Here is a 144,179-nt window from a genome sequence, read left to right as displayed (position 1 = left end):
TGCCCCGCGTCCGTGCCCACACGGCGCCTGCACGCACACACAGGCTCCCCGTCGTGTGCCACCACCGAGGCAGACAGGGGACCCTCGCCACAAAGGAGACCGCTCATCCAGGCCACACACAGCCTCTTCCACAAGCCCGTGTATTCCCAAGAGGAGAAGCTCCAGGGGCTGCTTCGTGACAAAAGATGGAAAAAATCCACGTATTTCGAAACTACCTGAAAATAGGATTTATCAGAAGAGAAGTTTTATAGGGTTTCCCTTTTTGTTATTATGATTTTTGCCATGCTGTTTTTTGTGTAATAAATATTTTTAGTGATTCTAAGTCAAAGGTTTGAAAATGGCAATTCTTCCTATAATGACGAGAATAAATGCCAACTACCCATGAGCCAGGGGCCTCTCAGGGCTTTGCATTATTAACTCACTCACTTTTTGCTACCACTGGTTATCCTCATGAGGAAACCAACTGAGGCAAACAGAGAGGTTGAGTAACTTGCCCAAGGTCACACAGCTGGCAAGAGGTAGGGAAGGGGTTTGAACCCAGACCTGCAGCTCCATTGTCTCTGTGTGTGATCCCTTTGGCATGAGGTCTCCAGCTGGAGATGGGGTGAAGACAATATGAGAGCCCCCGGTACTTGCAGCCTGCTCCCTGTCAGGCTCTGTTGGGTCATGTGCTTTCTCATCTCTAATTCACCCGAACCTTGTGGGGCTACGTCCTGGCCTCATCCCCCACTTACTAGTGACTCAACCAAGTACACAGGCCCTGTGAGCAGAGCGGCTGGGGTCACACCAGGTCTGTGAGACACAGTGTCTGTGTCTTTCCGAGCCGGCTCATCACCTCCATTCAGTGAAATAGAGAAAAACAAATATAGCATCTCTGTTAAATCATTGTTTGATGTTGATTCTGTGTGTGAGTCCTTAGAGAGAATAAACTTTTTAGAAAATCTACCTTAAAAAAAAAACAACAAAATCACCAACCAACTTAGCTTTTGCCCCAAGAAGAGTGCGTCTCAGAGCCCATGCATGAGAACGATGTGGTGCTAGAAGTGCCTGACCCCCGTGGCCCCACAGAAAGGCTGGTTCTGGGGAGCTCCTCCCCTCCATGTGCACGATTCCTAGAAGGGAACTAACCAAGGAGTGTTCACTGGTGCCAGGGACCCAGCAGACCTGGGTGGATGTGTGCCGGCCTGCTGGAGCTTCACCGGCCCCCCAGTGCCGCCCCCCCAGGCTCCTGGCCACGGAGAGCCCGCTCCCCGCCCTCCCATGGATGTCCTGCTCACAATGCAGCCAGTGAAACTGGTTTCTGTGGGGCCAGACCCCTCTCCCATGCTCTCTCCCGCTCCCTCCCATGTGCCAATAGCCTCTGGATTGCATTAGCTTCATAAATAACAAGTCTGTTGTCAGATTTTCCCCTGGTGAGGAAAGGGCAGATGGGGAAGCTGGTGGGTCACGACCTTCGTGTTTCTCAGCAGGAGTCAAAACGCCTCCCATGCCGGGGCTGGAGAGGAGGGTCTGTGTTATGCTTGCACTGGGCCCTGACAGGCAAATGGAATTCCCGCGCGCGCTGGAGGGAACGCTGGGGTTTGTCTCCTAGCCCGGTGTGCTTCGGGCTGTTCAGCGGCAAACATCTGGTGGGATGTGGAAAAGCCTCCTGCCCGATCGTCCGGGCCTGGAGCGCTGTTGTTGGGCAGAGCAGAGCGCCGCTGGGACGGGGCGTTCTCTGCTCTCCAAACGCCCGGTAATGGGACGACTCCGTGAACTGAGGCCTCAAGGCACCGGGTCCCCAGCCAGCACTCAGGGAGTGGCAAGTGTCACTGCCCCCTTGATCCCAGCAACACAGGGCCCCTCCTTTCTGGAAGCATGCGGCCCAGGTTCGAGGAAGCCTGCCCATGGGAACGCGTGTCCAGAGCCTGTGCCTCTGGCTTTCCCGGACCGGGGGGAGGGACGAGCCCCGACCCTCATTTTAAAGTGGTTGCTTTCACTGTCCTCACAGATTATTTCCCCGGCATTTATGTGACTCTGCTGTACATTTTAGTGGCCTTTTTAAAAAAAGGAAAAAGTGGGAGATGGGGAGACCAATGGAAGGAAAGGACAGAGAGATAGAAGGCAGATTGACTGCTCACCTGTTATGTATGGGGACACCTACTTCTTTTCTTTCTTTTTTTCTTTTTTAGTATTTTATTTATTTATTCATGAGAAATACACAGAGAAAGAGGCAGAGACACAGGCAGAGGGAGAAGCAGGCTCCATGCAGGGAGCCTGATGCGGGACTTGATCCCAGGATCCCAGGATCACGATCTGAGCCAAAGGCAGACAATCAACCACTGAGCCACCCACGTGCCCCAGGGACACCTGCTTCCGACTTTTAAATTTCAATCTTTACAGTCCTCCTGTTGATACAGTTGTTAGACCCATTACATGGATAAGTGTGGGGAGATTAGGTAACTGGCATTGATCACCTGCTCACGTGTGACTGAGCCTGGATCCCACCCCAAAGGGAAGGCCAACTGAGTGAGTGAGCAAGCAGCAACCTTCCTCCATTCCCTAAACGGACCCCAGTGAATCCCCTCTGGCCTGGCCCAGTGGTTCCTCTGTTACACTAATATTTCAGGGTCCCTCCTCAGTGGAAAGCCTTCCTGATGCTTAGGACTATTCACTAATACTTCAACACCATCCCAAGGAGCAGAGACAAGTGGCCGAAGGGACTGGACCGGGTAGTTCCTCTCTGCCCAGCTCGGGGTAAATGTGGAGGTCCCCCCACAGGGACAGCCACTGTAGCCAGCTCTCTGGGTCTCGTGGGGGCTTGGCTGTGACCTCATGCAGTCCTCAGGGCAGCCCTGGGAGTTGGGTCCATTTATCGGCCCATTTTCAGATGAGGACTGGAGGGTTGGTGTGCCAGGGAGCTGAGGCTGGAAGGATGACCCCCAGTAACGGAGCTCAGATTCTCACTGGATGGTTTCTGAGACCTAAATCCATATGGAGCCCGGCTAAGGGCTGCTGCCCACTGGCCAGGAAGCCGCCGGCCCAGCCTCCCGGCATCTCAATCCCGTTATCCTGCCTAGTTGTCCTTGGTGTTCTCTCCACTCTCTAAGAATCTCATTTCCTTCTCTGCCTCTTGTCTGCTTCTGTCCAGACTACGAGGCTTCTGTCCTTGATGTGCAGCATTACGTCCTCAAGGCTGGGCCGATGACCCCTCCTGGTAATGGACTGGATCATTAAAAATACCCCGGACCTCAAAAAACAGTGGACTGAGTGGTGGGCGGAGGCCATGAGAGCAGCAGTGCAAAGTTCAAAGGCTCGGCTCACACCCAGTTCTCCCCAGGACGGCCACTGTCGGAGCCCCCGGACTGAAACCCCCTGTTACACGGGGACGCGCCTGGGGCTGCCATCCACTCTGATCTGCAGAACCGCAGCCTTGAAGAGGGCTTCAAAGCATGTCTGCCAATAGATCAAGCCTTCTCTCAGCCATGACAGCCCCCCATCGCTCGCCTCCCCAAATAAACCCGCGTAATGAAGACAGATGGCCCCGGTCAGCCGCCGGCCGTGCGGGGCGCGGAGCGAAGCCTGCAGATGGTGCCGTGGGCGGCCTGAGGCCACACACCCCACCCTGGAGCGGTGGTCTGAGGTGTCACCGGGATGGATCCTTGCCCGCTCGCCTGCACCCCCTCCAGCGCCCTGGGGGCAGCATCTCTGCTTGATAAGCCTGGTGAGTCTGAGTAGACGGGCCCCCTTCCAGGGTGGGTTTGAGCCAAAACCACTGCCAGCCCCGCCTTGGCCAGGGTGCAGGGGCTTTATTCGGCTGACTCCTCATTAGAGAGGTGTCCAGGGACTTGGGAGGCCTCTTGAGATGGCATAATGGACTGCGGGGGTCAGGGCTTCACCCTGGGCGTGTCAGACACAGGGCCCCAACCCTGAGGAGCAGCAGAGGCCTAGAGAACATCCCTCTGCTTCCTGCCCACCTCATGCCAGCCCACAGGAATGGTGGGGGGAGGCTTTATGGGAGAGGGAGGTTCTCTGAACATGTGGCAGGGGTCGGCGGGGGGGGGGGGACAGTTTAACCACTCGGCGAGGCTTCGGGACGCAGCTTCCAGTGTCCTAGGTGGCCTCTGGGTCTGAGGGTCCCAGGAAGGGAGAGGATGTGAAGGGTGGGAGCTGTCTTCAGGAGGCACAGCAGCTACCTGGTAGAGGAGTGCAGGCCGCGGGGGGACGCGGACCACTTGCTGGAGGAGAATAAGAGTAATAATGGTCGCGGGGTGGGTGGGCCACGGCCCTGGGAGGCAAGGGTCCATCCAGCCCGCACACCAGCTGCTGTGAGCGCCCCAGTTCACAGAGTGTGTGACCCCGAGACCCTGCCCCTCTGCCTCCTCCAGCCAGTGGTCTCTACCCCACGACCCGATCCGAGGGGGCTCTCGCAGGGGCCCCTGGAAGCAGCAGGGTCAGCCACGGGGCTGCAACATTCGGGTGTTTCTAGACTCTTCTCCAAATCTCCTGTGGCGCGGGGGAACCGCGCCGGTGAGGCGAGGCCAGGCTGCGCGTGCGTGTGGCGTAGGCAGGCCGGGCAGGCGGATGCCTGTGTGGTCCGAGGGGGCTTCGTGTGTGTGGTCCGCCACCAGCTCAACGCTGATCATCTGTCCAAAGGCTGCTAACTGCCTGCCGATGACCTGTCTGTTTACTTTATTCCTGTCTGCGCCCACTGAACTCCGAGCGCTGTCTCCTTCCAGCTGGACCTGCTCAGGGGAGGGGGAGGGGAGAAGAGGGACATGGTGTACGTGTGAAGCTCTACAATGGATAGGCTGTAAATGGGGTTCTGGATAAATCAAGACGTCCCCTCATGGGCCACATCCCCTCGATCCTTTCTCTGGCGGCTTCCAACCTCCCCATGAGCCTCCGGCCCTCACCGCAGGTTCGCCCAGACAGACCAGGGGCATGAATCACCCGACCCGAGGGGAGCCGAAGTGCTGTTCATGATCCTGACCGCGGACATAAACATACGCTTGTCCGGTCCGGGCTTGCGTGCATGTGTGCGTGTCTGCATGCGAGGGTCAAAGGACAGATGGATCGGTTTGGAGATTTGGGCAAGCGTTGGCAGGGGTCTGTAGGTCCAGTATCTGCCTGCCACGCAGCGGTCTTCAGCGCCGATCCACCTCTCCGGGACCTCTTGGGGGTGAGGTAAACACACTGTGCAAATACATTTCAGATTTATGACCCATGATGGTGGCTGCGCAGGATTTCATAGCTTTCATGGATGTTAGATTCTAATTATTTCTCCTCTTTTCCCCGATTCTGCATTTTTTCATGGACAATTTCCTCCTCTTCAATATTTATTTCTTATAAATCATCTCTGATATTGTATGCAGGGACAAGGAATGGAAAGGACAGAGAGTCAGGCACACAGAATGCCTTTTTATTTTCCCTTTAAACTGAAATGAAGTTTCTAGAAGGTCTGGTTTCGATGGATGTCAGGCTAGACCGTTGTGTTAAGAAGTTAAGTTTGGGTGGGATATAAGATGATCCCATAGGGAGAGAGGCTTCGGGCTTCAGAACACGATTCTATGGACCCTGGGGCACCTCAGTGGTCATCCAGCTGAGTCCCAAGCACTTACCCCGTGTTCCTCTGGGTTCCACAAACACAGGTCCGTGTGCCTTGAGACACATTAGTTGTCTGAGCCGCATCACTGCTGTCCAAACTCGATCATTAAATGTATAATTCAAAGATAGAAGGATAACTTCATTAGGTGGCTTATTTTACAAAAGAGAAGTAGTCACTTTTTTCATTGAGATGAAATTCACCCAACAGAAAACTAAGTGCTTGAAAGTGAACCGTTCAGTAGCATTCAGCACGTTGACTGTGCCGTGCAGCCACTGCCGTGCGGGGCCCTGTCTAGTTCCACGCATTTCCATCCCCACAAATAAAACCCCCAGATCCATCAAACAGTTTCTCTGTCCCCCAGCCCTGCCCCACCCCACCTTCCCCCTCAACTCCCAACCCCCGACATCTGGAATCTGCCTTCTTCTCTATGGATTATCCTAGAAAATCAGGTCCTTCTTGCTCACCAGCCATGCTAAATGCAAATAGCTCAGCTGGGTTTTTGTTGGTGGTGGGTGATACAAAGATAATGGATAACCACGTAGAAAATTTAACCATTGCCAAAAAATATAAAGAAGACATTTTAATAATGGTCTCCCAATTTCACATCCTAAGTAACCACAGGCATATTTGGTGGCCCCAAGCCCTCCCCACCCCAGGCATCTCTTTGTATAAATAAACGCTCTGAAAAGCTAGGGCCATCATATCAGACTGGTAGGTCGGCAGAGCCTGATTTTTCCAACCCAACCATATATGTCACAGGCATATTTCCATATCCACGCGGGCCATCCTTGATCGTTTTATGTCTGTACACAGGGCTCCTTCCTCCTGTGCAGTTGGCCTAACCAGCCCCTGGGGATGGGTGATTAAGTGTGAGCATCTAGTTTTCATTCAAGCGGACTGACTTTCTGGGCTGTGTTAATTGATTGGATTTGGGGGCTTGCTCCCAGGCAGGAGTGATTGAGGAAGGATCTAAGAATCCTATGGGAGAATTCAGGACTTACACGGACTCTGCAATGAGGCCCGAGTGACATGCATACACCTGGGCTCAGCAGGCCTTTGCAGATGTGGGTGAGGAGCAGATGCCAGCAGAGACCACAGGCTGCTGGAAAGTACGACCCAAAGACACAGGACAGGCCAGCAAACACACCTGAGAAGGGAGCGTGGGATGGGGAGGCCGCCATCACCTCTGGGTGCTGGGCAGAAGAGGCGACTGCTGGGGGCTTATGTGTGTGTGAGTCAGCCAAAAAAGAAAAAGAAATTTGCTGCAAAGGAAGGGACATGTCCATTTCCCAGAGCCTTGTGACAGCTCTACATCTGCCTCAGTGACAGAAGGTGTTGCTCTTCATGCCAATCATTTTGCCCGCGTTATCTCAGTCACATGCTATCTCTTCCCTTCTTCAAATGTCCTGAGGCCTAGTAGACTGTCGGCTCCTCCAGGAAGGCCTCCAGGGCCTGGTTGGTCCAGGGTGGATCCCCACATGTGCTCTTAGGCTCTGCTCTGACTGCCAAGCTGCACTACTAGCTCTGTGGGTGGGGGGGTGGGGGGGAAACAGTGGTGTCTTAGGACTTGGCCCCGGGCACTTTGCACGAGTGAGCACACAACTCCATATGTGAACGTGCACACCATCCTGGCCTGGAAGCCAAACACTGGCTGTGACTCTTGAGTCACACATACATACAATATGGGAGCACATACCCTGGGAGCCACCTCGCACTGGGGCTCCTGAGGATACCAGGTGCAGAGGGGTGAGGCTGTTCCCGGGGCAGGGAGCAAGAGGAGGAGAGTGCGGCACTAGCCTCAGGCACAGAGTATTGACAAGGGCACAGAAAAACTTAGGCATCAAGAAGAAAGATCTAAATTCATGCAAAAACAAATCCGTGCAGAGGAAAATATCACATTTTTACATAGAGACAGGATGCAAGGGTCTGGATCAGGGTGAGGCCAAGGAAACAAGCTCAGGCAGGGGCAGGGTCAGATCCTGTCTTTAAAATTCTGATAAGTTGATTATCATGGATATTTAACACTAATTTTGACTTCTTAAAAAAAGAAAGTCTGGAACTACTGTTTCTCTTGATGACTGAGTTTTCAGCGCCCCCTTGGTTGTGGTCTCCTAGATAGGTGCCCTGCTCCTGACCCGGCTGCCCTGTCTTATCCGAGGTCATCAGTGGCAGAGCTGGGATTCAAACCCAGGGCTCTGGCCACCAGAGCTTCTCTGTGACACCGTTGGCCCTGCACTGTAGCGGCCAGCAGGACCCCGGAGCCGCCCAGGCACCTCAGGTTCCTCAGGAGAGCAGATGGAGAGAGGAATGTATTGAGTTGAGGACCCGCAGAAGTCACTCAGCACTCAGTAATTCTCTGTTTAGTCTCCTCCCCGCCCCCCATGCCTGTCACAAGGCTCAGCGAGGTGTGCCCAGGTCAGCAATGCACTCACAAGTCACTGGGGCGCGTTTCCACCAGCCCAGCATGGTCACCCCGGGGATGACAGTGTTTCCATTTGGAACTCACACATTCACACTCCTGGAACAGTTTTATGGCAAGGCGTCACATATTTTATGGGAAACATACACTTTGCTATAATGTTGATGACAAAAACTTTTCCTCTTTTTACTTAACTATGATTTTTTTTTTTTTTAACAAAATGTTCCCCAAACCCAGATCCTCAGAATCTGGAGAAGGGAACATTTATAGGACACATAGGAAGGGTCATTTATAAATTGATTTCGCTGTTGACCACATAGTTTTGCCTGTTTTCTTTTTTTCTTAAATGAAATGATAACATTCTTAAACCAAGCCCTCCAAGGTAGAGCTCTGTTTTGCTAAGATACAGGCGTGCAGGATCGAAGGGGGCTGTCTGCAGCCCTGGCGTGGGGGACCGTCCGCCTGCCGGCTCTAATTAAGCTGGCTGACCAATTCAGTTAAAACAACAACAGTGTAATTATTTGGTGGTACAGAGTAGCTTTTTGAGCAGAATTTATCTATCATTAAGACAGACGGGGAAGGAAGCGGGAATAGTGACAAGGAAGGCTTTGGGGACTAGCTTGAGGTCACGGAGCCTTGGCCTCCTGGAATGTGGGGACCCCACATCCTCCTTCCAGATGGGACAGGACATGTCATGCATTTGGCTCAGGGCCTGGTCCCAGAGGATCTCCCTGTCTGTCTCCTTCCCTACACCCCACCGCCTCGTAGATCAGATAGTGTGCCCAGAGACAGTCATCTTGGGGTGCGGCTGTCTGGGGAGGCTTCTGTTGGGCTCTGGTGTGGCTGGGGAGGTGGTGAAACATCCTTTTGAAAAAGCATTACTTGATATCACGTATTGATCATCTAGGATGTGGGAAGGCCTCAGCTAAGGACTCCAGGAAATCCTAAGACCAATGGATAGAGTCCCAGGGAGGTAACAGACAGGATCCAGCTGGCCCTTCGGGAGGGGAGGGAGCGGGGCCCAACCGGCCAGCCTCTGCCTTCAGGGCTCCCATACCCAGAACTAGTGTCTCTGGGTGCTTAAACCTGACTTCTTGTGATTCTTAAGAAAAAATGCATAAAAACAGTTTGCAAGAGTATCCCGTGTTTATTGTAGAATATCTGGAAAACATACAGCAGCACAAAAGAGACAGGGAAAAAACACACTAAAATGCCACCACCGGGAGGTACCAGCTTTTCACATTTGGGTGTTTTTGTGTGCAAGTTACACACACGTACACACTTCCACGAGGAGGAGCGCCTGGCATCGCGTCTGCACCCATAAGCATGAGCTACTGCTATTACTATGATTTATTTTCTCTCGTCCTCATAAAAACAGGACAAACGGTGCGGGTGCTATTTTTGCAGATCGCTTTCTTTATCTGATTGCTTGAACATTTCCCCCGCCTTTATTATTTTTCTACAATATAATTCTTCGTGGCCTTGGAGCAGAAATCAGGCTTTTAAAATCTGACGCCGCCCCGGTTCCCCTCCACAACTGCGGGCGTGGGGAGCTGCCAGTGCCTCTGTGCCACTCGCTGGGGCTCCTCGGGGAAGGGGGGGGGAGGAGAGTGAGAGGCACCTAGGGGCACTCAGGGTCTGGGGTCTGGGGGCTTTGGGGGCTTTGGGGAGGCGGTGAGGAGGAGGGAGCTAAGTCAAGTGAATCTGCAATTTCGGAACGCGACTCTGGATTCCGAAGTCCTGTGTCCTGCCCGTAAGCGATTGAGAGAGAGAGAGAGAGAGAGGAAGGGCAAGAGCAAAGCTGCTAGGACAAGTTGGGGATCCTCAGAGACGTGGGGTGTTGGAGGCCGCTCACCTTCCCAAATGGGATTGTCAGATTGTCCCAGGCCGACTGGGGCCAGGAGAGCTGAGTTTCAGGGGAGCGAGCGGCGCGGCACTTCCTGCCAGGCTCCTCCGCAGCAGCAGAAACAGCACAAGCCTTTGGATCAGATGCAGCCTCCAGGCAAAGTCCAGCAATCGAATTTCAATTCCTGGGGTGCTATGGATCCAAATAGTGACCATTATAGGGAGCGTAGCAATCCTAACGCTTACGGCACAGCATGCGCCAGGCTGTGGTCTAAGAGCTCTACGTGAACTCATTTAATTTTGCGATCACCCTTTGAGGTGAGCACGTCCCTGGCTCTTTCTGGTGGTAGAGACTGCAAGTGGGCCCTGCCAGAAGGTTCTAAATCATCCCAGGTTGCCCTTAAATCCATCCCAACCCGAGTCCCATCCACCCCGTTGTTTATTTTACTTGAAAAAAAAAACAATAATATTTGCAATATTACTCTTTTGTCCCTCTTACTACAAAAACAATGGATATCGTCCAGGTTTCCGGCATCGCAGAGAGAACGGACTTAGATTGAAGGAGGTCCCGCATCGACCCAGAGAACACTGACCAAGACCGGAGGATTACTTTCCAGGGAGAGCTCAAGTCAAAATTAGGATTTTTCTCCAACAAAGTGGGGCATTTCTACACCATCTGCCCTGGACCCGGCCTTTCTCACACTCACCTCTCTTTCCCTCTCTCCCTCCAGTGAGGACTGATGGCATTTCAAGGAAAAGTCTGTGCACCCTTCTGGGTCTCTGTGGTGTGAACCCTGGCTCTGTCACTGCCGCCCCCCTCCAGGGATGGGAGCACTGGGATCCACACCTGTGACCCAGCAGATCCCCCTGTGGATGCTCCCTGTCAGTACTGCCGCCTGCAGCACCTCCCTCCCTTCCCTCCTAGGGCCCCCCAGAAGCAAGGGGGCAGAAAGGAATGTGGGGGATTACAACAAACCTACAGGGCAGCCCTCTGCTGAGAAGCTGCTGCCTTTTTTCCTTCTGACCAGAAACACAAACTCCTCCAACAATGGCATTTTCTCCATCTCCCTCCCTGTCCAGTGACAGCTCCCAACAAAAATGGGGTTCTCTGTAATTTTAGCACTCTTCTCCTTTAACATTTTCTAATATCACCTGGTCAGATCCCGACTGATCCTTATTCGTATCAATCCATCTGGCTACCCCCTGAAACGTTCTTTTTATTCCAAAGGGAAGTGGGCAATGATCTTGCTGGATCAGAGGTGGTCTAACCCACCCAGTCGCTGAGGCCCCTGGGGCTCCCCTGCCCCCATGGAGCCTGAAGGCCTCAGGGAAGGCCTCCAGGTGCCCAATAGGCCAAGCAGAGTGTTGGCAGGGAAAGCCACCTTCCCCTCCACCAGGGAGGCTAACTAAGGCTCAAGAGCCCTGTGTGTGTGTGTGGGGGGGGTGCTCTGGAGGTGGAGGTTCCTCGAGGCAGGCAGAGGGTGTGGAGGAGGGGGCGCAGGAGTGCCCCAGAATGGGAGGGAGTGACCAGGCTATGCGGTGAGGAGCCCGAGGGGAGAGGGACCTGGAGAGCAAGTAAGTGCCTGTGACCCCAAGGGACTGAGGAGTGCAGCGGTGGGTGAAGCCCAGGTATAAACGGTTCAAGTGGATGACATCACCATCCCGAAGCTTGTGGGACACAAGCTCTGCCTGAGTGGGTGTGACACCTTAGCCTCTGTAAGACCTGCATGCAGAGGCAGATGCCTGTCTCCGCAAAGGACAGGGACTCCAGCTATCAGAGGGCTCTCCGGGGACTTGCTAGCCTCAGGGGCTGAGGGTGGGACCTTCACACCTGGGGAGAGAGCTGTCAGAGGTTCCCCAGAGTTGTTAAACGCAGTCACAGGCCCTCCCTTTGAAATGCAGATGAAGTACACCACTCTTTGCTAGGGAGGGGAGGCAGAAGTCTGACTTCAGTGCTGCTATTTTCTTGAAAATGCGGGGTAAGTATCCTGAGCCAGAGCTATTGGAATATCCTAGGTGAGCACAGGATGTTACCATCAATCACACACCGAGCATATGATATTGGGGTTATCCCTTCTGTTCTGGTTATTCTTGCTATGTAACAAATTACTCAGAACTTAGTAGCTCAAACAACCGTACTATTTTGTTCACAATTCTGTGGGTCAGGAAGGCAAGAAAGCTGGGGGGGGGGGGGGCTCTCTGTAGGGGCGGCTCATTGCTTGTGGTCAGTTGTCAGGTTGGAGGTTCAAAGTCGCTCACTTTTATAGCCCCCAGTCAACACTGAGCTGTGGGTTGGATCACTCACGGTGCCCCCCCCCCCCCCGCCAGCACAGTGGTCTCGTGTTGGGTGTCTGATGTGGCACCCAGCATCCCCAGAGCCATGTCCCAGGAGGACCAGGCAAGTAAGAGTAACCTGCTGCATCAGGACCTGGCTCGGGAGCCACACAGCAGCATTTCCACTGCACTCAATGGAATGAAATGGTCACAAAGCCACCGATTCAAGAGGAGGGGACATAGGCCCCACCTCTCCCTGGGAAGAGAGCAAGTCTGCCGGGGAAGAACATAGGGGCAAGAGATAAGGTCGTGGCCATCTCAGGAGGATGCAGTGTGTTGCTCTTTCTGTTGGAAAAGTGTGCATGTATCGCAGAAAATATTTCTAAGCATCCGTAGAACTAGAAGCCGTAGGGATTTGGTGCTTGGAATGACTTCAGGAATTACCTGATCTGTTTACAGATGAGTCACTGAGGTTCAGATAGGGCTAGATGCTTGAACAAAGCCACAAACCTCGGTGATCAAGGTGGAGCTGGAAGCAGGTGAGGCCCCAGGTGCTTTAGTGGGGAAGCAGGGCTTTCGGTGTCCCTGGCTGGTTGAGGTGGGGGGGGGGGGTTCCTCAGGCCAGGGTTCATCTAGTTCCTGGCAGGGTGGTGTTGAGCACATCACTGAACATGCAGCAATGGTAATCGAAGCAAAGATTGACTGAGCATCTCCTACGTGCTGACATTCTAAGTGTTCCCATGGACTAGCTCATTAAGTCCTAACAACACTGGATGAGGTGCAAAAATTATCAGCCCCATCTCCCAGATGAGGAAAGTGAGGCAAAGAGACCAAAGTCATTGCCAGCAAGGAGTGCAACCAGGATTCAGACCCAAGCCCTGGGGCTGCAGAAGTTCTGGTCTCAGCCACCACACTGAAGGTAGCTGAGCGTCCAGACTGTGGTTTCCAAGTAACTTAACAAAATGTTGGACTCACTCACGGCGAAGGTCCCAGGTGGGCAACGTGACATGTCCCACCACACAGCAGGAGCTCCGCGGCTGCCCGTCCAGGTCGGCCTCTCCGTGCAGTCCTCAGCGAGGACAAGCCTGTCTTCTGTATATTTATCTGAAACAAATGAATGTTATGCATACAAGTTCCAACCAACTAAAAAGCACTTGTCTCCTGCAGCAAGACTGTGGGGGGAGGAGGCTCACAGAGACTGGGGCTGCTTCACCCCACTGTCAGGGCCTGTCTGTCTCATGGAGGGAGAGCCTTGTGGTTGCAAAAGGGCTGCTTTCCCTCCAGAGACCTCTAACAATGTCTAGCCTCCTCAAAGCCTTCCTTTTTGCCAGCTGCTGTTCCAAGGGTTTTGCATATATTAACTCATTTAATGCCCTCAACAACCTGTGAGGAAGGAACTCCTTTATGACAAGGGCACTGAAGCCCGTGCAGGGTTAGGTCACTCTGGAGCCAAAGTGATAGGACTGGTAAATGGCAGGAGTCTGACACCTGAACTTTCATAAAGGCAGGTGGAGAGCGAATCACTCCCCCACGCACAGCGACCTGGGGTGCTCATTCTCCAGTGGGTCCTTTCAAGCCTCCTACTATGTGATTAGGTGGGGCAGGGGCTGGGAGGTGGGGGCAACGTGCACCCCTAGGACCTGGAGCAGACCTTCCTGGGAACACAAACCCGTCCTGAAGAGGGCTGCGTGCTGCCCATGGGAGTCACTCATTTGTATATTCATGCATTCTTCCCCCAACACACTTATTGCATGTGTGCCAGTTCTGCAGAGACCCCCTCGCATGTCCTCCCCACTGGGGCTGCACAGTGGACAGAGGAGCCGGTCTGCCCCCAAACAAACACGGGAGGCTGGGAGGTCTGCATGGGGGGGGGGGTGGCTCTCCCATGCTCACACCTGCTTACACCCTGGGAAGAGGCATGGGCATGAACGGGGGAGCAGGGGCTGGGGGTGAGGACAGGTGCCTACCAGCTGGAGCTCTGGGCTCCTTGCTTTGGATTCACAAACCAGAACAAATCTCCTTTCAAACTAAAAAAGACATCATTTGGGGGGAGCCTATCCTGAGCAGTCAGAGTTTTGCCTTACTTTCTTGCCAACTGAGAACCTTCAGTGTCATGTGCACTGTTGCCATCATGTCACAGAGGGCAGGTTGGACTCCCAGATGAGCATGCACAGGTCTCACGGCCCCTCCCCAGTCTCCTGCCATCTGTCCCCAGAGCACATACCCAGCTTCCTGGACCCCTTGACCTTCACCACAGCAGGGCGTGCCCACCCAGCTTCTAACTGCCAGCCCTGCAGCCCTCCTTCGCCTGGGACTGCCTCTGGCTTTTGCTGCCTGCAAGCAATCCTGAAAAATTCTGGGGGTTCAGTCTCTCCCTCTGCTTCGCACACTCGCCCTGTACCAGAACCCTGATAAATACCCCAGCTGCCTCTGCAGGGATATCTGAGCACTGGCACCTAGAGTCACCATAGCAAGGCTGAGCTCGGTGGTCCTTGGGTGCTAGGTGGCCCAAGGACCTGCCCTCTGCCCCCATCTGCCTTCCCCACTCACCCACAATGGCTCCCGGGATCATCAACCAAACAAACTTCACTTGAATCCTGTCTCTGCATCTCTTGGGCAGGATCCAAAATTAAAACAGTCCCCAGGAAATCTGGCCGCCTTTCTCAGGCACTAAAGCTCTCCCAGACCAGCCCTCCATGGAAGATGCTCCTAAGAAGTAAACAAAAGTGAAGGACCCACAGACTCATGGCGACTTCCACAATTAGGACTGCCCCGTGAGAGGTTCAGGGAATGTCCTACAAGTGGCCCCCCTTGGACGTTGCCCAGCTCCAGATCCTTGAGTTGCTTGGAAGGGCTTGGTTCTCAGAAAGACAAGATCCAGCCCCTGCGGTCACCGACAGCCAAAGCAGGGATGTTGTGACAAGGGACCTCAGCTGGCCATCAGGGAGAGGGTCTCGGTGGAGAAGACCCTGCATGGGAGGCAGTGGTCTGCTGCAGGGGCGTTCACTCTGCCCTGGGCCGTGATGGCAGGCCTGCTCAGCCAGCCCCGGAGTCCTGACGAACTGACCTAAATCTTCTGCAAATTCACCAACAAGGCTCCGGACTGTGGGGTCGCCCACCCTGACGATGGCAGAGGCAGGATTCATCGTCTTGGTCTTGGCAACCCTAAATGTCTGCAGTTAGCTTGAGGACTGTATTAGGTAGACTTCTGTGTTCATGGTCAACATAGGGAAAGAGAATCCTCTGTATTTCATAGCTCAAAAACCAGCTGTTAAAGATGGAAAACCAAGCTCAGGAAGAAAAGAAGAAGGAAAAAAAAAAAAAAAACCAGGAAGGTGCTGGAGTCTAAGAAACAGAAGCTATTTGATGGTCTTTGTGGGTCACCACTGCTGGGGGTTATTGTATTTTTTTTAATGTGTATATGCAGCTTTTACTATGACTTATATATGGGTATGTGTTTGATCCTCATAACAATCCTGTGAAGTCGGTAATATTATTATCCTTGTATTTTAGACAAGGAAACTGAGGCAAAGGAGAATTTAAAATTACTTGCCTGTGGTTGATAGCAACAATCGTAAGAGGCAGCACAGTTGGAATTTAAGCTCAAGTAGTTTATTTTTGGAATATTATTGTTTTTCCTATGAGAATAAAAGTCTAAAAGATGAGGGCTCTGGCTATTAGCTCCATGAAGGTATTCAGAAGTCTTTCTTACCCACTAGGCAAGCTTTTTGTTTTTGAGGTCTCGTGGCCCAAGGAGGCTGCTACAGCCTCATTCATTGCATCCACAATCCAAGCAGAAAAAAAAGTGGTGGCGATGGGAGGAGAAGACAACAGGCAGCCCTCTCCCCCAGCTGATCAACCCTTCAAGATATTTTCTTGGAAGTCCTACAAAGTAGCGCTTGCTTACATCTGAACAACCATAGTAGGATACAACTAGATACATTAAGAGTAAACAGGAATCCTTCCTACAACTCTCATTATTGTGCAGGCACGACCGACGCACAACTCTTGGGGTGCTGGCGGGCTCGAAATCACGAGGGAGCTGCTGGCGACCCTCTTGTTTCTGTATGTGGGTGAAATCGGCCTTCCCAACCCTCCGTGGCCAGACTGGCTCTCAATTCCCACGGGTCTAATGAAATGAGGCACTTTGCAAAGACCCGCCACTGTTTGCTTTTGCACCCAGGAGATGACAGTTACCTCCTGCAGCCCTGGGAAGGCGTGAGAGCCAGAGGTGCCCCTGCTTTGGAGCCACTCCAGCAGATGGGCCCCGTTTCCTACACAGAACCCAGCAGGCCGTCCCATCCTGTATCTTAGGCACCAAATCATTTCAAGTAGATGTCTGGTGTGTGTTTGTTTGCTTGTTGGACTTCCCGTTGGGACAACTTCGGTCCACGGTATCCAGGGGCCTTCGGGGACGTGGGGATGGGTGGGCGCTGGGGCTGTTTGCCACCAATTTCACCAGTTCCAGGGCGGGCCTCCTTCTAGCCGTTGCCTTGGGCCCGTGCACCTGCGGGTGGGATAGCGCTTTGCTAAGTACCCGGCTGATGACTTTCAGGAGTGACTGGCTCGGGGTCTAGCTGGCTGCCGTCCTGGCTCACCCTCGCGGGGCCTCAGTCTCCTCACCTGCAGAGCAGGGACAGTCGGGTGGGTAAGCCAGGGATATTCCAGGCACGGCGTCTGATGAGCTGTGAGGCAAAACAAAGTGCAGGGCAGAGAGGCTGAAACCACTGCGGAGCAGGCTTTTCCTCTCCGCCGCCCGCAGAGATCTGTCCCCACCCCGGGGGCCGCAATGCCACCCCCCTCCTGGGCATCTCCATCTGTCCCTGGCCACAAAGGGGGCAGCGATGTCACTGACAGGCACGTAGAGGCTCGGTCACCTGCTGAGACGCGTGCAAAGCCAGCGTCCCGAAAGAGTCCCCACGCAGACCCAGCTCCCGGGAAGGCATTAGATAGACTTGTCAGTGTCTCTGCACTGCCTTCCCCTGGGGTTTGAAAATTTGATTTCCTTGGCTGGGAATTCAGATCTTGGCCTCACCACAACATCATGAAATATTAACAGTTTCCCCACTGGAAATTGTGTGTGTGTGGCGGGGGGTGGGGAGGGCAGGGAGGAGCGGTGGCAAAATTTTCTCCTAGGAATTGTCATACACACATGCTGTGCTGCGTGCCAGGACCCTGGCCGTGTGTGTCTCTCCGATTCTTCCCGGTACTCTGTCAGGTTGGGATGGCTTTTCCCCACGAGGAGACCGAGGTCACGCAGGAGCCCAGAGGCTCACCAGGGCCGTGCGGGGTCAGGAGAGGGGTAGCGCCCGGGCCCCAAGTCCCAGAGTAAGAGAATCCACCCAGAAGGATGATGCCTGGTTCTGATTCTGGGACTTTCCCCAGGAGGTCTGTCCCCATCCAGGAGGTGCCTGAACCCCCTTCCATATTCTGCAAGGACAGGCCCACGTACCTCACGCTTCCTTGGCTGGTCCCCAAAGCCCTCTGTGCCCCCATCCTCAGCCCTGCCAGGCCACCTGCCTTCCTTGGCAAGGCTCCACACTCCCCCACCTCACCCTTCTGCCTTATGGCACCAGGAAGCTCCGGGCTCTCTCTAGTGTTCTCTTCTGGTGGTGACTGTGGGGACCGGGCCGGCCCTGGTGTCCCCACGTCTCTACTCTCCCTGGGCGCAGGATTCATCCTATCAGAGGCGGGAAGATTCTCTCTCTATGCTTCTGAAAGAAGTCCAGCTCATTTCTGTGCCTGGATGGACTTCTTTTCCTTCTGAAATCAACTCCAGCCTGGCTTTGGATCCCAGTTCTACCACCTGATGTGTGACCTTGGACAAGTGACTCAGCCTCTCTGGGCCTCTTTTCCCTCATCTGTAAAACGAGGCCAATAGTAACACCCGCCTCATAAGATCATTGTGGTGACCCTGGGGGTTAATACGCCTAGACTCAGAGTGGCACCTGGCACACAGTGAGCACCCAGGGGGACTTGCTGACGCTTCCCGCTCTGTCCTCAGTACATGTGTGGTATTTAAGGGACCTGCGTGCCTCCTTGCATGCAGAAGTGAAGCAGTAGTGTCATAGCTTTTGCAGCCCTTCGGGTTCAAGTTGAAACTTATCTGGATTTAAACCCTAAGTCCCCCTGCACAAAAAAGCAACTTCTATAGAAACCTGTCTTCTCGCGCTTTGCTATGCGACGCTCTACCGTAGGGACAGTGCTGCTGAGAAAGAGCAAATCATATCTTTCATCAGCGTTAAAGGAAACATGGGAATTTTCTGGCATTCAAATACTATTGCTCAAAATAAACCAGACAGTATGAGTACCAGAGAGTTCTGGGTGGGTCAAGATTCCAGGAGAGTTCTGGAGAGGCTGCTCGCCAGGGTCACTGGACTCTGCAGAACCCGCGGGACTCATACAGCTGTGGGTTTCCACCAGGACTCTTTCCCATGATCCCACAGCAAGAGGGGAACCCCACTGGCTTTGGTCCTCCAGATACATCTCCAGGACCAAGCAGGTGTTCCCAACATTTAGGAAGGAGCTGGTGTCTCCAGGTACAGCAGGCAGGAGAAATAGGAACATTTGAGCAATAGGTGTTGAAAATGTTAGGACACGGACATGGGGAAGTGGCCCCCAGAGTAGCATCTGCAAACCCACAGGTGATAACAACAGAAGCAGAGGCGCCTCCTAATTATCGAAACAAGCCAATAATTTAATAATTTAATTTAATAATAATTAATACCTTAATGACAATTTCATAATTTAGTGCTTATCTGAAACTGATTAATCTTCACTGCAGAGGATGCCCACCTGACTCCTCTGATGAGGTTTGCCACGTGCAAATGATGCCCTGCAAAGCCGGGCGGGCCATCTGTGACAGCTCTGAGTGGGTCCTGTTGCCATGCTCCTAGGGCTATTGTCACACTCCTGACCCTCCTGGTTCTCAGGTTCTTCATTTGTTAAGTGAAGGTCCCTTCCAGGTGACAACTTTTTCAATGCTGGAATCTAAGGGTGCAGGAGGAGCAGGAGAGGAGGCTGCAACGGGGGGGCGGTGGCGCGCACCTAAATGGAGATGCGGGCTGTGGCCGCCAAGGGATGGCAGAGTGAGGGGAAGAGGAAGCTGCCACCGACCCCTGTCTCCTCAGTCCAAACCTACTTACTTGTACCAGAAATGTGTCTCTGATTCTCCATAATTCGAGCTACCCCCAGGCTTGAGCCTCTGTCCGCCTGGACCTCACCCAGCTCCAGGGCCTCCCTTTTCCCCCACTGGGACTTGTCTGAGAGGTGTGGGGCCCCCACAGTGCTGAGGACGTGTGAAGGAGACACACCTGTCCTTGGTGTTCATGTTCACATAGGTCACGATGAGATGGCCTTCCTTCCCGTCCCTTTGGCCCTTCGGGTGTGAGAGCCCCTTCCATGCCAAGCTCGGGGTCATTGGAATCTGTGAAGCCATCTGTCCTCTTGCCTGCCTAGGTCAGCTTATGGCCATTTCCTCTCTGGCAAGCATGGTACAGGCTCTCATTTGCATAATTTAAGAAGAAGGTTCAGTTTATATAACAGAGAGACCCAAGGATCCAAGTCTGTTTCTCTCTCATGTTAGACTTACCAACCCAACTTGGACTTAACCAGTGGGAGAAAGGTGTTGGAATTGGGGAGGTCAGGTCATCAGGCGGCCAGGAATCCTGGAGGTTTGTTGGTGTGTGCTGGGGATGGGTGAGAGGGACCAATAGGAGCTGGATAAAACAGAGGAAAAGACAGTGGAACCCATCAGGGTGGTGGTCGCCAACAGCAATGAGGTTTCCAAGAGCCCATCAAGGTGGGAGGTCAGGACCAAGAAATGACAAAGGTGGATTAGGGGCACAAACAGTCAAACATTTCTCTTTGCGCGGAGTTAGCAGAGGGGCAAGACCAGCATTCCCCACCAGAAGCGGCCCTGGGAGAAACCACACAGTCAGGAGATGCACAGTTTCATCCTAAAAAAATCCCCAGCCTGTTGAATTAAGTTCAGGCATGATCCTCCCTTCTGATCCCAGCCGCCTCCAGAGCCCACACCGCCTTTGGGGTGGGCTGAAAGATGCTCATAGACCCTCCCAGGCTGTACCCATCTCTGAAGCCCAAATGCAGACTAGGAGAAAAATAAATGTTGGTTTCCAGATTTCTACAGCTTTTCCTCCTTTGGCCTCTACTGTTGACGACCAGGAGGGCTCAGTTCCTGGAAGAGACGTCCTTTCTGTAAACAACCCTGATGTCATAGCTTGGGATTTTATAACTTCCAGTTTCTGGTCCCTTTGATGGGACTTTCCAAATGCTGCCCCTTTTCCCAAATTTAATGCAGAAAAGTGAATTTGAAGTAAAGGGATTTAGAATTGGGGTCGGTGCTGGGGGGAAAGCCTATAAGGATTCTCAGCGATCTGAAAAATTTCATTCCAAAATAGGTCTGGTGAGAGGCCAAAAGGAAAGTGGGTGCAAGGCTGGGCTGGAGAAAACATCAGTAATTCTAAAACTTAGAATTAGTGGGGCCCTGACATTGGGCTTGTCCCTCCTGTCCCCCAACCTCTGGAGACCTACACCTATTCTTTTTTTTTTTAATAAAGATTTATTTATTCATAGAGCACAGGGGCTGTGCTCAAGCTGACTCCTTGCTGAGCACAGAACCCAATGTGGGGCTTGATCTCACGACCCCAAGATCATGACCTGAATGGAAACCAAGAGTCTGATGCTTAGCTGACAGCCACCCAGGTGCTGCGACCTACACCTACCCATTCTGTCCCACGCTTGCACTGCTCATCTAGGGTGAAGAGGTTGGGAGGTTTTAGCATGCGCTGATGGATTTTTCCTTGGGCCACTCAAGAGCTCACTCAAGAGTTGAGGAGGGATTTGAATGGCCTCCTGCAGAGTGTCTGTTCAGGAGGCACTGAATGCAGGGGGCGGAGGCCTCCTGAGGAAGTGGTCAGAGCCCATGCTTGAGTCACTCTCACGGAGGCCGGGCTTGGTGGATATGCCACAGGAGAACAACGTCACACGGTGCCCTATGGACCTCGACTGGGTGGGGAGGCTCCGGGGAAATGGTAGTTCACCCTTGTCTGGAGAGGCCCAAGCAGGCTGTGACCTGGGCGCTGGGCGGTCAGCACGGAGGTGAGGGCAGCTTGATGGGAAAACAGGTAAAAAACAGGGGCTCTGAGTAGGCAGACGGTTTCAGGTGTACCCTTCTGGATCCCACCAGGATGGGGGAGCTCCATCCTGCAGGTCTTCTCTCTTAAGACTAAAAACCCTGAACGTAGCACAACCAACCAGTACACAAGGGCCAGGGAGAGTGGAATGAGGAGGGCTCACTGCTTTGGGACCCTGGCCCTGGAGGAAGGGTGGGCAGTGAGGTCCCCAAGTTCCCCAGGGCCTCCCTAATATCCCAGAGAGAGCGCAAGAGAAGGCTGCAAGCCAGAACCATCAACAGGTCAGACAAAACGATGCTCCAAGCAAAGCCTGCTTCCCCAAGATCCCAGGAAAAGGACGGATGAACAGAATAGAAAACCTTTGTGACCAAACTGTCCTCCAGCCAGCTAGGCACCAGTAGAGCAGTTCCCTTTCCCTCTATGGTTTCAGAGGTGCTGAGGGGGACCCCCACCTCCGATGCCACGGAGGACACACTCCAACCCCCCTCTAGCAGCGTTGGTACAGCCAGTCGGACACCTAACCCCACTGAGTACCAAAGAGCCCCAAACTGGTACCTTAAAATAGCAGGCGTGCATTCTCTCACCTGGAGGTCAGATGACCCAAATCAAGGTGCCTCTGTCTGAGGGATCCAGCGGAGGGACTTCCTGCCTCTTCCAGCTCCTGGGGGCTCCAGGCATCCCTCAGCTGGGAGCCGTGTCACTCCAGTCTCAGCTTCTGTCTGTACGTGACCATCTTCCCTGTGTGTGTGTCTGAATCCAAATCTATCTTCTTGTAAGGACACGAGTCCCTTTGGGTCAGATCCATCCTGATTTGCACACACACACACACACACACACACACACACCACAACCTCTACCCAGATCAGGTGGGCTTGGAGCTGAGAGACAGTAGCCTAATAACCAGGTGGGCATTGCTCTGCGAAGCAGGGACCCAGGCCTGTTCTGCCTACACAGGTCCACACCCCATTCTTCATCTATGATGAATAGGGGAAGACTTTGTGCGAGGCACGGTGTCTCATGTGTGGGGTACGAGGTAACGAGACCCGTGTTCTGCTCTTGAGATGCTTGGGGAAGATGATGGCAGCCCCAAGCCCCAAGCCAGCAGTGAGGTGGGGGAGGGGAACCCGTGAAGGCCCTCTGGGCAGCTGGGATTCCAGGCTAAAATCCTCTTTTGTTTGAGCTGGTGGGGGACAAAGCCACCCAGCTGGAGTGGGAATGGGTCCATGGATGTATAGGATCATGATGCCTTTCCTGACGCTTTCTGATGGGGCTGAGGGATCCCAGACAGGGAACAGAGCTTACGTACACTGTGCAAAGTGGTTTTCAAAGGGCCAGGGCTGTGGCTCCCATATTCATCCGACCCAGAGTAATGTAAACTGCCTTCTCCGCTAGACCTATGGTTTATTTGTACAATTTGGTCCATTTCTGTAAACGTTTGACCCGTTTGGAAATCCAATCCAAAGGGAAAGCACACGACGGCTTTTACTTCGTGCAGTGGGATTCCTGTCGGTGGCACGGACATTTTACCTACTGCGGCCTATTGAATGCTGCGTTCAGGGAGCAAGGGAAAGAAAGGACTCGTTCCGTTTTGTGTTTTGAAGAAACGTCTCAAAGTAAAGGGTGCAGTGAAGGGTGTGGAGATGTGAGATTGAGTAATCTCCCCACCACCATTGCTGCCAGCACATAGCGCAGGGTGTGGGGCGGGTGCCCACTAAGTCTTGGATGGGTGGAAGGCACTCCAGAGTCCCAGTGGGTGCCCCAGGTGGGTCAGTCGATGGGGCACACAGCCCTGCGTCCTTTCAAAGCAGAATCTTCCACAAGCTGCACATCACGCTTTTCTTGTCGATCGAACGTGCTGCAAAGAGAGAAGAAGATACACGGTTTCTGAATAAAATGACCGATGACCACCAACTTCTCTTTTTTAAAAAATTAACATCGGTTTTCATAAAGCAGGACTTGCTATATTGCTAATATTTTGGAGGCAGGGAGAAAGGAAGAGAGGGAGAGAAAAGAAGAGGGAGGGAGAGCGGGAACACTGTTGGTACCTGCACAAATTCCAAATTATTATCATTGTCCTTGTGCTGTGCGACTCCTGGGACCAGAGATAGAAACAGCAGGAAACTGTGAGTGGGACAAAGAGGACACATCAGCTAGCAACCTGCTTAGGAGTTTGGGGGTGATTTTCCAAATCCTGAACCACTGGTACGGGTCCCTGCGTCCTGGCCCCTCCCATGCTTGCTGACCAGTTAGGAAGGACGCCCAGTCCAAGATGCAGTTTCTGTGTGTGCCAGATGGGACACAGTCCTGCTCCAGGCAAAGGTGTGACATGATGCTGCAGCGCTGGCGGCTCTGAGCCCGGTGCGTGGGCCATGGGAGTGGCTGGACCTCCATGTGCCCAAGAGCCCCTGAGAGTCTCGCTGGGACTTCAGACTCGGGGGCCCCCTCCCCGGAGGGTCTGACTCCCCAAGCCCAGGGCCCCCGAGACTTCTTCACCGAGGCCTCTGGGGCTGCCCTGCGCTGTAGCATCTTGTGGGAACAGAGATCCTGCCAACACTGTTCTCTGCTCAGTCCCTGCACAGCCAGGACCTGGGAAGTGACCCAGAGTTTTTGAGAAATGGACATCCTGCTTGTATCTCTCTCAGCCAAGGTCCCACCAGGCAGCAGATGGACCACTCACATCAGAAGAATTCAGGAGGGTCCGTTTACAAAGGGATTTTTATTAAGGAGGGTTGGGGTGTGGGGGCCCCGGGGGAAAATGAGAGCTGTTGCCGTTTAGGGGACAAGGGAAGAAGAGATAGCAGGACACAGGAGAGATTCATGCACAAGGACCACCGGGAGGGGAATAGTGACTTTGGATTGAGGGACACACCAGCCCGAGGTGACCTCCCGGGGAGACCCTTGGGGAGAGGAGGACTCCTGGGCCCTGTCCTGTCCTGGTCTCCCTGAAGCTGAGGACAAAGAAGTCCATGCTCAGCTCGAGTTCACAGGACACAGAGGCTGAAGACTCCCGGGACAAATCTGCAGGAGACACAGCAATGTCCTAAATCTTCCTCCGTGCTCCCCAAATCCTGCTGCCCCTGCTGCTCACCTCCACCACCAGCGTCTGCCCCAAACCTGCATCCCTTGCCTAGTTTGTGGTCAGAGCTTCCAGACCAGATCCTCGACCCCTTCCAACCCCCCCTTCCAGAGGCCAAGACCCAGAGTTCTAACACCGCCCGGATCACACCCTCTGGTCCCCCTGCCTGCAGGACAGAGACCCAGCTGCAGGCCTGGTGCCTGGGCTCCTCTCAGCTCTCCACGCCCACCTCCCCAGCACTCCTCTCCTGACACCACCCTAGGGACCAGGAGTTCCCAGAAGGCTCCTGGCGATTCCCCAGCTCTGTGCCTTTACACACCTGCTTCTGGCTACAGTCCTCTCCCCCGGTCCTGGAGGGTCCCTACATCTCTTCAAGATTCTGCTCCAGTGCCACCTCCTCCAGGAAGACCCCCCTGACCTCTAAGGCTGCACCAGGCCTCCTTCCTCCGAGCTCCTATGGAATCCCAGTCCTTCATCGGAGTGATCCCACATAAATGGGGTTTATGCAGGAGCCATGTGTTTGCAGGTTCACGTGGACCTTGGAAGCAGGGACCTAAGGAAGAATCCTCCTCAAATGAGACATGGTCAAATCAAGGACATGTGCGGTATGAGGTCTTTGGTGACGGTGTCGTCACTACCAACGATCGGCCCTCCTCGTGTGCCAGCAGCTGTGACGCGCTGCCTGGGCTTGCAGAGGCGCAGGCCAGGCTCGGCCCTCCTCCCTGAGAACCTCTCTGGTTTCAGTAACTGCATTGTCCCTCAGGCCACTTGCCCTCTTCCCCAGAGACCTCGCCAGCAGCGGAGCCTCAGATCGGGCTTGGATCCCGTCCTGACTTGGAGCACAGCGAAGCCTCTATTCTGCTCAAGCTGCAAACCAGCCCGTTCCGGGGCGTTCGCCTTTCAGCTGGGTTTGCGGTCACATGCGCACTGTTCAATTTCACCTAAATCAGCAGCACTTGGGGTGTCGATCTCAGCCCTGTGGGTTTGGTGACCATCAGCGCCAATTACCCAAAATGCCATTTGCCGGGGCAGTTCTGCCTTCATACGAGCCAGCAGCAAGAAAAGAGTCGTTCCTAAAGTTAATTGAAACCAAACCGAGACCACACGGCTCCTTTCGGAGAACTGACCCCGGCCCTTTGCCATCTCCGTCCCCGCCGCCCCCCCGCGTGGTGTCGGAGCTGATCCCACCCGCCTCACATTTTGACTTTTGTACAATTCACCTTTGTTGGGATCCAGGTTTGAGTTCCTGGAGTAGTTGGTTGAATCAACAACGCAAGTGGATATTAGCATTTAAGGGGCAAACTAGATTATTTCTCTGCCAGACGAAATGTCTCCGCTCTGTGGGGATTTTCGCCTTCAGAGAGGCACTTGTAAGCTCTAGGATTATAAAAAAAAATCAAATCATAATAAATGGCATAAAGAGAGAGGAGAGGGCAGAGTGGCTGAGCCCGTGGGATATTGAGTTACTTCGGAGACCAGTTGATTTCTAGAACCTGTCCAACTTCCTTGCTTGTCGGTAGTGACGAAATTGATTGTGAATCGATTGGTCCAGGTTTCCCGGGCGAGACTCAGTGGGCTGTTTTCTGGTGTACCTCGGGCTGTCCGTTGAGCAAAGGCTTGGTTAATAAGAAACAAAAAATGGTAAAGAGCGTAAGATTCATTCCCGCGATGTCTGTGACGATGGATAGAATTTTATCTTACCATTCTGGGCTCCATAGCATGCTTTAAAGGTGTCTTGATAAAAATCAATTTATTTCTATTTGTTTTTAAGTGACTTGATTGAGGTATCAATTCAGGTATCGTGCCCTGTATACAATCTGATGAGCTTAGGTATAGGATATTATTAACCTTTTAAAAAAAATGTGGTAAAATACATATAACATAAAATTTCGAGTCTTAACCATTTTTAGGTGTACAGTTCAGTGGTGTGACTTCTTTCCCCCATGTTGTATAACCATCCCCACTACTCATTTCAAAACACCTTACCTCACTCCCAAAAATATCTTTTTCAAAGGATTCTTTGTTAGCCTCCCCACAGATTGTGAGAATATCCAGATGAAAAGTAAAAAAATATTGTCAAGCTTCCTAAAAGGTATTAACCCCAAGTGCAAACACCTGGCTCACTGGTTACTAGAAAGTTCCGGAAGGTCCTTGAACCTGAGCTCCACAGAGGAAGGGAATTTGGCGCAGTGTCTCCAACATCAAGAGTCGCGTTTGGCATATGTAAGCACACAGTGTCACTGAGATTCATTCTTGGAAATGTCTTAAATTCGGGGTGTTTTGTTGGAACCACTGTGGTTGGGTATAGGATGGTTGACCAAGGAGGCGGAACTCGGTGTAGCCCCAGGGGGAGGTGATGAGGTCTGGATCTGGTGTGTCCTGGTGGTTCTCGGGGCTCCGTGCTGATGAGCCCCACCTCCCTCTCCATCCCATGCCACAGCCACAGCAGCTTGCATCTGTCCTGACACTCGGTATTTTTTCTAGAACTTTTTCCTTTTAACTTTAGAAGAATTTTTATTATGATGAGAAATGCTCACATCATGTTAATAAAAATGCAAAACTGTATTGCTTGGGGTTACAGTTTTGTGTTAAAAAGCATAAATGTGGGATCCCTGGGTGGCGCAGCGGTTTGGCGCCTGCCTTTGGCCCAGGGCGCGATCCTGGAGACCCGGGATCAAATCCCACATCGGGCTCCCAGTGCATGGAGCCTGCTTCTCCCTCTGCCTGCGTCTCTGCCTCTCTCTCTCTCCTTTCTGTGCATTCTCATAAATAAATAAAATCTTAAAAAAAAAAAAAAGCATAAATGTGTCAGCTGGGTGACACCATGGGACTCAGTCATCTTGCTGGGCCTCAGGCCCCAGGCCCAGTGCCATCCTCCTCGCCTGCCCTCTGACTGTGCCTCTGGCTTCTCTCTTCCTCTCAACTCCAGCCTCATGAGCCTCTGCCTCCTCAAGCACCTGATGCTCATTTCCACTGTGCACAAACCACCCCTTCTTTCTGGAACAGTCTTCCCCAAACTTCCACACGACCAGGTAATGACCTCCTTCCTCTGAGAGCCTCCCCCACCCACCCCATGTCTCCTTCTCTTCTTAAAACCCACTCTTACCACTACCTGACATTCCCTGGCTCATGCATCTGCTCATCTCCTGCCCCTGCCCCTGCCCCCAACAGGATTGGGAACTCATCCTGTGTGCCCTCATGGTGCTAGTGTTTGGGATGTTTCGTGGCACTTAGTAGGTACTCAGCTAATATTTGTGGGCTATTCCAAAGTCGCCCAATGGGCAAGTGACAGGTGGTCATCTGGAGTCCCACCCCACAACCTCTCATCCTGGCTGTGCCAGCTGCCTCCTGCCCTGCTTCTCGGACCCTGTTCCCTGTCCCTTCTCCTGCGGGCTGGGGCCTCATGCAGGATGTGATGTTCCCTCCACACTGAAGGGCTCAGAAATAAGGCAACCTGTGGATGGATGCTTGGGTGTTTGTACTTGAGCAAACAAGCTCGTTAGATGACCACCTCCGTGGGGGTTTCAGTCCTGCAGGAGCCAGTGAGGGGAGTGATTTATTCTGTAGCTGGGCTGCCAGCATCTCAGCAGACAGTACCTCTGAAACCTCTCCAGGAAGCAGCTCTGCTTCAGGAATCGGGCCATTCATACGTCTGTGATGCCGGCAGTGACAAGATAACTATCACCCAGCTCCTGCCTCTGGCTCCTCTTTTCCTCTTTCAGCCTGAAGCCTCGGGGTGATGAAGAGACCCAGCTTCCAGCCTGCCCATGCCTGGTGACATGGAGACCCATCTCTTACAAAGCTGGTGCCAGCCACTTGGAAGGCTGCCTGCCCACCACTGAAATGTGAATGTCTATAAAAAGGACCCAGAGGGCAGTTAGCACAGCCCAGCTGGTTATTGGGCACTGGGTGTCCAGGGCTAACACTGCCCGGGGCAATGGCATGGCACTGGAGTCCCAGATGCTTTGGAAACAGCATGCCTGCTGGCTGCATAGGGAAGCCTTGCTCCCGTGGCACGTATGTTGTAGGACATCGTCCCTCCTGCTCAGTGCCCCAAGACAGGGGCTGGCATGTACCCACCAGGAACCCAGAGCTTCACTAGGACTGGGAGAGGTAAAAAAAAATAAATAAATAAACTTCTGCTTACGAAAGCATGTTATTCAAAAAAGGATCGTCTGGGATTTGGGTCACGAGACGTGGATGTGAAGCTCATAGGAAGGAGTATCACACGTGGTGGAGAAAGTCTGCCATCTCTGAAGTGTGTTCTGTACGTGTATTACTGCACGGTGATGCTGACTTTATGAATCTGTCCCTTCCAGAAGCAGGGGCCTCATCAGATAAAACAAAACAGTAACAACAACCACCACTGAGTGTGCGTATTTTTTCTCTCCAGCATCACCGACTCAGACACTCGCAGACACCCTATAGCCCACATGCCCAGATGGCAGCCTGGATGCCGCTCGTCAGCCCGGGTTTGTTGCAGGAACGTGTGCTCACTCCGTGCCGGGCTCTGTGCCTGGCTGAGGGAGGCAGTGGACCAGCCCCTCAGCTTAGGGAGTCTGGTGTCTCGAGGGGGAGAGAGGCAGAGGTCAGACAATCCCACAAACATAAGGTCCTATACATGGCTGGTGCTGGGATGGGTCGTCCCACCTGTGGGGCAGTGTTTGACACCGTGTGGTACTGGTGGGCAGCCAGGACCCAGAGGAGAGAGTCCAGGCAGTGCGGCAGCTGAAGAGAAGCAAGTGGCCCCTGCATCCAGAGTCTCCTGACTCTGGGCTCCTCGTAACTGCTCGCCACCAGATTGGAACCTTCTAGAGCCCAATAAAGGACAAATGGGTCCTGAGCCCCAAACCGCCACCTGGATTTCAAACCCACATGATGGGAAGACTGTAACTGTCCTGCAGCTGTATGGTCTTGGCAGCTCTGGGGAAATGACCGCCAGCACCCAAGCCCCATGGGGGATGCTCGTGGATGCTCGAGGTCCCAGAGCCGACACATCCGGACACCTGCACCCAGGAAGGGTGCTGGAGAAGCAAAACCTTGTTCGCAGCCCAGAGTCAGGCCTATTGCTGTGAGGCACCAAGCTTGGGGTCGTAATGGGGGCAGGTCCACTTAGGGGCTGCTGGCCAGGGTGGTTGGAGACGGCCCCAAACCATAGGGAGCCATATGAGGTGGTTTGCTGTCTGTGCAAGACACAGGAAACTGTGTTCCGTGGTGCATCTTAGTGTGTGCGGAGTTGTGTGCGGGTCTGAGTGTGTGTGAGAACGTGCATGCGGGAGGACATGCACAAGTGTGTGGCCATCTGGGTGTGTGCCAGTGTGCACGAGCTTGTGTGTGGGAGTCTAGCGGCCAGGGCACCTTGGAGGGAAAAGGATGTAGATAGAGATCTGCTTGGCGCGCTCCCACGTGCTCCCGTGCTGGTCCACCGCACTCTCCGGACACTGCCAGTTATCAGGGGATTTCTGGAACACCCGGGAGTGATGGCAAGGTCCTTCCAGGAGGAAGCGGCTTCCTGGCAGAGGGAAGGAGGTAGCAAGTGCGTGGACCATTGGGAGGAGCAGATTGCAGAGGGGGTCACGGGGCTGGGCAGGCAGCGAGCTGTGCGCAGGACTGAATTGTTCTTCTCTGCGGGTTGGCATGCTCACAAAACCCTCTCGCTTCAACATCCTCCTGAATGCCTTCTCTATTTGTCTCTACTCTTTTTCCCAATATCCCCAGAGAGGAGGTCCACAGAGGGAATTATTCCCATTTTTGGCTGCAGAACTAGGCTTGATGAGATGACTTGTCCAGTGTCAAGTGGGTGCAAGTGACCAAGTGGAGTCCAGGGCTGGGGACCTGTCCATCTGCGTGGGGGCCCCCGAGACCTGACAAGGGGGGGTCAAGCAGAATTTTCCATCACAAGTGTCAAGTGTGTGCCAGTGTGTCAGCCCTGAAACGTTAAATCCCTCCCCATCTGTCCTCGATGGCCTCAATGTTAACGCCCCGGGGTGTCACTAGCTGCCCTGTTTTGCTAATTACTTGGTTGTATTACTTCTTCCATTGTTTATACCAAATACTTACACGCCTGTTTGAGGCGGCAGTTTGGAGGAATGCTTTGGGATGAGTGTGCACCGCCTACACCTCTGCTGCATTCCCTCTGGACCGTCGGGAGGAAGGATGGGCATCTCAGCTGTCCGGATGCTTTGTCCACGGAGCCTCAGACCTACACGAGTGCTGGCTCTGTCCTGTGGCCTCGGACGTTTGTCGTCCCAGAGATGCGGCTGCACGGGAGAGGCAGCTGGCTATTTATTGCATCCTCGCAGTTTTACTGGGGTCCCCGTAAAACCTGCTTGCTGAGCCAGAAGGTTTATGGTCCAGGCTGTGTTCTGGGGATTGCAGATTCTGCGTGTCTGGTTTGTCATTTTGAGAAAAGCCACAAGTTTTGTTTTGTTTTGTTTTTGTTTTAAACAAAGGAATTTCAGGATTTGTGGGGAAGCTACATCCTGCAGGGAGGAAGAACATTTTCTGGGACATTTTCAAGGAAATAGAAGCTACAAAGATTGGGACCCTTCATCTGGTGTTTCTCAACCTTTAATTTTAAAGTTCTTAAATCTCTTTGTCTCTGTCTCCCTCTCTCCCTCTCCTTCTCTCTGTCTCTCACCCTGGTAAAATAGCTAGAGGCAAAAAGAAAAGCTTCAGGAAAAAAAAAAAGTTATCTCCATACAATTTCCAAAGACTTCATAGTTCTCGTAACTTAAACATAATTAAAACTTGCTTGCCGAGGTAAGAGGCGCAGGTCTGTGTTTCAAGAGGATGCCACATGCCACATGCCTGTTGTAAAGACACGTCTTGATTCTCCCAGAAGGAACATAAACCGTAAAGGTCACAGAGACGTGTTGTGCGTGAGTTTCAGGAGTGAGCAAGCACGGGAGCACGGCGCAGAGCGGTTTCCTGCTTCTGCCCCTTCCGAAGTAAGTGAGGAGCAGTGTAGAGAAGCCGATCCTGTCCACCTGGCCTCGTAAATATTCCCACTGTGTGATCTTTGCCTTCAGTGACAACTGCTACAGGTAGTATCCAATTCACAAAAACTGTGAGTCTAAGAGGAAAACTTTTGGTAGGCAAAGCCATTCTGCAAAACTTACCTTAGTGTAAATGTCACTCAAGGAATATTTCATGTATGTGCATATTCACGAGTAGTAAGCGCACAAAGTCACCTCGGGTGGGAGCAGGGCTTTTGCAATAGCTCACACTCGCCAAGATAGGTTGTTAGGTTTGCTGTGGCTGTGGACACAGCACGAGCCAGAATGCAGCAGAGTCTCCAGAGCAGCTCAGACTCACACACGGCACCAACCAAAGTGAGTGGAAAGGACTGGTAATAGCTCAGACTTAATCACCAATTTTAATAGGGTGAGTGGATGCACCCTCATTCGAGGTATTATGAATAAAACACCCTTCATGCTGGCTGTGGGGAACTGGTCATTAAAAAAAAAACACACACAGTAGGTCTCTCTCTGTCCGCACATCGTCTGCAATGAATCAATCAATAGATGTGGGTCATGTTCGCCCCCCTACAAGGCAGCAATGATCAAATGACCCCTGGAATATATGACGGCCGGGGGTCTTCTGGTGAAGACGGCAGACAGTTTCCCCCAGGACAGGGAGGGACCCGCTGGCTGCCAGATTGCCATCCCGCTGAGTGCTCCTGTGGGACACACTGTGCCAAAGCTGTGTCCCTCCCGCGTGGGGGTGACCAGCACACCCCATGGCGAGGGAGAAACTCGGTGGGCTCTTCCCATGTCTCAACAGCAGGGTCGACAAAATCCACAACTGGTGGAAAACGTGTCTCGGGAGTGACTTAATTTTTATGCTTTTAAGTTGGACTTGTGGCATTAAAGATGCAATCTGAAATACCTCTGCATCAAGCAACGTTGATGGCGATGTTGACATCCTCCCCTCCCCAGTCTTTGTGTGCTCCTGCCCGCTGGCCGGGGGAAGGAGTGAGCCAACCGACCCCAGGATGCCTGGTCCTGCTCCAGGCCGAGCCTCGGCCCTGCCTCATGCATGTGTGCACACGTGTGCATGGAGCATGTATGGGGAGGGCACCCTCTGGGAGACATGAGGCAGCAAGGTGGGGAAGGAAGAGGAGGAGCAGGACAGGCAGTGGCAAGGAACTCCAAACCCTGTAGATTTCCCAGGCCCGAATTTACTCCATTTGCAGCAAAGAAGGAAAAAAGTCCTTCCCTTCCTCTGACTCGGGGCAAGGCTTCTGGCAGTGGCGTTTTAGGTGTGGCCTGCACTCCCCAGCTCAGGATGGGTAGGGCAGCGGGAAGTGTTTTTGAGTGGGAGCAGTGCCTTCTTGGAGCTCAGCAGGCTGAGGCACCCTAGAAGAATGACTTGCTCAGTCCCAAAGTATGGAATGAGGGTCAGAGGTGCAGGGGCAGAGACCGTCTGGCTCAGCTCAGGGACATTCTTCCTGCCATCTGACCAGGCAGGGGTGTGGGCATCAGAAGCAGTCTCAATGTGAGTGTGTCCTGCAGGGAGTGGCAGAGGCCAGAGTGCAGAGTGCTTGTGGCCAGGTACCATCGTGGGCAGCTCCCACCTAGATGTGGGTCCCACCTCAGCTCCCCCTAGATGTGGGTGCCTGAGGGGAGGGGCCCACATGCCAAGATTCCATGGCCATCCAGGGAGAGGGTCGTGCCTACAACGAGCCATCTCTCTGTTCCTAATGGATGTGAGGCTGACAGGGGTTACATGAAGGTTCAAGATCTGACCAGATTTCTAGCATGGGATGGGTACCGGCCACCACAGCTATCACTCACTCTCAGGAACCAGGCTCAAGGCAGCCATGGACAGTGGCCAGGGACCCCCAGCCCTGGTGACTCGATCATTATAGACTGTAGTAAGTGCACAGTGCAAGGGCTAAAGCCATCAAGGCATCTCAGCACTGTTAGAGACTGCCATCAGGGCCGCAGGCAGGCAGGCTCTCCCACCAAGACCGTTGAGATTGGAGTCGGCACCTGCTTGCCCCTCAAGAGCACACATGAAGCCTCGGCGAGAGAGGAGAAAGGCAATCTCCAGGGGCTCCTTCTCAGCTGGTGCCCCTCAACCTGGCACCCCCATGAGGACCACAGCTCACAGTCATGCCTCCGCAACAGCCCTGGCCTCTGGCTTTGTGCGTCGTGGGGCTGAGGAATGACAGTGACTAAGGAAAATCTCCTTAAAGGAGGAAAATAAAAGAGCAGGAAGGTTGTTTAATATTCTATAATACATGTTATGGCCTCACCCACCAGCATGGCTAAAATACGATGTTGGCAAGAAGACAGGAAGCTGCTTGTGGGCACATGAACTTCCCCTGTGGAAGAGGACACGAGTGCTGACAGCAGGCCCATCGGGTGCCTGGGCGATCCTGCTCTGAGAGACACATGACAGAGGTAAATGTGTGCACATCCAAGAATATGCAGACGTGCCCCATTCCTAAGGCCCTGAACTGGACCCCGCCTGGCAGTCCCTCCGCAGGAGAACAGACAAGTGAGGTTGGTGGGTTTACTCCATGGAATAGTACGCAGCAGTGAAGACGTATCCCAGCCCTGCAACAGGTGGATCTCAGCAGGTGGAGCCAACAGGCCCCATGTGCAGAGTGTGTGCTGTGTGATCCCATCCGTGTGGTGTTCCAAACAGGGGGAACCACTCGGGCTACCAGGAGACCAGGAGAGCAGCTGCCTTTGGAGAAGCAGGGCTGGAGATGTGAGGGGCTTCTGGAGCACTGGCACCCCTTCAGTCCCTAATGTGGATGGGGTTATACAGCTTAATTCCCTGTGCTCTGCTCATAAGACCTGAAGCTTTCCTGTAGGTGCTTTATGCAGAATAAAGAACCAAATAAAAATTGTCTGACAATTTATTTATGTACCAAATGATAGTAGGGAAGGCAGTGGGCTGGCTGTGGGGGCCTGAGGCCAAATCCCCATCTACTTGCTCTGAGAATGAGGGGTACAGGAGGTCTTCACCTTTGTGAGAGCATGGACCTCTCCAACATGCTGTGGGTCCTCACCCAGCAAAATGTATGTACCATGTTTTGCATGGAAACTGTGAGGTCTTGTGGACTCCCAGAAGCCCATCCAGTGACACCCAAAGGGGCTCACAGACCCCAGGCCAAGGGTTAGGAAGCAGGTTCTAGAACCTGACACCCTGTATCTGAGCTCCACCACTTTCTAGTGAAGGGGTCTTGGGTGAGGGATTTGCTGTTTGGGTTTCAGTTTCCTTGTCCATAAAATGGGGACAGCAAAGCTTGAGGGGAGAAGGGATGGTTTGTGGAGATGAGGCGCCCCACGCTGAGTTCAGAGCTGGTGCCGCAGTGAGAATGCTATAAATGTCAGCAGCTGCTAGGAGGTGGTGGGAGCCTCTTCCAGCTCCAGAGTCCCGGGGTCCACTTTCCACACAGCATTCCACCCCGAACTCAGAACTGGGTAACACGAGTCAGCCTGTGTCCTCTCTGTCAAGGTCAGGTTTCCTTTGGAGAGACATGGTTTTGGCACTTGGGCTCACTGGAAGCCAAAGTCAGCTCACGAATGAGGAGATGTCACATGTGTCCGGTGACAGCGTCATGGGCCTCCTGCGTGCAGAGAAGTTTCCAGGAGGACATCCGCTCCATCCCAGAAACCACAGGAGAGTCCCGCGTGGTCTCAGGCTGTCTGACTGGGGTTTTATGGCAATCAACCTTCGGCCAAAAGACTGCTTGGAGCCTCCCTCGGAGTCTGCTTACTGCTACTGGGAAATGCGTGCCACATGCCTGGATTCCCGTGGGGCCGGGAAGGATGCACATCCCTTGCGGCCCTGCCTCCTCCACCCCAGCTTCTCTCCTCTCATGCCAATAAAAAATTATATTTGTAGCAATAATAAAATAAGCCCAGATGAACTGTATTCCTCCCTCTACTCCCTCTAATATTGAGAACATTATTTTCCTGATCGAGAACTGACCTGAAAGTTAAGAGACTCCTGGCCAGACTGGCTTTCAGTGATGTGTGTGTGTGTGTGTGTGTGTGTGTGTGTGTGTGTGTGATATGTACGTGATATATGTGGTATGTAAGGGTGTATGGTATGAATGTGTGTGGTGTATATGGTGTGATGTAGGTAGTGTGTATGGTGTATGTGGTGTGTGATATATGTGGTGTGTGATGTATGTGGTATGTGGTGTGTATGTGCTGTATATGTGGTGTGTCGTGTGTGTGTGCTGTGTGAGTGTGTGTGGTATGTATGTATGTGGTGTGTATGGTGTGTGTGATGTATGTGGTAGGTATGATGGGTGGTGGGCATGGTATGTGTTGTATGTGGTGTGTGTGCGTGTGTGTGTGTTGCTCTACCATTCGGAGTCAGGCAGGACTCCATGCTCATCTCCTGGCTCCCCAGTTACCCTCTATGCCCTGAGCCCTTCCATTCAAGAGTGAGCTGATTCTGAGAAGGGGACATGCCCATTCCAGCTGTCCCACTGCTGAAAGGGACCAGTCCTCAGCCAACAAGTCCTATGGTAATTATCATCTATGCTGGACATTTGTAACATCAAGTGCAACAGGTGGTCTCAGTTGAGGGCTTCTTGTGCTCAGGGTTGCATTGAACCCTCAAAGCAGGGTCAGGATCCATTTATATCCAGAGAAGAAAACTGAGGCTTAAGGAAGGTAGGTCCATATTAGTGAGTGCTAGAGCTGGGATTTGAACCCAGGCAGCACCAGTAGTCCTCCCCACTGTTACACAACATTCCCTTGATACAGATATGAGAGCTTTCTCTTCATTCTCCACTTGACAAAAGAGGCTCATAAGCTGACTAGGACCTTCATCAAAAAGTGAAATGGACCACAGTCTAATCATGAGCAAACACCAGACAAATCCCAATAGAGGGACATTCCACAAAATACCTGACCAATATTCCTCAAAAATGTCAAGGTCATCAGAAACAAGGAAAGTTTGAGAAACTGTCTCAGCCAAGAGGATACAAGGGAGACATGATGACTGTCATGTGATCCTGGATGGGATCCTGGAGCAGAAAAAGAACATTATGTGAAAACTAAGACAACAATATGAATAAAGTATGGGCTTTAATTAATAAAAATGTAATAATGGCATATCAATATTAATTCATTAATTAGAGCAAATGTACTATATTAATGTAAGATGTTAACAATAGGGAAATGGGGTGTTAGTTTGGGGGATCTCTGCATGATATTCTCAATTTTTCTGTGAATCTAGAACTAAGAACTAGTCCATTAAAAAGAATAAGATGACTGATCGGCTGGAAGGATGGATGAACAGACAGGAGGATGACAGAATGGATGGGTGGATAGATGGACAGACAGATGGGTGGATGGATGGATGGATGACAGGATGAATGGGTGGATTGGTGTGGGTAGATGATGGGCAGATGGGTGGATGAGTGGATGGGTAGATGATGGATGGATGAATGGATGGGTGGATGCATGGGTGGATGGATGGGAGGATGATAGGATCGATGGGATGGAAGGAAACAGAAGGAGGATGGAAAGTAAAGCATTAAAGCAAGAATCTCAGAATTAAAGCAAGAATCTCAGAATATTGACAATTCTAGAATCTCAGTGATGACTATATGGGTTTTCACAATGGGTAACTTTCCCATATGTTTGAAATTTCTTCTAATCCAATGTTGAGAGGATAAAAATGATCATAGGCTAAGGGATGTATGCAAGCCTCACCATTTGGTTCCTTTATTCTTTGCACTTTGCACTACTCTGCTGGTGAGGAGAGTGAGGGTGGCCACATATTAAGTATCTAAATACATATTTAATATTCATGAAAACTTTGTTGCTGTCCTACTGCCTGAACACATTGCCTCTGGAATTATGCAGTATGGTCGCCTTTTATTTCTAAAGTGGATCCAAATTTTGACAGGGCTAGGAACACCAGGGTAAACTAGGGATTACCCCCAGTTTACTAGGGATGGAGACAGGACCCCTGGCTAATCACTATTCAGTCCTCACAGCACACAGTCAGGCCATTGGATGGAATCAGGATATTTTTGGGCATGAGCTTTGTGCTAGGCACCTCCTCCTGCATGGGAGGAGGAGAATCTCACACCCAGGACTAAAGAATCTGTCAACGCTTTGGAGAAGTGTAACAGAGAGAAACGTGCATCTGGTGACAGGCAGACAGCACTGGGCACATTGCTGCTACCGGCACAGCCCCTCCTCTGCCTGATTGAGGATGGGACGCACAAACAACCCCAAATGCTTCCAATCTGGTCCTTGAGGAGAAAGGATATTTGTGGTAACGGAGAAATTTGCCACCCAGCGCTGTTGCTTTGGTGTCATGTTTCTGTGGTCGCAAGTTATTCATCCAAAATTGGTCTCTGCTAGGAAACGAGAAAAATATTCCATACTATAAAATGAGATTTGAAGTGATCTTCCATCCCAAGGTTGACGTTTGGGGGGAATGAAAGAAAAAAAACGATCAAAAGAAGAATAAAAATTGAAGAAATCCTCCCACCTTTGAAAGGTTTTTCTCGTGTCCGGACACTGGGCTTTCTTTTCCTGGAGTCAGGGTGATCTGCCCACTGTAACTTAGAAGGTCTCTGGTCTTCCCTACCATGGATGTTGGGGTGCAGTCTCAAAGGGCTAAGGGTTAGGGTACACCCAAATGCAAACCCCAATAGCACACTGTAGAATCCCCATAAGATGGCATAACTCCCAAAACGTGTCCTCTCTACCCCCTCAGTTTCCATTTTGAAGAAAGAGGTTTCTCAGTCAGCCTCTGGTCCAGTCCCTGGAGGAACTAAATGCACGCAGTGACAGCCTACTCTCTGGAAGTGCAGAACATGGGGTGTCTGCTCGAGCTCCCCTGCCCACACCTGCCCCAGGCTCTCCATCGGCAGGATGGGCGGCTGACCTGGGGGTCTCTGACATGGAGAGCTGTAACCTCTTGGGAGCTGATCAGCCCAGGTTGGTCCCAGTGCAGATCCCAGTGGCTCTGCTGTGTGACCCGTCAACTTGCTTGGATCTTGCTAAGCCTCAGCAGCTTCATATACAAAATGGCAATGTGATAATGCTCACCCCTGGGATTTTGTGGGGAATGACCGAGTCAACCCATGCAAAGTGCTTAACATGACGCCGGACCAAAGTGATTACTCAGCAAGTGCCCCCATAATTATGAAGCAGACGCAATTCTGGAGGAGTCTGATCTCTCCTCCCAGATCCCAGGCCTTGCCCGCCTACAGCTGACATGTGAAGGAGTGCTGTTCGCAGTTGGGGAGCCCAGGCTCTCAGCTTCCTGGAGGAGTGATGGGGTGATGGAGCCACCCCATCAGAAACATGGAAATGCATTGGTTAGCCCACCGCTGCTCCAGACTTCTCCCACCTTGGGGACAGGTGAGCAGAGAGGAGCTACACACACTGTCCTGATCGGGCCCTTCCCAAGCCTGCTCTGTTCTGCCTGTCACTTGATGTGACCTGGGAAGTGACATTAATAATTATCCATTTAGGTACACTAACTTCCCCTTGTGTGTGCTCACAAGGATACAGGCCACAGATGGATAGGTCGGCACGATTCCTCACCATGCCCTGGAAGGTGAAGTCCAGCCTGTGTCTCTGGGCTAACAAGCATTTCAGTGTGGGCAGCTATGCTTCCAGTTGTTTCTTCTGATGACAGACTTTTGGGGGCAAGGACAGAGATTTTGAGCCAATAGAGTAGGGACTGGAACATGCTGGAATGGGTGCCTGAGTTCCTCAAAGCCCTCCTTCGCAGCAACACCTGGGGTGTGAGCTGATAACCAGCTGGCTCAGCTGCAGAGGATGAAGCCACTCAGTGTGGATGCAGGATCGCTCTGGGAAGCGTTCACAAGGGTAGAGAGAGCATGATCCCCAGTCACTGCCACCCTTAGAGCTCTGCTCCTGTGGGAAGATATCCTGTCACCTGCTACTCATGCTGCACACCCTCTGCTTGGGGACCCTGGGAACCGTGGATAGAACCAAAGGCCAACTAGTGATAGGGATTCCTGGCACTAGTCTATCCCAATGCCATTCATTGCTCTCCCTGTCCATTCATTCACTTATTCATTCATTCACTTACTCATTTGGCAAATATACCATGATATCTCCCCTGGGTCAGGCTTTGTTCCAACATAGTGGGTACTGAAATACTTCTGCATCCTCAAAGCCCAGACCAACCAGTGCCTGGCACCTGGTAGGAATACATTTTTGAGGGATAGATGGATGGATGGACAGGTGGATGGATGCATGCACACATGGATGAATGGATGGATAGAGGGATGGACGGATGGATGGATGGATGGATGGATGGATGGATGGACGGACAGGTGGATGAGTGCTGATATCTGCGCTGTATCCACATAAAATCCAAGCAACAGTCTGTCTTTTTCACTTTTTCTTTCTGGAAACAAGTAGATCACCCAGAGGTACAGACCCAGCCTCTCATTCCTACATCCTCTTATGTCCAACATTGACTGGGTTCCTACCTATCATATGTTCAGAATCATGCTGGGTCCTCAGGGTCGAAGTTAAAAAGAAATACGGTGTAGGTAGGTCTTTTCTCAGAAGGTAGGGATCTTCTGTTCTCATGGCCCTGCCCAGGTGAGGAATCCAAGATCAGAGAAGTTAGAGACTCAATCAAGATCACCCTCTCTGCTGCCTTGAGAGGCCAGTGTTTGCTCTAGGCTGGGGCTCTGAGAAGCCAATGCTAAGGAGGGCAGGGTGAGGAAGATGGACAGGCTCCAGCCACTTAGATTCGGAGGGAGGAGGGGCATGAGGGCTTCACGCCTGGGGGGGCTCTGAGAGTTATGGAGCCAGGGGGTAGTGGGCAGTGGGTGGGGCCTGTGGGCTCTCAAGAGCAGAGAAGGGGTGACAGTGCCAGCTTTGGCCAGGCCAGCAGCCAAGCCCCCTCAGACACAACTGGCTCCTGGGACCGCCAGGATCTGCTCCACGTTCCCTCCATATCCCCCAAAACAACCTCGATGACAATAATGATAGCTGATAGACTTGACTCTGACTTGGTGTAGGCTCCCAAGCGGAGAGTCTGAGTCCACTGTTGTGCATGATGCTCCTGAGGGGGAGCCACCAGGGAAGGCAGCACCGGCGTACAGGTGAGGAGCTAGAGTGTGCAGAAGTAGGAAGGTCTGCCCTCTAGAATGGGCGCCCACGACCGCTCATCCCTGTGGCTCCTCTTCACCACCAGCTCTAGGAGCAGCTCCTGCTCACTATCCCAGGGCAAGAGCCCATAAGGATGGGATCCTCAGGGTGGCTGAGAACTTTGCCCCGGCACGCAGCATCTGAGTGGTGGTCTGAGGTTTGTTCCCTGTAGTCAGATCTGTCCCTGCCCTGTACCGCCTCCTGCCTCGGTACCCAAGTTCCTGGGCCAGACTCTAACTTACCTCCTCTGGGCCCCCGTTCCCCATCTGCAAAAGGAGCGGGTTCATTGATAACAGTGATTCTCAAGGGTGGCTTCGCCCCCCAAGGACATTCAGCAGTGTCTTGAGGCATTTGGGGTTGTCCTCACCGGGTGGCAGTGGGGGAAGGGTGGGATGATGCTCAACACCCTGCACCACACAGGACGCCCCCACAAAGAATGACCTAGCCCCAAATATCAACAGTGCCGAGGAGGAAAGCCCTGATCTAGCGGATGTCAAGCTTCCAGAAACTAAATAAATGCCAAAGCTTGTCAGAAGTGGAATTCTCCTTCTGGATCTCAGAAAGGAAGAAAAAAAAATCCTTTCTCCCTTTCCCAGCATGGGCCCCAGCAAACCCACTCCCCAGCCTCACGCAGGGATCCTTGCAAAGCTGCAGTGAGTGATTGTGGGGGGCTGTGATCCAGACAGGAAAGGGACTAATTGCCCAGCGCAGACCCCGATTTTCTGACTATTTCATATCTGCACACGATCGCGGATCTGTTCCTACTGCTGTTCAGTGCGGGGGGCAGCAACTCCCTTCTTGCATTTTGTGTTTTCCCTCCCGGCTGCCCTGGGACCGAAGCTCAGTGAACTCTGGCGCGGGCTGCAAGAACGTCTTTATAAAGGGCCACACGAGCTTTCTTACTCTATCGCAGTTCCTGAGGGTGATGTATCACGTTACTAATTCCCTTAATTGCATGTCTAGGCTAAAAACAGACTTTCTTAGTTTTCCTAAGAAGTTACATTCTTAATGACATTAAAACACTGTGGTAAATGAAGCTAAATGTTAACTGGTGCACTGAAATCATGAATCAGTATATAGAGTGTTTACCTAAACTTGTTTACCCTTCTTGGTCACTCATTTTGTAGGTTTTGCCAAAACTGAGAGACGAATCATGGTGTCAGATTCAGGATCTGGAAATAACTCAAGAATTCTTGTTTTCTTTCGATTTTCAGTCCCGGCCTGAGTGGATGCTGCAATCATGTAGTAATCAAAGAATTAGAGAGCAAAAGGCTGCAGGCTGATTCATTTCCCTGGATTTTTGCAGAGGATGGGAGGGCGGCGAGGCTGTAGGGAGAGATGACGTTTTTTCCCCTAAGGATGAAAATCTTAAAACTTGCATTGTTTGGTTCTTTTCAATTCAATTTTGGAAAAAATACAAAGCAAAGAGAGAGAGAGATGTGTGATTTAGTGTAAGGGGTAACAGCCAATGGAGTACCTACTGGATGCCAGAGGCCCTTCTAAATGCACTGCGTGTGTCGACTCCCAGAGTCCTCCCCACAGACCTAGGAAGCGGGAAGCAGCGTCCTTCCCAGATGAGGGAGCTGGGGCCCAGATGGGCTGAGTGCCTTCCCCAAGATGACCGGGCTAGCCAGCAGAGGGACTGAGATTGGAGCCCCAGCAGGCTGACGCCCACACTCCTGACGATGATGCTTCCTGCCCAAAGGTCTAGCTATGAGGTCCTATGTGCTTTCAGGAAATAGAAACAGTCCACAACCGAGACCCATCTGTAACAAGCATTATCGCTTGTAAATCCCTTTCCCCTAGATAAGCTATCACATTGACTTCATGATGGGTTTTCCCCCCTCTCTGTGGGTTCAAAGTGCTCTTTTGCTTTGTTTCAATTTTTCTCTGTCTCTGTCTCTCTCTCCCGGGAAGCCACATTTTATTTGTAGATAATGTATTTTTTATATAAACAATGAATTGACAAAATGATCAAACAGAACACTTCAGATCTCTGCATGTGACTTTATGTACATTTGGCATAAAAAAAAACCCTCATAGACAGCTACTGAACTCTGGCTAATTGTTAGCTGTGCAAAAGAATCTGGGGCAGGGGGTACACTACTAGCTGCAGTTTGCTTTGAAATGCATCAAAAAATAAGAGGGTTTGATGAAAGATGGATGGATGGGGGATGGATGAGTGGATGGATGGATGGATGGATGGATGGACGGATGGGTAGATAGATGGGTGGATGGATAGATGGATGGTGGATAGGGGATGGATGGGTGGGTGGATGGATGGATGGTAGATAGGGGATGGATGGGTGGGTGGATGGATGGATGGATGGTAAACCAAGTACAGCAACATACTAACTGCAGAGCTAAGACGGTAGGTACACGGATGTTCACTGTACAATTCTTCAACTTTTCTTCATACTTACAAATTTTCATTAAAAAGATTGAAAAAATAGGGAAGAAAAATTCTTGATAGAAATTCAAAAGACACAAGTTAACAATAGATATTCCTCTACCTCACCCTCTCCTCAGTCTCTCGGTTTCCCTGGCAGAGCAATCCCTGGCACCTATGGTTCTGGGCACCCTTCCAGGAGCTTTCAAAGCCTACCTCAGCATATATGTGCTCTCTTTCCAATGATGGCAATGATACAGTAATAATAACTAGTATCGTACAGCCTTTGCTTCATGTAAGCACCATCCTATGTTGGTGTTTGATACATACAGGTTCATGACATCTCTTCCATGGCCCTGCAGGGTGGGTGCTGTCATCATCCCCACTGTACAGATGGACAAAGTGAGGAGGAAAAGGAGGCTGAACGTGAGCCCGATGTCAGCTGGCTCATCATGGGGAGCAGTCGGCATGCAGACTTTTTTGCACCCAGGGGCTCCCACTGAGTGACGTGTCCCAGTGACTGCTGTCTTTGCGAATCCGCCTCTTTGTTCTGAAGACTACACCACTTTCCATTTTGGGATGGGCCTTGGTTTATCGGCTTGCCTCCCCTCTCCACTCCAGCCTGTGAACCAGCATCTAGGCTGTGTCCAGGCTTCTACTACTGCGGACAGTGCTGCAGAGGGTGAACCAAACTGCACAGGCTTCTGAAAAAGCCTATGAGCTCTTAAGGTGGGACAAACCCTCGAGAGTGGAACCAGAGGGATGCCTGGGTGCCTCCATCAGTTAAGTGTCCAATGCTTGATTTCGGCTCTGTTCATGATCTCAGGGTCATGAGACTGAGTCCCACGTTGGGCTCCATGCTCAGTGTGGAGCCTGCTTGAAATTCTCCCTCTCCACCTTCTCCACTGCATCCATGTGCTCTCTCGCACTTAAAAAAAAAAAAAAAAAAAAGAGTGAAATTGCAGGATCCCAGAAAAACTGCATGCATCATTTTGGTAGTGACCACTATATGTCTTTCCAAGGGGCTTGTCCTGAATGCCACTGCAGCCAGCGACATGTGAGAGCCCCCGACCCCCACTCTGCACACACGCACTGCCCCTCCCGTCCACCACCCAGCGCTGCGCCCATGCCAACAGCACCTCCCAGGTTGTGCTGTGCACCACATGTGTGGTCACACCTAACAGCCCCGAGATGTTGGGAGAACAATCTAATTGTAGTTAGAATTTTTTTTTTCCTTCAATGAAGAGTAGAACATCATTTTATAGATAGGTTGAAACTCGTTTCTACTGCCTTTCCTTTGACTAAAATGTTTCTCTCCCAAATTGTGGACTTAAGCTATTGGTTGGCACACAGACTTATTCCTCTCTCCCAGGGTTCTCATGGAACTGGTAGGTGGGAAAATAACATTCACTGAGAAAACACTTCTTTTACTGCTCTGAAGGAAGAAACAAACTGTAAAAGGCGATGTGAGGGGAGCACCTGGGTGGCTCCGTCTGTTAAGCATCCGACTCTTGGTCTTGGCTCAGGTCCTAGTCTCAGGGTGGTGAGTTCAAGCCCCATGTTGGGCTCCACAGCCCACTTTAAAAAAAAAAAAAAAGACAGGGAACATGAAGAAGAAAAGAAACATGGATTATGAGAGCCGCCGGGATCCCTGGGCCACATCACCCACTTGAATCTCATTCTGGTCAAACCCTGTTGCAACATTTTCCAAAAGGCTGAAAAAGGAAATACTCTGGGAGCAGAGGAAGGGAAACATGCAGGGAGCATGTGCTTGAGCACACGTGTGTGTGTGTGTGTGTGGCACACGCATCTATGTGTGTGCTTCAGACATGGACTTATAAAGACAAAGTAAGGAAGGAGAGAAGGCAAGAAAATTAAACATGAAAAAGCAAGAAAACACGAACGTTATGTTCAGGAAGGCATCAAGCAGGGAAACATTGCAAGGGGCTTTCAAGTATTGTGAGAGTCTGCAGGTGTGTCCTCAACATCTAGAACATTCCGATCCAGTGTGCATCTGTGCCCTCGGAGAGGAAGTGGTATGCTTCTCCAGTGCCCTGCATGCCCGGTGCCCTCTGAGTAATTCGCTGGTATTTATGAGGAGAACACAGCTTAGCGGTCTCTTTCTGATCTCACACACTTGGAACGTAACTTAGGACAGTACTGTGTGTTTTCTTGTGAAACTGCTCCCTGCCCCCCACCCCCACCCTGAAAGCTCGCGGTTCTTGGGGACTCTTGGGCGGCTCCTGAGCCCTGCCTGTCAGGAAGGGATGGTCCACGGGTCTGGGATAGGAAAGCCAGGCTCATTTTTGGTTTTGGTTTTTTTTTTTTTTTTTTTTTTTTTTTAATTGTGATGAAATTGCAAACTTACATCCTGAGACTAAAATTAAATGGAGGGAAGGTCTGCCGTTGTGGGTGGTCTTCCTCGGGCGTTTGGAAGGAGGGGTCGGATGGAGCAGGAGAGCGCGTTTAGCAACATTTCCAATAGGGTAATGACAGGAATAATGATAGCTGTCCCACTTGGGAAGGGGAAATCACAAAAGCCTACACGGCGACGAAAATAAACAAGCGTGCAAGGCTGGCCAAGGGGCCTGGGTCCGTTCTGAACTTGAAAAACATCAAAGTGAAGCCAGTTATCAGGCCGGCCAGGCTCCAGGCTCCACTGCGTCCTGCCCAGCACTTTTATCAGCCTTGGACGAGCTCGGAGGACGGCTGCCCAGCACAGCTGTGGGAGGACCAACAGTGGACCAAGTCTAGGAGCATGTGCTCGGCTGCCGCAGCTGGAGGGGAGACGCTGATGCTGAACAGCGCACGGGACCCCCTGCACTCGGATGCCAGCAGCTCCGCCCCTCGGGGTGCAGCAGGGAGAGCCGAAGGAGCCCCACTGCGGCCCCAAGAGCCAGGAGCCTGGGCACACGGGGCTGTCTCTGAGGCCCCCTCTTCCGCACATAGGGGGTGTCGTGAGGGCGAAACGCACTGAACGTTCACCCAGTAAAGATGTTTTGAGTTTCTGCCATATGCCAGCCATGGTTCTGGGCACTGGGAACAAAGTAGTGAGAAAATAAGATTTTTTAAAAAGACTTTTGAAGAAATCAGGTTAAAATCAAAACCTCCAGAGAAATCAGATTAACAACGTCCTTGTGGTGATGGAAGTGTTCTGCACCACGCCGGTGGTGGTGGCAGGTGACTCTACGTGCATGACAAAGGTACGCACACACGCACACGACCACAGGTGAATCAGAGATGGGAGTAAAGAGTGGGTTGCATGGGCCTGAATACCCTGCTTGCAACGCCATACTAGAGTTTTGCACATGTTACCACTGGGGGATTTCCCTGAACCATTTCCTACAGCTACGTGTGACTCTACAATGATCTCAATACGAATTCTAGTGAAGCGGGACAAAGCCCCTGCCTCCTGGGACACGTGTTCTGGTGGGGAGCCCCTCCCCTGAGAAGTAGGGTGGATATGGAGCCCTGCCTCCCATTAAGCGTTAGGTGCTGGGCTGTGGGTAATCAGTAATTGCCTGGTTAGGGACACAGGGTCAGTCAGGGTCCTGCTGGGTTGGAAATAAACCGCCACTCAAACTGGGTTTTAAATGAAAGGGGGTTTAATTTATTAAATTAAAATTTAATAATTTTAATTAAAATTATTAATTAATAATAATTTTGCAAGTGTTTGCAAAGGTGTTTGCAAGGTGTGCACAAGGTTTGTGGACCTAGACGAGGGATGGCAGGCAGCAGTGGGCAACTGCAGGGACAAGGGAAGAGAGGTGACTTCCAGGTAGGGGGTCTACTTGGAGAAGATCCCAACAGGAGCTGTGACCTTAGGTAGGGGCCACAGTCAATCAGGTGGCCCAGTGGGGAGGGAGTGGACAACACCTGGCCTCCCTCCTCCCACTGCCAGCTCCAATCAGGAGCAGAGGCCGGGGCAGGACAACAGAGTCCATGAAGGTCAGCCACCAGGGCCGGCGAGAGGGCAGAGAAGGCAGGAGTGAATCTGGAGGGGCGCACAGAAGGTAATCCTCACAGAAACCGTCCATCAGGATGGTCTATCTTAAGACAAAGAGACTGGCGACAGCATCAACTTGCCCATCACATCTCAGGGCATCAGTAAGAGGGAGCACGGTGGGCAGCTGGGAAGGCTAGGGCTTGGGTAGCTCGCCCATTGGGGCAAAGCTCTCCAGGTGTGACTCAGAGGAGTGGCCCCTCCTGGGAGTCACCTGGCTGTCTGCAGCTGAGACTGGTTGCATGCATCGGGGCCAGGGGGACAAAGGACTCATGGCAATGATGAGGAGCATGGGAAGAGGGACGAGGACCCCTCTCTGCATTCCCCAGAGCTTCATAAACCATAGGACAGGCTCTTGAAATTCCCCGGGTGGGGACTGGAGTGGATTTGGCTTCCATACACCCCAGGGGCTGACTCCCCACTGGGGTCTGGGGCAGTGCTGGCTCCCGCTGTTCTTCAGACCAACTACCCTGAGGACCAGAGCAGTGCTTCTCCCTCCCTGGCTCCCAGAGGCTCGCGTTGTCCCTGTTTGGGGCGCTGGCGCCACAGCTGTGAGCATCATACATGCACAAAGGCTTGCCCTCCTGACAGCCAGTGGGGGAAAGCCCATGGAGAGACTTGCACAAAACAAAGCAGAGAGGAAGTTGGATGGTGCATTAGTTTCCTAGGGCTGCCCTAAATTGCTACAAACCAGTGATTAGAACAACAGAAATGTATTCTCTCTCCATTCTGGAGGCCAGAAGCCCAACACCAAGGTATCACAACCTCCAAAGGCTGAAGAGGAGGATCCTTCCTGCCTCTTCCAGCTCCTGGGGACCCTGGGCGTCCCTTGGCTTATGGCCCTCTTCGTCTTCCTTTCTGGTTTAAAGTACCAGTCTCGGATTCAGGATGCTCTCCTTTGCAGATTCTTAACCTAATATATCTGCAAAAACCCTTTATCCAGATAAAGTCCCATCCACAGGTTGCAGGGATGAGAATGTGGACATACTTTGGGGGCCATGTGTGGTTACAGGGAATGGGGAGCCTGGCAGAGCAGAGGTGGAAGAGGGACCGCCCGGGCTGGGGAGAGGCGAGGGGAGGCGTCCACGAGGTGCACAGCCATCTGCCCTCTGAGAGCAAACTCTGGTGGCTCGGATCAGGCCCCGGGTGAAGTCCCACCCTCGCCATCACTCCCTGTGCTGGGTATTGAGTGCTCTGTGTGTACTTGTGGGATGGATTGCCTCGTGTTATATAAGTTGGGTGGCTAAAGCAGCCATCTGTGTTTTACAACATCCAGAAAGCCCATGCCGCCTTCAGGTACTGACCAAGTCAGCAGCCTGGGTCTGTGGGAGGAAGATCTCCTGCAGGTGGGCCAGCTGCATAAGCTGGGAGTGAGGGGGGGAGGGCTAAAGGGAAACCAGGGGCCCCTCCCTCAACAATTAGGATTTTCAGGATGGTGACAACTGGGGGTGAAACCTGGCTGGGCCTGTCAAACAGGGACCCAGTTTGTGTGGCGGAGGGTCAGGGCAGAGCTTCTCAGCCCAGGCTGCTCCTGAGAATCACCGGAGGTGATCGGAAAGCAAGCCCGGACTCCCGGACCCCACCCTGGCCACTGAAATCAGAGTTCAGGTGGACTCTCAGGCCTCTTCCTCAAAGGGCACCTGTCCCCTTGCACGAGGGCCCGCTTCTGCCCAGCACGGGGTCAGCGGAGCTGGAGTGGCGACACGGCGTTCTCGCCACTCCGCATGCTGGGGTGGAGCTCGGCTCCTGTACCTCCAGACGGTAACCGGCTAACTGTGCTGAAGCTCTCTGACACCACTGGCTCCTACTGGCTCCTGGGGGGAGTGCTGTCAGTGTTGGCTACCCTAACCAGGCACCTGGGCCAGCACTGAGGCACAGGTAGGTGTCCCGCAGGTGCTTGTGAACGCATGACACCTGGGTGTGAGAATTAGGGGAGGGAAGCAAGGGTCTGAGGTGTGCAGCATTCCTAGAGTCCTTTCCTGGCTCCTCATTTGGTTTTCTTGCTAACAGCAAGGACCAGCTTGAGTCTTTGCCTAAATTAAACAGCCCCTTCTGTGACTCTCAACCCAATGAAAATACACTCCCACAGCTTACACTCACACACACACATTTATTTTCATTGCTGTTCATACTTCTCCTCTTATAGTTTCTCTAATCCTGATCCTAAGACTCATCTGATTTTGTTCAGAGCCCAAAGCACAGCACTGAAGGCACACACCTGGTCTACCTGCAGTGAGTCAGTGAGTGGGTGGAAGGGCAGTCCAACACTGGGTGCCCACCATGCTGGGACGCACAGGGAGGCACAGAAAAGTCAAAGATATGGGTGGAGTATACCCTGCAAGGAGCAAGAAATATGATGTAGAGGAAGGAGCCATGGTCTACATGGTATAGAGGAGGGATCCCATGGTCTATGCAGAGTAGAGGAGGGAGCCCCTGATCTCTGCAATATAAAGGATAGAAACCATGGTCTCCATGGGGTAGAGGAAGGAGCCATGGTCTATGTAGGGCAGAAGAAGGAGCTGTGGTCCATGTGGGATAAACGAAGGAGCCCATGGTCTACATGGGGTGGAGGAAAGAGCCTGTGATCTACATGGTGTTAAGGAAGGAGCCAGTCCACATGATGTAAAAGAAGGAGTTCATGGTCTCCATGGGGGTGGAGGAAGGAGCCATGGTCCACATGGTGTAGAGGAAGGAACCATGGTCTATGTGGGGTAGAGGAAGGAGCCATGGTCTAGGTAGTGAAGAAGAAGGGGCATGTGATCTAGAGATGGACTGTCTGGCTTCAAAACCCAGGCACCGTTGTTCACCAGGAGCGTGAACCCAGGCAATTACTTACCTCTTGCTATGCTTAGCTTCCTCATCTGTAACCTGGAGACAAGAAGAGTGCTTTACTCTTTATGGCTGTTGGGAGAGTGGGATGATTGCACACACTGAGTTACTTCCATGCTTGTGAAAGAGCCTAACACCAACCAAGCCCCACGTGGGTTCACTGTCCTCATTATTCACCTACTGCGTCAACCAGAGGCTGAGTGCTCCTGGGCTCCTGGCTGTCCCACTGCCTCTGAGCTTTATTGTTTTCATCTATAAAATAAAGACGAACAGTGCTAGGCATTTAGTAGATGCTCAGCAAAATTATTCTCCTTCCCTGAAATTGCTTGTAGTCTAGTGGAGACAGGACACCCAGGGAGGACCTCATAAGTGGAGGTGAGTCTGAGGGTCCTGTGGGGATTTCAGACAGTCGGCGTTGTGGAATCTCGGAGAAATCAGAGCCCCTTCTCACCCCGACTACGAGTCAGGGATGCCTCGACATCCTTTCCATTTACCCACCCTGAAAGCTGAGGTTAATTATTACAATTCCAGTATATCGCTTTCATTTTTGAAAAGTTGTAATTCCTCAACTAACATATATTTGTTGTGGGAAAATTAGAACATGCAGATATACAAAAAGGAGACAAAGACCCCACCATACCCCACCAGCCAGAGATAACCAGTTAACATGTTGGTGAGCGTCCATCCAGATTTTCTTACTTAAGACACAGCAATGGAATCGCCTTGTCCTCTAATCCACTCCAATCTGGCTTCCCCCTCACCACATCACTGACCCCCACCTTGTCAAGGTCACCAGTGACCTCAATGTGGCCCAGTTCCGAGACCACTTGGCTGATTTCATAGACACCCTATTGCAGTGACACTACTGTAATCATCCTTCTTGCTGAAACTTGTCATACATCTTATTTATATATAAATAGATTTTTAAATTAATCCCCTCCCCAAATGTATAGAATCTTAAAGCTATGGAAATAGCAACAACCACCCTGATCCCTGCCTTTGCATCCCTTCCCACCCCAGGAAACCAGTGCATGGAGTCCGATAAGGAGCAGCAGCCCCATTAAGACCAACTGGCCATACGGCAGACATAATGGGGGTATGGGATATGGCTCCGCTTGGCCGGGAAGAAGGAGGGTGTAGACCTATGCCACCCGGTACGGTAGCCCCTAGCTGCACGTGGCTACTGGGCACTGGCAGTGTGGCTGGTCAGAACTGAGATGTGCTGTCATATTTTGAAAAATTGGTATAAAGGAATTTTAAATATCTCAATTTTTAACATTAATTTGGGGTACTATTTTGGATATATTGGGTTAAAATATTTTAAAGGCATTTCCACCTATTTCTTTTTGTATCTTTTTTTTTTTTAATGTGGTTGCTAGAAAATTTTAAATTACATGTGTGGTTTGAGTTATATTTATATTGGGCAACACTGGCCAAAACATCCCCCTTTCTCACACCCGCAAAATTATTTATGCCTGTCAACGAGCGTTTATTGGCTTCCTGTGATCTCACCACCCCATCAGGTGAAAATTGCTCATCTTTGTTTGGCAGATAAAAATGTACCCCTTGAAGAGATGGGAGACTGCTGAAAAGAGCAGGCTCTAGAACCAGATCTCTATCCAAGGTCAGGGCATGTCCCTATCCTCCTCGGGAGCACCCCTGCCTGGAAGGCTGGTCCGGGGCTCCCAGCCTTCCAGATCTGGGCCTGAGAGCCTTTGTGCCTTGCTCAGCCTCGCTCTCTGCGGGAGTCTAGACTTCCAGGGGACTCTGCTTCTGATTCTGGAAGCCTGAGGGAGCCCAGATAACTGGGGAAAGAAAGCAGGGCCTTCTCTGCCCTGCAGCCCTGTCCTCCCCCTGCCCTGTAATCCTGCCCTGCAGCCCTGTCCTCCCCCTGCCCTGTAATCCTGCCCTGCAGCCTTGCCTTCCCCCACCCCGACACCCTCCCCTGCCCCTGTCTCCCCCACCCTACAACCTTGCTCCCTCCCTGCCTCCCCTGCCCTGCAGCCCTGCTCTCCCACTGTCTCCTCCTGCCCTGCAACTCTTCCCTCCCCTTCACTATCCAAGAAGAACAGGTTCTGTGGAGTGGAGGGGAGGCTGCCCACTGTCCTGCTGGGTCCTCTTTCCATTAGGGTGACTGTTGACAGGAACATGTCACAGGGGAAGACGGATGCTGGCTTTGTCACCTAAGTCCTCAGACCTCAGTGTCAGAGGCGGCCCCAAAAGGCCTTTTCTCTGTAAATCACTGCGTTTATTTAGTCCTTGAGGGCTGTACACAGAGCCCGGCAGGCCACAGAGGTGGTCCATCCAGTTCCCCCTGATGGTCACCAGTTGGGAGCGGGGCCTGCCCCGGACACACCATCCCTTCTACCACAAGGACACCAGAACCAGCCTGGTTCGAATCCACCTGCTTCAGGAATTTCTTTATGGATTAGAAGCACATGTCAGTCTTCACTAGATGTGATTCTAACAGTCCAGTTTGCATTATTTATAGCAACATAGTGAGTTGGTGAAACCAACACAGATTTGGGGGTCCTGCGGTGGCCTCTGACAGCACCCCGCATGCCTTCCGGGTGGGCCTCACAGCTGTGTTTATGGGGTGCCACTGTGCAGCCAGCAGTGGGCTTGGAGCAGCCCCTCAATCAGAGCCAGATGTGCCATTTTCTAAAAAAAGAAACTGAGGCCAGAGAGGCGTAGAGGTAGCCAGGGAATGGTGGCATCAGAACTTGAAGAGGGGCCACTTTTCATCAAGGGTCTCAAACAGACCACGGGCTGGGTGACTATGCGGGAGGCCCCGCCAGTGACCACAGCCCCACACTGGGATTGTTATGTACATAAGGAAGGCAGGACAGTGTCCCTGGAAGGTGCTGTGAGTCAGCCTGAGCTAGAGCGGTGGGGACACCCACCTGCTGTGGGAAACCCAGCAGGCAGCTCCTCCGGAGGTTAAACCTACAGGCACCGTGAGATCCAGCAATCCCACTTCTGGGCTTATACCCAAAACGTTGAAAACAGGCACTTAAGCAGAATCTTGCACGCAAATGTCCCCCAGCCACACTATTCAGAACAGCCAAAGCTGCAAACGGCCCCAGTGTCCAACACCAGGTGCCCGAAGGGACTTAATGTGGCCCATCCACAAGGTGGGACGTCACTCAGTGTGACAGGGAGCGCTGGCACGCACACAGTGTGAAGCCCCTGGGAAGGGCCATGCTGAGGGAAGAGGCAAGCACACGGGATTGCATACGTGAAATATGGAATAGACACACCATGGAGCCAGAGAGCAGACGGGTGCTTGCCGGGCTGGCTTAAGGGGGACGGGGAGTGACCGCGGGTGGAGGGGCTGCGTCTCTTTGGGGATGATAAAGATGTTGGGAACTAGACAGAGGTTGGTGGTCATGCGACATCGTGAATGTGCTCAGTGCTGTGGGTTTGGCCCACTTGACGCCTGCAGATTTCCCAGCCGCATAAAGAACGTCAGGCACACGCAAGCAGAGGAGCAGACAACCGGGGCCGGGGATTACGGACCTTCTCTGTGCTGTGCGGCAGGAGGGCCCTCCAGACTCTCCTATGTTGTCTTCAGTTTTTACAGCGCAGACCCCTTGTGCCTTCTTCTCGCTGCCCAGTGTCATCAGGGAGGAGGACTCCGCGATGACAGGCAGCGCAGTCAGGCGCTGGGGCGCAGGCGGGGAAGCCACTACAGGCCTCACGGAAGGCCAGCGGCCGCTGCAGCCCAGAGTCCCCCCCACCCCCAACCACAGGGCAGGGCGTTGCGGGAGCTGCAGGCTGATTCTCCAGGCTCCAGAAGGTTCTCAGCTGAGACCATTTGCTCTTTCAGAGAGGCAGGCTCCTTATCTCAAGCTTTCTTCAGCCACAGGGGAGGAGTTCGCAGGCCATCTCCCCGACTGCAATCTCCCGAGACGTCTCTGCACCCCTTCCTCCAGCTCCGGTCTGGGTAGGCCTCTCCAGCAAATTTCCTGCAGGCAGCTGAGATTGATAGCTGCCCAGAGAGAGCCCACCCCCCACCCCCCCAGCCCTGAGCTCTGCAGAGGGAGCTGGATGCTTTCACAGAGAGCTGCTGCATTTCCATAACAACCCGAGGTTGCTCTCCCGCACGTCCCAGCTAATGGGCTTAGAGCTCCCTTCGGAGACCAGAGGGTTCAGGATGAAGGCGTAAAGAAGCTAAGGCGGGCATCTCAGAACCACAGTGGAGATTCCACATCCTTGCTCCTTAAAGTAGCAACACGAAACAAAACAAAAAAAGTGAAAGGTGTTAATGCCCAGTGTTGACAAAGGTGTAACGAGACAGGCGTTGGCGTGCACAGCTGACGGACCGGTCAGTGAATTTATAGCCTTTCCACGCGGCGATCTGTCAGTGTATACACAGGAGCTTACAAGTGTCCACACCCTCGGAGCTGTAATTCCCTGGGAACTTACTGGCGGAAACACACAGGCGGGCCCACAGGACACGTCCACATCCTCGTGCGTGAAGGTGCATCTCCAGGAGCAGCTCACAGGCCGGTCCGGGGTGGGGGACAGGCTGGTGCAACGCACAGTGAGCTCCAGGGAGGCGTCAGCTTCACATCTGCGCTGTGTCCTGTCCTGGTGCTTCTGTTTGCTGGCAGAAGCATCTTCCTCTACACTTCCTTCCACTACAGGATTCATTTTTTTTTTAGTTTAAAATATACATTTTCCCAAATAATATTTAAAGAAATGGAAATACTTCATGAAGAAATGGCAATGAGAGGGGCACCTGGGTGGTTAAGCATCTGTCTTGGGCTTAGGTCATGATCTTGGGATCCTGGGATCGAGTCCCACCTCCGTCTGGTTCCCTGCTCAGCTGGGAGCTGCTTCTTTCTTCCACTCCCTCTGCCCCTCCTCCCTGCCCGCTCTCTCTCTCTCTCTCTCTCTCTTAAATAAAATCTTTTTTAAAAATGATGAAAAAAATAAGATCTAAAATTATATAATACTTCTAACTAGGTTTTATATATATATATATATATATATATATATATATATATATATATAGAGAGAGAGAGAGAGAGAGAGAGAAAGGTTAAGAGAGAGAGATAAAATATAACAAAATGCATAAAGCTGCTAATCCCCAGATGGCAGGGTTATGATCAATAAATTATTCCTTAAATGTTTCCATTTCTTAATAAACTCTATAATGAATGTTTTGGTTTATAATAACATAAGATACTTATTTTACAATGGAAAGAAACGTGCTGGTTTTCAAATCCCTGCCCATTGTGAACTCAAAGTTCATCTTCAGATCCCCTGTGGAGCTTCGCCATCCCAGGGGGCAGGTGTGGGTCCTGCAGAGCCCTCAGATTTGGTGAGTTTGGTCAGTCAGGACTGGGTTGCAGACCTGGTGCTAAGCAAGGGGCCTCCCCATGGAGCAGAAAAAAAAAAAACCGGCCACTGTCCCCCAAATCCCAGCAGGGCTCTGGGGCCCAGGGCCCAGAACAATGGAGGGTGTTAAGCTGTTTATTATTCCAAAGGAGCAGAATTAGCAGACTTCACCAGGTACTTAAGATACATGCCACCCTCCAGAACGCCTGCCTCCTTCAAGGGCCGCAAACCTCAAACCTCTTATTAGCGATGCTCGAACTGTTGAAAGAACACAGGCCCTTTTCAGGGCCTGACAAACCCCAGAGACCCCAGGGATGGCAAGGAACCTTCAAGGATGGTCAGCGACACCAGCTAGGGGTGCAGGGGGAGTTTCCCTGGATGTGGAAGGACCCGAAGCTGAGACCCCTCTGGATGCTGAGGGCCTGACACTGAACATGCCTTCCTCAGCCTGGTCCTCACCACACCCTGCAGGTTGGGAGCATTCAGCCCATTTTACAGATTTTTTTTTTTTTTTTAACGAGCACAGAAAAGTTACCTGGCTCTGAGAGAAAACACCATTTATTCAGTCATCTGTTGAAAAATATGTACCAAAGCTGTACATGACAGGCCCTGTTCTAGACGCAGAGGAAACAATAGCAAACCCAGTCGACAAACCTCTGACCTCATGGACCTTGCATCTCCAGGGACGTGTAAACATCAGATACACAAATGTCAGGTCATGCTGAGTAAAAGGAAGGGAGGGAGAGGGGTAGTGGGCAAAGGAGACGGGGTCCATGCAGACTCTAGCCCTCCCAGAACCCTGCTGCCGTTTGGCCTGCACAAGGCGGTGGGTTATGTGATGTCATATCCTGGTTGTGACATCATGCGGCAGCTATGCAGGATGTCACCACCGAAGGAAACGAGGGATCTTCCCAAATTATTCCTGACAAGTGTGGTAGGCGTCTACAGGACCTCCAAATAAAAAGTTTCTTGAAAAAGAAAAAATTTTCAACCCTCTCCCTAATGCTAATAATAGCTGCTATCCATCAGGTTAGTGGAGAGACTGCAGAGGCCGACAGCCCTTCCTCCAGACCACCGCCCTGTGCCTCCGTATGAGCCTCTGAAATATGCATCCAAGATGGTCCCTACCTCCTTCAGTTGATGGGAAGAGGAGATGTTTCTGAACAGTGCCCCACCTGTGCTGTTTGTTTCTTACTGTTGTGACTCCGTGGAAGGTTCTGGAAGGTTCTGGACTGACCTTTTAGGAGCAAGGGCCAACGCCTTACACAATCCTCACAGCCACACTTCAGAGGCAGGACTAGACCCATTTTACAGCCTGTGCGGGGAGCAGAGCTCAGAGGGCGAGCAGGAGGCCCTGGGCCCACAGAGAGGGGGCCGGCCCCTGGGCCCAGAGGCTGTAGGAATCTGGCCAGGTAGGGGGGAGGGGAGTGGGGAGGGGGCCTGGCTCTGCAGAACCCCCACCCCCACCCCACCCCCAGCAGCTCTCCCGCACCTCACCCTCCGAGGACTATTGCTGAGATTTGGAGATGCCCATTTTTTGGTGGACCAAGGTCTCGTGGTGAGGCTGGAGCTGGGTCAGAGCCCAGAGGGCCTGCTGCTGCAGCCAGCGCTCCTCCTTGCTTCCAAGCCTGCCCGAGGTTTGTCTCTGCAAAGAGAGGTTTGGTATTTCCAGAAAGGGTTCTTCTTTTCCCTGAGAACAAACAGACCCCAGCTCGTCACCATCCCAAGGGGAGAAGACACGGAGGAGAAGTCGTGGGCGCTCCTGCCTGTGGAGAGAGGGGGGCTCCGGGTGGGCAGCACATGAGCGGGACCACCCCAGCTGAGCCCCCCCCCCCCCTTGCAAGGCTCTCGGAAGCAAGGGCACCCCACAGAGAGCAGCAGAGCTGGCTGGGCCGCTGCTCTGACACCATCTAAGAAGTTGTGGGAGAAAACAGTGACATCTCTGACTCCCCTAGCGCCAGCCTCTCCTCAGGGTACTGCCAACCGACGGGGGAGCCGAGCCCCCACCCCAGTTCCCACCCCAGCTCTGGCACTTACTATCTGTATCCTACAGGGAAGTCGACTACACCTCACTCACTCCATCTGCAAAGTGGGCACAAGAGTAACTCCTGCTCCATAGGGTCGTTGGCAGAGCAAAAGGCCCCTAGATTTCTAGATGCTCTCTATATGTTAGCTCTCCTTTGTGAGACTTGTGCTTTATGAGAAAGCAAAGAAGCCAACGAAACATCAGAATAAATGAGGATAAATGACTGCCATGTAGCCTCAGTTCATCAAGATTTGCATTTTTTCTTTGGAAAATTTTAAAATGTTGTGGTTTTTGTTTTGTCTTGCTACATTTACCAGGGAAGAGAAAAGGCCACATGTGAACATGAGGCAGCTTTGTGGAACTCCCATCCTGGGCTTAGAATCTCCTCGTTCTCCCAGTTTGGACGGCAGACGGCCCTGGGCTGGGAGTGGGACCCTTGGCTTTCCTGCAGACCCACCCAACGAGGGGAGAGAGCAGAAGCAGGCATTCGGGAAATGACCCCTGTGCTGAGCATGTCTCTGCTTCACCAAATGCACAGCCTGGAGGGCACAACTCCAGGGATCCTTATGGGTGCTGCAGCCCCTGGGCCAAGGCCAGCCCCCACCCACACAGAGCATCTCCAGGGCATGAATTACAAACAGTGAAACCTCTGCTGTCTGCAGTTAGGCAAGTGGGAGCTCACAGGAGTCTGCACGCAGAAGTTTAGGGTCAGGGCAGTGGTTGTTGTCCTTGACTGTCCACGGAACTACCTGGGAGCTGGTAAAAAGTGCTGGTGCCAGCTCCCACACCCAGCCTGACGCCTCCTCAGTCTCCGGGCTGGCACCAGGCATCTGCATTGTCAAAGTTTTCCAGGTGACCTAAGGCCAGTCACCAGGTGGGGGATGGGAGGTTTAGGGTGAGGGCAGCAGGACACAAGCTCCAGCCAGCTGACCGAGAGGCCAAATGGTGAAAGGGAGGATGATTCAGGGTCCATCTGGCCCCTCCTTTGTGACCGTCCCCCAGCCTCTCCTCTGGGCTCCAGCTCGGCTGCTAGTGAACCCCCACTTCTCCTCATGACACATCCTTAACCTTTCTTGTCCCCTCCCACCCGGCCCATTTGTCACCCCTAACTCAGTTCTCTTCCCTGTGCCCCAGGCAGGACACACACCGTGTCTTCTAGATCCTGCCTCTCCGGGCCTTCGGGCTTCCTGCTTTGATGCTTGAGAGGTATAGGGCTGCTGCAGCCATGCTGGGAAGGAATACCAGGCTTCCTAGTCGCTCTCACTGACCAACTAGACTGACACGTGAGGCTTTTCTAGAGCAGCATTGCCCCAATACTGTCCTCAGGCCCCTGTCCAGCCAGAGTTCAGGCCACACTCAGAGCACCTCCTGGCCCATGCATTTCCAGCTGTCCCATCCCCTCTAGCCTGACAAGGGCCCAGAAAGCTCAGCACGGAGGTTGCTTTTGGGCTGCCCGCCATCCCGCTGTGAGGCTCCATGGCAATCACCAGGCCCCTATCCCTCCAGGCAGCATGCATAGGGGCCAGTGGTGCCTGCTAAGCAGAGAGCAACGACACCTGTCCAGGAATGAAAGACCGCACCCAGGGCTGGTACATACACTGCACAGTGGTCTCAGCAGGGCTTTTGCTCCCTGCCCATACTGTCACCCAGGGTGGCTTCCCAGGAAAGAATCAGCTTGTGTCTGAGCTGAAAAGCAGACTGCTCATCTGTCTATGTTGCAGAAAGGAATAAAACTTCCCGAGCAAGGGCCCCGGGAGAGATTAGGTTTTACGAAGGAAACCTGCAGGTCCTGCATTGCCTGAGAGGATGTATACCTGCAGATAAATCAGACAGGGGCTGAGGGTCGTGCGTCCCCTGTCTGGTCTGTGCGTCAAGTCAGTTGGCAAGGAAGACAATTCCGTGAAATAAAAGATCACTTTTAGGGTGAGGGAAGAAAGACGTGTGATCACTCACCCACCCAAGCGCACAGGTACACTGTGACATGGGAGAGCCTTCACCGGCTCGCTGATTCCCGGACGCTCATTGCCGCGGGCCAGGAGAATGTAACGAGCAAGAGGGTGGTCGTTGAGACGTGCACAGGATCTCGGCGCTGGGACAAGCCTCAGCACATTGCCAGCCCCCTCCCTGTTTACAGAAGGAGAAAATGTGGCCCAGAAATAAAGACGCCCCCCGTGGCCACACAGGCAATGGGAACAGATGCGCCATCTCCCCCGTCCCGACCCTCTGCAGAGACCCCAGGCCCTGCTCTGAGCTGGCGTGCACACACAGACGCACGGCAGCAGGAACGCGCCCATCTCTAATAAGCCAGCAAATGTGGGGAAGGGGTGGGATCTTCTACCCCAAATGATTTTTTTTTTTTACATCTGAATGTAGACATCTGGCATCCTATAAATAAAATAGAAAATGTAAATATTGTAAAACCCATTAGAGAGTGGTTTTAGGTTTGGTGAGAGCGTGGGTCAGCTGCTGCCCCGCTGCACTGTGCTGGGCAAATAGCACCCCACACGCGCGGGTGTCCTCGGCTTGTAGCCCGTAACCCTTGTCACGGAGGCGGCCAGGCTGCCCTTTGCCTGATTGATAAACATGAAAACACGGGTCACTCGTCTCATATTCATGATGTTGCATTAACAGCTCTCGATAGCTACCTAAAACCTTTTCTGCTTTCGTTTTATAACACGGGGGAGAAATGCTTTGTGAAGGAGGAGTACAAACCCAGGTCCCGCGCACACCAATTAAGCCTCAAGACGTGCATCCCGCCAGATTTCCAGCACTGCGTTTAAACTCCCCTCAAAAGACATTTTCCGTTTGAGACATATTAAACAAGCTTTATTTAATAATGCTCGATTTGACTTATCCAGTTTAAATATTTGCTCTGATCAGCAACCATTTGATCCCGGCTTCGTTCCTGGCTGCAGAATGATTTCCCCGGGTTATTTTTCTATGGTACGAGGTTGATCCCGGAGGCAGGGTATAACTGCTCTCGGGTTCCCTCCATTTCTCTAATCCGCGCTGTGGGTAGAAGGGAATAGAGCCATAAAAAGCCTGAACTGAAGGCCGCTTTTATAAGGTTTATATTGCTCGTCCTCCCATCTGTCTGGTAGGAAGCAGAACATGGCATTTAAAAGACTTCTCCTAATCAGATAATTATAAGGAGAGATTTCTCTTTTTTAAGGAGAGCATTGGAATATAAAGAAATTCCCGGGGAGGTGATCTTTTTGAGGTATCTTCTGACATCTGCTTTCCCCCACCCAGGGATTTTTATAAATCGCTCACACCAAACGCGTGGTCATGCATTAGGAGTGGAAGATTCTAGGACAGCATGGAGAGCAAGAGTCATTTAATACCTTAATTCACCATGTTTTAAAGGAGGGAATGACACGTTGATCTCTACTAACTTTGGGGACGCTCCATATACATCTCTTGGTTATTACTACTGCTATTGTGAAGATTTTACTATCAGTGTTTAAAAACTGAAGCCTTTTCTTTCTTTCTTTTTATTTTCTTTTTAGGCTTTATCTTTGCACACTGCCTTTGAAAACAGCCACCTAGAAGCCGGTGGCCCTGGTCCCCTCCCTAGGTCTCGTGAAGCCATTCATAGCGACACAGACCTCTGACAGCTGGCCTCTGGATACCAGAGCAGGGTAAGCGGACAGCGGTGAGGGCAGCCCGTTATCTGAGTGGCCTCTACAAAGGGGCTCTGCTCCCAGCCGGGGAGGGGTCTTTCTCGGTGAGAGGGGCATTTATGATTGTGGGCCAGCGCCTGGTTTATGGACCCCAGCCAGGTGGGAGGGTGCCGCCCCGCCAGCCTGCAGCCTGCGCCGGCCTGAAGTGTTTACCGCCGGGGTGATTTACACCATCCAGGTGTTCATTTGGGAAACATCTCGGCTCTGAGCTGACACGGCAATTGCCCCGGATTTGCAGACTTAGGCATTTTTTTCTGTTCCTAACGGTCCAGGACCTGAAGAGATGGTTTAAAAAAAAAAAAAAAAGAGGACCGGCCAGAGTGGTTCGTGTCCTGTGATTTTCACACGGGAGGGCTGGGGAAGCACTAGCCCACTGCCCCGTGTCCTGCCCCATGCAGGAAATTCACCGGCACCGAATCTGCCCCTCATCACGCTAATTCCTCCTGTCTGCTCACTCTTCATAGATGCTACGTCAGGCTTCCTCTCTGTTCTCTTAGCACCCCGGTGCTTTCCAAAGGGCCTCTGAAGCAGTGCCTTTCTTGGGCGAGATTCGGGGTCCTCCGGTATTGTGGACGCATCCTGGATGAGGGAGCCTGGGGTTGGTGGGGATTTGTTCTGTGTGGACCAGCCTCTGCTGGGGTGCTTGCACTTGGATGGACCCGCTCAACAGAAGTTTCTTCCATAATAGGACCACCTGCTGTTATTCTTGCTCACATTCAGCACAGGTGGCATTGTCACTATTTGTCACTAGGTTTGTGCCGGGAGTTCCAAACTCCTTGTGTCATCCAAACATTGAATTAGAACATGCCCCCAAGAAATCAAAATGATCTTTTCATTTCCCAAAAAAATACGTATTTTAAATTGTGTTTAATCATATCCATCCCACCCCCATTTAAAGGAGCTTGGACATTTATGACATATCCATTTTTACCCTTATACTAATCTTTTCTCCAGCCACTTCTGATAACGCTGATGAAAAAGAAAACAACTGGACTTTTGCCTCATAGAATATTATATCTATATCTATGTCTCGAGGTGAGGGTAGGTGAGGATGCTGGTAGGGGAATTGAGAATGATTCTTTGCCTATGTTTTAATTTTTGCAAATACCTTTTTTACCAATCCAGAGAATATTGGGCTGGTTTTAAGAGTTCATTTAAATTTAGCTATTTCTCTTTCGTTGATAAAATGCCTCCAAAAACCATCGTTTGCCTGTTCACACAATCTGCAAACATAAAGCATTTGGTCAAACACAAGCATGTAAAGAGAAGGGGCCATCAGACCGAGGTTTCGCAAATGATAGAATTCCTTCCGAGTCCTACATTTAAAAAGTCTTTTCAGCCAGTGATTTGAATACTTACAAATTCACTGAAAAACAGCATTCAAACCTCCCCGGTGTATGCTCCTCTCTCCCGGATTATAAATACAGAAAACTTCCCGCTATAGAAAAAGATCGTTGATGCGCCACACTGAACAGGGACAGCATTTTCACCAGCAGTGCGACCGTTTTAAATTATCAGCCCCGGGGCAAGAAAAAAAAATTCCAGCAATAAAACAAAAACCTTTATTTCTAAACATCAGGCTGGAGTCCTTTCAAGTGATCGTGGACTCCCGGGGAAAAATGGTTTTTCTCTGTTACCGTTCACAGCCTCATATCGAGAAGCACCATGGAAAATATCATGTAGACGCAAAGAAAAAGATCTGACGTTTAAAAGAACGACTTTTGCCTTCGCTGTAGACTTCCTGTGTGCATTCGTAAACCTCTATTCTGAATCTAAATAGGATGCCTCCACAGACGTCTGAAAATGCATGTGACCACGGTCTATTTTCAAGAATGGCCCGGAGAACGTTGAATTTTCAAGCACACGACACAACACCAACGCCACCATGAGTACAATTTCACTAACCTACCGAATTCATTTCTTTTAACCCCTGCTGGAACTGTCCCAAGAAAGCAGGTGACTATTGAAAGATTTTGGGTTGGCTTTTTTTTTTTTTTTTTTTTATCCTAAATAACAAGAGGGATAAAATGAATGTCATGCTATAGGCTCTGAACATGAAAATGTAAGAGGGAGTTCGCCAGGATCTGGTAAATGGCTAAACAGATTAGTAGCCTTACTTTTTAACATATAAACATCTGAAACCCGTTTCCTGTTTAAGAAGAAGAAGGAAAAAAAAAAAAAAAAAAGTCTAGGTGGATGACCTCGGGCACTTTTTTTGATTAACAAATGTGAATTGTACATCATGGTGGAAAAAAAAAATGGCGCACGCTTGGTGGTCTTTCTACAGTCTGTATATGGGAGAGAGAGAAAAAAATACAAAAATAAACGTTACCTTCTCACTTCCAGGGTGGGCAATGCCATTTCTACAGCGGCGTCCAGGGCTCTGGCAAATGTTAAGGCTGTCACCGCGGACAGAATCCCCATGGTCTGTGTGCCTCGATAGAGTCCGAAGAAAAACATTCCCTGCATTCCTGCTGGCGGGTCCTATCTCCAGGCCCCGGGCTCGGCCCTGCAGACCCGTGTCACCCCGTCAAGCGGCGTAGGACACGGCTAATCTAAACCCACGCCTTCCCCAGCCGGCTCGGCAGCCGGGCGAAAACCAGGGCCAGTTTGCTGCCTACACCCCACACGCCAAGTCGATTCTCTACCTTAAGGTTGAAGCACCAGCTGCAATTCGTTCAGCCGAGAAGGGCTTAGAGGTTCTGGCACATTCTGACAAGATAGATTTTATAGGGTTTGTGCTAAAATTTGATATTGGAAGTTGGGATTCCAATTTTATGTCCCAAATGATAACAATAACAGCTGGGACCTTTAAGAAACGTGTGTATTCCTTCTATTTCAGAATTACATAATAAAAGCTATTTATGTCAAACACCTTATAAGGGAAAGATTTAGGCGGAATGTCAATATAACATATAATACTTTGTATATTCGGATCGGAGAAAAGAAATCCGTATCAGCGCCACATAGCATTCTTGGTTTGGACTATCGGATATGTGGGGCCTTTAAAAATTTTAAGTAAGCATCTCCTCGCTTTAATTTACAAATTCACTGAGTAGCGCTTTTTTGGGGGGGGGTATTATTTCTATTTAAAAAAAAAAACCAGTGCTGATGAATCATTATTTGTTTTTTTCACATCCTTCTGGTGAAAGGGCACAACTTGATGCTGTTCGAGTTGATTTCTACAATCTCCAAGCATGCAATACGAGCACTCATGGCCCCCATGCGCTGATGGCTGTCCTTGTCGGAAAGCAGCCGCAGCTTTGGGGAGTCACTGGCCGCCAGAACTTTTGTAATTCTGATGAGCAAAGGGGTCAGCTGCTCAGAAGGAAAATCTCTCTGTGGCAGCCCCAGGCAGCCTCCGCAGCTGGATCTCAAAGGGGCTCAGGATCGTCGCCTGCTCCCCAGCGACAGCGACAGCTCGCCCCTGTTTTCTGAGGACAGTGACTCCACTGCCAAATCGACAGGATTCCTGCAGATGCCGGACGCTCGGAAATGACCACGTGGCCTTGCCAGGCCGGCTTGTTAGAAAAGCCCAGCTTCCTCCTTATCTTGTCTGCTCAGACAAAGAGCAGAACCTAATCGAGAGAAGAGAACCCCAATTAGCAAAGCCCAGAGACGCGGCCCCCCACCCCCTGCCCCGCACCCACTTGCAGGGGTTCAGCTCCACCCTCCCTCTCTTCTGGCTTATCGGGCTGGCGGTGTGACCGGGTTAATGAGAAGAGCCCAGCTGGGCGGTGGCAGGAACGGTCATCCGGACAGAGGCCACGGGGACAGACGCAAACCATGGCTTCTTGGGCCCCTCTGGAACCGGCTGACACCAACTGAAACTCGGCAAAACACACGCTTCATTCCTCCTGTTCTTAGGTCACAGCTTGAGTGTGAGTGCTCCCGAGCAAACCCGACTTGGAAAAGTGACTTCTGAAGCCTCTCCCTTGTCTTCTCTGGCAGAAAGCTGCTGCGAGCCCAGGGGAAGGCAGCTTCCTTTCGTTCTCTCCTCCCACGGTGTGCCCTTCGAGTGTCCCCACTAATGCAGCACAGAGGACAGCAGGCATGCGTGGCATGTGGACTGGTGCCCCGGGCGCCGGCTGACCGTCGGGCATAACCACACTCCAGGCAGGGCCCAGGAAGGGCATCCCAGGGCAGTGTGGATGCTCCAGTGCAGACGTGCTGGTGCAGAGGGTCCTGGAAACACGTGTTGTTTGCAACAGCAGCTTTATCCTGATCGTCTCCTCTCTTCGGCGACACCCACGTTCACTATCGTCACCTCCACCACAAGGGAGCAGCGGGGAAGGGAGAGGCGGCCACAGTCGCAGGAGAGGCTGCTCTGTCCCCAGTGATAATCACACAGCTCACAGCCGGCCTCGGGGAGGCGATGCTGGATGCCAGGCGCCTTGCACTGCTGCGGCAGCTTACAGGAAAAGCCAATCTGACCACCCCCCTCCCGCCCGACAACCCAGGAGGCAGACTCACATTGCCTTCATTTTGTGGAGGCAGAGAGAGGTCAGCCTCCGAAGACCAGAGGGATGGACAGTGGCAAGTTCACAAGGTCAGGAGCCAAAGCCAGCAAGAGCTTGGATGTAGCTCAGTGCTGTGATTTTAGGGATAAAGCTTGGGTCACACCACCCAGAGTTGAGCTCTAGTCCATCTCCTGGGCATATTAACTTGACCATCTTGAGCCTCCAAATGCTCACCTGCCAAGTGGAGTAGTGATGGTCCCACCTCATGGAGTTGCTCGGGATGGCATAGAATAAGGCAGGAAGAGGGCACCTCACATCTCCAGCACTTAGCAGACACTAGGTGTTAGTCGAGGACCTCAGCCCCACAACCAGGCCCCCTCTCCACTCACAAGGTGAGCGAGGCCGAGAGGCTCGCTTCGGGAATCCACCTGGGAATTGGACCATGTTCTCAAACATGGGATAGCAGAGCCTTTGGGGGCAGCCAGTGTGGGCCTCTGCATCTGCCCACGGAAGCGGGGCTGGCAACAGATATCTTCAGTGCCCTCAGGGAGGGTGGGCACAGTGGCCCGGGCCCCAGCCCTCACAGGGAGGGATGGTGTGGAGGCCCCAGGCCTGGCCTCGGTGGTCACATGACATGTCATCACAAGACGGCACAGGAGCCCAGCAGGCTCGCCGGCCACCCACCAGCCTCTTGGCCACCCCGGCCGCCCTCTGGTTTCTGTTGCATCTGTTTGGACAACAACCCCCTGCGGGAGCCCTCTTGCTCTACTGTCTTCAAAGTCCACCAGCCCTCACCCTTCAAACAATGTGTTGACACTTGCACAGAGCCACAGGAACAATAAACAGCCCCCGCCGCTCCAGCCCGGGGGCCTTCCCACCCGCAGAGGCTGGGCGGCAAGGCTGGAGGGGGCTTGGGCGTCGGGCAGACCAGGTTCAAACCCCACGTCTGCCTCCTGAGCTGGGCTTGCGCAGGCAAGTAGCTTGCCCTCTCTGGATCCCAGTTTCCCTGGCCAGAAAAGGGAAGCAGAGATGGGCAAAGAGCTGGTTTGTACTGAGTATCAATTATTGCATCGCCATTTAAATCAGACTATGGAAGGAAAACACCTGAATGTGTGGAGAGCAGGAACTCCTTCTTAAGAAACAAGATGCTGCCCCGTGACTGCAAAGGCTAGCGGGAAGGTCGACGGTGGTCTGGCGTGGTGGAGTCAGAGGAGCGCTGCCGCAGGACACCTGGGCTTGGCTCGGTTCTGTTTGGTGCCAGGCACCTGCTACATGACCGGGGACAAGCTGCTCCTCATTTCTGGGTCCATTCCCCCCACTGTATGAGTTGATCCCCATGTTTCCTTCCTACCATCTTCCTCCAACTACCAAATAGAACCTTGTACCCCTGAAACATCACCTCAACACAAGCACACTGTTTTCAGCCACCCCGGACACCCCTACAGTGCTGGCATCTGTAAAGAAAATGATGCTGAAATTTTGCAAACATAAGAAACCTGAACATGGTAGGATTGTGGGTGATTCTTTTCTATAATGTATCTCTCTCTCTCTCTTTTTTTTTTTTTACTTAAGTTTTAATTTTAATTCCAGTATAGTTACCATGCGGTGTGATACTTGTTTCAGATGTACATAGTGATTCAGCACTTCCATGCATCACCCGGCGCTCCTCACGACACGTGCTCTCCTTCATCCTCATCACCTGTTTTCTCCATCCCCAGCCACCTCCCCACTGGTGACCACTAGTGTGTTCTCTACAGTTAAAAGGCTGCTTTTTTCTTTCTTTCTTTTTTTCTTTGTCCATTTGTTTTGTTTCTTAAATTCCACATATGAGTGAGATGGTGTGGTATTTGTCTTTCTGTGATGGACTTATTTCACTCAGAACAATACACTCCAGCTCCATCCATGTTGTTGCAGATGGCAAGCTCTCATTCTTTTTTATGACTGAAGAATATTCTATCATGAATATATATGCACCACCTCTTTATGCATTCGTCTGTCGATGGACACTCAGGCTGCTTCCATAATTTGGTATTATAGATAATGCTGCTATAAATACAGGAGTGCATATATCCCTTTGAATTAGTGTTTTCAGGGGATCCCTAGGTGGCGCAGCGGTTTGGCGCCTGCCTTCGGCCTAGGGCGCGATCCTGGAGACCCGGGATCGAATCCCACATCGGGCTCCCAGTGCATGGAGCCTGCTTCTCCCTCTGCCTGTGTCTCTGCCTCTCTCTCTCTCTCTCTCTCTCTGTGACTATCATAAATAAATAAAAATTAAAAAAAAAAAAAAAGAATTAGTGTTTTCATATTTTTTGGATAAACATCCAATAGTAAGATTGCTGGATCATAGGGTAGTTCTAGTTTTAATTCTTCAAGGAGCCTCTATATGGTGTTCCACAGTGGCTGCACCAGCTTGCATTCCTTCCAACAGTACACGAGGGCTCCCCTTTCTCCACATCCTCACCAAAACCTGCTGTTTTCTGTGTTGAATTAGCCATCCTGACAGATGTGAGGTGGTATCTCATTGTGGTTTTGATTTGCATTTCCCTGATGATGAGTGATGTTGAGCATCTTTTCATGTGCCTGTCAGCCATTTGGATGTCTTCTTTGGAGAAATGTCTGGTCATGTCTTCTGCCCATCCCTCCCCACCAACAGGGAAGAGGTGAGGGGCAGAGAGAGAGAGAGAGAGAGAGAATCTCAAGCAGACTCTGCAGTAAGCACTAAGCATGGAGCCTGACACCGGTCTCAATCCCACCACCATGAGATCATGACCTGTGTTGAAACTGAGAGTTGGACATTTAACCAATTGAGCCACCTAGGTGCCCCTCTTCTGTCCATTTTAACTGGATTATTTGTGTTTTTTGAAGTCTTGAGCTATATCAGTTCTTTATAGATTTTGGATATTAACCCTGTATCAGAGATGTCATTTGCAAATATCTCCTCCCATTCTATATGTTGCTTTTTATTCAGTTCTATTGACTGTTTCCTTTGCTGTGCAGAAGATTTTTATTTTGATGTGTCCTGTAACATATCTTAAAGTCTCATGTCTTCTCTTCCTAACCCCTTCTATGAATTTCTCCTGATAAGCACATAGTTGTGATGGTAGATATAGCTGTGCCCTCCACACAGCCCTGTTGCTCTGACACGTACCTCGCCCCATGTGCAATGTTCTAACGGGGAGCCACACCCCTCCCTATTGTGGGTGTTTGCATGATTTCATGTTTGTGTTACATGTTTATCTCTGTAATAGGAATATTTTATCCAGAAAGCTTTTTGTCGTATTTCAGTTTATTCAAGGCAGGTCTGGGGCAGAGAGATTTCCAGTAGTGACAAAACAGAGGCAAAGGCTATCAGCCTTTGATGACCTTTGATACATTTTAATGGCACTAAGGAGCTCCCCAGGGGAACATGAAGCACCTATGCCCAAGCAGCATCCCAGAGGCTAAAGTTTGGTAGAAATGGCCCTAGGATCTTTGCTTTTGAACTGAAAGAACTGCATGAACTCAGACTTTTACAGACATGGTGAGGAAGACATTTTTTTTTCTTTAATTTAACTTATATCACAAATTCTCTGGAGGAGAATGGCGCTTTTTTTTTTTTTTTAAAGATTCCATTCACTAATTCATGAGAGACACACAGAGAGACACAGGCAGAGGGAGAAACAGGCTCCTTGCAGGGAGCCTGATGCAGGACTCAATCCCAGGACCCCGGGATCATAACCTGAGCCAAAGGTAGACACTCAACCGCTGAGCCACCCAGGCATCCCTTGGAGAATGGCTTTATAGATGAGATTAGTATTAAGAGAATTCTTTACAGAGACTATGGAGAAAACACTTCTGCTGATTAAGGACATATCTAAAAAATAGAGAAAAATGCAAAACTTAAATTACCATGCCAATAGAAAAAAAAGACAGTTCCTGAACCATATCACCTCTTTAAACTCATACCCATTAAGTGATGGAGGAAGGTGGGTGGAGCCAAACCACAGGATACCAAGGCTGCAAGGCACCTGAGAATTCATCTCATCCAGGGCCCTTCTATAGAACATGCACATTATTCTCTGGAGTCTGGCTAACGTACAGTTTCAGGTTCAGCAGATCTGGGTGAGGCTGAGATTGTTCATCTTTAACCAGTACCCAGGGATGCCCAAAGTCACTGGTCCCTGAACCACTGAGTGGCCATTGATTTCACTAACTTGGTGAGAGTGGCTTCCCAAGCTCCTTAATTTGGAGCAAGAGTTCTCAACCTGCGCTAGACTTTAGAATCACCACAGAAGATTTTTAAAAACCCCAGTACCTAGGCTGCACCCCAGACTAATTAAACCAGAATCCTCATGCGTGGGGCCCTGGCATAAGGATGTTTTCAAAGCTCCCAGGTTCTCCAACGTGTAGCTGATGTAGATGCTTCCTTTATCTGGGCTGGGCAAGAGGACCAGGAAGACTGACCCCCCACTCTCTGAGGTCCTGGAAGTTCACAGGAAGGGTGCACACCATGGTGGACTGCCCAAAGTGGAACATTGAGGAATTTGATGTTTTTCCTGAACACACTGAGGGTAGAAGTCAGACAAAGGCCATCTTCAGGGGAAAGTATAGGCTGTGAAGGAACAGAGCTAATGGGGGAACCCCAGGTACTAGGGATATTGTATATTTCTACTAAGGTGAACATGTACATAAAATTCGCCAAGCTATAAATATAAGATTTGTGCATGCTATATATTTTCTGTATATAAACTAAACTTGAAGAAAAAAACACTAAAAGTCAAGAAAGATAAACCTATATAACAAGTGAGATGGCTGAAAAAGCATAGAAGCCCAGAAACAGAAAGAACCTCTGTAGATTAACAAGAAAATCACAAGGCAATAGAAGGGAAAATAGAGAAATATATGACTAAAAAATTGGAAAAAATCAGAGAAGCAGTTAACAAAAGATGAACCAATGAAGCAAGTCACATTAAATATGCCTACTATAAAATATAATCACTACTGTCAGCTCTTTGCTGGATTTCCTTATGGCTTTTTTCATGGTTTAGTATTGCTTTTATGTTGAATTTCATACAGGTATAGGGACAGCCTCATAATCTTTTCAGGGCTTATCTCAACCTGCCCTGGACTGGATTAAATGTCAACATTGATCAGGTGATACCTGAGAACCTGGAGGGAATATTTCTTCTAACAACACAAACTCTCAGAGGTTTTAAGCAAGGAGAATCCATGAAGTAGCCAGGGGTGGATTAAGTCAAAGACCAAAACAAGACTGACCAAGATATAACTAAAAATAAAATCAGGGCAGCCTGGGTGGTTCAGTGGTTTAGCGCCCTTTCAGTCCAGGGCCTGTTGCTGGAGACCCGGGATCCAGTCCCACGTCGGGCTCCCTGCATGGAGCCTGGTTCTCCCTCTGCCTCTTTCTCTCCTCTTTGTGTTTCTCATGAATAAATAAATAAAATCTTTTAAAAAATATAAAAATAAAATCAATGCTAAACTGTAAAATCAAAATTACATCAAAGTATTTCTTCCTCTCTTTGATGTATTGAATATCAAATCCTTTTTTTTTTTAATTTAAAAAACTATTATTTTTGGAGGAGGGAACCCAGTAAGGGGCCTGTTTTCCCAGACGAGCTAAGCACAGGTGATGACAGGGAAGCTGGTTTCAGAGACATGAAGGCATTGAACACTGCTTATCTCTATAGTGACAGACCCTTCACATGTGTGCCTGCCATGAAAGAGGCTTGGTGTGAAGGTGGGTGGTAGGTGTGTCACAGTAGGTCTCTAGGAACTCTCCTTGCAGGAGCAGGTGCAGCTCCAGGGGCTTGGCAGCCCAGAAAGCAGATGTCAAAGAAGCCAAGGTTGCTCAGGGAAGGGCATCAGAGGTGGTCTGAACGTTATGGTGCAGGTACACCTAGCAAGCCCCTCCTGACTCTGCCTCTTTTACTTGAATGTTGCTCCTGGAAATAAGTCTTATTCATTCACAATGAGATGTAAGTCATAAAATGCCTTCCCCAAGAGGGATGGAAAAGCAGGGACAGAAGTTCATACCATGGTGCAAGTGACTACCTGCATGCAGAAGCCAGAATTGATGCAGAGCTTCAGGACATGAGAGCTTTGATGCCGGGGAGGGGCAGGAAGGAGGACCCTCCAAAGCAGCAAGAGTGGGCCCCGAGCCAAATCACTACCTGCTTTGAATCTGCAGCCCTTAAAATGAGCACAGGGTAAACTCCAGGTCAGCGTTGCTATCATTATTATCATAGAGGGTATCAACGGACTGATCCATCCTTACAAGTCTGGAGTCCCTTTTAGCTGGGTGCTGAGGGAGTGTCGGCAGGTTCTGCGTGTCTCCTAGGCCATTGCAACCAAAGTGGAGAAACAGTCAACACAGGTCCTCTGAAGGGTGAGCCCAGACCCGAGGGGAAATCCTGGTAGGCAGGCAGCCCATCCTCCAGACGGTATGTACTCTGGGGATGCCCGGGACAGAGGCCAGGGAGCAGCACCCCGGGGACTCAGAATGGCTGTCCTCAGCTGTGGAATCCCCTTAGACAGGCCCCTTCCTCTCCCCACCATGCCCCCTGCCCTGGGTTCTGCCAGTGGCTCAGCATATCCACTGCACATACACCCTCCAGAACTGGGGAGACAACCACAGGTGGGTTTGGGGACCCACTGGCCGTATCACAACTAAAACCCTGCTAATCCCCTGACCTTCCGGGACCCCCAAGACACTGTGCCTCCCGGACTAATGCCAGTGCAGAGCCTGTGTCCAGGGCTCCGCCAAAACACCAGATTGCTTTCTTTCCCCGGTACAGTCGACCCGGTCAACAGCTGCTCTTCCCCTGTCCGCACCTGCTCCCTGGAGCCAACCTCACACAGCAGCTGGGATGGCCTTTCACTCCCCAAGGTCAGTGTGTCATCCTTTTGCTCAAAGTCCTTCAGAGAGGGAAATACATCTACTGTTTCAAACCTGCACACTGCTGGGCATAGGTGGGACAACAGCCCCAACTGGGGATGGACAAAGTGGACCATGTGGCCACCCATCGTTCATGGAGTGCAGCCAGAACGACCCAAGGGACTCATGGCACTCCAGTTATTGGGTTTTGGCCCCACAGTGGTCTTGTCCTGTCTTTGTGGCCCAGCCAACCAGGCCTCCCTCGGTTAGCCATATCTCTGAGCCGCTGCACACACATGGTTCCTCCTCACCTGCCTTCCTTTCTCATCTGGCTGCCTCTGAATACCGGGCCCTAGAGTAGCTCTGGCCTCTCCCCAGAGATATCCCCTTCCTGTCACCCTTGCCACACTTTGGTCTGTCATTTTTGCTGGTTGGCAAGGACAGGGCCACCCCCGAGCAGGTCCCCACTGGTGTCTGCCACGGGCACCCAGCAGACAACCGCAGATACTTGTCCAGCTCCCTGGATGCCTCCTACAGAAGAGGAAGAGTAGCTACCAGTCTACCGGGAGGCTCGGCGAGCAAAGGCAGCTTGGTGAAGCTTTCCTGAGCTGACATTTCCTGATTTGAACAACAGCCATCCAGTGGAGAAAAATGAAAAGTCTAGAGCAAAGTGCAAACCTCCATGGTTTCCCCAGATGTGAGCAGCCCCAGACTCTTTCCACGCACAGTCCCACGGCCTCTACTATTAGGGTGAAAGGTGGAGAGCGAAAGACTGGCCAGGGCCGGGACTCTGTGGGCAAAGCACAGAAGTGGGAATCCGCGAAAAGCTCCTGGAGGAACAGGCAGGGCCACCAGAGCTGTTGCGAAAATTATCGGGGTGACTGCGCTCTGGGCAGAGTAAGCCCTACATGGAGTGAGGGGTTGGTGAGCTTCCCGTGGGTGGGTGGGACTGCCACCCCAATGACCCCTTGGCCAAGGATGGAGGCTCAGGGAGCAAACCGCACGGCTGCTCGCAGCAGCCCTGGAAGGTGCCACAGCCCAGAGGAGCCCTTGCTGTGAGTCAGGTTGTACACAGAGCATCCTTCTCCACTTTCCTACCCTGATCCCCAGTTCATAGAACCAAACCCTGGTGGTACCCTGCAGAATGGCTGCCATTGGAGCCACCGATTCAACGCTGGGAACAGTGGCTGCGCCTCCCCGCCCTATGTCATACCAATGCTATTTCCTTTTATTATAAATAGGAATTTCACTCAAAGGGGTACAGCCTCATACCCCTTGGCTGCTTTGTACTTTAATCAGAGCTTTCCTGCTGAAAATGTTTATCTTCCAGCAAAGAGGTGCTAATTTTATCTTGCAAAAGTGGATATCTGCTTACGTCCCTTCTACCTTGGAGAAAGATAACCAAAAGCGCATTATGTCATCTAAATACAGCATCCTTGGAGATCAAAAGGCATAATGTATACATCTGCCAAAGTTGATGGAGCGGCCATTGGTGGGCTCTTCCGCCCCGGTTGTATGCGCTTCATTGATAGGCACACTTTGCATTTCTATGAAAGAAACTTCCAAGCCCTCTGTTTGTGCCAGTTGATTTCGGTGATATTGGGAGGTTTTGAAATGAGAATCCAAAATAGATGTGCCCTTCTCACCCCTCTGTGTAAGCCCTCACCACAGGAAATGGCACAGGTTCAAATTTTCGTAATGGAAGCACCGTGGGACTAGATAAGGCATATGTCCCTCACAGTGACGTTCTGATGTTTAAAATATAGTCAAAATGATCCATAGCCAAACTCCACCTGAGCGTATTTGTCTTTTGACACGAGTCCTGCTTCTGGTTCTGGTTCAGTGTTCCTCACTTTCTTGGATCCCATTTTTTTAAGTGTGCACATCCCAACACATACACACACACACATTTGAAATCAATGTCCTCAAAAATAAACATGCTCTTAAGATGGGCATGGGACCCTGATGATTTGTCTATTCCAGTCTAGCAGGAAATCTCATCCTTTGCTTTTCAAAATGTGGTTCCTGGACCACCAGCATCAGCAGCATCTCAGAGTTACCAACACAGGACCCAGGCCCGCCCAGGCCTGCACAATGACGGTCTATAGCATCATCAAGAGGACAAGCTCCTAGTCGGTGCACACAGATAATGGAGAAGCTCTGGTCCCATTTGTTTCCATTTTAAAACTTGTATCTTCTTGTAATTTGGTTGCTACTCTCTAAATGGACTAACCACTCCTCTGTGCTCCATGACCCAGCGTTTGACTAGCCCAATTTGGGACACTGGGGCCAGGATTCTTAGGGCTTCAGATCGCTCCGTTGGGAGAAGAAATTGATGTGTGCCTACAACTCTGCCCTTGGGAGATGCCCCAGATAGGTCTTCAGTATGCTCCAAAGGATGAAGGCATATAGTTACTTCTTGATGTAATAGTGCTGCATAATAACCAACCACAAAACCTCAGTGTCCTGAGGACAGTAAATGTATGTTGCTCATGTATCTGGGGTGAGCTGCGGGTCAGCTCTGCTCATCTGTGCTGGGTTTGCTCACATTACTGAGATTGGTGGGCTGTGGCTGATTCGGACTGGCCACAGCCAGGACAAATGCGAAATCAACTCAGCCGCATTGTTTCTCATAAACTCAGGCACGTCCTCATGGCATGGCAAAGACACAGGAGAACACATCCCAGTGCGGGAGCCCATATCAAGCTCCTACTTTCCTCATGCTGGCTAATGCCCCATTGGCCAAAGCAAGTCATGTGGATGAGGCCAAGGTCCAGGGGTGAAGCATGCTGCGCAGTCCACAGTGGGAGAGCCCTTCACAGTCACACCCAAAGGCATGGATATAGGGAGGAGTGAACAACTGAGACCATAACTTACTGCCTTGAGCGTGTGACCCTCTTAGAGATTTGACTTCCCCGTAATCAGAAGACAGTTCTCTACCTCACAGTAATGCTGAGAGGCTTGGATTAGACAGTGTAGCTAGAGCAGATAGTGTAGCGTCTGCACGAAGGACATGCTTCATAAATGGCAGCCCTTCCTGTAATGACAGTAACAACCAAGGATGATGGCAGGTCTCATATTCCAGCCCCAGGGGCCTGACTCTCCCTATTCCTCATTCTCTACAGAGAACAGATAAATCTATGTTCTGTATTTCAGGGTGGAGGGAGTTGGAGTGTGTGTGTGTGATTCTGTGTGTGTATGTGTGTGTGTGTGTGTGTGTGTGTGTGTGTAGCCAGATTCCCCAACTCTTGCTTTAGTGAAGCTCATAATGAGGTTGAGGCTCTAGCAAACCCTGATTGCATTATGCAGACACATTTTCCCAATAATAACCACATTCAGAGCGATTGCCCAACACCCAGCTATGATACTGCAGCCGCCCTGGAAAGATCTCAGCTCTCACTACACCTCCCACAAAGATTAAAATGTGGCCATTATTTTAAGAGCCCAGTAGACATTTCCATTAGCCTGAGGGTAACATGAATACACATTTTTCTGCTTTGGGACAGATTTTTGAAATCAATCTTATTGAGGCAAAATTTATTTACAATAAGATGCGTCCATTTCAAATTTTGACAAATGTATATACAATGCAGCCATAACCCCAATGAACATACAGTTTATTTCATTCATTTATATCGCCACAAAAATCCCCATGGGCCCTCTAAATCAATCCTTCTACTCCAGGCTACCCCTCATCTGATGTCAAAGCTATAGATTCATTTCGCCTGTTCTAGAACTTCATTTAAATGGAATTATGCCGTATGTACTCCTCTATCTCACTTCCTCCACACAGGATAATATTTTAAGCTTCATCAATATTGCTTTGCATATCAGAACCTTGCTCCTTTTTATTGCTGAGTATTGCTCCATCATATGGATTTATCACAGATTGTCCATTAATTAACCTGTTGATGGATGTTAGGGTTTTAGGAGGCTTTTGACCACTATCAGTAAAACTGCTCTGATCATTTGCATGCTAGTCCTTTTGTAAGCATGTGTTTTAATTTCTCTCACTTTATTAGAAATTGCCAAGCTGCCTTTCCAAGTGGCTGTCCATTTTATATACCCACCAACAATATATGAGAGTTCCAGTTGTTCCTTATCCCCGCCAACACCTGGTAGCATCAATCTTTAATTTTAGCCATTCTGGTGGGCATGTAATATTTCCACACTAGTTTAAATTTGTGTTTACTAATAACTAATGATGTTGAGCATTTTGTGTGTCTATTGGATATTCTCCTTCTCTTGGTCATTTGTAATTGTCTTTTTAATATCACTTTGTAAGAGTTCTTTTGTATTCTGGACACACAACAATATCTAAGTATATGTATTGTAGCTATTTCCTTCCACCTGATGTTTGCTTTTTCATTTTTTTAAAGATTTATTTTTATTTTATTTATGATAGATACAGAGAGAGAGAGAGGCAGAGACACAGGCAGAGGGAGAAGCAGGCTCCATGCAGGGAGCCCGACACAGGACTCGATCCTGGGACTCCAGGATCGCGCCCTGGGCCAAAGGCAGGCGCCAAACCGCTGAGCCACCCAGGGATCCCCATGCTTTTTCATTTTTAATAATATTTTTTAAATTTTGAATTTCAATTTATCGATTTTTTTTATTTTGTTTTCTGACATGTCTGAGAAGTCTTTGCCTACTCCACGTTTGTGAAGTTTAGAAGCTTCATACTTTTAGCTCTTGCATTTAGATCTTTGATACATTTTATTTATTTATTTTTTTATTTATTCATGAAAGACACAGAGAGAGAGAGAGAGAGGCAGAGACACAGGCAGAGGGAGAAGCAGGCTCCATGCAGGGAGCCCGACGTGGGACTTGATCCCGGAACTCCAGGATCACACCCTGGGCCAAAGGCAGGCGCTAAACCTCTGAGCCACCCAGGGATTCCCTCTTTGATACATTTTAAATCAATGTTTCTTTATGCTGTGAAGTAGGGATTGGGGTTATTTTTTTTTTCTCCATTTGACTTTCCAGTTGCTCTTCACCAGGTTGAGCAAGTCACCGTATCACACACTGAAATACTAACAAACATGAGTTGCAAAAATAGGTAATAATCACCAGGACTACATAATTGGGAATGGAAAGATTCGTTCCTTCAGGTGGCTTTACTGCCCTAACAGCTAAAGGCATGTGACAGAGTGTCAGCTAGTGGTCCACAGCCATAGGCAAATCTCTTTTCCTTATCTACCCAGGCAACCACTTTTCAGCCTCTCTTACAGCTAGCAGAGGACACAGTTTGGCCAATGAGCAATAAAAGAAACTATATTGTAAGACTCCTGGAAAACTGTTTTTCTCCCTGATAAAAAGAGTGAGGTTGCTTCTCCATCTGCCTGCCTTTGGAAGCAATCATACAATGATCTGATGCCTAAATAAATACCTGCCCCCTGTGACTATGCTAGAAGGTCAGGAAAACTTGAGAGATGCTACCCAGGGTCCTGCCATCACTAAGAAATTAATTCCACCATAGGATGGAGAACCCCAGACTTCTTATTTGGGGAAATAATCTCTTTATTATGTGTGCTGTATCAGGTGGATATTATTTATAAACCATAACCAGTCCAGAATGAACCTTCTCTAGAGTGAATCAGCTAAAAATTTTCATTACCAATTCTTTCCAAACAAGAGAATTAGGGAAGGTACAAGCCAGGGGACGGGGTCTGCAGAACATAGTGGAAACACTGCTCAGCCAGGAAGCTATAAGCCTGAGCTTTTATGCTGCCAGCCTCCCCGCATTTCTAGTCTTCCTTCATTTTCTTAGTGTCCCATGCTCCTTCTCTTGTTAGAGACTTCCTTCTGCTTGAAATGCTCTCTTCTACCTCTACCCTTTCCTTTGTCTGGCTGGTACTACTCATTCTTCAGGTCTCAGCTTAAAGATTACTTCCTTTGAGAGTGCTTCCTGATCCCAGGATCATCTCTCCTAAAATCCTGATTTTTTTCTCACAACAATGATCCCAGTTGAAATTCAGCACCTGATTTGCTATAACCAGTCTCCTCCACTGGAACATAAGCTTCCTGAGTATGGGGATCCAATATGCTTCTTGGTACCCTAGTATGGTGCCTAGCACATCAGAAATCTTAAGCATGTATCTTTAATTGGTTGGATGATGAATGGATGGAGGGGTGGAGGGGTGGAGGGGTGGGTGGATGGATGGAGAGAGGGATGGATGGATGGATGGATGGATGGATAGATGGTTGGATGATGGATGAATGGATAGGTGGGTGGGTGGATGGGTGAATGGATTGAATTGAATTGCATTACCACCAACTTGTTACATGACCTTAGGCAAGTCACTTCCCTTCTAGGTTATAGTTTTCTCATCTGTCATATAAGAGTTTGAACTCCGTGGATCCTAAGAGTCCATCCACTGCCAACTCTTTGTCAAATTCAATCCAGATGCTCAGATGTGGCTTTGTTTGTAAAACTGCCCCCCCCCCCCATTTATCCATTTACTTTCCACCACTGCTGGTGATGCCGCAATTGTTCCAGAAGCTCGTTCCAAAGAAGCATCCCATGGAGGACAGCTGGAGCTGGTTGCCCTGACTACCCCAAGATGCCGGGTGCAGTGGTTTACAGACATAGGAAGGCCACAATGTCTAGTGGTTTCTCCATGATGCCAAGTCCCTAGTCCCCTTGTTCTGTAATGCGAAAGCAGAATTTTTAGTGGGTTGGTAGTAATTGTCAGAGGAGGCCATACCTATTTGCTTACATTCCAGCACATCTGTTCATCATCACTCACATGGTGGATAAGAAGAGCCTTCTTTGCAGATTAAAGATCTCAACCAGTGCAATTTCCTACAATGCCTATAATGGGCTTTGACATCTGCATAGCGGGTGCTGCAGGGGTTTAATCCTGAGCACCTGGCTGTATGTGGAAAGCTGTTCTAGAATCCACAGCATGCATATTGTGTATTAAACCCATAGCCTACACACTCATCATAGCCCCCAGTGGGAGCAAAAGCAAAGACAAGTGCCATCACATTTATTTTTTCCCTTTGTCCATGTCCTCAGGGAAGAAACACTGGCTCCTCTGCTACCCTCCTCCAACCACAAGAATCATGACAAGAGGTGACCAATTACTGAGCCTGCTGTACCAGGAACAGTACTGGGGACATTTCATACTTTCCCTCTACACTTCACAATTCTTGATTATGCATTCTCATTTCCATTTGGTAGATGGAGAAACTGAGGCACAGAGGCATGCTCAGATTTGCCCACAGTCACACAGGCCAAACTGGTGGGTCTGAGATTCTAATCCAGATCTGAGCATCCAAGGCAGAGCAAGTGTTCTATTCCTGGTTACCTTCTAATAATAACCTGTGTCAGAAACTAAACAAGGTGTCAGACTGTGGACTCAGAACCAAGTGAGCTGGCTGCTCAGCTGCTTCCCTTGCCTGGGGGTGAGATAGGGGTGAGCAGTTAGACATACACGGGGACCTCCTCTGGGTTCACTGCCGTCCACTCCAGCAGCCTGCAGCTTGAAGGCAGTGCCCCTCCCCGAGATTACCATATAGCTCTCTGAAACAGGATTGGAACCATTTTTTTCTATAAATTAAAAGAGGATGCTTAGTAGAAAGAGATTGGGGTGGGCAGAAAACGAGATACTCAGAGCAGCTGCAACATCGTGGGGTAGAAGCTAAGAAAATCTCCAAGATGCCACTTTATAGAGTATTGATGTTGCTTAGCTAACTGCTTCCTTCAACCTTATTGTCCTGTGAGAAAAGTAACCTCCCATGTGTACCAGCTCTTGGTCTTAAATGAGTTACTTGTTGCTGATAGCATTCCTGAGTGATACACAATTTAAGCACCAAAGCACCTGCAACACACCCAGTTCCCTTCACTGGCTGTTGGTAGGAGAAAGGAGGGAGATCTGGATCCTTGACTCACTTTCAGAGCCCCCAGCACTCAAACCTCTGAACTTCACTCCCAGACCATCTTAGGCAAGCCAACCGATATCCTTTGCTTCTCCCCTACAAAACCCCACCACAAATTCCAACCCCTGCATTGTCAAGGGATCCTTTTCCAGTGGGAATAATAGCCACTGTCTGTTCTCTAGCTGCACTTCCAAATTAAAAACAACCCCCCCACACACAGAAAATCAGAGAGAGAGTTAGGCTCCCCACATTCCCAGCTCAATAAATACAATCAAATGATGGGAGTTGAAAATCAAACAGCCTAGCATTCCATCTGAATTGGGAATCTGTAGCCCAGATCCTCTTGGGTAAAGCATGCCCCATCACCACATCATTACCCAACCCTGCCATTAGGGAAGGCAAACCCGTACTTACAATCACAATGAACGTAATGTGTAACCAGGAGGCAGCTCACTTCCAGGAAAGGCAGCAGAGCCTTCTCCATCCCCCAGCTGGCCCTGCCAGCCTCCTTCCATCACCAGCTCTTGTTTCTGTGCTCAGCAGAGGTCCCCATGACATCAGAGACCTAAGGTCTCTCTGTCCCTCTGTGTTGTTCTCCTGCTTCCTGCCATGAGAGACACTGTCTTTCTCTGAACGTTGCCTCTTCTCTAACGTTAGCTTTCTTGGATAAGGCTCATTCTGCCTTCAATGGGGACTATAGGTCAAGATCTCAGGGCCAAAGAGTTTATATTTCACCATGAAAATGCACCTTGTTGGCCACCATGAAGGACAAAGAGGAAACTGGCGTCTTCTACGTGGCTTAACAGAGTCTGAGTTAGTGCAGCCAGGCTGAAGGGACAGTGGGTGGTATGTAGCCAGACCCCTCACCACGTCCAGGCCCATTGGCCCACCTACAGTAATGCCATCTAAGGAAAACCTGGAGATCACACATGAGCGTATGAATGTGGATACAGAATGAAGTGTTTTTATAGCAAAGTGCTGGGGACAACCTAAGTGTTCAATAATACAGAATTGATTTTTTTTAAGTGCAAAAAAAGTATGCAGCCATTAAGAAGTATCTTTGTGAAGAACATTTAATGGAGAGAAAAGTTAATAATTCATATATATGAATGAAACATGCTGAGTGAAACAAGTAATAGAATGAGACACATACTGGATACTACTTATACCCTGTAAGTATCCAAGTATGAGGAACAAGGTGTATCTTTTGCAAGAATGCACTGGATAACTAACCCTCTGAAGGGCATGTACCCAGTAGTGTTCTAAGTACACTGATACCTACCTACTTCTAAGTGCCTGTGCACGCATCCTTTGACACAATTATTACAGCAACCCTCTAAGGCAGGGACCATTTCTATACACTGAGGCTTCAAGCCACCCAGCTCATCAGTATCAGATCTGGGACTCAAAACCAGGAAGTCCAGCTTTTCGATTCTATGCTGCAACAAAAATGTTTGCATTGAATCCATCAGAATGATGGTCAACAGAAAACAGGAAGGAGATGGAAGACGAAAGGAAATAAATAAGCAAACAAGTAAGACAGGGTCCTTCATGGTCCTAAAATGCAACCCTCTCCAACATGAGGTCCTAGGAAGGTGAGGGAAGAAGGAAGACATAGGTATAGGTATAGATACAATACAGGTACAGGCATTTGTACAGGTACAGGTGTAAGTATAGATGCAGAGAGAGACGTAATATAGACGTACAGGTATGCAGGTAGGTATGTTATGTGTATCTGTAAATTTCCCGCTTCCTAGGAAGATATGCCGTCCTTGGGATCCCACATCTCCCACCCACCGGCTGCCTTATCCTGGTCACACCAACTTACTCAGGGCTTAGCACTTAACCCATAGGAAAAATAATTCATAAGCTGGCCAGAAATCTCTAACCTCAAAAATGTTCACAAAGGTCATTTGATTCACTCAGGGTCCAGAGAATTTGAACTTAAAAATGTGGAAGGAATGTGCCAGTGAAGGGGATGCCAGGACAGAGGGATGACAGTGTGGACGGGCCGCTGTGGAGCAGTCCAGGGGATGAGGTGTGTGCCTTCCACAGATGCTGTGAGGTGGGCTGGCTGGGTGCGAAGAACAGGGTCGTGGGGGCTGTGCAGGAGGTGGAAGAAGAAAACCTCCCAGGGCCTGGTGTTCCCCAACACCCCCCTCCCCGGAAGGCGGCCTGGGCTTCTCACTGCACGGCACCAGGCTTCCAAGAGAGAGCATTCCAAGTGTGGAAGCAGAAGCTTCAGATAGATGTCTTCGGACCTGGCTTCCAAATTTCCTCAGGGCACGTGGACCCCGTTCTGCACCCCCATTTCCCCATGAGACACACAAGCATTTGTAACTTCAGATGTCGGCACACCTTCTCCAGCTCCCCCATCCTGCTGCCTCTGCTCCCACTTGCAGGCACCCTCCCATTGGCTGTGAGGCCTCAGGCAGGCGCTACCTGGGCTGGCCACCCCTGCCATGGCTCTCTGTGTCGTGCCTTCCATGTGCCTCTTACCAGCTCCCCACCGCCACCATCGGCAGGCCGCTTTAACGGTTAATTATGTACACTTTGTACTCGGAGAGGCCAATTCCACACGCTTATTTCTCTCCTTTTTCTCCTCTTAGAGAGAGAAAAAAAACTAAGCTTGACCTGGAAAACACAAAACGCTTGCCCAGTATTAACAATTTGTCTTCATCAACCAGTTAGCACTGGGACAGCATTCCCAAGGGAACTCGGAACTCAGAGCATGAAGCACTCGGGCTCAACCGCAAGCCTGGGAGCGGGCGCTCTGGGCCTGCTTGGTGCTCCGTGGATCTGTGTGGTCTGGGGGGGACCACTCACTGTGACCTTAATGCCTCTATTTCCCAGCAGAAGTATAAATATCAATGTCCTTTCCTGCTTGAGGTTTTTCTCCCCCAGATACTCAAATGTTGGACTGAAAATATTTGTCCAAATGTGAAAATGAAACCATAGGAAATCCCATGCATATAGGATAACTGGGTTATCTTTCCCTGTGTGTGTGTGTGTGTGTGTGTGTGTGTGTGTGCTGTAGAGTCTAAGAAGCAGTGACCCATAGCTACAAGATCAGGGTTCTAATCCAGCCTGCAGAGAAACTAATACGTGGCTTTATGTAAAGCCACTTGACCTCCAGAAACCCCAATTTTCCATGTGTATGAAGAAGAATGCCGGCCCAGATTAGCAGTCCTCAACCTCAGTGGTACATCAGAGTCATCCGGGAAGATTTTTTTGAATACTGATGCCTCTACCCCACCATGGACCCATTAAATCTGAATTTCTGGGTATAGGGCCTGGGCCTTGGATTTTTTTTTTTTAATTCCTTAAGTGATTCCCAGTATGCTGCCAGGACTGAGAGCCTCTGAACTGGGTTCATGGTTTTAAAACTATTTTTAATCAGAGATTCAGTTCTTTAAACAAACACACCAGAGGCCCTGTGTGTAGAGCAAATCACATGCAGTTGTTCTGTGTGAAGCTGGAGAGGGACCCAAAGTTCTGCCCACTGAGCCTCTCGTCCCTCCACCATCCAATCTTGGAACCAGCCCCGGGGACCCCTCGAAGCCTTGGAACCTGAGTGTTCTGCTGAGCACGGTTTAAAAACTGTTGGAGACGAGACAATTTCCAAGATTGTTTAAAGATCTAAACTTCTGAAATCATGTGAGAACAGTCAACATCTGGAGCATTATCTGAATCATAAATATCCTCACAAATCTATCTGCTCGATGAAACCTAGTTTCCGCCCTATATCGTGTCTGATTATAGAACCAGGAGCCAACTCGGCCACAGTTGGAAAACTCGGCCAGCTGCTGACTTCCCTGGGTGCTCTTGCCTTGCAGCAACCCAGGATCTATTCCTCAGAGACCAAGGGTTAGTCCACATGGCAGTGGTTGAGGAGCAGGGTCGCCGGAAATGTCCATGGAGCCATGCAGCTGGGGTATGGAGGGAAATTTACTTGTGTTGCACAGGAAATACAGGAAGCCCATTTTCCAGACTCAATGCGGAGCTTGTTTCATAAGTCGGACCCCAATCAAGAAGTCCCTGTTCTAGCCCTCAACTCTTTAAAACAAACTTCCCTTTGCTGTGCGAGGTCAGAAACATAAAGATGCCAAATACAGCCTTGTAAAGACAGGGTCAGAGTCCCCAGAAGAGTGTCATGTGGGACGCTGAGGAGCAGCAACATGGAGCCATGACAACATGGACAATAGGAAATGTCAGCATCACCATCAAAGCACAGGGCCAGAATCAGCGAGGGGCTATTGAGGCGCTTGCCTCACCTGCACCATTTAAGGAGCCACCAAAGAACTCAGTACTCAAGTAAGAAATATTTTTAGTGCCAGATTTCAAAAACTTAAAACTAATGCAAACAATTCTATAATTTAAAAAATGAACATTTTAAATAGAAGATCAGTATTCCTGACTTTTCTTATTGCCACAGGCTCCAATATGGCTCAGGTTAGTAAAAATAGAATCCTTTGGATGGAAATAAAGAAAGTCTCATTCAGCCTATTACTAATGAGATTTCAAGAAAGAAAACCAAAAATACGTCATCATGCCATCATCAACAACAATGATCACAACTACCACCATTATCAGCATCACCACCATCACCACCACCACCACCATCATCATCATCTTGATCACCATTACCACCATTACCAACACCATCATCACCATTACCACCATCATCACCCTTACCATTGTCATCCGGTGGTTATGATTACTGAGGACTCGTCATGGTCTAGACATAGGTATTCTCTGCATTTACTTTTCACAACCTTTCTGAGAAGAAGAAATTATCACTTGACAGAAGAAGAAATTACCACTTGACAAAGGCCTCAATGGATAGGAATTTATCCAAGTGTGAAAAGAGGAAGTGTGAGGCCCACAGAAAACTGCCTGCAGAACCCAGGAGGTGGCCTGCAAGCAAGAACACTGTCATCCTGGCTAAGGTTTCCACCAGATCCCTGACCAGGAGTAATAGACACTAATATCACCAAGGCCCACTGGGTGGTATTGATAGTGGCCATGTTTAATTGTGATTATGATAACTTTATAGAAAATAGGACACACGTTTACACTCTGTTATGCACTTGGGCAATTGCTTTTGCAAGTCAGTTGGCTCAGCTCTAAAACAGGAAGAGGGCCTGACTGATGTCCAAGCATCTGAGAACACTACGGTCTGTTCCTCAGCTGCCCACCTCCTCTATGACCAGCCTTTGGGCTGGTCCTTTCCCCTTGACTCTGAGGTTGCAGCTGGGTATTACCTGGGTCTTTCCATGGAAAGGGAGGTAATTGCCCCAAGGCTAATCTTCCTGAGGTATTACCTGGGTCTTTCCCTGGGAAGGGAGGTAATTGCCCCTCAGCTTCTCCTTTAGGCTTTTGTAACTTATCAGGCAACCTTTATAAAGCTTCAGGATAGAGAAGCCTTCCTGCCTTGACAGCCTGGACACTGGTGGGTGTATTAGGCAAGCATATTAGGCCAGATTACTGAATGTGGAATCAAGAAGTCAAGTTTCTGACTCAAGCCCTGAAGATACATTTTTTTCTTAGCACAGCTGCAATGCAGTACACCGCGCATCCCCTCTTGCTCGTTCTTCTAGCAGAGACCTAACAACATGGAAGGTGTAGGGATGACAAAGAGAGAGACCCATGCTTAGTCAAAGGGCCCCTCATCGTAAAGAAGAGAAAGGGGCAAAGACATGGAGAGAGCAGAAGTCGCCTGAGGCGGGGAGAGTGGGATCCTACCCAAACCCACTTTATTTTATTGTTTGAGGAATTTCCAGGAATCTGGTTAACAGGCCTGACGCCTACGGCTTGGATATATACAAAAGCAAATGGTCTTAAAATGAACAAAGACAGTGAATGCCACTTAGCTCAGAGCCTAGGCCTTGGCTAGCTGAATCCTATGCTTGTTTTAAGTATAAATTTCAGATACAATCTGGACACTGTGGGGTGGGCATGAGGGAGCAGTGTAGATGACAGTTCTCCCCTTCCTCCTGGGCACAAGGCTGGGCTGTGTTTTCTAGAATCCTTTGCAGTTAGATATGTTTGATTGCATTATGAGCAGAAGTGGTGCTCTCCCCTTCCACACTTGGCTTGTCAACACTTCCACATGCTACCCTTCCATCCAGGGACCCAAAAGGGTACACAGCCACAGATGCATTCATCCCGGTCCCTGCATGTTGGCATGGAGGAAGACACTCGGCAGATGTAGTGAGGGAGAAATAGCGCAGATCTGGTTAAAGCCCTGAGATGTTGGGGTCATGAGTTATGGCACTTGATTGGCTCTAATACAGGCAGCAACAGGCATTAATCTGAAGGGATCCAGTTGTCAAACCACCAAATATCAGGAAAGGTAGAATGAGGGCATCTGAGGACCTATGCCACAGGAGTTCAGGCATTACCTTTCTGGAAGTTTCCATCAATGTGGCTCTCCTCAATACTTTCAGATTCTGCTTCTCTCAGTTCAAATTTTCAGATTCCCAGGAAAATTATTTTTATAGGCTCAGCCCGAGTCAGCTGACCTCCTCTGAGCAACCAACAGGCTTGCAGCTCCAACGGCCCTGCTGGGGCCCAGATGTGGGTACCAGAGGCTTTTCTTTGGGAAGGGGGATTATAAATTATCAGCCACCCTAAGAGGTATCTGTCCCCCACAGCTTCACCTGAGGATGAAAGGATGTCCACCTGAATCCTTTTCTAACCCCCTCCCCCCATATCTGTTCTTCCTTCTGTGCTCTTTCTGTGTCTCCTGAGATATAATCCCACCAAACCTTCCAAGGAAGCAGAGTATTTGGAGCTCACCTCACCTCTCCCCCTCAATCCCTGCAGCCAACAGGTCACCAAGAACAACTATCCAAACACCTGCCAATTCATTGCATTTCCAAGGTCCCCATCACTCAGCAATGCTCTCTTAACTCGTCTTCTTCTTCCCTCCCTCCTTGAACCCATCTTCAACCATGATCAAGCACAGGAGATGTACTTGTGTAACCACCAGGACAGCAGGGACCACTTCCATCAGGATGAGATAGTGAGCAATCAGAACAGACACTGGCCACAAGCCATCAGTATAGGCTTATCGGGGATTCCCAGCTCTGATAATACTACTAAAAAACATCTCCCCGATACCTACCAAAGCAGACTACGTGACCACCCTAGAGCCCAGCACTTCCACTCCCAGGTGCATACTCAGAGAAACGAAAGCATACGTTCACCAAAAACATATGTACCAGTGCTCATGCCATCTGTTCGTGATAGCCTTCTATTCTCCACCGACAGGTGAATGAATAAATACACTGTGGCTTGTCGTATAATGGAATGTTATTACTCTGGAAAGAGGAAGAATAAAGTACTAATACTTGCAACAACATGGCTGAATGTTGAGTGAAAGAAGCCAAGCACCCAAGAATGTATACCGTATGATTCAGTGCATATAGTTCAAGAGCAGCCAAAATGAAACGAGGATTTTGATGAAAGTCGGGGGAGTGGTTGCATCTGGGAAGTTGAGCAACTGGCCGAAAAGTGGCTCCAGGGAGCTTCCTTCTGGGTACTAGAAATATTCTGTGCCTCGACCTAGGTGTATGCGTATTTCAGAATTCATTGAGCTGTACCCTTCAGAACTGGTCACTTCATTACCTATATGTGAACCTTGAGTTGAAAATAAGTCACACGTCTTCCCCGTTCTACCAGCATCAGGGCCTCCCCTTGCCTCCAGGAGAAGGGCCACTTTCTTTAGCAGGGCACAAAGCTTCTTCACGACTTCACCCCCTCTTGGCCATGTCCAGCACCCACTTTCCATCAGTTTTCCAGACAAGCTGTGCTCATCGGTGTCTGTGTGCTTTCGTGGGCTATTCCTTCTGTCTAGAATCCATCCTTCCTCCCTGTTGGTGCAGCAAATTCTTCATCATCCTCAAGGCTCATTTCAACTGTCACCTCTCCCTTGAAGCCTGCCCTGATCCAGCAGGGAGAAGACGCTCCTCCCCTTCTGCATGCACTGGTCTTCATGGACCCGTTTTTGTTTCCTGTGGCCACTTTAACAAATGACCACAAACTGGGTGGCTTAAAACAAAATAAGTTTATTTCCTCATGGTTTGAGAGTCCAAAAGTCTGAAATCAAAGTGTCAGCAGGGCTGTGCTCTCCCTGAAGGCTCAAAGGGATCATTGGTTCTGTGCTTTTCTCTTAGCATGTATTTGTGACAGTCCTTGGCTTGTGTGTGCATCATTCCTGTCTCTGTCGCCTCATCCCATGGCCTCATCCCCCATGTCTATCTGCATGTCCTTTCCTGTCTCTTACAAAGATTTCATGGAATTAGGGCCCACCTCCATCCAGCACGATCTCATCTCCATCCTCACCTTAAATTTTGCAAAGATACTATTTCCAAAGGAATCATATCAGATCTGGAGGTTCTGAATGGGGGGGGGGGGGAGGAGGGACTCTTCAACCCACCGCACTCTCTTCCTGTTGCAGTTCCTGTTTGTGATTATCACGTGTCTGTGTCAGGTGACGGTCCTGTCCCTGAGAGTGAGGCTATCTTCATTCTGGACCATCAGCCACTGGTGCCAAGCCCCTCAAGCAAGAACTCCAAGCACATATCCATTAGGTAAGTAATGAACGAGCAATCAGAGTGTGCTCCTCTGTCCGTGCTGTGCTCTAAGCCCTTCTAACTGTGGCTTCACTGGATTCGATATCCTGCCCGTTTGCGCGAATGAGTTCTCCCATCTGAAGGAGTCCGCCAGGAATCAAGAGGAAAGAGAGAAAACTCAGTGGGTTTAATTTCCATCCAGCTTCCTTTTGTTCCAGAAACTCTCAAAGCCAGCAGCCAAATGATTTAGTAAGTCTCAGGAACTCTAAAGCTCTGCCACAGAGGAGCTTGATGGGAAAGATCAGATCAGCACTATTGGTGTGGGCGGAGGGCTGTGAACGTTTTCCAGGGAGCAGATGGAGGGCAGAAGTTGGGGGACTTTTTATGAGTGTTTGCTCCAGCTGTTGGTTGGTGATTTGGTTCCTGGAGCAGCTGGAACCAGGCAACTCGGCCTCCAAATTCCAACCTGCTTGGCAATTACTGAGAAATGTCACAGCCTATAAATTGGGTAATCCCTGCCCACTGTCCCCAGGACCACTGCAAGCCCACAAAGGTGAATACTCAGGCTTGCTGACCTGTGGAGGCACCTGCATTCCTGAGGACCCCAAGCACTCTGTGCTCTTTCTGGGGGGTCTGCAGGAGACACCTAATGTGGGATCTCCAACCAGGCCTCTCTGTCCTACTCTGACCTGTCACTGTAGCTAATTCCTGCCCTGTCTCCTGAGGTCTCAAAGCTGAGCAGCCCTGTGAGTCTGCAGTGTGCTGTCTTCCATGCTAAAACAGGGGAGCTTCTTCTTCCTATCTCCAGGGACCCAGGTTCCATCCATCTTGTCGGGACACCCAAGGATGGTCCCTATCTTCTGGTTGCTGGGTAAAGAGAGGAAGTGTCAGGAAGGCAATTTCCTTGGAAAAAATGCAGACACTGCATGGTTATTTCCACTCACCTCCTGAAGGTGTGGACGTGGTCACGTTGCTGCATCTAGTTTCAAGGGAGGCTGCAGATGGGTGGCCAGGGGCCCAATGAAAACCCAGGGGCTTTCCTGAAACTAAGGGAACCTTGTGTGTCAACTACACTTCAATCAGAGAAACAAACTAGGGGCTTTATTCATAAAGGAAGAGAGGGAGAAGGATAGTGAGGAGCAGTTAGCATCGTCTGCAGCAGACCTGCCTGTCCAGCAGAGGCTTCATGGAGAGTGCACGCAGGGCAGCTGTGGCGTGCTTGAGGAGTGACAGCAGGAAATGCACACTGGGGTCTTCAACTTGTTTCTCTCTGGTTCTTGGGAAGGGAAGAGACCTCTGCGCACTATTCCCCTTTGGGAGTCACCAAAAAATGACTAAAATTAGGTCAGAGCAAGTGATCTTATACACTGTTGGAGGGTTATAGTTTGCAACAAACTATACAATTTAGAAAATCCTATCAAAAATTTAAATGTACAAATTATTTGATCTAGCAAGTAAATTTCTAAGAATTTATTCTACAGCTATATTCACATAAGAGGCAAAGACATATGTTAAAAATGCTCAGAGCAGCATCATTTGTTATAGTAAGACTGAAAAATATCCCATGTGTCCATCAGTAGGGGGCTGGTTTAATAAATTATACTACATCCATATAGTAAGATACTATGCAGTTGTCAAAAAGAGTAAAGCTTATCTGTGTGGACCAACATAGAACAATCTTCAATATGTATATATACACATTTTAAATTTTAATTTTAATATATATTTAATTAATATATAGTTGTATATTACTACATGTATTTAATATACATATAGTTATATATTATTATATATTTTGTTATTTATTATTCATATATATGTTATTAAATCTATGTTATCTGCTTAATACACAAATACATATGATATATTATTTATATATTATGTATATATTATTATATATTCATATATTGTATTTAATATATATTCTATATCTTAATACATTTATATATTACAACATATTTAATACACATATCTTTAATATATATGTATATATTACTTATACATATATATTTTATCTGTGTGTCTGTTACATGCATTTTTATATACATATGTGTATTACATATACATATATGTAATATATTTTATATATATGTATACAACAAAAAGCCAGGTAGAGAGGAGAGCAAATGGTATATTTCTGTGTGCGTGGTGGGGTGTTGGAGGGCATGTGTCCTATATGCCTGCATGTGCGTGGCCCGTCGAAATGTCGCACAAGGCAGTGGCAATGCTGGTGGGCTCCGGGTGGAGATACAGAGTCTGGAACAGGGGGGAAAATTTCTTCTATCTACTCCGCTTTGTACATGCTGATCTTTGTGACCTTGTGTACAAATCACCTCGTCTTATTTTAAAAGCCAGGCAGATAAATGAATAGGTCGATGGTGGGATTTAAAGATTCTTGGAGAAGAAAACTTCTATTTCGGTGGCCCCCTCCCTGCTGGGGTGACCTGCACCATCACCTGCAGGTTCCCCAGCAGAGCTCATCCGCAGCCCGGCCAGGGGCCCCACTGCCTGGACAGATGCTCAGCTCTGGAAAACATCGCAGTGACTCTACTGTTTACGGAACCCAAATGCAGCAGCCGCCCGAGGGAAACTTCCCAGATCCCTAGGCAGGCTTCTGTCCCAGGAGTGGTTTCACTGCTACGCAGCTGTAACTGCAGTGTTCGTGGGGTCTCCACAGCCACATTAGAGCTGCTTTGTCCAGAAAACAGAGATTCCAAAGACTTTTTAGGACACAAAACACTGTCTGTGCAGTGATTCCACACATTACAAACCAACAGCATCAACAACAAAAACAAACGAGAAAACAAAATGACAGAAATAAAACCCTAAAGCTGGCATGTCTGGGATAATATGGGCTAAGGTGCCCATGTGGCTTGTTTTTAAACTGTAGATAGTGTTTTCTGTTTTCTTCTTTTTGATGATCTACAGTTTTTCGTTGTTCTGAAATGAACAGACAGCAAGGAACGGTAGCAGAGAAATTGATTTTTCCCTGGCTATGTCAAAATATAATTCACAGAGCACACAACTCACACTGCTGAAGTACGCAATTCCGTGATTTTCAGCCTCCTCAGTGACATGGGAGGCCATCACCACACTCAGTGGTGGAAATTTTCTTTAGTGGTTTGTGCTCGCTGTCTCTACCCGTTTTCCTGTGGCCCTGCATCTGGGCATCTGCCTCTTGTGGACATTTTGTACTGAGGGGGTCACTCTTAGAGGTCCTTGGTGTCTGGCTTTTTTCACTTAGCAAAACATTTTCAAGATCCATGCTGTCAGCATGTGTCCTTACCTTGTTCCTTTTTACCCACCATATAATACTCCACCGAGCAAACCATTCCACTAACTTTTTTAAATCTCAGAATTTGCACAGCAGCTGTGAAAATAGCAACTCTATTGTATTTGCCCAGCACCTACCACTTCTCTAGATTCTCAGTCTCCTTTTTGGGTGGCCAGCCAGGACCTCCCCATTCATTCTCCCCTCAATATGAGCTTTTCAGATACAGCAGCTCACATTTCACCTTTGGCTGTGGATTCGAGTCCAGACAAGTGGACTGAATTCATCATCATCATCATCATCATCATCATCATCATCATCAGACGTTTGGGGTCTTGCTGTTCATTGAACCTGCCCCTGTGCTATAGCTGTCAGTCTTTGGGAGGAAAATAGGATGAGGGACACAGAGTATGGGCAGTCAGAGAAACAGCTGCACCTGAGAGAAGGCAAGGTGGTCAGGCGAGAGCAATATGTGAGGAGATGTGTGCCACCTCCTTCAGGAAGACTTTCCCAACTGTCCTTGTCCATAGTGACCTGGGAATCTCAGTAACTGAGACTCAAATATCGACTGAGTCATCTGCATGCCTTGGGCAATTTACTTCCCTTCTCTATACCCCAGTTTCCTTATTTGTCATCCACATCACATTTTCCAGACTTGACCACAGCAGTATGCATCCATCGTGCATGCCTACAATGTGACCCTCCTTCCGGGGAGAGCTGGGGTCCATGTTCTCTCTGTTTGAGTCTGGGTGGGCCTGTGACCCAGCGATAGCACTGCTGCTCCCACCTTCTCTGGAACACTCGTGTGTGGGGCACAGGGCCACCATGTTGTGAGGAAGCCCAAGCCCTGCGAGGAACATCTGAGACTTGAGGTCATCCCAGCCCAGGTGGGAGCCATTAGTTGATTTAACCTCCCTCACCCCTCGCCAGTCACGGAGGCTTCCCAGCTGAAGCCCTGGCTACAGCAGAGCACAGACAAGTCATCTCCGCCGTGTTGCGTCCAAATTCCTGACCCACAGAGGCCATGAGCCTAGTAAATTCAGTGTTGTTTCAGGCCAATGAGTTGGGGAGTTGGAGGTGCTCTATGTAATAGCAACTGCAGGAGGATGGAGAGAGGCCAAACCACAGACTTCAGTGGAAGAGCCTGATGAAGGAGGAGTCACCAAGTCTCAGTCTTCCTTCTTCCCCGTCTCCTTCAAACTTCTATGCTTTCTGTTCTCCAGATAACAGGAGCTCAAGACTCACAAACATTAACGAGAATTTTATCAAAATGTATCATGCCCTCAGCTGGATTGTGGGCATCTTGAAGGCAAGAAGCATGCTTGGCTCATCTCCTGTAGAGCAGACCTGGCTGGGTCACACCTAGAAAGCAGAGACCTGACCGCACTCCTCTCTGTAACCCCGATGCCCAGCGCATAGTAGGTGCTCAATCAATTCTAGTCTGCGACTTGGACATAAACAATGATCATTTCTCTTAAAGAGCTTTGAACTTTTTCCCTCTTCATTGGATTTTTTTTTCTCAAGAATTCTTTACTTTTTAAAGGATAATGTGGTAATTCAAGCCAACCCTGGACTATCTGTTTAATCTTCTTTCCCCTAAATATTAGCTCAGTGGGAAAAGGAGCCTAACCTCTCTGTATATTTTTCTCTGTGTATACTTTTGGCCAGAAGACTGGAAAACCCAAGACTAAAGCAAGATGCTCAGAGATTCCGGGAAAAGACGGAGAGAAAGCTCCAGCCAAGGAAGGAATAGGGGTGTCAGGGGGGCAAGGACAGATGTCACACATCTTCTCTAGAAGGACTCTGTCTAAGGATTTGCCTGTCTCACGCGTGAGTGATTCTCAGTGACAAGCGCGCGCACCTCTGTGACCCCCGCGGGGAGGACGGTTTCCAGCTGGGGCTGCTGCCCAGACCGACCTGAGCCAGGCTGGGAGCACAGACCCCTTGTCTCTCAATCCTTTCTCCAAAGACATGTGTGCTGAACTGTGTTGACGGCTGCACAACCCAGCTGATGTATCCTAAAGGTCAATGAATTTTATGTTCAAATGGGGTGGACTTTATGGTATGTGATTTTTACTTCAATAAGGCTATTTTTAAAAATTGTGTCATTGGAAAAATTACATAAACAGATTTGCACATATATATGTACCTATGGACGTATCAACTCACGTGTATATATTGTACACACATATGTACCTATCTGTATATTCGTGTACACACCTGTGTGTTGTATGTGCATGTATGTGTACACCACTGCAGACACATGTCCAGGTATACCTATTACACACATATTGCATGTGCACACACGTGTATGTGTACATATGCATATATGATTTAGTGTGTTAAGAAGAAAGGCCCTTTCTAACAGGAAAAGTCCCTGATTTAGAGGCTGGAGTCCTGACCTAGCCCTGGCTCTGCCACTAATGTGCCGAATGGCCCTGAGCAGGACGCTGCCTCTCCCTGGACCACATCTGTAACTCTCGCCCTCTTCTCTCAAGAAGTTTCTTGTGCAGCAAACAGAGAGACTCTTTGAAAACGTCAGTCCTCTGATCAAAACCCTCCCACGGTTTCCCATGTCTGCCAGAGCAGAAGCTGTAGTTCTTTTAATGATCTCCGTGGGTCCTTACAAGGCCTCAGAGTAATACTACCCAGTAGATGGAGTGTTCTAGGTCTCCCACTCACTGTGGCAGCCACCAGCCACAGGTGCCTGTTGAGCAACTGGAAATGTGTCTCCTGTGGCTGAGGAGTCAATTTTATTTTAATTAGTGTAAACATAAATGTAAGGAGCCAAGTGAGACAGTGACTCCTGAATCCTTAGACCATCTGACATCCCTCGCTTCCTCCCCAGCCTGAATCACTTCAACTTCATCCCCCTGACTTTCCCCTCATTCTCTCTGTTCCAGCCACATTGGACTCCTCACTGGCCTTCCACCTCTTCTGCTCCAGGACCTTTGCACCAGCTGTTCCCTCTGTGCAATTTCTTTATTGATTATGTTTCCTGCTCACTGTCTAGAAAGTTGGCCCCATGAAAACAGGGATCCTCACCCATTCTGTACATTTGTGCTTCTCAAAGTTTTAGAATAGTGCTTGGCACATAGCAGATGCTCAACAAATACTTATTGAATATAAAAAATTGAATGAAGACTCCTGTTCTGGTTTAGCCTGTGGAGAAGAATGGTCTGGCCATTCACTGTGATGTGCCTTAGCTCTTTCTGGCTCACAGGACCCCAGATTCCCTGACCCTCCCATGTCCATGCAGATGGAAGGCTTTGGTCTGAAATAGCAAGCCACCCATTCCCAGGCATCCTGGCTTTCTGTGGCTCATGAAGATGCTTGCGTTGTTAACTGGCTGTAATAGGCTGGCAGGTGGGAGGGGCTCAGCCTGGAGAGTCCCCACCAACCCCCTCAAACCCCCGCTCCTCAGCCTTTCCCGGACGCCACTGCCTTCTGCGTCAAGTGGAGAGCTGGGAATGGTGAACTCATGTTATTGTACAATCTATCAGCTCATTCCGCTCCCCCACCCGCCCTCCTCATGTCTGGGAGAGAAGGCCGGCTTCTTAGTGAGAAGCAAAGGCTATGGATTCCCACAAACACACACAGTGAAGAGAAACAAGAAATTACTTCCCCTCCCAGACCAAACCCCATCCCGTGAATCGGTCTATGGGTTGGGTCTAGCGTCTCCCCTAAAGTAATTCACCCTTGGAAACTCTAGGAACCTGGAGGCTCCCCAGATACGGTTGCCTCCTAGACTCTGTCCCCTCTGGAGATTTCGTTTTGCCCTCCTTTGTCCCAGAGCATTTTGTCCACGTGACAATACCCAGCTCTCCCAACATAAGGGGAAGGCCGGCTGCTTCCCGGCTGCTAGATCCCCTCACCCGAGCTCCCTGCAGCCCGAGGACAGTTTACAAAGACAGGGCTGCTCTGCTCGCTTGCTCCAGCAGAGCTTTCCTCTTGTAGCCAAACTAAACCTTTAAATGGTAGAGAGGCATTTAGATTTCTCTTCTGCCCAGCTGACAGTAGGTTTACAGTTTATAATCTGGCCTTTGTAAAAGCATTTGTCAGCCTGGATATTTCATTTTCAGCCCGACCACCCATGCAGAGGGACAGGCAGGAAGCAGCCCTTCATTTGCACCAACAGTCAGCGTGGAGGTTGGCTCCAGAATCACAGAATTCGGTCGCAAAGGGGGACTTTTTTGGCATTATCTACTTCGCATCTCCCGGCGAAAGCAGCCCTTGTTTATAAGAAGCAATTCCTGAATGCTAAATTTGGAAATTCTACGTATTCCTCTAATCCGTTGGCCCTGAGCAGGACCGGCCTCCTCTAAGAAAGCTTCTCCACTTCCCCAGCGTCCCTCGGGTGTCCAGCTGAACGTCGGGGCCCGTCGGGGAAGGCGGGGAAGGCCGGAGCGCCGCGGCCCGGGCAGCCGGGGGCCTCTCAACTCAAGTGCTGCTTCTCCTGTCCAGCGACGCGCTCCGCGGCCGGCGGGTCTATCTTTAAGTGCGTGTGCACCAGTGTGCAGAACACGGCTCCCTCCGGGCCGGCCCTGCCCCAGCTTTGGCAGCATCTCGGGGCTCTGGTGCGTGGGAGTGGACCCGGGAGGAGGGGGAGGCCGGCACTAAGGCAGCATGAACTGATACGGAACCTCAGTAGCTCGAGCTGGCATGATAGCGGGGAAGGAATGTAATATAGTAAGTAACACTCACGTTTTATCTACATTGCTTGAAGACATTTTCGAGGGAGGAAATAACACCGTTTCGGGCGACAGATGAAGGAGACAGAGTCAGCGATGGTTCATTTGCAGAGCGCACTCCCCCTCCCACACCTTCCACCTGAGCCAGAACGCTGGAATTCGGCTCAGAGCTCTCCAGCCGCCTCCCCTCCTGCTGCCGGGCCTTTCTTTTTTTTCTTTCTTTCTTTCTTTTCTTTTTCTTTTTCTTTTTTTTATTGGAGTTCAATTTGACAACATATAGCATAACACCCAGTGCTCATCCCATCAAGTGCCCCCCTCAGTGTGCCAGGCCTTTCTGCATCAGAGCTCACACCTCTGTGGTCTAAGCTGTGTACACATGACCTCCTTCAGGGGATCCAGGGTGAGCTGGCCGGGGGGACACAGATGCAGAAAACCAAGGTGCTTCCCCACTCTGCCTACACGTCTCTTCTTGCCCTGGAGCTGGGGTGACTTTTTCTGCCACCCACAAGTTAGGCACACCCCAGGCTCCTGGACCTACTCAGCTACAGAAGGAAGACATTGGCCACATGTTTGGAGTATAGATTACATGCCAGCCACTTACTAATGGCACGGCGGAGGTGGGTGGGCAGGCAGGCATTTTATCCTGGGTCAGGTTGGGTGTCTCTCAAGCAGAGCCTGAGGTAAAGATTCTCACACAAGTAGATGATCCGGGACGCAACCCCAAAAACACCGGTAGGGGAGTGAGGCAGGGAAGGGAAGGAGCCTGCAATGCATCTTGTCAAACAAATTACCCCCTGGGGGCCCCTGCAGAGTAATCCCTCTGGGGAGTTCCACTGAGTAGTATAGAACATGCACCCAAGAGCTTCCCATTCTGAGGGGCCTGGGACCTGGCTGGTTACCCACCAATTCACTGTCTCACATCATCATTGCCTGAGGGATGCTCCCACGTGGCCTATTGTACACTTGGGCAGAACCAGCTCTAAGAGTGCAGGCAGTTGGAAAACTGGCATTTGCTTGAATAGCGAGGGTTAGGGGTATGGATGGGCTCAGAGAACCTAGGGTCACTTAAGTAGAAGGGAATGGAGACAGGCCCAAACCTAGGTGGCCTTACACATTTCTAACCCTCACCCCACTGCCTCACCTATCAAACACGATACCTGGTTTGTTTGGCGTAGAGCCCTCTCTCCAAACCACACTTTGGTTTCTGTTCATGCATTATCAATTCAAATGAATGTCCGTGAAAGCTTCCTGGTTTCTTACAAGAGACACATATTTTGTTTGGATAGATTTCTCATATGCTACATTGCAAATACTCCAACCCCAAAGGCTAATGTTACCCTTAAAGTGGCTGTAACCAAAGTCCGTTGGGAATATCCAAGCTATACTCAATTTCACTAGAAGTCTATGCCAAAGCATATCTTACCCTCTAAAAATTAAGATTTCAATGTAAAAGACTGCTGTGGAGACTAGTTTTTACTGAATGACTACATGGATATTGCGTTGGGCTGAGCACTCACTCACATAGATGTGCGTGGAGTAACTCCCGATCTCTTAAAAATATTGGTGACTTAAGGCAATTGCTTCTCTAAGAGTAGACCACCTGACCTAGAGTTGAGAGAGAATCTACCAATGTCAGCAATAAAGATACTACAAATCTAGGGGTGAGGCGTGGGTGGATACAAAAATGGTTCAAACTCATCTATCCAGGGAAATAGGATAGTGTTACACTATTGTTTGTTTTTACAGTGAGATTATTTTACATGTTTCAAACGACATAACATTTCTCTTATTCAAAGGATCAGTTTAAAAGAAGAAGTTACTCTCACACTTTTTTGACATTAAAAAGCTCAAAAGAGATGCCTTCATTCCCGAAGTCATATAGACCAACACATTGATTTTGCTGATGTCACATAGAGCTGACATGTAACCCACACATATTTATATAGTGGTTTCTAAGATTTTTCATTCAACAGAGATTGTTCCTGTGAAGGCCTATGTAGAACTTCAGTATGTAAAGCAGATAAATATGAAGCTGTTTTGATAGAAATCGGGTAATGAGTTCTGGTTGAAACTTTTATTTCCTATCCCCCTGCATAGTGTTTTCTCATATACCTCCATGCAACCCCAAGTACTGAATAAACCAGCTTGAAAACTACTAATCAAGACCAAATTCTACACCCGACACATGAGAAGAGTAAAACCAAGTGATATTAGGTCATTAGGGTAACATAACATAGCAAGTCTGCAGGCTGACCCAAATCAGAATCCAACTCTTTAACTCTGGGCTGCCCTCTAGAGCTGTAGGTAAACCAGAATACTTAGCAGAGATTCCAGAAGGGTCATGCCTTAGCAGTAGGGCTAAAGGGACCCTAGAGGCAAAGTTACTCTAGACCTTCCCTAACAAAAGATTAAAAACAAGCCTCAAAAGGATCAAGCTGCCTTTCAAGTAACTTAACCTCCTGCCAAAACAAATTTCAACCCTCTTTAAAGGAAGACAACCAAATCCAACAACTCAATAACAAGCATTTGTAATGTTTGGCATCCAATCAAAAATTACTAGACATGTGAAAAACAGTAAAATATGACCTATAACCGAAATAAAAATCAGTCAAAAGAAACAGAGCCAAAGAGTGACAGCAATGTTAGAATTAGCATGGAAGGACTTTAAGCTGCTTTCATAAATATGCTCAAGGATTTAAAGAAAAATGTGAACATAATGGAGAAAGAATTGGAAGGCATGAAAAAGAACTGAGTAGGAAGTTTAGAGCAGAGAACACTATCTGTAAGATGAGATTTCCACTGGGTGGGCTTTACAAAAGACTACTTACTGCAGAAGAAGAGATCAGGGAACTTGTGGGCGTAAGAGGGTAGACCATATAAACTGAAACAGTTTTACGGGACATCAAACAGAATTATATGCATGTAATTGAAGTTCTGGAAGGAGAGGATAGAGAGAGAGAGAAAGGAGTAGGACATTTTTCAAAGAAATAATAGCCAAAATTTTTCTAAATTTGATGAAAACTATAAACCCACTATAAACTTCATCCAAGAAGATTAGCAAAACCCAAGTAGGATGAACACAAAGAAAACCACACCAAGGCACATCATGATGAAATTGCTGAAAAACAATGATAAAATATAAAATTTTAAATCCAGAGGGAAGAAGACACATGGAGTTCAGAGAAACTAAACGTAAGGATCCTCACAGACTTCTCAGCAAGAGAGAGAGCCCTCATGGCTGCAGGAAGCCGGCGAACAAGAAAGCCCAACTACATCAGAAAGCCGAGGTAGAGCTTCTGGATGGAAAGACATGCCACCCTACAATGATCTATGCCAGCAAAGTGTGTGCCTCACATGCTGCCTCTCTACTCACACAATTCATCCCCTGTGGTAGATCAGATCTTTGTTCAACAGACCTTCATTCCCTTCTAGCCCCAGCCTCCATGGGAGGAATGTATTTCTTTACCACTTGACTTTAAGCTTGGCCAAGCAGCTTGCTCTGGCTAAGATATTAAGCAGGCATTACACTAGCAAAGGCATGATGTGTGCTCACACAGTTGAGTTTTCCTTCCTGCCATCCTGTCTTTGACCATGAGTAGAACACACTCTGGCCAGAGCTTAGCACAGCTCAGCCCACCCTGCATCAGCCCCACCTCATCCAATCTCAGCTGGCCTGAGAGATGCACGAGCAAGAAATAAATGCTTATTCTTACATGCCACCATACAGCCTCCTTTCCTTTAAAACTCATTCTGAAATATGTTTGCATATTCATTCTGTTGCCCAGATGTGTAACCTAAAGCAAACCACTTAGCCCCTCCTGGTCTCAGTTTTCCTCTTCTGTAAAACAGGGATGTCGGGCTGACAGTGGGTTCCAGCATTTGCCTGAAATATAAAAGCCGTCTTTCACTATTTTCCCACTCAAAGCACATTTGGGAAAAGTCTCCTTTACGTGAAAAAACTAACTTGGTAAATTATAATTAGTTAATACAAATTAGAAAATTAAATAAAGGCACATATGACTAGGAGTAAAATGGGCTCAAAGACATGAAATATTATCCCACCAAGGTATGTTTAGTTAGCACAGGAAAAAAAATCACAAGGCAGGGTGCAGTTTCCAAGGGATCTTGTAAAAAAAAAAAAAAAAGGAAGAAAAAAAGAAAGAAAGAAAGAAAGAAAGAAAGAAAGAAAGAAAGAAAGAAAGAAAGAAAAAAGAAAGAAAGAAAGAAGAAAGAAAGAAAGAAAGAAAGAAAGAAAGAAAGAAAGAAAGAAAGAAAGAAAGAAAGAAGAAAGGAAGAAAGAAAGAAGGAAATGAGCCCTACGACCTCTCAAGACCATTTCCCTCAGATCTATACAGGAAATTCTCTCCAAAATGTATGTCTACAAACTCCACTCAGCCTTACCATGTTGGAGAAGGGTTCCTTCCCTCTCCAGAAACAGGGAGCCACTTTCAGCAGGAGGAAAGGCAATGACAAGGCAACCTCATCACCTCTTCTGGGTCTCACTCCCCTGAAATGTTGGCCAACCTCCAAGTCCATGAATTTGTGTTTTCCTTGCTGCCATTAGTTTGTTTTTAAAATGTTGTCCATTACTGTCTGAATTCTTCAGATTGTCATTTCTCTGCCCAACGTTTGATCCACTGCTTCCATGTAGCAGCTGTCTCCAGACGGGTCCCCCTGAAGGCAGAGCCTGAGACCAGGACTTGAGACTGTTTGGGAGATGACCCCAGGAAGCATAAGCAAGTCAGGAAAGGGGGATGAGATAATAAAAGTGCAACCTCTGATGAGCTGGGTGCAACACACTTCAGAGTTGTCCTATGGAAGGATGGGCAGTCCAGGGTAACTACCCACCAAATCCCGTTCCTCCTGGACCGATCACACCTTGGCGTTTCTGGGTTGCCCTTCACATGCACTGACAGATTTACCAAAGTGCTGGAGAAAGCTGCCAGGTAGAGGTGAGAAGGGGTGCAGAGGGCTGGAGGGAAGCCACTCAAGGTGCCCAGGAGCCACGCAGCACACCTCAAGGGGGAAGGTGTGCCAGCAGCACCTGCTGCCAAGTACTAACCACTGCTAGGGGTTGCCACGGGCCAGACACTGCACTATGCTCTTCGTAGGCATGATGTCACTGACTTCTCACTAATTCTGTGCAACGGACACTATTGTTCTTCTCATTTCTCAGATGGAGAAAATAAGGCCGTGAGAGGTTACATACCTTGCCCAGAGTCACCTAATTTGGGATCGATTTAGCCAGTCTGACTCTGGTCTCATGAGCACCAGACTTCTCCTTCCTTTTGGCCATGACCCTGGAGGGTCTATCAGCTCTGACCTCTGACCTTGGGCTCACCTTAAAGTGCCATCTGCTCTCCTCTCAGTCCCCTATCCCCCTTGGGTGCTCTCTGAGCACATGCAGGTGCTCAGAACCTTAATCTCAGAGCCACGGAGATCCTGGGCTCCGTGCTGACAGACCCCGTGCTGCCCGGCTCACAGAGGCCCTGCAGATGTGTGCAATTAGAGGGCGGGGAGGGCCCGCATTGGAAAACATAATTCTGCAAAGGATGCCACAAGGACTTTGTCAAGAATACCAGCCTCATATGACCGGTGCCCAGGGAGCAGGGAAGGCAACCATCATGCCTCCTGGGACAACTCTAAATCCTCCCCGACCGCATTTAAGAAGAAGCTTGCAGGAAGAACAAAGGGTTAGCGGGCTGGACGGCCATCACGATCCTGGCTGGGCTGGTTAGGGTAATTCCAGGACAGACCATGATTAAACTGCTTATGGTTTTGGCTTTGAACCCACAGAGCTCAAGGCAAAAGGAGAATGATCTAAGAGCCAGGCCCATGTGGAACCTTCAAAAAAGGGACCCGAGGGATGTGGCCAAGCCCACCCACCCCCCTGAGCCATCTGTCCTAGCTGCCCCCAGGGACCTCCCAGCTGACGGAGAAGGGAGGACCCGGGAGCCAAGGAGACCTGGGTTCCAGTCACTAAATAGCCATTTTCCTAGGGCTTCCATCGCAGAGACCCCAAACTAGAGGGGGAGAAGGCACTTCAAAGAACAGAAGTTCATTATCCCACAGTTTGGTGGCCACAAGTTCACGGCCCAGGTGTGACAGGGCCATGCTCCCTCCAGAGGCTCTCGGGGACAGTGCTTCCCACCTTTCCAGCCTCTGGTATTGCTGGTCACCCTCAGTGTCCCTGGCTCATGGACACATGGCCTTCCTATCTCTGTGCCCCACTTCCCTCTTCTTATAAGGGTGCCACTCACTGGTTTCAGGACATGCCCCAACCCAATATGAACTCGCCTTCACTTAGTTACATCTGCTAACACCCTATGTCCAAATGACGCGACCTACTGGTACCAGGGGTTAGGAGTGGAACATCTTTATAGAGGACACAACCTGACTTTGTGCTGTCCTCCCAGCTTCTCTAGAATAGAGGTTACACACTCAGCATCTAGGGCACCAGCACCGATCTGCAGTGTGGCCTGCTCGTGCCATCCGACATGCCCAAACTATCTGTGGTGAAGGACCAGATCTTTTCTGTTTCTGATTCCTCATGGTCGCATCCAAAGCCCTACTGCCCAAGCCTAGGTACTCAGCATTCACTGCCTGCAGTGCACCTGGTGGCCTTGAATAATGGCAACAGGCTCATGCTCGCTACTCAGTGAGATGAACCCACTGAATGGGCTGCCCTAGAGCTCTAGCATGCACACCCTCCCCGCCCTCCCCGCCCTCTAATTGCACCCATGCATACACTCATGTGCACACCCATGTGCTCATGCACACACACTGTGTCTCCCCTACACCAGAGCTGCCGACCCTGGGAACCTTCACCCCAATCCCCTCTCCCCCAGGCAGCCAGGCCCTTGCATCCTCAGCTGGCAATAATTCTCCTGAGCTCTGCTTCCCACTCTCCATCTCTCCTATGGAAAGTAATTCAAACTTGTCAGGGACTTTCAAAGTCAGGAAACTTTAGTTTCAGAAACAGGTTAGAAGAGCCTACAAACTGGGCTGCAGTGAGACCTTATGATACATTTTGTGTATCAGATCTGACATTAAGAAGCAGCCCATAGATAAACAGAAACTAAACCACTCTTCAAGGAGGCAGCTGCTTCCCACACCATCATGTCCTGTTTAATTACACCATCACTCGGGCCTGCACAAACGTTCACGGATGGTCAAGGAAGAGCCAGGCACACGTGACTGGGGGGAGTCACAGCCCCCAGAGGAGATGGCCCAGGATGCTGGAAGTTTAGCCCGTCGGTACCACAGGTGGCAGAACAGACGAGTCGCACCCGGTCGGCCCAGCACAGCCAGCAGCATGTGCATCATCACAGTCGTGCTATTTCTCCTGAGCCCAATCCCACGGGGTGAGGCGATGAGCCCAGGTGGTGGCTACACGGTCCATTGTCCCCACCCCAAGGAACCACAGACCAGGGGCCCGGGACCCTTTATAACAAGCAGTAAACAAGGTGTGCTCACCTGGACCTTCTTAACCATCTGCACGGCAGCTGCAGAAACAACTCAGCGTCAGAGGATGGCCTGGCATTGTGGCCTAATACCAGAAGGACAGGCAGTGAGACTTGGGGCATGCAGACTGGCCCTTTCAGTGAAGCGCACCACCCTGTAGCTTGGAAATGAAATTTTAGAGACATGATGGGAGACCCTGGGTGGGCCTCCGCCTTGAGCGATACTAAGAGTCTCATTTTACTACATACATGAGTATCTCCTAATAATAGAGTCAAGTTTGACATGTTTCTCGAATTCCTATAAGTAGTAGGATTCTGGGAGCCTCCTTCTGCTAGGAAAATTACCCACATTGATGTGCATAGCTAAAGTTCATTCACTGTTCACCACTGTGCAACATTCTGTAGTGTGACCATCTGACAGTATTTCTCCTCCTGTTGAGGGTGTTTGGGCTCTGACCACTCGTTTACCACTACAAATCGTCCTGCTATTAACATCCTTGAACTAGTTTTCTTGTACACACTTGGAGGATTTTTTTCTACGAAGCGCTTCTCAAAGTGGGGTCCTCAAGCCAGCAGCTCAGCATCACCCAGGAACTTACTAGAAATGCAAATTCTTTGGTCCTACCCCAAACCCATTGAGTCACTGCAGGTGTGAACAGCGGTGAGGGAAGGAACAAGTGACAGGTACGGGAGCCCCAGGGGCCTCCTCAACAAGCAGGGGAAAGAACAGCGATGGAAAGTCACAAACAACCCGACTTTTAACTACAGAAACAAATGAGGGGTGGCTGGAAGGGAGGTGTGGGAGGATGGGGTAACGGGGGTGATGGGCGTGAAGGAGGGCACGTGATGGAATGAGCAGTGGGTGTTACATGCAACCAATGAATCACTGACCTCTACCCACCTCTGAAACTAATACTACTCTATATGTTAATTAATTGAATTCAAATAGAATTTTTTAAACGACCCCCAAAAGCCAAAATAAAACAAAAATGAGTAAGTGATCTGAATGGACATCTCTCCAAAGAAGATATGCAAATGGCCAATCAGCACATGAGAAGATGCTCCATATCATTAATCATTAGGGAAATGGGAATCAAAAGCATGGTGGAGGAGACACCTGGGTGGCTCAGCGGCTTAGCGCCTGCCTTCAGTTCAGGGCGTGATCCCGGGGTCCTGGGATCGAGTCCCGCATCAGGCTCCCCGCAGGAAGCCTGCTTCTCCCTCTGCCTGTGTCTCTGCCTCTCTCTGTGTGTCTCTCATGAATAAATAAATAAATAAAATCCTTTAAAAAAAAAAAGGCATGGTGATGTAACTGACCCCTGACCCCCACTAGAATGGCCAGAATCAAAAAGACAGGTCGGAGCAGGCATTGGAGAAGACGGGGAGAAGTCAGAACCCTCACTCACTGTTGGCGAGAATGCAAAATGGTGCGGCCACTGGAAAACAACCCGGCAGCTCTTCGAAAGGTTGAACGCAGAGTTCCCACAGGACGCACCCATCCTACCCTTACGTGTATGTACCCAAGAGAAATGAAAACATGTTTGCACAAGAACTTGTCCACAGATGTGCAGAGCAGGTTTGTTCATGCTTTTTTATAGCTTATAGGTATGGCCCAAAGTGGAAACAACCCAAATGTCCACCAGCTGATGAACGGACGAGCCGAATGCCCCACACCCACACCAGGAGTATCACTCAGCCGTCGGAAGGAAGGAAGTACTGATGCTTGCTACATAGAGATGAACTTTGAGATGTTGAGTCGAAGCAGCCAGTCACCAAGGCCACATGCCGTAGGGTTCCACGTAGAGGGAACGCTCCGAACAGTCAAACCTGTAGGGAGGGAAAGCAAATTCGTGGTGACGCAGGGGAGGGAGGAAGGGGAAGAAGGGAGGGTGACAGGGCTTCTTTTTGAGGTGACGGAAATATTCTAAAACTAGTGGTGATGACTGCAGAATTCTGAGACTTTGCATAAAAACACTGAATTGTACGCTTTAAATGAACAAATCGTACAGTATGTGAATTATACCTTAATAAAGATGTTCACACAGACACACGCACACAGCAATCACATCGGAATGTTCTGGAACATTTTCCCTGTTCTTCCAGCAGACTGGGGAACAGGAGTGGTGAGGAGAACTTAGCGACAAGGGTAGAACACAATCCCTGACTCAGACACACCTGGACCCTAATCCCTCCACCGTGTGTGAGTCACATCAGCCTACGTGAGCACCTTTGCTTTTCTGCTCTTCCCTTTTCCTCCTTTGTAAAATAGGCGCTAACAGTGCCTAGGCTAACAGTGCCTAGCCCCTACGGCGCCTGTGAGGGTCAAACATGGTTATATGTGGCCACCAGCCACAGGGCCTTGACACATGCTGGGGCAGCCTCATGTCACCAGGTTACTTCTGATCCTGCCAGCCACCGGCCAAGGACCACTCAGGACCCAGAGAGAAGTGTATCCTGACGGATATAACCTGGAAAATTAGTAACTGGGGTGAAGGGGATACCCTGGTCCTGCAGTATTTGGGATGATGTGGAAAGAAGCCCCAGTCCCTATGTTTTTTCCTGACACAGAGATGGACCCCACTCCCCAAATTGGAAAGGGTGAGAAAGATCCTTCTGAGCTCAAGGACTACCACAGAGAAAAATGACAAAAGACAGGGGCCATTTCGGCTCTAACTTCAAAAGGCCGCCTCTGAGTAGGGCCTGGTGCTACCAGGGTCTCCCACCCAACCCCCACCTCTGCTTGGAGAGGAAAAAAAAACCCTTGGACAGGATCCATCTTTAACTCACTTGCTGTGTCTGAGGCCCAGACACACGCTGTTTAGACAGCCTGTTTCGGTGGGTGGTCAGGCCGGGAGACCCGCGTGCAGAGTTTACAGAAGGTCCTGGCACAAATGAACTGTTGACGACCAATTGGAAGGGCTCAGTGAAATCACAACATGTAAAATGTGAAAGGGGGCCCTTCTCCGTGTGGGGGGGTGGGGGGGAATGGGAGAAAAAAGGAAAGAAAGGCCCATTTGGAAAGAATTCAAGCAGCCACAATAAGGCAACGCACAGAAGTCTGGCCATCAGACACATACGCCCTCTGCAGAACTCGGCCCCCCCACCCAGCTAACACACACACACACACACACACACACACACACACGGGGCTTTTTTTTTTTTTTTTAAGTTTCATAGATTTAAATAGTTTTTCTGCATCAAATACAAGAAACAGACCGACATTTTGTCATCCCCTGTTATGTGGCAGGCTAATATTTGGCTATTTACGCTCCATTGGAGACCATTTCTGGGAGAACACAGGCCCCTTCCAGGTTGGTGGCCGCCTGCCCGGCCACCCGCACCCACCTTGACCGCCAGGGCTTGGCGAGGCCTGAGCCGGGAGGGGCCGCCCCGCCACTGGTTTGGGCACAAAAGCCTGGCTGGTGCCGTGGAGAGGCCTCCGTCCGCCCGGTGGGCTCCCACTGCAGCATCACCCATGGAGGGGAAGGTGGGGGAGCACCCGCTTTGTGGGCCTGAGTGCCAAGCACCCACCAGCACAAGACGCAGACGCGTAAATCCTAGAACCTGCCCACGGTAGCTTCACATTCAGTTCCCCACGGAGTCCCACGGTCGTTCGCAGAAGCTCTTTTGTTTTTTCTAGTGTTTGTGCCTCACTGTTACTTTCACGCGCATCCAAGAACAACTTAGAGTTTTCTTTTGTATTTTTTTTCTTTTGTATTTTTAAGAAGCATCAGACTGACATTTCCTTTTGAAACTTTCAAATGTTACTCCAAAGTCTGTGTTGGGGGGTTTTGTGCATAGGGATACGAAGCATTCATGCGCGTGAAGGGTTTTGAGCTCCCGGAGGAGGGGTAAGCAGGTGCACCCACCGGCTCTCGGGGGGCGCAGGCGGCTGGCAGTTCTGACAGGTAGACAGACCGTCACCGTGAACGTTCTCTCACAGTCACACACGGGACGGGAAAGGTGCATTTGAAAGAATTTCTCCAGGAATGTAAAGTGTGTCGTGGGGCTACTTCTCTTCAATTTTACTAGCTCTTGCCAAATTGCATGGCACGGGCGTGCTCTGAGGGACAGTCTCGCCACGGTGTTGTCACACTGTGGAGTCTGGTCCATACGACGAGCCCGAGAGGTAACTCAGGGCTTACATCACCGCTTTCCTACCCACTGGTGAGAACGCGCACCTTTTCAGCGGTATATTAATGTCCGGCTTCATCTTCAGCGAACCACCTGTGCGTACCTTTGCCTACTTTTCTGTTAGGTCCTTCTACTGTTGATTGATTCATTTAAAGTCTTTTGCAACCTTGTGTGATTACAATACTGACAACGCCAGTGCCCACGATGCTTCAGGGGCTGCTGTGAGCGCACTGCGGATGGCACCTGCTCCCAGACGAGAAGGTGGGGACGCTGGCAAGGGGAGCACTTGCGGGCAGGACGGCCACTGTCGGTGGCCCTGGGACGGGAGCCCAGGAGCCCTTAGGGAGGATGCAAACAGCTCCTTCGAGCTAGTGGCTCCATGGGCTTCCCTCCCCCACCCCCATCTTCTCAATGGCACATTTGTCAGGGAGAAGAGAATTATTTTCCGTTTTAATTGTAATGCACCAAAGCCCTTTCACACGCGTGGTGTCAGTGTGGGAGCTGCCCGGACTGCAAGCTCGGGAGGATGCGCTGGGCAAGTTCCCTCCGAGTTCCACGTCTGGATGCACATCTACTTCCTTTCTGCAGACACTTGACTTTATTGTACTACCTGTCGGGTAAACGCCGACCCTTTCTCTGGGGGGCCCTGATGGCTGCCGGCGTGGCCAGTGCATTTATGTGACAGACACAGAGTCCAGCCGGGACCTGGGGGGCTGTGTGGGACCTGCCCAAACCCTCCTGGGAGGGTGTCTGCTCGTAAGACAACCCCGAGAACCCTTGACCTATAGCCCGAGTGTATGGCCTTGGAGATTATCTGAAGGAGAGAAGGTGACAGTCCCACAAGATCCTGTTAGGTCTCCTTTAGCCCCATCCCCATCTGCCCTACCAGCCACTCAGTGGCAGGGAGTGTCCCTCAGATGGCCAGCTCCCACCATTCTTGGGTCCAGGCCAACGGCTGAGACTAGGACTCTGCTGGGACCCGGCTCAACCACTGTGCTGAGCGCTGCTGCCTCTCTTCCATTCACCACTCCCCCCCTCCTCTGTCTCCACCTGTCTCTGCACTGGGCACTATCCCCACTTACAGATGCTGAACCCCTGGGGCTCAAGGGGGCGACAAGTCTTTGTTGATGTCCCACACCTGGAATTTAAACATAACCTGGGTGCCAAAATGAGTGCTCTCTCTCTCAGTCCCAGAATGTGGCCGTGTCTGCTTCTGGCAGCATGAAGGGATTTTAGGCGGTGTGTAGAGAACACCTATTTGTGTCCACAGTGGCAGGTTCCTTGTCAGGTGGGGTGAGGAGTTGCAAGCCTCACATGAGCTTCTCACACTGCTTAGGTGAGGCCAGCAGGGCTGGACGTGCTGGGTCACAGGCCTGCTTCTCTAGCCGCCCACCTGGGTTGCACCCCAGCCCTGCCCTGATGGGCCCAGTGGCCTCGAGCCACCTGCCTCACCTGCCCCCACAGCTCTGTGATGGGACTTATCTCAGCTGGCTGCTGCCAAGCCTCAATGCTGATGTTGAGAACAGTGCCCGGCACAGGAAGCACGCGGTGTTCTCAGTTAAGATGTGCAAAGAGGTTCTACTCCAAGAAAGATAATAGTATTTAAACTTAAATGTTGCTATTTAAAGTATTTTTATTTAAAGAAAAATGGGAATAGCATTTTGTAGATGTAGAAATAGTGGCCCAATTTACCCAATGTCTTCATCGACGCTCACTGATTCCAGAGTGTGGTTCTCCATCCTGTGTGTGCTTGAGAACCGCTGGGGGAGCTTTTAGGACGCTCAGGGCCTGGGCCCCACCTCAGGCCCCTTGAAGCAGAATCCCTGGGGGTGCAGCACAGGTCAGGAGGGTGTCGGGTCCCAGGTGACCCACACACAGTGGGTCCCCTCTGTGTAGGTGCTGAGTGAGGACTCTGTGTGGCGGGAAGACCAAAGGGCTCCAGCCTTGGAGATGTGGATGGTTTGTTGGGGAGATGACTTTGTGAAGGAGGTGGAGGGCTGGCATCGTGGGCAGCAGTGGGGACTCTGGGGGCCCAGATGGGGCAGTGAAGATGGCATGAGCCGGAGAGGTGACTGGGAGACATATTGTGTCATTGAGGCAAAATGCACATAACCAAAAACTAACCATTTTAAAGTGAACTATTCAGGAGCATTTAATGTGTTCTCATTGTTGTGTACCTGTCACCTGCATCTGATTCCAGAACTTTGCCATCACCACAAAAAGAAACCAATCCCCATTGGTGCCCTCCCGGCCCCTGGCAACCACTAACCTCCTTTCTATGTCTATGCATGTACCGGTTCTGGACTGTCCTGTGGATGGGTCACACCATACGTGGTCATCTACGACTGCCTTATGCCGCTCGGCATGATGTTTCCCAGGTTTGCCCACATCTAGCAGGTGTCAGAGTTTTGTTCCTCTTCATAGCTACGTAGTATTCCCCTGTGTGTACAGACCACACATTATTTATCCAATCATTGGTTTATGGACATGTGGGTTGTTTACACCTTCAGGCTGTTGTGAGTAATGCTGTGAATGTTTGTATTCAAGTGTCTGTGTGGACATGGATTGTCATACCTCTTGGGCAGGTATGATGAAGAACCCTATGACCCAGAATCCCATTCCTAGCAGAGACTAAACTCACATTCTTTAAACAGCAGTACTTGGGGCTGTTTGTTTTTCAGGAGGGACTGTGTATGGGGTTTCTAGACCTTTTCTTGTTCCAGCAGCCCTAGAAAGCAGGGCATAAGAGTGCTTCCAGCTTGCCCTCAGTGACAGAGCTAATGGAGGGCAAGGCAGGGAGGGCCACAGGCAGCCTAGGGGAGCCCCTGCAGAGACTCTGCACTTCCCCTCTGTCCTCACTCTGGTTTCTTGCCGGGCCTCCATCCACAGAGGTAGGTTGCCTATTGATGCAAAAGGAAGAGATCAGCTTTGGTGGGTCTACGCCAGATAAGGAAGACGTGGAGGCAGACAGATGAACAGCATGGTAGGTTGGAGAATCTTCTGGAAACATGGCATCGGGCTGAGTCAGTTTGGACAGGGCCTGAAACCTCAGATGGTCTGAGGAATAGAAAAGAGGAAAAGGGAACACATGCGGATGTGCAAGGCACAGAAGACCAAGGACCCACAGGGCTCCCGTGTGTCCACAGACATCACCAGGTGGTGGTTCTGGGCTCCAAGCTTGGGGGGATCTGCCATTGTAGACAGGAAACTCCTGCTTTTGTTATCCCTGTTGGGCCCTGGGAATTGCCCCCAGCCTGTCCCATCCAGCCATCTTGTAGTGGAGGAGTCAGAGACTAGGAACGCACAGTGGGCTATGCTCAGACAACGATGGTAAGAGGCCTCCACCAGTGTCTCGGCTCAAGCCTGTCCACTCTGGGAGCTCTGAAGTCACCCTCAGGACAAGAGAGGAGGAGAAAGCCTGTGGCTGGGCCTGGGAGAACCCAGTGAGGGACAAGGGGCCAAGGAAGGTGGCCAAGGAGGCATGGCTGTGGAACAAAGATTCAGACAGGGTCAAGGAACCTGGCATGGCCCCCACTCTGCTGCCTGTTGATCCCAAGCAGACCTCACAGGCCTCGCAGACCCCAGCCCTGTCATGTGTCACAGGAGGTGGTGAGACCGGAGGCCGTGTAAGGACAACACCAGCCCTGAAGGACACTTCGTGGGAACGTGCTCACCTCGCCTCCCCCGATACCCTACGAGCACCAGTTCTGGGGTCCAAGGTCACACCAAGCTGCATGACTTCCTGACCTGATGAGTCTCCTTTTTCTTATTTGCAAAATGCAGATAATAAATGCATCCAGCCCCTACAGGAGCGGCCAGCCTTCCACGCACCAGGCCTGCCCAGCATCGGGTGCTCGACTTGCGCCAGCTTTTGTCGTTGCTGTTTAGCCACCAAAAGAAACCCTGAGCCTGAGCCTGGCCCCAGCGATGCAAATCTTAAGTGGAGGAGGAGGATGCAGAGGAGAGGGGGAGGAAGAAGCTGGTTCGAGTGTGTGAGAAAGTGGCCCTAGGGTCTCCAGTCCTCATTTCAAATGTGGACTTTAATTACACATACGGGGCCGGCAAAGAAAAATATGAACCCGCAAGAGGATCGTGACCTCAGAATATGTTTTTAAATACACAGAGGAAATTCCCAATTTGATGCTGCTGGATGGGTAGCGTTCCCGTTCTTTTCCCCTTGCTAAAATCTGGAGCGTGATCTTCAGCCAAAATCAACGCTACCTTGACACTCTGCTTTTCACAGGAGAGAAGGGGCCCAGCCGGCGTTGGCTGCGGCGGTGAGACCCTCCCGGGGTGGACGCGGTGGCACCAGCCGCACCTCCTGCTCAGAACCTCAGCGCCACCTTGGGAGGCGGTGGCAGGAGCGGAGACGAGAGCGAAGCGCATCAGCAGTTTCCAACACACAAAAGGAGGATGCTGCGCGTTGTTTTCTATCAAAAACCAGATGCCAGGTTCAGCGTCTGACTTACGAACAGGGTGTAACCTGGGCCACCGAGCCTGGTGGTCGGTTTCCCGGGCAACAAAACCGTCCGTGACCACAGCGCAGCTCAGCGAGCCACTTAATCAGGTCCCCACGTTATTTGTGCCGCTTTAATCAACAAAACTTTTTTTTTGTTGCAACCATTTTTATGGAAATTTTTTTTTTTTCCAAAATGACTTGCACATTTCTCAGAGGGTTCGGAACATATTTTGAATTTCTCCAGATGCCACGGCTGTGAGTGTGGGTCAGCGCGCTGGCTTGCACGGCCGCTCTTCACTCATCCTGCCAGGAGCACAACAGACAAGATCCCTGCCCTCAGGGCACAGACACTCTGGGAAAGGAAGCCAGCAGGGGAAGAAAAACACCCCGTGGTGCTGGTGTTAGGAGGAGCGAGGTGCCCAGAGCCAAGACGGGGAGGGGGCGCGGGACCACGGCGAGGTCGGCCCCGTTCCTCCGAGTTTCGGGATATTTGCCTCCCTACAAAACCATCCAGCCTGCTATGCCCTTGAGGATCATATGATTCGTGTGGGTAATATGTTTCCTTCCCCCGTGGTCATCCTTGAATAGGAATTTCTGAGCAAACCAAAGGGAGGGCAGCGAGTGCGGACAGCTAGCTCACCCCCAGGCCCTCACCGCAGGCTGGCCTCTGCGCCCAGGCGAACGCGGTTGCCTCTCGGGTTGCCAGTCCACGTCAGCGCCCCCCAGAAGCTGGAAGCACAGGGCTGCGGAGCGGGGGTTACAGCCAGCATTAAGCGGCACAAATTGAGTCTTTAACCCATCGTGACAGCTCCAAAGCTTTTTCTAAGTATCTAAATTTACTTTGATTTTTTAAAGATTTTATTTATTTATTCATGAGAGACACACAGAGAGAGGCAGAGACACAGGCAGAGGGAGAAGCAGGCTCCATGCAGGGAGCCCGGTGTGGGACTCGATCCCAGGACCCCAGGATCACACCCTGGGCCAAAGGCAGATGCTCAATCACTGAGCCACCCGGGCGTCCCTAAATTTCCTTTTAATAATTGGCTAGATTCTGGAAGAGAAGTTCCTGCCTTTTGGGGAATGGCTCTATTTCCTCAGGATTCTGACTTCAATGAGGTCTTACAGGATTCTGGCTTTGGTGGGGTCTTTAGGATTCTGGCTTTGATCGGGGTCTTTGGGATTTTGGCTTCTATCAGGTCTGCTGGATTCTGGCTTCAATGGGGTCTATGGGATTCTGGCTCTGGTGGGATCTGCTGGATTTTGGCTTTGACAGAGTTTGTGGGATTCTCGCTTCAACAGGGTCTGCAGGTTCTGGCTTTGATTGGGTCTGCTGGATTCGGGCTTCAACAGGGTCTGTGGGATTAACCAGGAACCTCAAAACTAAGTGGACGGCAGTGACTGAGGAGTGCTTTCTTGGTGAAATTAGCACAGCTCTGCAAATCTGTCCTGCCCCTCCTTGAACCACTGGCTGCCCAGCCCCAGCCCCAGGGGGACAGAGCAGCACTGGCAGCAGGTCCTGAGGCCGCACTGTGCACTGGGTCTCGGGGCAGGCTGCCCAATGACAGCTTGCAGGGGAGCCCCTGACCCCATGCCTGGAGCAGGACAGTCCATGCAGGGGGCTAACTTGGGTTCCAGGTCACTGTCACTGCGTGACCTAGGCAAGCTACTTGGCCCCTCTTTCCACTGGAGCATCCCCACCTCTAAATCGAGAATAACTATAGCCTCTGCTTTGTGGGAGAGTGGAGACAGGTGAATGCACTATCCATGTCAGAGGCAAAGAAGTACAAGGGCATAAGTGGGCAGCAACTGTTGGCTCTTCACTATCACTCACGTCCAGTGTGGGAGGACCCGGCACAGCGCCTGCTCCTCAAGACACACCTACGAGGACTGAATGCTCCACTCTCACTCCGTCATGTGTTAGAATCACCCCGTGAACTTTAACATCCCCACTGCCCCAGCCAATGCTTATCAATCACCACCTGGGTGCTGGGGTGCTGAATCCAGACAGCGGTAGATGGTAAAGCTCCAGGTGATCCCTGTGTGTGGTCCAGCTGGGGACCCCAAGTAAATCTAGCACAGAGGCTCTCAGAGCAGGGTCCCTGAACCAGCAGGATCAGCATCACCTGAGAGCTTGCTAGAAATGCAGATTCTGAATCAGATATTCTGGGAGTGGGGCCCAGCCATCTGCACACTAACAGTCCCCCTTCCCTGCCTCTGTGATTCGAATAGCACTGGAGTTTGAGAACTGCTGATCTAGAAGGTTCTGAGTAGAAGAAGAAAACACAGCCTTTTTCATTCCACGTTCAGCTAAAAACCATTTTCACAAGCATGTGTTTTGAAGCATGGCAAGGTGTCAAGGAGAACCCCATCATCGCTCCCACCCCGTGGGGCCCGGGAGGAGCCTGAGGCCAGCTGGCCGTGGGATGCCGGGCTGGTTCTCCCTCCCACCCTCCACCATCGCTAATTCCACCACTGACACACAGACGCACCTCCTCGCCCCGCAGGAAGCAGAGCATATCCCAGCCATTTCTCTCCCGTCTGGGCTCTGCCCTGGGGATGATAAAGGCAGACCTCGGCTCTCGGAGCCTCCACGGCTAATTAGATCCAGATGCAGCCTAATGAGCCCACAGCCGCCTGGCCTGGGCCTGGCGGACCCTTGAGCCCACCACTGCCCAGGAGGGCTGCATCTGCATGGGGAGGAGGGCACGGGCGCCCCAGGCCTCCTTGTCCACAGGCGCAGATGGTGACTGTCGTGTGTGGAGGGCCACCACAGGGAAGGGGCAGGAGCACCTGCTGAGTGAGACGGGACACAGCTTAAGACAACCGTGTGTGCTAGAGCCATAGCAGGGGCGCAGGAGGGCCTGTGGGGGCCGCCCTTGGGTCCACTGGGAGACACTTCTCCCATCAGTGCTTCTTGGAGCCCACCAACTCCGCTTGCCTGTGAGCCCTCCCAGAGGGGCCTGCCCCACTGGCTCCCAGACCCAGCTGCTTCCCTGAGAACCACCAGACTGTATGGCCTGTTGGGTCTCAGCAGGACCTGTCCCTCCTCCGGGGTTTGCTCAGGGATGAACGAGGTGTGTTTTTTCCCTGCTCCTGAGAACTTTCTAGACCAGCAGTTCTCCAACTGTGGTTCCATCAGACTCACCCAGAGGGCTTGTTAATGTGCAGATGTCTGGGCCCCACTCCCAGGGTTTCTGATTCAGAATTTGCATTTCTAGCAAAACTCCCAGATGATGATGATGATGCCAGTCTGGGGACCCCGCTCTGAGAGCCTCTGCACCAGATTCATCCTGGCTCCCCACCTGGGCCACACACAAATCAACAAAGAAGGCTTTTGCATTCTCCCACCTCCTACCCTCCTTCCCAGAAATTAGGGAAGGATGGACTTTGGGGTGGCCTCTCATGCTGCAGATGAGTGCACTGAGGCTCAGAAAGCTCAAGGACACACTTGGGGTCACTCCGAGTCAGGCACCACCTGGATTCAACGGCTGTTGTTCCCACTAAATCCTGTGGCCTCCTTAGTCCTCTGTCCCCACCCTCCCTTGGTCCGGGGGTGGGGGTGGGTGGGTTGTCTTCCAGGAGTGAGCATCCCCAGAGGCAAAGTAATGCTGAGGCTGTAGTCAGAAAGGCCAGCACATACCCCAGCCCAGCACTAGAGATGGCCACTTCTTGTTCTCAGTTGGTCCGAGATGCATGACCCTGACTGGCCCAGTGGCCCTCATCCAAACTGCGGTCAGACACCCACATCCCTCCTGTCTTGTGGCTCTGCCTTTCCCATTGCTGGCTCTGGTGGTCAACAGGTGCATCTGAGGTAGGCTGGCAGGAGGGCAAAGGGCACAGGGCATGGTGGGGAGGTTTGGCCTGGATGTGGCATCCCTCATTTCTGCTCATGTTCCACTGACACAGTCTGGCCCATGGCCCTCCTGCAAGGGCTGCTGGGAAACATGGTTAGGCTGGAAATCAGATGTGAACAACTAGAGGATCTCCACCCCAGGGAAGCTTCAGCCAGCAGCAGGGGGATTCCACACCTAGGAATATTTATCCAAAAGCAGTTAAAACATTTGCACAGAAGACTTGCCACAAAACGTTTACAACGGCCTCATACATGAGATCCCCGCACCGGAGCCCGCCCGACGTCCATCTGCAGGAGGAGGAAGGATCGAGCAGGCTTTCTCGCACCGTGGAATACTACTCAGCGCTCAACAGGCAGGAAGGGCTGAGGCCCCCGGAAGCACGGGCCAACCTCAGAGACGTCACACAGAGTGAAAGAAACCAGAAGCGAACGAGGACGTTCGAATGATGCCATCGTACGGAAATCTAGGACAGGAGAAACCACTTCCAAGTGAGGGAAAGCAGATTGCAGCTGTCTGCGGCCAAGGTGGGACAGGGCTGCAGAGGGCGGGAGGGGCTCTCCAGGAGGCTGGAGATGTGTCACGTCTTCTCGGGGAGCCAACGGGGGGCCATGCGTGGATGCATTCGTCCAAAGTCACCAAGCGGCACGCTCGAGATGGATGGTACCGTAGGCAAATACTGCCCAGTGAGGTTGATTGACCAAGAAAAATCTGGGGAGCTCTGCATGAGCTACCCTGCCCCATGGGTAACTGTGTCCGTGTTTTCCGCCCCACCCCATGGGAAGCTCCCCAGTGAACCTTCTCTGCCCCCTGCCAGTGCCGCACCCCACGTACTGCAGGTTGCTCAGCATCCTCCTGGAAAGAGATGCGATTTAAAGTCTCCTAGAAGTAAAGCCCCTCAAAGTCACCAGAGCTGGTGGCATCCCAGAGCCTGTACACCTCCCGGGCAGCTGTGAAATGATGTAGGGCGGGGGCTTGCCGCCAGCTGGCCCACACCCGTGCCTTGAGCCAGCTGTGCCCACCGAGTCTCCAGTGCTGGCCAAGGGCACCTCCGAGACACACACACTGGTGCCTCCAAGCCCCCTGGCCTCGGACTGCCGTTCCTCCCCAAGGTCCTCCTGACCTTTAATCCTGGGTCCTGTGTCATCCCCCGGACAGCAGGCCTTGCAGGTCCCATGACTGCTCACCTCATCCCTGACCTCTTTGTAGAGACAGCCAGCTTTCAGCTATGGGATACGTCCTGCCCTTCAGGCAGAAATTCAGAGTCACAGGTGGCCTAAAACATGTCTTACCTGGACTGAAGAAAAATTCACAGGACCAGTTAGATGGGTCTGAAATCAAAACTGGGATCCGTGGTGATGAGCAGAAGATCCGGGATACACGGGGATCACCTCACTGTGCCTGCCCATCTCCCCTTCACAGGACAAAGGACTTCCTGGCTCCATCTTGCTCCATCTCGCCAGTGCTTCTAGCAGGAGTCACCATGTCTCTTGTGACAGCTCCCCTTGGCCGGAGATGGTTGGGCCAAGGACAGGGGGGACCTGCCCCACATGGGCCAGTCATATAGCACTGACACCTGGTCAGCATCACAGGTTTAAGAGCCAGCCCCAAGCCATGTATGGACAGTGGACTCTCCCTGGGTTTTCTCTGGACTAGAAATGAGTGTGAGGCTCAGTCCCTCTTCACCAAACACAGCTTCTGGGCACAGGTCAGGATGGAATGGTGGCCAGTTGCCCTGCTGAGAGAGGAGGGCAGGGGTCCTTCTGGAGAGACCCCGGGGAGAGCCATGGAGGTGTGTGTGGTGGTCCCCTTGCCTGTGGTCCGGTCATATGCTTCTCTGCCTTTCTCTTGCTTCCTGTGGCTTTACTTTGTGTAGCCAGAGAGATTTCAAGATGACAAGTTCATGGTGGCTGCTCGGGGCCCCTGCAGAGGGAAGCAGTCAGGAGCCAGTCAAAGATACCCCTCATCCCAGAAGGGAGAAAGGGGCTCACATCCCAAGAAGATGAGGCCATGAGCACAGGAGAGAGGTCAGCAAACAGGCATCCCCTGGCAAAGACCCAGCTCCCCTCATCCCACTCCCCTCTTTGCTCCATCCTTCCCTCTGTGTTGCTCTGCAAGGACATCTGTCAGCAGATTTAAGGCCCACCTGGGTAACCCAAGACCAGCTCCTCCTCTCAAGACCCTTAAATTCATCGCATAATTTTTAGAAGATTTTATTTATTCGTGAGAGACACAGAGAGAGGCAGAGACACACACACAGGCAGAGGAAGAAGCAGGCTCCCACAGGCGAGCCCGATGTGGGACTCGATCCCGGGACTGCAGGATCACCACCTGAGCCGAAAGCAGAGGCTCAACCACTGAGCCACCCAGGCGTCCCACCCCAGGCATCTCTTTAATTGCATATTTTTGCCTACAAGGTAGTAGCCACCCCTTCCTCAAATAAAGTCACAGCCACACTTTCCAGGGATTAGGATGTGTCATATCTTTTGGGGGCCACCTTTGAACCTACAACACAGCCTTAGCGCGTTTGAGTCGGGTAAGACCTCAGAGGGGCTTCCGCCAACCCCCTCCCCATTTACCAATTGGAAACAAAAGCGCTAAAGAAGTCATTTCTACGGGAGATTACTATGCAGGTACACGAGACACAGGGTGGGGACAAGCGCCCCAGTTAGCACATCCCCAGAGAGGAAAAGATTGCTCAAAGTACTAAAAACAACAGTAGTGGGAGTGGTGATAATGCGTCAAATATTCACCGAGCGTTTACTTCTCGGCAGCGCTGCACGAGGGCACCGGGGATGCAACCGTGAACACAAGGCATCTTCCAGGCCGAACTTCCCTTCTCGTCAGGGAAACGGTCAAGGAAATATCCCACGCGGTCCATAGCAAAGCGCCAGGAGGGAAAGCCATCAGAGTGGGGGGGACAGGAGGTCAGGAGAGGGAGGTGGTAAGCTCTGAGCTCGGGAGGCCAGGGAAGCCCTCACTGACAAGGGGTCCTTACTGAGTAAACCTGGAAGGAGAGGAGGGAGGAGCTCGCAGAGACCTGGGGAGAACATTCCAGAGGGAACAGAATGTGCGCAATCCTGAAGCAGATGCGAGCCTGGCGCGCCAGAGGAGAGGCAGCAGCAGGGAGAAGCTAGCGGGTACTGGGCCGCGGACGGAGGGGGCTTTGAGCGCACGAGGTGACGGGGAGGTGGCCGGTGGGGCTGGGTCCAGCGCCAGCAGGATCTGCGCCGGGACTGAATGTACCATGTGCAGGGGTGGAGGTACACGGCCGACCCCAGGGCTTTTGGCCTGAGCAACTGGAAGGAGAATAATCATTTACTCTCTCTTTGATATCCAGCTGTGGACAAAACAGTTAAGGCGCTTGCCTCCTGGACTCTACAGGCCGGGGGAGGGGCGGCGGAGGGGGTGAAGTCCTTGAAAAAAAAAGGAATAAAAAAATTGCATGTAAATTATAATAAGTGCTTATCAAGTAAGTGGGGAAAATCCATTCCATAAAAATATTAGCTCTTGGTGGGCAGGAACACATTCTATCCCCGGCTGTGTCCCCGGCATCCCGAAAGCGCCTCGCTCTATGGCATTTGGTGGTCAATGAGTATTTGCTGAAAAATAACTGAGAAAGGACAGGGGAGGCCACAGTCAGTGAGCATACACGTGTGTCAGGGGCTGTGCGCGGGGCTTGCGTGCGGCGTCTCAGGCGATCTCCACAACAGCCTTTGAGGACAGTACTGGCGGCATCCACATTTTAATGATCAGAAAATGGAGTCCCAACAAGACTAAAATTTTACTTGAGGTCAGCTGAACAGCAAATGATACAGATGGAATTTAAATCTGGCAGCCTGGCTTCAAGGACCCTGTTTTAACAATCACATGATTCTGCCCCAGTTAGCCTTCCATCCAGCCATCTGTCCACTCAACCATCCTTTCAGCCATCCATCCATCCAACCATCCACCCACCTACCCAACCATCCATCCACACAGCTACCCACCCACTCACCCACCAACCCATCCATCCACCCACCTACCCAACCATCCATCCACACAGCTACCCACCCACTCACCCACCAACCCATCCATCCACCCACCTACCCAACCATCCATCCACACAGCTACCCACCCACTCACCCACCAACCCATCCATCCACCCACCTACCCAACCATCCATCCACACAGCTACCCACCCACTCACCCACCAACCCATCCATCCACCCACCTACCCAGCCATCCAGCCACCTACCCATCCAGCCATCCACCCACTCACCCAGCAACCCAGCCAGCCAGCAAGCCACCTAGATACCCACTCAACCATCCATCCACATAGCTACCCACCATCCACCCACCATCCCAACCATACATCCACCCAGTTACCCATCCATTCATCCATCCACCCATCCACCCACCTACCCACCTACCCACCCATCCACCCACCTACCCACCTACACACCCATCCACCCATCCATCCCTCCATTCATACATCCAACCAGCTACCCACCCATCCAACCATCTACCCACCCAGAAACCCACTTAACCACCCTTCCACACAGCTACCTACCACCCAACCAGCTATCTACCCATCTACACACACACACACACACACACACTGATCCATCCACCCAACCATCCATTCACATAGCCATCCATCCATCCATCCATCCATCCATCCACCTATCTACTGAGCCATTCAATCAAGCATCTACTCAACCATCCATCTATCATCTATCTAAGCACTCATTGAGCACCAGCTGTGTGCCAGGCCCTGGAGATACGATAATGAACAAACCACACATGCTCCTCATGTTCTTGGAAATTCCGGCCTATAGGAGGAGACCAACATGAAAGTTGAACCTAGGAGGATTAGTGGTGTGAGCCAAGGAGTATAAACAGAGACACATCTGTTGGTCGTGGAATTGGCTCCACCTGGAATGAGCTGTCATTGCACATGGAAGCCAGAGCTCGGCCTGGAGTGGCTGAGAATGTGCTCACAAGTCCTGCCGTGACAGGGCTGACCCAGGAGCAAAATTGTGAAATCATGCAGCTTGTCCATAAACCTCTCTCTCTGTTTGGAAACTTCCAGCACCCACACCAGGGGTTCTCACGCTATCCTCTGAATGCCAGAGCCTCCCACTCAGGCTTCCTGAGCTCCAGAATTCTCTCTCCCTCCTAGCTAACTTTTCCCCTGCTCCAGGACCTCATGTCCTGCAAGTCCTGACCCCCCAATCCTGTTACATACTAATGATGATCCCCCATCAGAGTAGCAGAAGGTTAAGACATGGGAAACAGACCCTGGTCTTCAGAAGATCGTGAAGGAAATGTACCGAATGGTGGCATTTCTGGCACTGTACCGTACCGGATAGCCTGTCTTTGACCATTAAACCCCCATTACTCCTGCTTTAGGAATTAGCCTCTTGATTTCCTCTGGGGATCTGTCCCTTATCTCCTCTCACTCCACGAGATTCAAGTGTGGTTGACACAACCCCCAATTTCAGGAGTGAACACAGGAGCCGGGCCCAGACAACCCAAGTCACAGTGATTGGTTCAGAGATGTCATATGACCAGGCCTATAAGAGTCACCCCTAGGGTGTTGCTGGAAAAGTGGAAAACAAACCATGTTCTTCACCTTAACATGACCACACTGGTACATGTAAGTCCAGAGTTGCCAGAGGCTGGTACATGGAGAAAATGAAACCAACCTAGAGCAAAGCAGAACCAAGGGAAGGGCAAAGGACAGACTGCCACATTATCCAAGTGCCTGGATCCAGCTGTGCCTGAACTCCTGGGTTGGGGGAACTTGTATTATGAGTCACAAAGTCTCGTGTTTTTATTACTTAAATGTGAAGTGAGTCTCTGCCACTGAAAACTGAAAGAATCTTGGCTACCATGATATGGGTGGACTCAAAGAACCACACATAAGGTCAACCCCAGAAGAACACCAGGCACAGATTGGAGTCCTGACATCACGTCCCCCGAGACGGTTCTATGGCTCCATCTTCCCCTCTCCCAGGCAGATGTGGAGACGCCGCTTCAGGTAGCTGCGTGGCCCTGAGCAGACACTCTCCCACTCTTCAGCTACATTGTCTCGTCCATATAAGGTGGAAGGCGGTAGCAAAGGTGCTGCCCGGTGCCCCTGGGGGGGCTTAGTGGGCCGATGCCGGGAGGGTGTGCAGAGCTCGGGTGTGAAGCAGGGGCCCGTCCCCCACAATGACTGAGCTGTCCTCTCCCTAGGCTTCTCAGCGACCCTGGGGTCCTTCCTTTCCTCTGTGAAGCCACAAGCCTCTCATCGTATTTATTTAAGTGAATGAAATGAGGTGACAAACTGCACACAGATCAGCATCCTCTCCCAGCACCAAGGAGAGAAACACGACAGGGAAGGATAAAACCAGTGTTAACAGGGAATTATTTCTGGGAGATGGGATTTCAGACAATCTTAATTTCATTCTTTGTGCCTCTTTTGTTTAGCATTTTACCAGTTTTCTATCGTGAAGTCATATCCCTTTTCTAATCTGACCAAAAACAAATTTTATTTTAAAGGAGAGAAAGAATTAAAAACAGAAATGGGGCAGCCCCAGTGGCTCAGTGGTTTAGTGCCCAGGGCCCAGGGCCTGATCCTGGAGACCTAGGATCAAGTCCCATGTCGGGCTCCCTGCATGGAGCCTGCTTCTCCCTCTGCCAGTGTCTCTGCCTCTCTCTCTCTCTCTCTCTCTCTCTCTCTGTCTGTGTGTGTGTGTGTGTCTCAAATAAATAAATAAATAAATAAAATCTTAAAAAAAAAAAAAAAGCAGAAATGACCCGACATGGAGGCTGGCAGGAGGCAGGGAAAGAGGTGGAGGGGATGTTCCTCGTGGGGGACTCTAAAACGTTGGCCTTCTCTCTGTCTTTTGGAATTTCAGTCCATGGTACCTTAAAATGGATATGCACATGGGGTTTACTTGCCAGGACTCTAAAGAAGCTGCCAAACCCCGGAGCAGCCCAAGAGACAGAAATAGACGAGGTGCCCCAACTGAGATTATCAGAGTTTCCCAGTGATAAGGGCTCCTGATGTGGAAGGAAACGTGTTATGTAAATGCACATCACAGAAGCCGAGTGGGCCGCTCCAAGGCTGTCCACACCAGACATCGCTCGCTGATCACCACTCTCCTCCCACTGAGCCCAGGGAAACCTGCGTGCTGCTCCTGGGATGCCACCCCAGTGGGCTGAGCTGGCAAAGGGGATGAGAGCTAGCTGCCCCACCTGGAGCCTCGGGGAGGGCCCCAGACTTGAGGGGTCTGTGCTCAGCTGGGATGAGGTCGGGAGTCCTGGAGCTGAGAGCAAGTGGACCTGTCCATGGATGAGGGCAGAGTTCTCAGACTGGAGGCTGCCTTGGAATCACTTGGAAAGCTCGTGTACTGATGTGTACACTGTCCCTGATTCTGCAGGACCCAGGTGAGGGGTGGGGACAGTGGGGTGAGGGGACTAAGAACCTGCATTTCTCACAACTTCCCAGGAGATGTAGATGTTGCCGCTCTGGGACCCTGCATTGAGAATGACCAGATTAGAGCAAGAAAAACCCAGAATTCGTCACTGAGGTTGATAAGACGCCAAAGGTTCTCGACATTAACTGCATCCAACCTGACCCCTCTACCTGCAGCCCTGAGATTTTGACCTAGTCGGTTTGGGGTGGGGTCAGTATGGACATTTCCTTGAAACCTCCTCAAGCATCCAAACATGCCACTAGAGCTGAACCCAGTGCTGGAGGCCTTTTCCAAAGTGTCAGATTTCTATTCCCATTACCTCTTCGTGCTTTGAAATGTCCATTTTCCTCTCTATTTATTTATTTGGGGGGACGTGGTAGAACCTAGTTTTAATTGTTCATAGCTATAATTTCAGTGCCAAAGATGGAGCTTGGTGGTTGGCATTTATTAATTACTTATTGAATGACCCATTTCTCTCATGAGTGACCTGGGAGTCCTAATGTGAATCTCATAGGATCTGCTGGATCTTGGGGGGATCTGCTATGGTCACAGCCAACAAGTCTGAAGGAGGAGTGCAATCTTGAAAATCTTGAAAATCTAGAGTATGGTGTGTGCTCCAAGAACAAGGTGGATAAACCAGCCATATCGAAACCCTAGTTATAACAAATGTGATGAAAGAGGAAGGAAAAGAGGGAGAGAGGGAGGGAGGGATGACTTTGATTCTGAAGCCAGAGTACTTAGAAAACCAGGCCAAAGGGAGCCCTGCCTCCGAGTAGAGTCAGAGCTCCAGGAGCCAGAGCCCCTGGTCCAAGAACGGCGCCTGCACAGGAGGCCCCCCGGACATCACTCCTGGACTGAGGGAAATGAGTGGGGGCTTTGGGCAGCACCGTGGGAAGCTGACACCTGAAATCACCATGTATGGCCTGTGGGGTTGCTGGGCTTCTTGTGATTTTTTTTTTTTTTTTTTTTTTTTTTTTTTGCATACCCCAGGGATCCAGATGGCTGAGGTTACTGGGTGAGTGGCTCTGGGCCCAGAAAGATGCTGCTGTGCTTCTTCATTCTTGCCCCGTAGACTGTGCTACCCCAGATCCAAGGAGGCCAAGATCCTCCTCGGGAAAGCATGTCCAGGCCTGGGGATGGGGCTGCAGGAGGAGCAGGTTGGTGAGTTCTACAGACCAGCCCCAAGGCCACACAGGATTGCAGGGCTACTTTTAAAAAGATACCAAGCTTTGCATAAGGGCCTTGGCATGGCAGGCTCCTCCTCCTGTGGGGCATCGCAGCAGGCGCGGGGCGGCGGGGGGGTGGGGAGCTGGGGAGGGGGAGATGGGGACTGCTCCATCCCAATCAGTTTCTGGGATTGAGTCGTCTTTCTCTAAATAAGTAAATTAGCTCTAATACCCTTATTTGCTATCAACCTTATAAACCTAACGCAAACCAGATGGGCCTGGCTTCCCGAGCCCCCCACGCTGCACGGCCCAGCCTCTTCTGATCTGCCCTTGGCTGACTGGCTTCCTTAGCCTCTGCACCCCCTCCTCATCCCTACATAAACAGCCCCTCCAAAAGGAGAGCATGTTTGGATTGCTGCCCATGCAAGAGGCTTCCTGGGGTCCTCCCAGATCCTCCTGAAGAGCAAGCTCAGGAGTCCACAGAGATGACTCATTTACAGGGCCAGCCCCAACCACACCTTTGGTTCCCCATCTCATAATTTATTATTTTGCAATAAGAAAGCATGGATGGTCTTTCCTACTTCTCATCAAAAGTGATGTTTTTATTTCTGGAACTTTAGAAAAGACTATTTAAAAAAAAAGAAAAGAAAGAAAGAAAGAAAGAAGAAAGAAAGAAAGAAAGAAAGAAAGAAAGAAAGAAAGAAAGAAAGAAAGAAGAAAGAAAGAAAGAAAGAAAGAAAGAAAGAAAGAAAGAAAGAAAGAAAGAAAGAAAGAAAATGTAACACCACCTATAACCTGTCTACAAGGATGGTTAATGCTCTGGGAACCGAGACTGGGTACAGTCTCTGCCGGTACTCCTGAACTCTGCTGCTGCAGCGTGAAAACAGCCGTAGACAACACGCCGATGAATGGATGGGCTGTGTACCAATAAAACTTTACCAACAAAACAAAACAGAAGCAGGTGCTGGGCCCTGTTCGGCCCGCGTGCCCTACCCCTGTCTGGGGCCATGCTGTACGACAGAAATAAAGTCTGGGCCTCATATGTAACTTGACATTCTCTACTAGTCACATTAGAAAAAGTGAAAAGACACAGGTGGAATTGGCATCCACCCTGTACTGTATTTAACCCAATGTATACGAAATATTGTTCTAACATGAAACACAATATTAACAAATTACCAATGAGAAATTTTACTTTTTCCTTTTTTATTTTATTTTTATTTTTTTTGGTACCAAGTCTTCAAAATCCAGACTGTATTTTTACACTGACAGCACATCTCAGGGAGGAGGAGTCACATTCCAGATGCTCAGGTGGCCGCGGTGCTGGGTGGCCTGGGTCTGTGCCCTACTTCACTCCTGCAGCTTGTTTTACAAAGCAGCACTCTCACCCACTGCACACTTGGCTGTGATCAGCTACTTAACCTCTCTGTGTCCTACGTTCCCCATTTGTCCAGTGGAGAGCATCACGTCTATCTCATAATGTTGGTTTAAGAATTAAATTAGGAAATGCTCACAAGTCCTGCCTAGAGCCTGGAAAACAGCAGACACCTAACAAGGTGCAAAGTCTCGGGTTAGCTGTCAGCATGAAGGCACAGCCATGGAAAAGCATTATTCTTGTGTGCTCTCGCATCACCCCCACCACCAATACAGCAGGGGCTATTCGAAGTCAACCATCCAGCCCAGCCTCCCAAAGTAGGGAGAGGCCAGCCTGAGGCCCAGAGAGGTTAAGTAATTTATCCAAAGTCACTCAGCCAGAAAGGCCTAAAAGCCGTTAGTAATAATGGGCACATGAAGCCTTTAAAAGTGTCAATTTTTTATTCATCAAAAAATCAATGAGTTTGAAAAGCAATAAATGTGATTTACCACATTAATAGGTTAAACAAGAAAAATCATAATAATCTTAGTAGATGCAGAAAAAGCATTTGACAAAATGCATTATTCATTCATGACCAGAAAGAAACTCTCAGGAAACCAGGAATACAAGGACACTTCCTGATCCTAATCAAAGGCGCTTCAAAACCCTACTGGTGAGAGCCTCAACACTAGAACATGGCAAGGATGTCCTCTCTCAACGCCCCCGTTTACACCCCAGGGCAATCAATTAAGAAAAAGAAATAAAGTGCATGCAGATCAGAAGGGGAAAAGTAAAATTGTCCTTTATTTGCAGGTGACATGATTATCTATTTAGAGAAATCCCAGAGTTCTAGAATAAATAAATGAGCTTAGCAAGGTCATGGGACACAAGGTCAAGATGTATAAAGAACTGACACATACTTCACCCTTTACCCAAAAAATAACTCAAAGTGTATCATTAACACCCACTCGAAGAGTTACAGCGATAAGAGACACTGAACCTGGTTTTATTCCAAGTCTTTTACCCCATAATGTGAAATTAGTGGGACAGTTGATAAATTTTACCCTAAACACCGGTGCATATAGGTATATCGTCCTCTCTGTTTTCAGTGGTGAAAATTTGAATGGCCTAAAGAAAGCTGGAGTAATCCTGAAGCTGAGAGTGTTTCTTTAATTGACTTTGTTCTGTGGTACCAATGACATCTGCGCATATCATCTTTATATCTGAGCCAAGTTGTATGTGGAGAAGTTGCTATAGCTATATTTACAGAAAACAATTTTTACAATTAAAATTCACATTTTAACATAAAAAAGGAATTATTAGCCTAAACATAAGATGCAAAACTATAAAGTTTCTAGGGAAAAAAATATTAAAATCTACATCGCTTTGCATTTGGCAATGTGTTTAGATATGGCACCAAAAAAATCCATAAAAGAACAAAATTAGGGGTGCTTGAGTGGCTTAATCGGTTAAGTGCCTGTCTTCAGCTCAGGTCATGATCTTAGGGTCCTAAAATTGAGCCTTATGTCAGGCTTCCTGCTTGGTGGGGAGCCTGCTTCTCCCTCTCCCTCTGCGCCCCCTCCACTCGTGCACTCTCTCTCTCTCATATTATTAAATAAAATCTTTTTTAAAAAAAAAGAACAAAATTAATAAATTGTGCTTTATCAAAATTAAAAACATTTACTTTGTTAATGACACTGTAAAAAGAATGAAAATACAAACAACAGACATGGAAAAAATATTTCCAAATCAGATAGCTGATAAAAATGACTTGTATCCAGAATATATAAAGAACTTAACAATAAGAAAATAAACAGACCAATTAAAAATGAGCAAAAGATTTGAACAGATACTTCATCAAAGAATATATGAAAAAATATCCAACATCTGTTGTCATTAGGGAGATGCAAATTAAAATCACAGTGAGGGGCCCCTGGGTGGCTCAGTCAGTGAAGCATCTGCCTTCGGCTCAGGTCATGATCCCAGGTTCCTGGGATCAAACCCCACATCGGGCTCCCTGCTCAGTGGGGAGTCTGCTCCTCCCTCTCCTCCCCGCTCCTGCTCTCTTTCTCTATCTCTGTCGGTGTCTCTGTCTCTCTTTCTCTTTCTCTCAAATAAATAGTTAAAATCTTTTGAAACACACACACAGTGAGATGTCACTACATGCCTGTTAGAATGGCTAAAATCCAAAAACCTGGTAGGAATTCTCATTCCTTGCTGACACTGCAAAAATGGTAGGGTCACCTTTTAAGGCAGTTTGGCAGTTTCTTATAAAGTTAAACATACGCTCACTATAGTGAACGGAAAAGTCATGTTTACACAAAATCATTTATGTGAATGTTTAGAGCAGCTTTATTTGCCAAAAACTGGAAACGACCAAGATGTCCTTCATCAGACGAGTAGATGGACAAACGGTAGGACATCCATACAACGGAATACCACTCGGCAGTAAAAAGGATGGGTTTGTCATCACTTCACACTACAGGAATCAGCCAAGTGCATTTTGCTAAGTTCACGAAATCAGATGCAAAGGTGACATCTTATCTAAGGCATTTATATGACAGTCTAGAAAAGGAAAGATTGCAGCATGGACAGCAGAGAAGTGGTTGCAGGGAACTGGGAGCAGAGGAGTAATGCATTAAAAGGGACACGCACGGGAATCCTGAGGGCAGTGGAACTGCCCTTTGTGGCACTGGGTGACGCCAGACTAAAAACGTTCGTGGGAAAACGGGTGACATCTGAATGAAGTCCACAGTTTAGCTGATGATAATGTACCAGTGTGAATCCCGTCGCTTTGATTGACGATCAACGTTCCAGGGCTGCGAAAGGTGACAGTGCTGGGGGAAACTGAACAAATGCATACGAGAACTCTGTTTTCCCTTCGCAATTACTCCAGAATCAAAGAGCTCCCTTGTGTTTCTAGCCAGGGAGCTTTGTGGGTCACCCCTGTTACTGTCCACACTCTGCGTCCTCTCGTCTGATCTGGTGTGCAGTGCGCTCCCCCAGGTCTCATCCACCTGTCCTCATCCAAATGTGGCAATAGACACAAGAAATGAGACCCCGTTCTTGCCATTTACAGAGGAGGGTCTGGGGTGCCCAAAGATGGCGAGGAGCTCGCCCCATGTCGCAGAGAACGCAAGCACTGGTGCTGCTGGTTCCTGGCTGGTCCTGGCTCCAGCTCCCACCCCCGGGAGGCTCACTAACCATCTGTTTAAATGCAGGGAACGTAGCAGTCATCAGTACTCTTCACTCCACACTTTGGGTCCCCTCCGTCCTGCGGCATGCAGACACGGGGCTGTACTTCCACCCCCTTGTGCATGGATGGGTCATACACTAGTTCTGGCCACTCCATTGTGGGCAAAAATGATGTGCATCATTCCAGGCCAGGACATCCTTCAGGCCCCCATCTCCCTCAGGCACAGGGGGCTGGCCATGGTCCAGGAGGTGGCTGCTCCATCAGCCGAGGACGCTATGGGACCACAGGGAGGCAAGGACCCTGTCTTGCATGGGGCGCATGGGGGGAGAAGAGAGGCCTGGTTTGCATAAGCCACTGTGAAGCCACCGTGATCTGAGGGTCACTTAGCATTGCAGCAGGACCCACCTGATGGACTTGGTAAGGGCAGGGGATTAGTAGGTGCACAGTCTGAAAAGTAAGGAGAGGCCTTCCAGGTCACTTTGGCCTTAGAAATTGGGTCCTGCTGTCTTGACACCTGCTCTTTTCTTACTACCTGTGTAGCGGGCCCAGAGCTCCAGGTGACATAGGGGCAGGGAGAGGAGTGTGGACAGCCAACTAGCCGGAATTCCTGTGATCCCGTCAGGACAGAGCTGTGCCTCACCCCAGCCCCCGTTCCTCCAGGCAGTGGCAACGATAAGCACAGCGAGCAAGACAGCATGGGGATTCAACGCATGGCTCACGGTCGACGCCCTACAGCAGCCAGATCAGTGGAAGCAATGGCAGGTCTGCAACATAACAAGAGGCTCCCTGGGCTTATTCTTCACCTGGGACATGAGCCTTCCCGGCCCCCGAGGGGGGCTAACTGGACCCCGTGTGCCATCGCCGCATGGGTCTGTCAGTTAAACACCAGAGCCACAAGGATGGGGCCATCCTGCTGCCTGCTGGTCACTCAGCTGGGCACAGGGGGGCCGGGATTTCAGAGTCCCCTGCTCCAAACGCCACCTGGCTGGACGCCCTGGGACTTGGCACACATTACCGCAGCTGGGAGGTACAAAGCCAGCTCAGTCCTGTTTTCTCTCCATGAAGTACGATGGCTCCTAAATTCATAAAAGTGACTTATCACCCCCTCACTCTATTAATCCTGACTCCTCCTGAAACCTGCCCGGCTGCACATATCCCATCGACAGAGGTTATGGGTCTCATACACGTGGTCATGGTCCCCTTGCCTCCCGGCCCCAGATGCCAGCAGTGCTGAAGGCACACAGGACCCACCAGCAGGGACGTGAGAAGATAGCATGCAGCTTGCCCAAGCACTGACCAAAAACCAGGTTTTTCCACCAAGGCTTTTACAGGATGTAAGGGTTTGGGGTGAGGCCTCATGGGGCCACTGAGTGGTTGGCTAAGGGGTCGTGTGGAAGTGAGCCAACAGGCCTCGGTGTCCTTGGCTGTGGGGCAAGCAGCAGCCCTCCGTGGGAGGGTTGTCACAAACACAAGCCAGGTCACAGATGCCCCGCTCTCGGAAGCACTCAGGACCCAGCACTGCTCCATACTTGATCAGTGTGGTAAGGATTTCTGATTAGTCATGAGGCCTGTCATCCCGGGAGCATGACGGCTACACACCCGTGTGTTCGTGCATCTGGCACCATGCTAGGGGCTTCAGGGCTCAGCGGCCTCTTCTCCCACTGAGGGTGAGGATTGTTCTGAGGATCAGGAGTTTGAACAAAGTGCTTGGTGCATGTAGTGGGCTCCTGGCCCCAAAAAATACAAGTCCATGACTTCACCCCCAGAGCCTGGAGATGTGACCTTACCTGAGGAAAGGGTCTTTGAAGATGTGATTAAGTTAAATGTCCTGAGGTGAGAGCATCCTGAAATACTCGGATGGACCCTACATTCAATGTTGAGTCCTTAGAAAGACTGAGGGATGTTGAGACACGAAAGACAGGCCATTCGAAGAGGGAGGCGGAGGTAGAGGGACACCTGCAGCCCCCCACAGCTGGAAAGAGCAGGAAGTTCCCTCCCCTGCAGCCCTCCAAGGAAGCACAGCCCTGCCACTCTTGGATTTCAGACCTCTGCCTTCCTGAACCAGCAAAGAACAGGTTTCTGTGCTGTAAGCGCCCTGGTTTGGTTCCAGTGGACTGCAGGAAGGGCGCACGGCCCAGCTCTGGGCACGTGGCTCACGTTCAAGTGCATCTCGAGCACCCTCCCCGGGGCCCCCCGGTCTGGCAGCAGGGACACAGCAGTGAGCATCGTCAGCGCCATGGGGAAGAACACTGCGCGGGACTACTCCTAGTCATCCTTAGGCCATTTCGCTCCACTGCCCCATGCCCATGTCTAAAACAGAACAAACCTCAACCCCACACCAGGGAATGCCAATTATCCGACAGACTCCGTTTGCCTCCCATCTGGGTCTGTCCTGAGGCCTCTGCATGGTTTGCAATCTGGGTTTCGGGGGATGGGTCTTGGGCTGCTCAGGCACTAGAACAGGGCCTGGTGGTCAGAGAATCCCTTAACCCACAGGGGTGGGGTCCCAGCCAGTAAGCCTGGGTCCCCCTGGTCCACGGAGAACTCAGGCTTCGAGCCTCATTGGCAGGCCTCGATGCGGCTCCTCTGGCCTAGAGGGTCAGGTGACCGAGCCCTCTGAGATCCCAAGGGCTGGAGACCTTCGTTGGCAAGGAGAAAACCAGAGAGGAGGCCACCATCCCTCCCCCCGAAGCCCTGTGGGTGCTCGCACCCCAAGATAGGACTGGGGCCAGGCTGTAGGGGTCAGAGACACCACTTCCCGGGCCTCTGTTTTCTGGTCTTATAGATGGGCTTATTCGGAGTACTTCACATGCAAGTGCCTGCATGCTGGACATTACGACAACATCTGCATTAAATCGTGGCGCCTACAAGGTGGACTCCAGCAATCTGTTTGAATTAGAGACATCCTGATTCCAAACAGAGTCCACTAGCTTTTTACTCCCAGACAAAATCGAGTCCACCCTGTTAGACATGAGCCCTGTGATCACAGGGAGGTGGCTTCGACAGAGGCAGGGCCAGCAGTGGCTGAGCCACCCGCAGGCCACCCGCCACCAAGCCTGGTGGTGGCTTAATCCATCCCACATGGAGCCCTGGTAGGCGCTGACCTTTGCCCATTAACCCCGAGACCCCGCTGCCCTGGCTTAGAACTACTGTCTGTGCCCGATAACCCCTCGCGCCATAACCCAGCAGGCCTCGCCCTGGCTGCAGAGATGGGCTGATAACGCACTGCGTTCCGGGGTCAAGTGAGTGGGGCTCGGCTAACAGCCCCACTGCCTGTAAAAAGTAAAGATCCCGTGCCTCAGCCCCTCGAAACAAGGCCACTGCGCTCTGGGCCTCCTTCGCCATGCAAACCTGGAGGGAATCACCCAAGCAGTGCAGGAACTGCTGGCAGAGGGCGGCCAAACTCGCCCCAAAGAGGCTTCTCCTGGGCCTTGTAGCCCTGCTGAGAAGAAGTAGCCATGATGTCTGTCCTGTTCCAATCTTTCAGACAAGTTGTGGATGTAGATTCAAGGGCTGTAAGAGAGAGCCCAGGGGGGCAAGGAATCCCAGAGCTCACCCAGGAGGTGACCTAGGACTGTGGACTTGGCTTCTTGGTGGGGAATGGGCCTGGGTCCAATCCCACCTGCTTTGCACCTGAGCAACCATAGGCAAGTCACTCCCCTGACCTTGGTTTGCTCCTCAGTGAGATGGGGCAAGGGATCTGGGAGGTGGTGCTCCCAGCAGCTTCCAGCACAGCAGCCAACGGGCAGTGACAGCACGGTCAGCAGCATCCCCCACCCTCCCTGGCTTCCATGTTGAGTCACCCCTCAGACCTCCTTCCTAGGAAGGCCAGAGAGTCAAGACATGATAGGTGTCCGGCTAGCCCACACCGGTGTGATCCCTGCAGCGAGTCCTGCTCCCGCACCCTGCCCCAGGTGACACAGAGTCACCTCAGATGTCCTCTGAGCCTCTTCCTCCCAACTCGACCCCATGTGTGGGAAAGTCAGATCTGGACAGGAAAGAGCGGGTCCACCAGGCATGAGACTCAAAGCCCCAAAGTGTCTGTGGATGTCGACAGAGAACCATCCTTGCCAGGACACCAGGCAGGTCCCTGAGACTGGTGCAGACACAAGCAAGGTGTCACCCTGGGCCTGGGTGGGCGGCCAGGGCTCACCCCACGACCGAGGCTGCCCATAGCAGAGTCTTGTCCGAGCCCCAGACATCGGAAGCACTACACGAACACCTGAGATTGTGCCTCTGGGGACTTCAGGGACCGGCTTTGGGGCCAGGGAGCTGTCAGAGGCTGGGGGAAGTTTGAAGAGAGCCTCCTGGGAGTGCTGTGAGTGGAGCGTTTTGGAAGCAGGAGGAGGTGAGGAGTGTGCCCCACTCATCCTGGCTGGAAGCAGAGAACACCTGACCTCTGGAGCAGACCGCGCAGATCATGACATCTCGGGGGCCCCCCCTCTGGTGCCCTCTGGGGCTGGGAACACAAGAGAGAAGTCAGGGGGGCCGTGTTGCAGGCTCTGAGCTGCTGCAGATGCTCAAAATCACACACGGAGCAGGCTCCACCTCGACACTCAACCCGCAGGAGGCTGACACCAGAGACTGTTTGACTCGTTCTGATTCCAAGATGGAAGGGAAAGGGCAGCGTGTTTGGGACCCACGGCCCCTGTCTGCACTAAATAGTTCAGGACGTGCTGCTCAGAGTGGGGTCCCCAGACCAGCAGCTGCAGCCTCACCTGGGAGCTTGCTGGAAATGCAGATTCTTGTCCCACCCCTCCCTGACCCCCAACACCGTGAACCGGTGACTCCAGGGGCAGGGCCACTGCTCCTCGATTTAACAGCCCCTGCTAACTGCCGAGAAGCTGTGTCAGAGACCCTGGGAGGTTTAAGGTACCCCGTCCCAAATACCTGGCAGCGGGGACACAGGTGCTGACAGTAGGCCCTGGGCACCAGGCGTGGGGCATGCCTGGAGCCCTGACTCCCCAGACTGTGTCATGGGCTTGATGCCAACAACCCTCCACGGACCCTCCATGGTTAGACTGAAGGATGGTCTAGCATGATGTGAGGGAGACCTACGCTGCTGTTTACATTATTTATTCCTTACCATCATCATCATCTGCTTGGCTGGGGAGCAGCACCTGCTTGAGTTGAGACAGGTAGAGGTCACCCACAGGGCAGCTGGGAAGTCTGAGAGAGGAACCCTCTGGGCTGGGACACGTCAGAAGTGGTCCCCCTTGAGAGCAGATGCCATCGGCCAGAGGCCAGCTCCCAGACTGCAGATAACCCAGAGACACCCATCCACCCCCCAGGGATGGAGCTCTCCCACGGAGGTTGTGCAGGTGCCGCCAGCCCACCCGCCTCCCTGGGTCTTGTTCCCCTCTGCCCTGCCTTCAGGAGCCAGCATCAGGCACTGGGAGATGCTCGAGACACTTGTTGGACCAGTGAGCCGGAGCAAGGGCGCTGGGTCCCCTTGGCCACCCGGCACGTCATGAATCGCCCACTCCCTCATCACCTCTTGTCCTCTGTCTGGGACACTGGCCCCTGGGAGCTCCACCTGAAAGTGTGGCCCTGCACCCCAACAACTAGCTCCTTATTCTCCAGACTTCTTCAACCGGGCAGCTAGTTGTGTGTTCACCATGACCCATCTCAGCATGATTTGAGATGCACAAAACAGTCTGGACACAGGGAGGTCTGGCGATAATGATGATGACGATCTTGCCCACCGTCCAGTGGCGGGACCAATCCACCAACAGCCATTAGCTTACCAAACAGTATTGCTTTGTTTTATTTAATTACATAGTGCGTCCAAGTGCCCAGAAGAACGGGCAGCTGCGCAGAAAGAACATTCGAATCAACTGCCCCACCCCACACAGATGCGCACTGGTGCTTTCTTGGACAACAAAGTCTCCCCAAGAGCTGAGCAGACAGGTCCAGGGCGAGGGGGGCCGGGGAGGGGAGCCGGGGCGCGGGGAGGCCAGCGCAGAGGGCAGCTGCAGCTGGTCTGACTAATGGAGGGGCCCCCCCTTGGACAGGGCTTACAGACATCAGCCCAGATAAACGCATCGTCTGTGCAGGCCATTTTTCCTCTGCTATCTCCTGTTGAGGCCATGCTAACACCCCGTCAGCCCGCCGAGTGATGGATGGCCTTGGGGCGCCGACCCGCCCCACCCCCTTGTGCAGACCTTCTGAAGAGCTTTTCAGAGCCCACCTGCTAGCCTGCCAGAGCGCTTCTCTTTGGGGTGAAGAGGGAGCACCCCAGGCTGCAGCGTCACACACGTGAACCCCTTGCACACACGAGCCCGCACATGCACACTCGCTACCGCTTTACACCCACCGACGTGCAAGGTGTGGGCCCCAGCAAGCCCGGCTCTCAGAAAGTCATCTGGGATCACACGGCCGGACCTTGAGCCCCTTCCTAACCCTCTGCACGTCTTCATAGGGGTCACACTCAAGCCCCAAGGGGGCCACCATGCCAACAGGACAATTCTGGACGAGGCCAGCTGTCTCCGGGGAAAAACTGGCTGGGGCCTCCAGTCCCCCGAGCCCTCAAAGGCGGTCAGAAGCGGCGGGGCGATGGCGAAGCCCGAGGCCAAGCAGTCCACCTCCAAGCCGTGAACTCCCTGTGAAGGAACAGAAAGAGCCACACATGCTCCTGCTTGGGAATGGATGTGCGAGTCACGCGGCTGTGCCGGATAAGCAGCGGGCTGGCCGGCGGGCCCGACCCCTCCTCGGACACATCCAGGCCCGTCGCCCACCCCGCCCCTCAGCCCCAGCCGTCTCCGGGGAAATGACAAACACCGGATAGAACCGATGGGACCCCGGAGGCCGGATGCCCACCACTGGGGACTGTTTATGTTTGAGTCCGTCCTGGAAGAAAAATGTGAGAACGCCTTTCCAGAACATGGTGGCCAAGCGAGGTCTGCCCGGGTGCCAGGGAAGCCGCACAATGGGGCAAATGCGTAGCGGAAGGATAGGGCTGGGCACGGCCACCGCCGGACAGGGGACCGGGCAGATTGGGCCCTTCCCTCCGCACTCTGCCCACACGCTGCACAGAGGCAGCTCGGGTCTGCTCCCCCGCCTGGTACTCCAGGCCTGACCCTGTCCCTGGGCCTACCGAGGCACACGAGCCAAATCCAGGTTGGTTTTGATGGTCTGTAAAAACACTGAGTTTGGGGCAACGGACACTCTACACGCCTGCACACAAGTTCCGCGTGAGAGTTGTCGTAGGGCCTTTCCAGAAGCGGCCCTTTTATTTTATTCCAGCTCAGACACTGTGTCCACTCAGGGGCAGGACGAGAGTCTCCTTGTGGAAGACGGGGAGCTTTCAGCATCAGGCATCAGGAGGCCGATCGTGTGACTTCCCAGGAAGCTCCAAGAGCATCAGAGCCAGACCACATCACTGTTACTGGCCTCACCTCTTAATAAAGAACCAAAATCCTTGGGGTGTCCACCCAGAAAAAAAAGTCACTGTCCATTAAAACCCTGCCATGTGCAAAGTGCAGTGGGTTAAAAACCCCTGACGCCCAAGGGAAAAGCCAGCGGCTTCTATGAACCAGGGGAAGTCGTCCTGGGCTCTCAGGAGACTGGCATTTGGGGACTGTCGGGCCTGGTGTCCCTAGTAAGAGCTCTGCTTCGCACCGGTGGGGTGGCTGCAGGCAAGGGGCTTGCCCCTCTCGGCCTGGGCGTCCTCGCCTGCAGAGCGGACATGTCGTGGCACACCCCGCCCCTTGCTTAGGAGTGGCCGAGAAAAGCACATGAGGTGATGCACAGAAAACTCGTGAGTTGGCCCCAGGAGGTAGACGGATGTGTCTGTGCCTACGGGGGACCCCAGCCGACAGAAGTCCCTTCCCTTGGTCACAGAGGCCAAACTCTGCTCCACGACGTCCCCGGTGGGCCAAGCTCCCATCACGAGGGCCTTGTCCTGGTCCCCGTGGCCCAGAGCTGCCCACCCGCCACAGCGGGGCCCAGGAGAGCGGTGCAGGGGCACTGGGAAGACCCACAACCACAGCATCGGACCCGCCGGCCCTCGCCCTTGGCAAGGAGGTCTGAGAACAGAGTCTTTATTTGGGGTGATGACTTCCCTTGCTTTAAAATCAGGGGTGTGATGACACAGGGGAAGGGGAGGTGGGCGCAGGGAGGTAAGCACCGTCTCGGTCACAGCCTGTGAGGTAAGTACTCTCGACTCCATTTCACAGACGGCAACACCGAGGCTCAGAGCCTCCCCACGGTGCTGCCCCGCCCCCGAGGCCTGGGCCCCGGGGCATGTTTTCTCCCACCAACACGTGCGGGCTCACCCAGCAAGCCGTGCAGTGAGCGTGGGGCCTCCAGGGGAGAGACCACCCTGCCAGGGCGGCCTGGGGGCCTTCTCAGGAATGTGCTGCTCAGAGGCCCTCCCACAGGGTCATCTGTCTCACTGCCTCCAGGGATTAAGATAGCAGAGAGGGAACCTCTCCCTGGAGAGCCATGCTGCCCGTCCTCCCCTCCTCCCTGCGCCCACCTCGTCGTTGGCAGTGCCCCGTTGGGGAAGGCCAGGCAGGGCCAACTCTCCACCGCTGCTCTTGACTCTGGTGAACCCACACTGGCAGGGGATCTGCTGGGCCGCACGGAGCCAGGCACCGCATGGCATCATCAACCAAAGAGGTGGTCACTCCCCCATAAGGACGTGAAAGCACAGAGGCATGAGTCACCTGGCCCAGGTGACTGGGTGGGAGGAGTCCTCCCCACACAGGGAGACGTGTCTCTCTGGCCAGGTTCAGCCGAACTGTAGCTCAACACGACCTCCCGATATATGCTGCCACTGCGCACCTGTACCAGCCAAATCCAGAGCCACCCTCGGACAGGTTTCAGACTCCAAGAGATCTGGATTCAAAAAGAATATTGTTGCCATGGGGGGCGTTAGACCTGCACCACCCATGTGCAAATCCTGGCTCTGCCCTTCCTGGCAGGCGTTGCCTCTCAAGGCCGCCGTCCCCCCAACCTGCAGCCCGGGGAGCACAGTGGCTGCTCTTTCGGGCTGTTGGGAGAAGGAGACAGTGGTTGGCATCACTGTCCTGATTTGTATTCTTCTTTGCATGTGGAATGAGGCCAAAATTTGAAATAATTAAATGCAAGAGAAAAGAGATGGAGGGGAATGTGCAGGGAGAGGCCCAGCATGGACTGTAGCTGCCTGAAGAAGCATCCTGGCTGCTGCCCCGACCGCACCCCCTTCTGCCTACCTGTTCACCGCAGAGCCGCACAAATGCGCCACCAGCAAAAAAGAAACACAGTGAAAGTTTTACAGCTTCTTCCTTTTATTTTATTTTATTATTTTATTTTATTTTATTTTATTTTATTTTATTATTTTATTTATTTTTTCAGCTTCTTCCATTTCAAAGCATGGTTCTTGCCCACAGAGAACTGGTCTGGACACAGGAAGCCGGATCAGGGAAGCCCCAAGTTCAGTGATGGCTGGGATGGCACCCCAAGGTGTCTGGTGCCAGAGCCACGCCACCCCCATGAGGACAGGGCACCAGGCCATGTGCTGGGACTGTCAGATGCCAGCCTCCCCAGAGGCAGACCCTGAGACAAGGCTCTGAGAGCCAGCACTGTATTTGGGGGCAACCAGAGGAGCGCCAGCAGGAGAAGGGAGACCCCAAGGGCGAGACTGCCCTGCTAGGTGCCTCACAGAGCAGGAGACCATGTGGGCAAGTGGGCTAGTCCCCTGGACACTTGGGGAGCTGAGCAGAGATCACCCCGCCTGTCCAGGACAGGGAGCCAGCAGGGCTGCCCATGTGGGAAGCCACATGGGGCCACACATCCCACCCCAACATTCCTACCCTAATCTGCATTTCCCTAAGTTTTATGTCATGTGCTTTTTAATAAGAGAGCTAACTATGAATCTGATAAAAGACACAAGAACAGTTTGCCCCGAATTTCTCCCCAGAAGTGTCAGCTCTGCAGTGTCATGGTCCCTCTGCATCTGGACCCAGGTCTTTGCCTCTGGCCACACACCGCTCCCACCCCCTTGGACACCTGCAGCCCATCGGGTGACACGTCATTATATATTTGAACAACTACTGGTGTCCATCAGCAGCCTGAGGCCATCACTGCCTGGCTCCGATAACCCAGTCCTGACAAGGCCCCCTTGAGATAGAAATTCCTCACTTCTTGGTGGTCAGGGCTGGAGTGACCCCAACGGGAGCTTGCCTTCATTTTGGCACATTCAAATTAATACTAAACCGTTGCCCGTGGAAAGGCAGTACCCCCAACACAGCAGGCGTGGAGACCTGGGCTCTCCTCCTACACCCTGGGAACCTTGGGATGCTCCAGGGCTGCAAGCTGGACCCCCTGATGCCCAACCATCCAAGTCACCTGCCTGTCCACCCCTGCCTTTGACCTCATGATACACACAGTCACAGGGCAAAGTGCCAGTCAAGGATGTGTGTCCTTGCTTCTTTCTTTCACACATGGTTTTTTTCTTGCTGCCTATCAAATGTCTGACCTTCTCCCATCAAAACTCACCCTCAAAAATAATGTCTTCCCCATCACCCACACCCCATATGAGTCAGGGGGTCAGAGGGTGATTGCTTTGGGGGCAAAGGGTCACACTGGGGGCTTGGATACTGCCAGCGCATGTGTGGCAACTTCTACTCCAGCTGAGTGCATGCCCACGTCGTGTCCCAGCAGTTGCGCTCCTGGGTACACGCCCAGCACGAACGCCTCCATATGGTCACTAAGTTCCACGTGCAAGAAGGCCCATCGCAGGCCCTATTGGGAACAGCAGAGAACAGGCAACCACCAAACACTTACTGCCAGGACCGTGAGAAGGATCAACCCACGGGTTGTGCTCATGACGTGAATACTTCAGGGCAGCAAGAACGAGGCTCAGGGCCACCCCAGAGAATCCCAGCTAGCTCCATGGCTGGGTCTGGGATGCCACTTGTACATGTGCCCCCAACACAAACCAGGGTCCTCCCCCAGACGAGGTTGAGAGCCACCTCCTGGAACGGTATCTTGGGAACAGAGACTAGACCTGAAACCCTGCCGGGGTCAGCCATGCTGTGTGACCTTGGGCAATTGCCTCAAATTCTCTGCACACTTTCCTTTCCACCTCTGAGAGCTGGAGGTAGTGATACAGGCCACAGACATAAGCAAAATAGCACAAAATCTTGTACATGTGATAAAATAATACAGCAAGGATACTAATTGGGAGCTGTGGTGCATAGGCAGGGATTCGATGCCTTGTTGTGTTTGGAGCCCTTAGAACATCACCTGGTGTCAAGCTAGATGCCTCAATGCGACTGTGATTTTTCCTAGGCAGTGTGCGGGGTAGTAGAAAGATTGTAGGCTTGGAGACTGGGGCACCTGTAGGCTCAGCCACTTACTGTGTGTCTTTAAGAGAATCACTTAACCTCTCTGACCCCAGTTCCCCATCCATAAAATGGGTTGTTTTGGGGACACAGACAAGAAAGCGCAGCTTTCTAAAAGGTACAGCATGGATTCTTGGGTGGTAAGGGAAAGTAATTTTAGGTGGTCAATGGGCAAAGCTTTTATTTTAATGGTAAATAGATTTCTTTTAATGCTCATTAGGAAAAAAATGCAGAATTAAATATCAAATTTATCACTTTTCAGAACTATTACTGATACTGGGGTTCCTTTTCTATAGCTAAATGTCTTCTATAGAGAGCCCATTTAAAGAAAAATATTCGTAAAATAGTGCCCAGGGAACAAAGACACGGCACCCAGGTGGAGTTCGGCTGGCACGCTGCCCACAGTCCCCCTGCCACCTGAGCCCCCACTGAGCCCGCCTGTCCCTGCTTCTCAGCCTGGACCAGGGGACGGTGCCCGCCCGGTGCGGGGAAGCCCCGTCGGGGGAAGCCGTGCAGGCGGGTGTCCTGAGGACGCAGGCACTAGCGTGTGGTCTGTGCGGTTCCTCCGAGAGCCCCCACTGGGGCTTGTGCAGGATCCTGCACAGTTACCAGAAACCTTCACTAACCCTTTGGCCTGTCTCCCTTCCCCACAGCCTCGTCCGGGCTCTGTGTGGACAACAAGTGACCACGAGCGTCCTGATTTCCGACCACATAAAACAGAAGTCCCAAACTCAGCGTGTCGGCCGGGCTGTGCTCCTTCTGGACACTGTAAGAAGAATCTGTTCTGTCTTTTTCTGCATCTGGAGGTGCCTTCATCCCTGGGTTTATGACCTCTGCCTCCATCTTCAAAGTGGGCAGGGACGCAGCCTCAACCCCCTCCCTCTTCCTTCTTTCAAGGGCCCTGTGGTGATGCTGTGCTTGCTCAGATGACCCAAGACAATCTCCCTGTTTTAAAATTTGTAACCCAATTGCACCTGCCACGTCCCTTCTGCTATGTAAGGTCACATACTGGCAGGTTCCAGGGATTCAAACGGAGATGTCCTTTGGGGCCATTATTCTGACGACCATAGACGTCTGGGACGACCCTCCCCACCCCGCACTCGGCTACCTCCACCCAGATCCTTGCCTCAGGCTCGGCCTCTGGAGGACTCAAACCCACCAGATGCACGCTGCCCCTCGGCCCTTGCAGCTTCCTTGTCCTGTCCTATAGGGAACCAATGTGGGATGTCTGTGTGGCACCTGACCTCATGCTGCCGCCATGCCCACCTGCATCCTAGCGCACCCCCATCAGCCGGTGTTCCCGGTGGCCCTGGAGTTTCCCCTCTGGAAGAGCAAGTTTTGTCTCCAAGTTGATCCTGATGGCCTATTCACCTTACAGGAAAGACCCCAAATGAGGCAACATTGGCTGCTTTCCCTGAACCTCCCAGCGCCCCTCTGCCTACTGTAGCTGGGATCCCCAGGCTGCCGGGGTGCCTGAGACTGAGCGGACACCCTGCTCAGCTGAGGTGACCAGGCCACAGGACAGCGGGGCCTCTCTTGGTAGAGGGAAGATTTTTTCCTACACTCCTGGGCCTGGGAGTTGAATCTGGCTGCCCCAGTACAAAACCCAGCTCTTCCACTCCCTAGCTGGGTGACACTGGGCCAATCATTTCATTTCCCTAAGCCTCCACTTTCCCATCTGAGAAATGGGACAGTATTTACCTAGTCCAGGGATGGTGCCGCAGAAGCCAAAGCTGCACTTGAGGAGAAGGCAGCGGCGGGATTGGCCACAGCTCCACCAAGTCTGGACTTTATCTTGAAAGTCCCTTGAGGCTTTCATGACATTGCTCAACTGGAGCATCAGGCCTTGGCACCTGCATGGGCAGACGACGGGCCAGGGTCCCCGAGAGGTCGGGGGGCACAGGTGCGGGGCAGCTGATGTTCTGCTCCGGGGAGGCCTCTGGCCAGGATCTGCCGCTGGGAAGACATGGGGCCCGTGTGACCTGGAGCCAACATCTACGGACTGTGTCTGGGCCGAAGCTGGAGCCCCGCTGTTCAGTTGGTTACCTTCAGGGGACACACACCCCACAGAGGAACAGCCTGGCTTGGAAGCACTGCCTCGCTCGGGAAGAGCACCGACCATGCTGCCCAGTGTGGATTCTCCTTTCCAGGTCTCTCCTGCGCGTGGGCAGCTTGTCTGGGGCCTGTGGCAAGGATGGAATACAGACGCAGAGCATCCCCTCGCCTCGGGGACCCTGGCGGAGAAACCGGGCAGAGGCCGACGATGGATGAGACCAAGACGCACACCATCGCTGCCTGCATCCCGGAGTGTGTTCTGGGGAGGACCTTGCCCCCAGGTGGCCTTGGATGAGGGTGGGACTCAGGGCTCTCCTACGGCTCTGTCCGCAGCAGGACCCACACACAGTCGGACGGGAGCCAGCACAGGCGCAGCAGAGCCCCTGACGCATGTTGCCTTGACCATCCTCACAGTAACCCCGGGAAGGAGGTGCTCTGCGTCGGTGCCGCTTTATAGATGAGGAAGCCGAGGCCCAAGGACACACAGCCAGTGAGTGGTGGAGCCTGGGCTCGGAGGAAGGCCGTGTGAACAAGCGGACGCATGCACACGATGCAGCCGCAAGCCAGGGAACGAGGCAAGGAGAGAGCATGGCCCCGCCGACACCTCGATCTCAGACTCCCAGCCTACTGAAGTAGGAGAGGACAAACCTCTGGTTGGTGACAGCGGTCCTGGACATCTGGAAACAGCTGCTCTACCCGAGAGCGCAAGGCAGGCTGCAAGTGCTGCGGTGTTAACGCCCCTTGGGGGAGATGGGAGCCAGTGACGAGACACCCGGCACCTCACCCCTCGGCTGGGACATCAGTGGGGGACGTGTGCCACACCCTCTCCGAGGACCCCCATGGGGCCATGCTCTAGGAACCCAAGGGTGCTACCTGGATGACTCCTTGTGGCCTTGTCTCACCTCCCCACCACCCTGCTGATGCCCTCCCAAACATGCTACGAGCACTTGAACTCGAGGCTTGTTGGGGAATAAAATGAAGACACCATCTCTCCCCGTCTGGACACAACACCTCCAAGGACAAGGACCCAGAAACATGAACCTTTCTTAAAGACTTATTGAGTACCTGCTTGGAGCTTTGCATGGAGTACAGCAGAGAACACAGGCCCAAATCGGGGGCTATATGCAGACGAGATGCCTCTCATTGACGGACCTAATTGGCTGCCAGGGGGAGGTGGGGGTTCACCACTGAACATT

At 51.1% G+C, this 144,179-nt stretch overlaps 2 long non-coding RNA genes across 5 annotated transcripts; one reads left to right on the top strand and one right to left on the bottom strand.

Moving 5' to 3' along the window:
* Positions 1-42,497: 42,497 nt before the first annotated feature.
* On the bottom strand, positions 42,498-65,191 carry LOC144310287 (uncharacterized). Of its 3 annotated transcripts, XR_013375984.1 has the most exons (5): positions 64,422-65,191; positions 63,104-64,349; positions 49,724-49,755; positions 44,364-44,462; positions 42,498-43,812 (listed from the first exon to the last, which is right to left on the bottom strand). It is a non-coding gene; the product is annotated as an uncharacterized LOC144310287 (long non-coding RNA). The 3 variants fall into 3 exon arrangements; XR_013375982.1 differs by lacking the exon at positions 49,724-49,755 and having other exon boundaries at positions 64,422-65,187; XR_013375981.1 differs by lacking the exons at positions 44,364-44,462; positions 49,724-49,755 and having other exon boundaries at positions 64,422-65,182.
* Positions 60,109-125,147, top strand: LOC144310288 (uncharacterized). 2 transcript variants are annotated; one of them, XR_013375985.1, is made up of 4 exons: positions 60,109-60,308; positions 60,598-60,729; positions 88,451-88,583; positions 124,873-125,147. It is a non-coding gene; the product is annotated as an uncharacterized LOC144310288 (long non-coding RNA). The 2 variants fall into 2 exon arrangements; XR_013375986.1 differs by lacking the exons at positions 88,451-88,583; positions 124,873-125,147 and adding an exon at positions 63,924-67,316 and having other exon boundaries at positions 60,111-60,308.
* Positions 125,148-144,179: the final 19,032 nt, after the last annotated feature.

This window comes from Canis aureus, chromosome 3, assembly GCF_053574225.1.
Source record: "Canis aureus isolate CA01 chromosome 3, VMU_Caureus_v.1.0, whole genome shotgun sequence".
NCBI lineage: Eukaryota > Metazoa > Chordata > Mammalia > Carnivora > Canidae > Canis > Canis aureus.
This window is presented reverse-complemented; position numbering and strand designations above follow the sequence as displayed.